Below are 144,179 nucleotides of genomic sequence, written 5' to 3'. Positions count from 1 at the left end.
CATGAAAACTATTTTTAATTGCAATAAAGTAAAGTAAGTGTTCTATATAAATACATTTTTTCAGTTATATAACATGGCAAAAAGGCCATGTAAAAAAAACTAAATTCTTAATTTAGTAAGCCTCATTCTAAGTATTGAAAGTTTGACTTCATAATAATTTGATGACTTTAAAAAAGTATCATGTTTCACATTTTTTTCCCAGAATAAACTCTCAGATTATTTTAAAACTAAGTTTACAGAGTTAAAAATATAGAAAAGTACAAAACTTATCTTTTAAAGAATGTAAGTTTAGTTGGCCTTTATTTATTAATATCATTATCTATAAAAACCAAACCATATGAATTGTATATACTCTCCACTTTAAATAAGTTTTAACTACATGGTTAAGAAATTTTTATTGATCAAACACTCACTTCAGAGATTTAAGTAATATTTCTTTTTGAGATTTCAACTTTGCAACCTTCTCTTTTAAAAGCTCAATTTCTGCATCTTTCTCCCTTAGTTTTTGTCTTAGTATGTAGACAGTATCTTCCAAGCTTTCACAAAATGCCTACAATTTCAAAATTGCAATTAGAAACTTGAAGAGCAAATGATACATGAACATCAAAGTGTAGATTATTCACACACAGAAAAAATTAATATTTTATTCAATAATCATACCAAATAATACATTTAAATTATTCAAATCATAATTTATATTTTTGTGGCATTGTACTTTCACTGGCAAGTTCTTTTAAAATGATACAATAAAAATAAATTGAAGTCCACTTCAGGCAAACTATAACAAACAATTTCCTCTTAACATTTTAAAAAGCTTGAATACTTATACACTGTCACAAATTATAAGATCTACATTACAAATAACATTAACAAATATAAAACAAACCATTTACTTGTATGAAATAACTTGATAAGCACATAAGCAAATACAGATCAATTACTTCCTGAAAACTTGCTATTCAATTTTGTCTTAAAAGAACTCAACACTTTATAGCTACTTTTTATAGAATATATGAAGCTAAATCATAAATACAAAGTTCTGGTCACATGCTTAGGATGTTCTTCACCTTCTAGTTAACAAAAAAAAAATACAACACTAAAAATACTGACAGATAAATTTTGAGACAAAACCTCATGAAAAAGAGCTAATGTTTGTTGTGTATTATGAAGCACATTAATTTCCAATGGAAAATGAAACTTGTACTACATCAGCTGCAATGTTTTGAACAACATTGGGTTTTTCTAGCTCAGCCTGGAAAATGACAGAGAATGTCACAATATATAACAGTGTGACAGATCTTGTTCAGAGATGTACCTTTCTATTTTAGGATGACACAGATTATAATATTAGCCATATCTCTTAATACTGGACAGCATATACCATACTATGATCTACTGAAATTGGATGTTAAGCTAGATAGGCTAATGATGGATATTATGCAGCTTTTCAAAGTGTGAGAAACGTATGTCTCTTATCTTACAGTAATGTCAGAGAGAGAAACAAAAAATATGTTTACTTGCTAATTACAAGTTTGTGTTTTTACAAGTTGTATCTTTTACACTGAGTAAAACAATTTTAATTAAACAAGTACGACATTTGACAAGTGGTGCACAAACTCTCAATCATTCATAAATCAAAAGTTCCTCATTCAGTTGTGTGATGTTTCTTTATATGAAACACAATTACATTATTTATTTTCTGCTAATTTATAATAATAATAATAACAGAAAAAATTTAAAAGTTGAAACAGTTCAAATGAAGTTGTTTGAAACTGTGATGACTAGATTTTCTATAAGCCAACTTAGGTACTGTTCAAGAATAAAGAACTAGATATTAATCAGAAAACAAATAACAGCTACAATTCTTTAGATACTATATCATACATTTTTTTTTCCCCATTATTACCACATGGTCAAATAAATTGATGATAAACTATGAGATGTTGATGTATGAGGTAATGATAAAAACTAAAAAATTAAAGTATTTGGCACACGTACATTTGATAAGATATACTCTTCAAAAAAAGAAATGCAAAAGGGATATTTTTGTTATTTTAAAGAGAAATATATGTAATAATGTTACAAGCTCAGAGTATATGATGTTACATGTGTTAAGGCACTGATTGTCAGACCAAAATGACAATAAAAGTTGTGCACTTTGAAAACATCGGATGTTTCGCCAAAACGCATTCATGTCCAATAAATTTGTTTGAGAGATCTGCATGTTCTGCAAGTGCAACATGTGCAAAATCCCTATAAAAGTGACAGGTTCTCGGTTTCCATAGCTCATTGTTAAGCCATCGACATGCAATACAGTTACGCCAAGACTGACTGAAGCACAACGCAACAACGCCATTGGTCGCTTGGAAGCAGGTGAATCTCGATCAGATGTTGCCAGAGCTGTGAATGTCCACCCAAGCACCATCACAAAGCTATGGAATCGTCACCAACAACATGGATCAACTTGTGACCGCCCACGATCTGGCAGACCTCGTGTGACCACGCTTGCACAAGAATGCTACATCCGTTACGCCACCTTCGGGATAGGACCACCACTGCGACATCTACTGCCTCAACCATACCAGGGCTGCGTAGGATTTCCGATCAGACCGCACGCAACCGCCGACGAGATTCTTAGGCCCCATGTGCAACCCATCATGGTGAACGCCAACGACGTTTTCAACATGACAACGCCCGTCCTCACACAGCCCGACTCACCACCGTCTTCTTGAGACACCACAACATCAATGTTCTTCCCTGGCCTCCAGATCACCAGATTTAAACCCCATCAAACATCTTTGGGACGAGTTGAACCGATGTCTGCAACAGCAACAACCTCAACCGCAGACTCTACCTCAGCTTGCAGCAGCTTTGCAGGCTGAGTGGACAGCCATTCCACAAGATGTGATTCGTCATCTCATCGCTTCCATGGGCAGGAGATGCCAAGCAGTTATTGATGCTCACGGGGGGGGGGGGGCATACTCATTATTGATGTTGAGTCCACACTCACTAGTTGAAGTTTAACATGACTTCGCCTTTGCAGACTTTGGATGTTCAGCAGCAAAGTTTCACACATGTCATACAGAACTACCCGAATAAGCTTGTTAACAATATGTCTCAAATTTTGCCTTTTGCGTTTCTTTTTTTGAAGAGTATATGTTAAAATTAGTAATGCATATAATATATACCAAAAAAGAAAATTTCAAAAGATCTAATAAAATAAAGCATTATCCATATGTTATGTTGATGACATCTGGCATTTAAAAATAGTTCAACTTAACCAAATGTTTACTGCTTAGGAAAGTTTATATGCTGAAAATGATGAAATGCTATTTTATATACAACAATCTGTTCCATTGTACAAAATAATCTTTTCTGTTGCACACAGAGAAATCACAAGAATTATTATACACTATTTCAGTCAGAGATATATTAAAAACCTTACTCTACTGTCTTCAAGAGTTTCATCATGACCAGGTGGGTCATCTGCACAGATAAATTCTTGGACAGGTTTACTAAAAACAAAAATATAAATGATTAAATAAAAACTTCAGAATTATATTTTAGAAGTAAGTAAAATAAAAAATAATAATAATGGTTCCTGTAGAAGCTCTTATTGTTGAAAACACAAGCAAAATATGATAATTAGTAAATTCAGTCTTACTAACTTCAATACAGATAAAAAAAAAAAAGACAAAAGTATAAAGATTATTAATTAAATTATACAACTCTCGATGACAAGAAACCCATCTGTTCTGAGATGCATAATTATACAAGTGATTCTGCTCTTTAAGCATTTGTAATAATTTTTTCACTAAAATATCCAAAAATATATATTTATTTTGTGGTGAAAAGTTGTTGAGTTTATACCTTAAGTATAAAGATAACTTATCTCACACTTCACCATCATTCAACTTATCATTGGGGTTATGATAAACAGCAAAAGGTTGCATTTCTTAACACTGTATGATTAACTTATTTTGTACAACAGTCTCAAGTCATTGTTTTAAACTAGTTTTTACTTATTAATACAGAGATTAATAAAAAATATAACTTTCAACACAAACAGTGTCCACATCTGATATGACTGCTCTCTCTCTCTCTCTGTCTCTCTCTCTCTCTCTGTGTTTGTGTGCATATATATATATATATATATTATATATTGTGAACCCATTTTAGAGATTATATATTAAAGCCACTGTTGGAACACACTGTTACCTAAACATGAACTTTTCTTTGCTCTTGGTGCTATGACAGTCACGTATTTTTCCCTGCATATTTTCACTAACTTGCCTCACAAAATGATGTCCTTGTGTATGCACATGAATAAGTAATAATATCCAGGTGCACAAGCTCAGGGCATACATAGACGTGTGCATGCACACACGTGTCTGTGTGGAATTTCTATTTATAATATAAAAGAACCACTTTTCTTTGTGTTTTTGGTTTTTTAGATTGCCTCATTAAAAGATGGGCATCCCAATATGCACAGGATCCATATAATGTGTGAAAATTTTCAGATTTCTAGATTATTTCCTCTTGCAGCTATGGCAGTCACATTTCTTATTCATGTGGCTTTTTTACACAAAATGGTGTGGATATGCACATACACACACACACACACACACACACACACACACACACATAGTTAAGCAATAATATCCAGGTGCATACCTTCAGGGTCCATTTAACATGGGTGCAAAATTCAGGTTTCTAGGTTCTTTCCTATTTGAGCTATGGTGGTCACATATTATTTACGAATGCGATTTTTTTCACTAGTTTGTTGATTGAAAAAGATGTGCTTGCACATGCACATAATTAAGTAATAATACCCAGTTGCAAACCCTCAAGATTCACTTAGTACGTGTCCAAAATTTTAGGTTTCTAGGTTCTTTCCTCTTGGAGTTATCGTAGTCACACACACAGATCCACAGACATGCCCTGTTATTATTATATATCACAGAGGTAACATTTAACAACAGGTTTAAAGAAAATGAAGTATCTTGCAGCTGATTAAACTGCAAAGGTACAAGTTTGATACTTATGTTAAAAACTCACCTTTTAAGGAGATATTTCTCAGTAATTATACTATTTACAAATGATTGCAGTCCAAGCAATCGACCTTCTAGGAAAATAGGATCAAAATTGTCTCCAAATTACTTTTTACCTGGAAGTTTGAGTCTGAGGTCAGGAAACAACACTCGTAGCTGAAAAGCAAAAAATAAATAAATAAACAAACAAAAAAATTGCTAGCTTGATCCAGTTCATTCACAGTATTCTTAATAGATAGCCACATTGTAATATTATCAATGGTGGTAAGACACCTATTTTAATCAAGCTATTTAATTTTTTTTATTTTTTGGTAGGCTGAGTAGTAATCTTTATAGTTTTGCTTTTTCATGTGTTCTTATACAAATTTTGGTTTCTAGAGGCTTGAAAATAAGTATTTATTTTATTCAAAACCCACACATACTCTTATATGTAAATTTCTACAAATGGTGGGGTTAAATACTAGATGCTGAATGTTTGTTCTTGAAAAAGAATGGCCCATATTCTGAAAGCACTCGAGTTAGAGTTTTTATTTGCCCACTCCTGATAAACTTCCAATCTATAATACATAAATTCTTTCAATTATTTTGTCTGAACATTATTTTTGTACCATAAATAATTATATAGTAAAGAATTCTAACCTTTCATTCACTGCTTATGTAGTAGTTACACATGAAAAACATTAACAGTTCTAAAAATTATATATTACTTTGTAACTTTTATTTTCCACATTATTTTCTATATTTAGAATATATTTAATAAACTTACATGGAATTTTACTAAAATAAAAAAATAAACATACTTTTCTATTTAATCGAACAAAATCTGTATATCTTCTGAACACAAACCAGCTTTTTCCACTTATCTGATCTTCAATTCTTATCTTAAACACCTTCAAAACGAAATAATGTCAGTGAGTACTGTTCCAACAAGAATTCAAAATCTAAATTGTATTTTACAGACACATTTTACTAAACCACATTTAGTATCTTCAGTGTGAGCTGCATTATATCCATATACATACACAATTCTAAAGGTTTTGTTATTGCTGTTAAAATACAAGGATTAAGTAATCTGAATTAAAGTGTATGTTTCACATATGACTTAAACAAGCTGTCTTAAAATTTATTAAAAATTAAAAAAACTTATGTTTTGGCAAATAAAGTAATGTAAACTAATTATATTGCACTAAATCTAGAAATGTTTTTGGTATAAAGATAAAAAAGTTTGATACAAAAATTACTTCTATATAAAAATGAAGTTAAAGATCCATACATGAAAAAAATTGTTTTAATATTGGTGATAGAAGGTGTTTCCTTTGAGTTGCATATTTACATGTTAAAAGAAAGATCACAAATCTCATTTTAGGTCATTTTTCTGTTTAAAAAAAAATAAGAGACGCACATCATTAGTATGGTACTGTAAATATCCAAATCTTTCCACTTGCTTTTCTTTTTAAAGTCCAGCCTTTCAATAAAAGGTGATCTACCCTTTAAATGCCACAATTTAAACTTCTCAAGAACAGACAAATTTAAATATTTTCTATAAACTACATTGTAACAGGAAACCATTTATTGTTGAGGAATGATTCACGTGTTTGATCCAAACTATAACAAGTACATTAACTTTCCTGTAATTCTGTTACATTCTACATAAACATTCCACATGATTTCCTTAACTGAAAAAAGTTAACTTGCTTCAAATGCTCATGGAAACTTCCTCAGTTACAATAAAGTTAACTATTCTTTAAACTGATACTAAAATCTGATAACTAAATTTAAGATGAGGTGGGTAGATAAAAACAACTTATTGTTGAGTGTAAAAAGTTTACAATTAAAATCTAGAGCACTAGATTGTCTTCAACAAACAAAACAAAAAATCTATGTTACAAGCAAAAACATAGCTTATCTGATAGCCAATTATTTTTTGCTTTTCTTAGTATAATGTAACAAATATTTTGCTATGTTTTATCTACTTTCTTAGTCCTAATAATCCTGATTAAATGCAAAATTTTGGTTCCCAACAACAATGAAAGAAACATTTTTACTTCAAAAGTTTTACTTACGATAGGTTCTTGACCAAACTGCATCACTTAATCTATTATTTTCCAGTGTTTACTAGTCCATTTTGAATAATGACACAAAAGCTTGAGGGAGGGAGGGGATGTATTTATAGTTCTACTTTCTAACACCATTACTTTTTCCTCTACTGAAAACTTGTAAACACTAAAACACTCACCGTGAAACGAGATCGTTTTTCTGTAACCTCATACCCTATGATGGGCACACAATAGTTTTTGCAATAATTTGGTGGAACTAAAGAGTAAGACTCCTGTGGTGAGGAACCTGCTTCTTGTGTTGATACACTGCATGTTGCATCACTTGTACTGATGTCACTGATAGAATTTAGAGAACTGAGCTTACTGCTTGAGACACCCATTCTTTCACCCAATATTTTACTGTCCTCTACACTATCTTCAAATTCTTGTTCTAAAATGGTTTCAGATTTTCCTGATTATATCTTCTAGTTCTGAAGAAGATGTTTTATAAAACAACAAATTAGAAATAGTAGCAGATGGATCTTTGAGCCTTACTTGCAATATTTATTACTTCTCTGCCATTCTTGATATAAAAAAAGTTGCTACCTGATGCTAAATGGATCACTTTACGACCAACTGCTGACACTGTAATAACACCACATGGCCATACATGACTTGGCAATATTTCAAACTCTAATACCTGCAAGTGATAAACAACATGAATTGTAGACACTAAATATTATAGTTATAACTTAATTTGAAGGTTTTAACTAAATGTTATTCTTCAACCTACATTCCAGATTTATCACAAAGTTTTCACAATTCATGGTATTCACAACTTTAATTATACTTACCATTTTATTTTATTATGAATAAGATTCATCAATGTGTTTCACTATTTTAAAACTATTGTAATAGTAAGTTTTTGATGATATTCTTTAGGTCTTCAGGTTAAATGAACACTCTAGAGAAGAAAAGTTTGTTTTTTTTAATTCTGTAAACTAAACAATGAGCTGATGCAATCTACATATTTTATACAACTAGAAACAGGCAGGTGCTAAAGCAAAGCATATTACATGCTTATCCAATTAGCTATAAGCTAGAAATATTAAGATGTTGGCATTTTTAATTTAGCATGTAAACAACAACTAACATTTTCTGGTACATTTCTTCGAACTTGCTACCTTGAGACTAGTGAGTCTGAAAACATTTCAACAATCATCTGATTGCCTTTATTAGGTTTGGTGCTTGTAATTTTGCAGAGTATTTATAGCTGTAAGTGGATTGACTTGTATGCTAAATATGTTCTAATTGACTGTTAAGCACTACTTTGTGGGAGCTTAGTTGATGAGTTTAAATCTTTACCAGAGTTGCTGAGTTGACAAAGCAATGAAATTCAGAACTGATGAAGGCCAATGGAAAAGTACTAAACACACCATCAAGCTCATCAATGTGAGACAACAAGATTGTGAAAATGTACCACCAGAAACTTTTCAAAGAATACTGAACATCTATACACATATTACATGATACAAGTATGTGACACTACATAGAACAATTCACATACCCAACAATAGGCACACCACTTGAAGAAGCAATTTCTGTTTACACTGTTGTGATTCTTTAATATCAAACATTTTCAATTATCAGACCTTTCTAAAATCTTTATACTTTAGAATGTAAGCCTGGAGACAGTTCTAAGATTGAGCCAAAAAAAGTAAGTTCTTTGTGTAGCTTACCATTGTTTTTCCCCATATTTCACAAACAAAATTAAATTATTATGCTTAATAATTGTTAGGATTATTAAAAATCAGTACATAACAAGAAAAAAATATTTATGCATAACAATATTGAAACCAAATAATGATTAATCATGTGTGGGATAAAGGAATTTAAAATATTAATGTTATCTAGTGACATAAACAAAACAAAAAAGGCAAATAACCACACAAATATCACTCTAAACAAACTAATACGAATAATTTAATGTAATAAACTACACTGACATGTTATCGAAAAACTAACAATATTAATTGTACAATAAAATGTCCCCAACAACGACAGCAGTGAAAATAAGTTCAACACAGAATATCACTAGTATAGTGAAAGTCTAGTAATGTTTATGCTTTAAAATATTTAAAGAAATAGTAATCAGAAGAAGTAATTTTGGTTAACTGTGACATTAAATGGTACTCATAGGTAAATGATTATATCAATTAACCACATATCTATAGTCTAAGTACCACATGATGTTTTTTGTAGCCACAAGCTAGAGACAGAAAAGAGTGAAGCTACAGCAAAAGTACTTTTTTCATTTATCTAATATCTCAGCACTCAAGAGATAAAAATAAATAACTAAAATTCAAAAAATAATTTATATATTACACAAAATTTAAGAACCTGTGTTTAACTGTACATCAATAATCATGACTCAACATTAATGAAGCTATTTTAAGAAGTTAAGTAGCTCTTATCTGAATCAATGTATATTAATATCCACATTAGGTCTCAAAATTCCACAAGTTTCCCATAAACATTTAGCAATTATTATTCTTTTACTTTACAAAATCTCAGGTTTATGAATTATTTATGATATGCATAATAGATATGTGCTTTAGTTTTTCTTTGAATTTTAAAGACTAAGGCTAATATATAATGATTTGAATGCCTGCCACGAGCCAGCCCAGCATTTTTAGTACCAAGCCTAAAATGGTCAACAGAGGTATGATTTAGGGCTATTTCAATATATCTTAATGAATGAAGCTCAGCACAACTTTTAAAACAATAAAAAACAACAAAATTTAATGAAAATATGACATGATAAAACTTATGTGGATTATACAATGGTGGTGCACTACTGGGCATTATACCATCTTTCTTATATTTATTCTTCATTGCAGAAGTGGACTTATGTGGATTATACTATGGTGGTGCACTACTGGGCATTATACCATCTTTCTTATATTTATTCTTCATTGCAGAAGTGGACTTATGTGGATTATACTATGGTGGTGCACTACTGGGCATTATACCATCTTTCTTATATTTATTCTTCATTGCAGAAGTGGAATTTTTAATTTGGGAACTGCTACAGAAGCCATCTTATAATGCATCATGCACCTGCTACAACTTCAATCCAGTACTCAATTAATGAATCTCTTTTTCAGCTGATACATTAAACAAATTGAAATGTCCAAGTTCTTCTTTCATCCAGCTTGGACCCATTATTTAGCTTAATTACTGTAACTAAATCATTACATTCAAGACCACATCTAAAAAAAATTCAAGCACGATTCATTGCTACATAGTTTTAGTTTACAAGTTAATTTCTCCATGTTGGATTTCATGGTCTCAGGTCAGATCACAGGTCTGGACCAGCATCCCAAAAACAATTCCAAATATCTTCTATTTTACCTAACCAAAACAACCCAAATCCTTTCAGACTGACTTTTTTTTTCTGATCCACATCAAAATGCCAGATTGACTCATGTTGCAGATGTTAAGATGCTGGAAACTACAGAAGTGGAAAATCATCTATACACAATGAATAAATGATTTAAGAATTGCAATACAAAATTAATGAAAGGAATGAACAGTTAATGTGGTATTTATCAAAATAATAGTTTAAAATCCACAAAGGACAAGAGTAGCTACCTGATATCTCGTCACTACATCACCTAGGTTCTAATATGCATAAAAAAAACAATGCAATAATGAAATACAAAACAAAGAGGATACAAAACTTTATACAGTTTGAAAGGCTTATTTAAATAAATTTAAGGTGAAATAAACAAAAGTGTCTACATTAAAAGAAGGACTATGTATTAACTGCAGCAGGCATTTAGTGTAATTTGTTAATATACTAATAGTCAAGGGTGTTAATCAATTACATTCAACTCATTGACTATTCTCTCATCAACTATGTTCAATGCATCAATGCTCCCTCTAAAGTTTTCAATTCATGTGCAGAATGAATTTTTTTCATATACACCAGTATCAAGGCAATATGGCCTACCACTTTTGTTTTTATATTGGTGGGGAGGGGATATTTTTAGACCACTGATCCTATCCAATCATAAAGCTGCTTTGCAATGCTACCAATCAGTTATTTTGGCTTTAGGACTAATGACTGCCACAGTCATTAAGGCTATCGATGTGTTGAGACTCCTCACTGTTACTGAAGGTGTTCACAATACTTGATTGGTTGTTGTACAGCTGCACACCTTAGAAAAGTTACTGCAACTCGTTGATTATTCTTGCATGAATTACATTAAATGCATTGATTATCCTCACAGGAAACTTAAATAGTTCAAATTACCAAAAATGATAACAATCAGAAGTGGTTATTTTATTTTTGTGACATTAACTGATGTTGAAAAGTAAATAATTATATCAATTAATCACCCACTTTTACTCTAAATACCATTTTAATTTGTCTTTTTGAAGGACAAAAGAAAAATATGAATGGAATTTTTTTTATTTTTTTTTGAAGTTGAGCACAAAGCTAAACAATGGGCTGCCTGTGCTCTACCCATCACAAAAATCAAACCCAGTTTCTAGCATTGCAAGTCTACAGACATACTGCTGTGCCACTGGGAGACATGAATTAATATTTGTTGCTACTTATCACGAAGTGGATAGAATCACCTTTTTGTTGATAATTATGATTGTTTTGTCTAAAATATCATTTTCTTCAGTACTTAGAATTTCCCACATCTATTTAAAAAAAGAAAAAGATCTCAACTAAAAAGAGACTTCAAAATTAAAATGACTTGGTGGAGATATTAGATACACATATACATTTCATCATTCATACTGAAATAAATATGGTAATCAGGTTTACGTATTAGTAGGTTGCTTCATCAATAAAAACATTTCCAACTAGGAAAACTGTTAACATTGTTAACTAACAGAGATACAGGGCAGGTAGAGTTTTTACAAGATTCTTCACAACAGTCATTATAACCTTTTGGAAATTCAAATTACTCCACATGTGGCTGTTCTTTAATGTACCCAACACTGCTGTCATTTCTTTTGCACTTAGAAAAAACATTAAGTAACTCATGAAAATACTTTTTATGATCTATAACATACAGAAATATATTATGTTTATCAATTTAAAACATCACACTTTAGGGCATCCATAATAACTATATTATTTGAATTTCTTTTCATCTTTAATTTCAGCCCAAACTATGGAGAGTTTTTGTCAGTCGAAATTTATCATAAAAAGAGATTTCACAGCTATCATTTTCTGTATTCTGCCTTCCAAGATGCCAACGTACGTTTATGTCTGCGTTTGAGGTTTTAAGAAAAAATTAAAAGGAATCCAGCTTGCAAATATATATTATATGCAATGCAAGTTATCAGCAAACGCGATTCCATTCAATAGCTCGGAGATTCCACACATCATACGATCGAGAGAACTATTACTGTTACTCTGTAAAGCTATAAAAAGTTAGACAACGTTCTATTGAAATAAACTAGGTGTGTGGTATTATCTAAACACTACACTAACTTTCTTCCTTACCGGATTTCATCTAATGAAAGTTGTTCGCATTGCATTTCTCGATTACTGACGTTTTTATTTTATAACTCAGTTTATTTAAACTTTTTGTTCCACGTACGAAAGTGAAATGTGAATCTATTATAAAACAAATTATTTTTACTCGTTTATCACATTAAATCTTAACACTTATACATATATTCATAACCAATCAATTTAATTATGTTTAAGTGAGGCAGAAATATTTTAATACTCAATTCACTAAATTCAAATTTTCATTACATTACACAAGAATATGCCTAGAGTATATCTAGTCATCTTGGAAATTAATAACTAACAGCACATGTTACATCGGTTGTTCATTTCATTTTTCCCCACAATAAGGTGTTAAAAACAAATATTAAGAAACTTTATAAACGTTAGAATTTCAAAAGTAATGTATAACACATCATTATTAAGCGTTGGTAAATATAACTCACCCACTCCAGACTAGCTCAAGTTATTGTAAATAGCATTATAATTACATGCACCACAAGTCGAAGGTCATGGTAATATGATCGTGCAACTGTTTTGGTTCCGTTTGCATAACTGACGACTCACTGGAGTCACCATATGTAACTTGGCAACGACCACATAAATTAGTACAGGTTTGATTTTTCTTTATGGAAGGGTTTTTCGGTCTGATGTTTTGGCGCAAGATAGTTTTTACGAGAAAGTATTATTAAAAGACCGTGTTTATTATACGGAGAAAAAACATTCGAAAGATCAAAACATTATGCTCCAAATTATTCGTAAGTGAAACAACAAAAGTGCCAGGTGTATTTATATTTGAAAATATAGTATTATCAATAATGTTTATTTATATAAAAATCATTTATTTTTAATTGTCCTTTCAAATTGTGTGTGATGTGCTTTTGACCGACAAAAAAAAAAGAGGGGGTTACATAATTGGCACAATAAACGATGGTGTTGAAGTTAAAGCTTGGTCTTATTGTCAAGAACTCTCAATAAACCGAAAATGTAGAATGTTATTTGTAATAAGTATCCCGTTAAAGTTCAGTTTTTTCTTGTTTTTAATATTCCATTATGTTGGCTGCGACTTATGTGTTTTAGAGGATAAATAATAATGCATTCAAGTATATTAATTCCCCGAAAGGGGACCGAAAACTGCTTGGAAGGGTCAGCTGTTTTAACCACTTTTGTATTTCTATACAATAATATGTTGTCTGTTATTTAGACAACAATATTTCAACTTCAGAACTTAAAATGCCATACTCTAGAAAGAGCACATCCCGCTTCCGAACCCCAAGCTTCATTTAAACCAAACTTCAACCACAGACCAGCAAACCTGAACACAGTAAATAGGGTAGAAAAACATAGGTCACGTCAGTATAGAACCTTCCTATTTCCAATCCTCCAACTTAGACAAATACGAGAAATGTCACCCCCCAAAAAAAAACCTAATACAATTCATCAATTTAAAAAGTTGGAGTTGGGATGTTATTTTAAAATTAGCCCTAAAATTACTAAAGAGACATTAAAGGTTAGTGTGTTTTTTCAAGCTGGTATTGTTCTTGATGAAAAAACTCAAAACGACTAATAATAAAAAAAGACAAATGCGCCGAGTAGGGTCAAAACAAAACTACTTCAAAGCTCCTTCAGGGGTTGCCAAATTTGCTTAACGTAAGTTGTTTTTTTTTTAATTTCGCACAAAGCTACTCGAGCAGCTGTGCTAGCTGTTCCTAATTTAGTAGTGTAAGACTAGAGGGAAGGTAGCTAGTCATCACTACCCACCGCCACCTCTTGGACTACTCTTTTACCAACAAATAGTGGGATTGATCATCACTTTATAACACCCCCACGGCTGAAGGGGCGAGCATGTTTGGTACGACCGGGAGTCGAACGCCTTAACCCACCTGGCCATGCCGGGCCGCTTAACGTAAGAGTCACAAACCATAAACTTCAGATGTTTGAGAACCACAAAACATGAACAAATATCACACACATTTTCATTGTCACATAAATTTTATACAAATATAAGAAATATATGTACGTAATAATATTTATTAATGTATGTAGTTTTTAAACTGTTAATTTGTATTAATTTAAATAATCACAAAATACACATATATTTATACCAAATGTTTTCAGAATCTTGGCTGATTATTCGGCCTGGCATGGCCAAGCGCGTAAGGCGTGCGACTCGTAATCCGAGGGTCGCGGGTTCGCGCCCGCGTCGCGCTAAACATGCTCGCCCTCCCAGCCGTGGGGGTGTATAATGTGACGGTCAATCCCACCATTCGTTGGTAAAAGAGTAGCCCAAGAGTTGGCGGTGGGTGGTGATGACTAGCTACCTTCCCTCTAGTCTTACACTGCTAAATTAGGGACGGCTAGCACAGATAGCCCTCGAGTAGCTTTGTGCGAAATTCCCAAACAAACAAAGCTGATTATTGTTTTAATTATATTGAGCGTATTTAATACGGCAATGAACTACTGAAACATTTAAGAAACATGTGCAAAGTTACATTTCATTAACATTAAATAAGACTGCCAAAAATAAAAATAAAAGGGATAAAAACAGATATTTTTAATTATATTTATTTGGCTCAGTAAATATTTGGTAAAACATGGAAGAAAATATGTAAAACAATAAAATTAGAGATATTTTAATCAGATACCGTCTTACAAAATTTTAGTACTATCATAATATTTTTCTGACACAAACAGACATCGATACAATTATCAGGCTATTTATTGCTAGCAGAGGTTTTGTGAGATTCCATATTGGTTTCGAGTCGTTGAAATTCTGGCTGATATGTTGTCAAGGCTGTACCAATTAACTTGCCTTAGCCTAGCTTGTTTTGAATTTCGCGCAAAGCTACACGACGGCTATCTACGCTAGCTGTCCCAAATTTAGCAGTGTAAGACCAGAGGAAAGGCAGATGGTCATCACCATCCACCGCCAACTCTTAGGCTACTCTTTTACCAATGAACAGTGGGATTGACCGTCACATTATAACGCCTCCACGGCGATCCTCGGTTTACAAGTCGAGTGCCTTAACCACCTGGCCATGCTGGGCCACGTATTAGCTCCGTCAGATGTTGACTTGTAAAGACTGCACGATGCTTCGACTTCATAAACTTCATCACAGGAATTCATAGCAGTATGTTGTGCTGAAAATTGAGATGAGTCACACACTGGTTTCCTTCAGTTCAGGATATTTTATTTTTGGAACTTGCTTCCAGAACTCAATTGTGGAATGGGATTTATGGATCATCCTTAGACCCAGGTCCTCCTGTAGTTCTATTAGTTCCACCTCTACAGCAGATTATTTCTGTAACCAGAGGTTCGAGAATTGGACAACCATCATTGATCACATCAACCATGAATGGATTTACAAGGCGAAGCAGGGCTTCAGCTTCTGCAAGTCCTCAAACCTGTCTAGGGACTTATCAAGCAGTCCTTGTAATTTATCTTTGTATTCTTCCAGTTTGTGGTCTTTTATTTCAATATCAGAAAATGTATTTACTCTTCTTTTGAGATTGGTAAAGTAACTGAAGTTTCTTGACAATATGTCTCTTTGAAGAAATCTTATTTTATTCTTAAAGCTGAAAATTGTCTGAATAAGATTGGAAAAAAATATTATCTTTCCCCTGGAGTGCCAAGTTGAGAGTTTGTAGATGATTCATTATACCAGTAAGGAACATTAGATCTTGCATCCATTCATCACTTCCCAGCTAGATAGAATCTTTTCTTTTCTTCAAGAAAAGTAATAATAGGTTCCAACAGATCCACAAACCTATTTAAGACATTGCTGGTTGACAGCCATCTCACAGTGCAGTAGAAAGAGACATCACTGGGTTTATCTTCAAGCTCCAGTTCTTCAATAAAATTTTCGTACTGTCGGTGGGTCTTCCCATTTAAGCGTATGAAATTGACAATTTCAAGAACATATTTCATAACATCTTTATACTAGACATATCTGGCTGCCTGGTGCTCACAATGAAGGGAGAAACTCTGGAAAGTTGGGATCACTTTTCATAAGTACAATAAATCCTGCACTTTTTCCGACCACTGCAGATGCTTCATCTGTTGCAACACTGACGAGTTTGTCCAGTAGAATATCAGCATTTGTTAAGGCTCTGTCAAGCGCCTTTTTAATGTCAACTCCACGAGCTGTTTCTTTTAGTGACACTAAGTCCAGCATTTCTTCTTTCACAGTTACATCAGAGGAAATGTAACGAATAAATACCGCCAGTTGTGGGTTGTCTGGTATGTCTGTAGACTCGTCAAGTGCTAAGCCGTATGCAAGGGAATTATTTAAATCATTTTGCATTTTTCTGCAACATCAGCACTGATCTGGGAGATACGTCTCTCTGCAGTATGGTGTGAAGCTCGTGTTTGTGTTATTCGTCGCTGAAGTTTTGTGTAATTTGAATCTAACATTTCAACAACTTCAGCTATATTCTTCTCAACAAATTCACCATCAGAATATGGGCGTTTAGCACGAGCAGTATTCCATGATAACAAAACTAACTTAAGCCATTGCATTAACTTTCTTACTGAATGTTGTCAACAGTGTCTGCTAGCTATTCAGTGATGATTTTAACACAGTTAACTTGTTTTTCCGTAACTAGATGAAAACTTTTTGTGATTTGTTTCATAGTGGCGTTTCAAGTTACTAGCTCTGTAATAACTGAGATAAGACACAAAGGTTTGCCTCCTTTAACGGTGAATGAAAAATATTCCTCTCACTTTAGCTTAAAATGTTTGTTTTCATCTTCATACTTTCGCTTCTTACAATTTGATGGCACCATCTTCCTTCACAAAATTTTCACAGACACTTCTAAAACTTAAAGTGAAAAGAAACAACAAGCTCCAACACGCGCAACGCAACCAAACTCTACAGCGCCCAGTATCACACTAACACTCCGCTAATTTTAATGCCCGCAACACAGCCACACATGTCACAATCACACGATCGCAAGCCACGCCCACTAAAACTAACATTGTCAGCACTGGCTTGTACGATTACTGAGTCTCCAGCACAATTACTCTGTAATCTTTGTTGATCCAAAATGTCTTTAATCCATGACTCAAATCTAGCATTAAAATTATGATTTAAATTCTTAAATATATTTACTCACGTTTTAATCCAGTGGACTCAGTTTATACCTGGTAAATAATTGTAAAGCTTGAAAACTTTTTATTTACTTTTTATATTAATTGTGATGCAAAAAGGAGCTCAGTTGACATATTTCCGCGATCTGCACATTATATGTCTTATATATCAAAGAGCCGCATGTGAATCGCGAGCTGCGGTTTAGCCACTCCTGGACTACAGCTATATAAAGCAATACAAACCTCTTTGCCTACTTGCAGCACAATAGGGAAGAATACAAACAGCGTGTAACAAAACACTGAAAGACAAAAATTAGACGCAATTTACGTATTTTTCAAAGAGACGTTAAAGAACAAATAAACATGAACATGTTGAGACACTGACTTGAAGTTTTATGGTTCGTCTATTTTTCACATTATGAACCTCTCCCACCAGTTGTGACTTCCTTCAGTAGCCATGAGAACGAAAATTCTTTGTTTTAGTTCAGAAATCAATTACGAAGAAATGATCACTAGGAATGTTTTCGGTCCCCCGCTAGTACAGCGGTATGTCTCCGGATTTACAACGCTAAAATCAGGCGTTCGATTTCCCTCGGTGGGCTCAGCAGATAGCCCTTTGTGGCTTTGCTATAAGAAAAACACCCAGCAATGTTTTTGACATCAGCAAATCACGTGAATAAAAACAAAACATCGCAACTTAAAGAACGAATAACCCAATTTATTTTACTTCTTTCCAAAAAGTATACTAATTAAAGATGGTAAACGAAGCGTGTTTAACTCAGCTTCTGAATAACAAAAGTGCCGCAGCCTAAAGACTGCCAACAACATACTGTTGTAATTAGAATATCGAGTGTTCCATTTGTTATGCGTCGTTCATTGTGAGTATTCAGGTGATATACATCTTCAGCACAGTTTTCATTAGTTTCTCATTGTGAGTATTCAGGTGATATACATCTTCAGCACAGTTTTCATTAGTTTCTCATTGTGAGTATTCAGGTGATATACATCTTCAGCACAGTTTTCATTAGTTTTTCATTGTTCGCTATTAGTAGGCGATGGTTTGGTTTGGATATTTTGCAAAGCTACACGAGGGCGAGTATGTTTGTTGCGACTGGGAGTCGAACGCCTTAATCCACCTGGCCATGCCGGGCCCCAAACAGAAGGATAAAAATCATTTTGATATGCCCAGGGTTTATCCGGCAAACCTGACGCACTTAGCACGCGCAATATAATACTCACAAGCGTGTTCGTATGAGTAGAGAGGGAGAGAAGAAATTTGAACAACTTTGTTTTGTCATCAATAAACCAACGTGACAATTCATACTTCAGCTGTTTGTGCGGGATATGGAAACGATGCTTTAATTAAAGAGGTTTGTTTGTTTGTTTTGAATTTCGTGCAAAGCTACACGAAGGCTGTCTGCGCTAGCCGTCCCTAATTTAGCAGTGTAAGACAAGAGGGAAAGCAGCCATCACCACCCACCGCCAACTCTTGTGCTACTTTTTCACAAAATAGTGAGACTGACCGTCACATTATAACGACTCACAGCTGAAAGGGCGAGCATGTTTGGTACGACCGGGATTCAAACCCGCGACCCTCAGATTACGCAGTAAATTACGAACTAAAATTTGATAATATACTGTTTTAATATAACTGTGCATTCACAGTAGAAATATACATTCACGAAAATAGCTCTTTGTTAGAATACAATAGTAATTAATATTTTAACCCCATATATGTTAATATATTGGAATGAAAATGTTATAATAATGAAAATAGTTATCTTATTTATAAATATACTCATTTATTCGTATGAAGTTGATATTGAAACCTGTTCGAGATCATGTAAATAATGTAATAAATTAGAAATATTTTGAAAGTAACCAACACACTATTTATGCTCATGTTGGTGATGGATTTGCATAAAGTTTTAGCAGCATTGATTGAGTTTTGTGAGTTGCTCCATCAGTTGTGAAGATTAGAAAACAAAATCGGTTTAAAATAGTCGAAAAATGTCTATCAATAGTGTTGTTGTTTTTTATTGGATATTCAAAATAAGTTACACAATGGCTATTTATGCTAGCTATCTCTAATTTTCAACTGAGAGATTAGAAAAAGTTATTTAACACCACCCACCAACAACTCCTGGGCTGTTCTTTACTAACGAATAGCGAGATTGATCGTTACGTTATAATGTTCACACGGCTGAGAAAACAAGAACGTTCGACGACGGGTTTCTATTCCGCGACCCACAGATTGCAAGCTGAAAGCCCTGAACAACAGGCTATGTTAAGTCTCAGCAACGTGACGTGAGTCATATACCCAGGATTCCTCAGTTCTGCATGCTTTCCACTAGGCCATATCCTCTGGAATAAATATGGAATCTATTAAAAAGTAACGAAAATGATGACGCACCATTGATAATGAAAAGCAAGGTAAATAACTTTAGTTTTATACCACTTTGCATTATGTTACGTATTATAATTTATTTCAGATGAGTCTCCGATTTATCATGTTACGTGCATTACGTATTTCTATTTCAAATAACCGGAATTTTAAGTTGAGCTAAGTAGTTGATTAAATTTTAATGTATATTAAATGTATGTAATTTTCCAGCAAGATTGATACGAACAATGTCCTTTTTTAACACAAATATATTTTAACATACAAACATAAAAACAATACACTTTATAATATCGGTTATTACTAATAGTTATTACAAATAATGGTTTATATACAAAAGTGTTACAAATTTACGAACAGTACTGAGTCTTATATCCGATCTAGAACTGAGTATTTTATCAACGATCCAGCTCCATGACGAACAAATTAATTCTAAGTTGATACTGTCACATCTCGCTTAAGCTAGCTAGCTTGATTGGCCTCACACCGCTAACTTTTATCAATGATGATATTTAATGTCCTCGTATAAATTTCAACGTCTGAAGTAATTCACTGTATTATTACTGGTATTATCAGTATCATTGTTACTTGTGTTTTTCCCTAGCACGTCAAGTTTTCGTGACAAGTCCAATCAAATTTGAAAGGTGATTGCCTTAATTACAATTGGTATATTAATGGGCATGCAAGGGGGTTCATAAATCACTGTTGTTTCCCATGCCTATGGGACAACTGTGCTACCGCAGGTCATTACATCAGATGTGACTGGCATCAAAGAAGCACATACGAGCAATAAATTAGCAGTTTCCAGTGTGTTCCTTTAGTTAATCCAAAGAAGATTTTCCTGCTACCTCTCCATATTAAACTTGATTTAATGAAGAATTTTGTGAAAGCGGTGGGTAAGATGAGTTCGATAGAGTTTTAATACCTCGTTGAGAAATTTCCAACTATCAGTGCCGCGAAATTGAAGGAAGGAATCTTTTGGTGCCCCAAATCAGGGAGGTTCTGTAGGATGAAGGCTTTGAAGAAAGCCTTAGTGTTTTAGAAGTAAAAGCATGTCAGGCTTTCAGATGAATATATGGAAACTTCTTGAGTAACCACAAGTCTCCTGCATACAAGTATAGGGTCCAGAAACTTCTCTACGTATATCAAAAAATGGGCGGTTACATATGTTTTAAATTACAAATTTTGCATTCTCATCTAGATGTCTTTCAAAAAAAGCTTGTGGCGGTGAGTAACTAGTTGAGGGAATGCTTAAATTAAGACATTCAGAAAATGAAAAATCGCGTCCAAGTTTTCTGGAACGAAAGTATGCTAGCATACTCTGGATATGTAACATACAGTAATATCTAGAAATATCTACAGCTACGTATTTTGCTCATTACTTTTTGTATTTATATGATGCTATTGGATAAGAACAATGAAAACATGATGGTTATCCCCCCTTTTATCTTAGACTGAATACCAATAAACGCTGAGATACTATTTTCTGAATGTTTTTAAAACAACAGATCTACAACTGAGTTACCAATTGTTCATGTCAGTTTCTCTTTTTCACTCTTTTGTTTTGCCAATGATTTTTTAAAATGGCCTCTGTTTTCTATGCAAAAAATGAAAACGTTACGATGAAGGAAACAGCAATATGTCCAAATAAGAAACCAAGAAGAGTTCAAATTGTTTCTGGTCAAGTGATGAGAAAAATGCCAACTAAATATTCTTTAGCAAAAAAGATGAAGATAAAGAAGATTTTTACAACAAGATTTACCCACTTCAATACAATCGTGAATCTTGGATGTTTAGTTCTCTATTACACGTGTTTTCGAGGGTTATCTATACTAGCAGAAGCGTCACCTTGCGTGTGACTGTTTGTGTCAGTAATTACTAATCGTACTACTCATACCTCATTAACAATAATTTAGAAATGGAAACTTTTTCTAAAAAGTATTTAAAGTTTTTTTTTACTGCGAAATACTGTACAGGAAAAGTGTTCGAGTTGTACTGTTTAGTCATACACAACTCAGTGAATCAAAATGATTCAATGGACAAAGCTTAAACTTTTCATAAATTTTACTGATATAAACTATAATGTTTTGCATATTAAAAGTGGTATCGTTTATTGAAAAATAACAATTTTTAACAACTCCAGTTTCTCAGTACTACATTTAAAAATTACGTCAATGAAGATATTATGTTGTGGAGAGAGTACTGTGAGTTAAGATTGTGTTCTGTTGTAAAGAAATGGTTGTTGCACACACCACGGTTAATTTTTAATTGCCTTAATCTTTATTACCCAAAAAAGATAGAAATTGTTTTTTATGGATTTTTGTTTGTGGTGCCATATAGTAGATGGCTTTAGTAACATACGTATATACAGATATACACGATACTGCCATTATAGTAAGATTTATTGTGTTCTTCCAGCTTTAAAATTGCTTTTCATTAGAAGACAAAGAGGATGTCGCTAAGGAAACAAAGTTGTTAAGTGCTTTACCCGTTACAGTAATACCATGTTCCCCACCAACAATGGAAGATCCCTACCCGTATTCGGTAAAAGTCATCCCAATCACCAGGGAAAGTAGATTTTCTTTTTTAATTTCGCGCAAAGCTACACGAGGGCTATCTGCATTAGCCGTCCCTAATTTAGCAGTGTAAGACTAAAGGGAAGGCAGCTAGTCATCACCACCCACCGCCAACTCTTGGGCTACTCTTTTACCAACAAATAGTGGGATTGACCGTAACTTATAACGCCCCCACGGCTGAAAGGGCGAGCATGTTTGGTGCGACGGGGATTCGAACCCACAACCCTCAAATAACGAGTCGAAAGCCTTAACCCACCTGGCCATGCCGGGCCCTAAATACATAGAAAATGCTAGGTATCGTATGGTAAATTATTATTAATTTTTAAACAAAAATTCAGAGTAATCACTGCTTTCTTTTTAAAAGTTGCCATTTATTATAGAATATTAAAATAATTCATAGTAATCGTAGCATCGAGAGACTGGCAGTTATTAATGCTTCTTTACTTTAATTAATATGTTCCTGAAACACTATATTAGCCCAAGGCTTAATGAATTTTTGGTTTTGCTGCTTAATTTTTGCAGATATGAAACCCAATTATCTTGTTTCTCAATGTCAATGATCGCCATATCTTTAGTTGTCAAGCTTTGTTAATTTTTGTCCTCTGCTGGTATTTCAAACTTATACCAAACCAATTACTTTCAAGCTTATTATGAATATAAACCAGTCATTTTCAAAGTATACACTGTAAACTGTTTAAAAGATCTTGACTTGTACTGTACCTGTTTGTCACTTATACAGAATTTCATAATTTTTGCCCTAACTACAACACGTAGTGTGTGCAGTTGCTTTCGTTTTACTATTTTCCTTATTTCTGCCAGCAAATCCACTAACTCACCAGTGTACAACGCTTTACTTTTAGCGGGAAGTTTACGTATGGCCTAAGAGGCCTCTGGACCCCTGTTCAAAGCTGCCTCTCTACAAAAATTGGAAATGGCAACCTTGTTTGTTGATTTTCCAAATTACTAACTATAGAAACTATTGCAACCCTGTGGATCTAATAGTTTTTAGCGCTAGATTAACTATCAATGATAATTTTAAATAAGTAAATAATTGTGTGAAGCATTATTATTCACTTTAGATGGAGCAGTACAGTTGTTTGTTTTTTACTTTCATAAGTTTACCAGTTTGAGATCGTGAAATATTGTTTATTATTATTTTATTACCCTACACAAAGCCAAGTTACTTGATTGGAGTTTGACTTTCTCAGTTTCCATATAAATCCATCTATCCTTAATACTATTCATTTGAGGACTATATGCAGGCTCAGCAATGATTGTGAGTATTACATAGTTTTTTTTTCTTAAATTGCGGGTATCATTTCATCCCACTTTGCATGCTAGTGGTCATTGAATGTCTGCCAAACAAGTCTTTTTTCTTTACGAAATGACGCAATCATTAGGTATTCGCTTGCATCTGTCAGCAGTTAGGGTGTCATCAACTTTGTGTAGATCTTCAACATCATTGATTGAGATGCAATCTATGTGTGGATTGGATACACTAGCATTTTACAAAGTAAATATTGTAGGGTGGCCATAATACCGTTTCCCTCTTTATCATTGAACAAACTATTTCTGATTACTATAAATAGCTTGCATTTGGAATCATCTATTTTGCTGATTCCAAATAGTGGTTTTGAGCAGATACAAACACATTGAGGCCCTTTGTGCTAATGTTTATCTTGCTGTTCTAAAAGTAACATTTACACCTGTATTTACAAATAGTGTGTGTGTGTGTTTTATAGTAAATTCACATTGGGTTATTTGCTGTATCTGCCAAAAAGAATCAAACCCCTGATTTTAGCCTTGTAAATGCCAAGAATTACCGCTGTCCCAGCTGTGAACATTTACAAATAGACCACTCATAAAACTTTACTGGAAGATCGTGTATCACATAAAGAGCAAATCATGAGTTATTTTCAAAAAGCCTGTAACAGATATACTATTATATATTTATTTTAATATCGATATTTATTTCAGTTAAATATATATTTAACTTATATTGTTAAATCTATATTATGAAATTCTCACCTATTCATTGAAGCTGTTTGGCCTCGAAACGTTTACCTTCTCTTTGACCTTCGATATGAATTTTTTCAAGCTCGATTTGTTTGATTTTGCTGGATTTCTAACTTATCTTTATCACTCAGTCTTGATTGGCTAGGAGACACTAGAGAACTCCCCTAGTGGTTCCTCGGACAGCAAATCATCATCGACTAGTATTTCAATAATATCCTTTCTTTTAGTTTATTTTTCTCATTGATATCATAACCTCCAGCTTTAAAACTTTGAGAGTTTTGAGCAGTTCAGTTTTGTGATATCTTTCTAGTTGTTCGAGGGAGGTTGAGTCAAGAAAATCTTAATAATCAGATATGATCAAATCTTGTTAGCAGTGATATCAATGGAATTATGATGTGAATATTAATTTAAATCGAATTTTGTCACTGGTCCAGATCCTTGACGAGCCCAAAATTCATTACGTTACATATTACGATTTAACACAGCTCAAAACCGAGTTGAATAATGATTTAAATTTAGAAGTTAACTAAATGTCTATATGTATCAAATTTATTATATTTGTCAACGAGATTGAAACACACTATTTTTTCTTAAAATAAATATGTTTTAATATATAAACAATAGTACAATTTATAATAACGATTATTACAAATAATGATTTCTATACAAAAGTTTTACAAACTTGTAAACAATGTTGAGTCTTCTATCCGACCCGAATCTTCCTTGATATCTTATTAAGGGTTCAAACGAGTCAGTTAATCCTGAAAATAAGTAAAATTCACTTAACAGTGAGCTAGCTAGCTCTTTGCTGATCACTGCTGAAGTTATACAGTGTCGAGATCCGAAAATTTCTCTAAAAATGCTTTTTTAAATCACCAATAATCTCTTTCTGAAACTCCAGGTTGACGTCTTCTGTGATTCCAGCATGAAACTCATTGAAACACTGAAAATGAGAGATGTTTACTTCTTCCAAATGTGCTTCAAACAATGACAACTTTCTCCGAAATCCTTTAATGATTCTATAAAAATCACAGACAAGGTTATTCTTCCCCTTAAGTTTCAAGTTCAATTCATTCATGTGGGATGTGGTGTCAACCAAAAATGACAACTTTGACAACCAGGTTGGATCCGACAGAAGTGGATCGGCTCTATATTTCTCGATAAGAGAAATATATTTATTTTTCTTCTCAGCTTATAAAAACAAGACAAGACTTTACTGCAGCTGCGCCACCTCACCGCCGTGTGATAAGACAAGTCACAGAAATCCGAATCAATTTCTTCAAAAAACGCCTTTAACTGGCGATGATTAAGTGCATGACCCCGAATGAAGTTCACTGCAGAAATGACTGGTTTCAGTACGCAAGAAATATCTAAGTCTCTTCCACAGAGTGCTTGCTGACGTATGATGCAGTGTATGAACAGAGCGCTTTGGAGTTGAAGATCTTCCAACTATTTCCTGATCAGCCCACCAGACCCATCTTTACTCCAGCCATGTTTTTTCCTCCATCAGCTGTTACACCCCTAAGCTGATTCCACTGAAGCTTATACTGAAGGTTAAAACTTGCAAAGTTTTATGAACTTCCATGAAAATGTCTTCTCCAGTTGTTCTTCCGTGCATGCTGCAAACTGATGCCAACTCTTCCGTGATCTGAAAGTCCAAATTAACTCCACGAATGAACACGAGAAGTTGTGACATACTCGAGAGATCAGTAGACTCATCCGGTGCCAGAGAATACCATAGGAAGTTTCTAGCTTTTTGGCGTATCTGTAATGCGATGTTCTCTCCACGTTCTTCTGCTCTCCGTACAACTGAAGTTGCTGAAAGGCTGATACTTTCAAAGAAATTGGTTTTTTCAGGACACAGCTCATTTGCTACTTCCATCATACACTCTTTGATGAAGTTGCCGTCAGTAAAAGGTTTTCATCGCTCTGCCATCCTATGCACTATTTTGTAACTTGTTCGAGTAACAGATTCATTTTCAGCAAACTTTCTCGTGAAGAGATACTTTTGAGATTCAAAAACACGTTTCATGGATTCAAATTTCTCATAACGGAACTTTCCTGAAAATTTCAAATACGTTGATAGATGTTTTGTTTTATAGTGAAGCCGAAGATTGTACTCTTTCAAAACGGTAACACTTTCGGTGCATATCACACAAGTTGCTTTCTGGTTTTTTGTTTCCACAAAAAAGTACTTTTCTCCCCATTCTTCATTGAAAGCACGACACTCAGAGTCCACTTTTCTTCTTTTAAAAGCAGCCATAACGATGGGTGAAAAAAAACAGGATCTGAAAATGAAAAACACAGAACGCTGTGAGAAAAGTATTGTACTGGTCCAAGAACGCACAAACAAAATATATTGAAACGTACGTTTGCCACGACACTTACCTAAGAACGACTTACGAAAAGCGCATAACCCGACAACTAAGAGAAATGAGCTTGCTGAAGCGGTAACCCTAGGCCGCTGAATTTACAAAACGAGTAGATGGGACGAGGGTTAAGTCTGTACTTGTTTTCGAAATCCTGATGCTTTCATAAATACGTGCCTCGATATGAATAAACGGGCAGCAAGAACGAAAGAAGAATTTTCCTATTGGTTAAAAATGCGTGTGACAGCCTTGTTTCTTTTTATCATAACGTCTTGTGTTTGCCAGCTTAAAGCGACCATCGATGTGATTTATTTTGTTATGACAGTTGGACATTTAATGAAATGTCACTTTTTATTTCCAAGCGGCTAGCTGCTGGCGGGCTGGACAAAATGACCTCGAGGGCTGTATCCGGCCCGGGGGCCGTAGTTTAGTGACCCCTGCTCTAGTCTATCACCGCTAAATTAGGGACTGCTAGCGCAGATAGCCCTCGTATGGTTTTGCACGAAATTCAAAGCATACAAACAATACTGTACACTGGGGATACTCTGCTGTTCTGGCAATGACCGTTTACTTCATACTATTTCTGGACAGTCAAACAAGTTAACGCCTTATAATTTATGGCACGTGACAAGTCATATCTCTACACCAAGTATAAATAAACTGTCTAAAATAAGCGTTGTTTTGAAAAATATAACAGAAGAAGCACACTCTTTTATGCAAAACAGGTGTGTATGTGTGTGACAAAACAACAGCTCTTATATGTTTGTTTGATTATATGCTACTACTCGGATATTCACTTAATAACCACTCCTTGTTTATTTTACATAATATCGGGCTGTCTGCTGAGTCTACCGAGGGGAATCGAACCCTTGATTGTAGTGCTGTAAATCCGTAGACCTACCTCTGTACCAGCGGGGTACAGCCACGCCTTTAATGTAGACAATAACATCAATATAGCATAGTATGCAAACATTTTGGCCGAAACTATATATTTCTAAGTGTGTGTGTGTGTGTTTTCTTATAGCGAAGCCACATTAGGCTATCTGCCGAGCCCACCGAGGAGAATCGAACCCCTGATGTTAGCGTTGTAAATCCGTAGACTTATCGCTGTGCTAGCGGAGGGCATCTCTAAGTGTGTTATTATGTTACGCAAGAACTCATGTTTATACCACTGTCCTTAAGCATTTAAGAATATAATTTTTGAAACTCTCGATAATTTAATAATTCACCAGCTGTAATAATAAAACACTCGGCCTACAAAAACAAGTAGAAATACAAGATATGTCAAAATTGGTATTTCTTCCTTTCAAAAATTTGTGAACAAAAGCTATATAAAGGCGGTCGCATAATCGAATTCCATCAACGAACATGTTTTCTTTTTTAACCGAAGAGACGTTATAATATGAAGATTCATCCATCTATTCATTGATCAAGAGTATTTCAAGAGTTGGTGGTGAGTAATGTTGACATTTCTTTTGGTCTTCCAAATGAAGGAAGACTATTAACCCTCGATTCACTTTACACAAAGCTCAACAAGCAAACTAACAAAGGTTACACAATGGTTATGTGCAAATAATCGTACCTAATGTTGAACTGTTAGACTGGAAAAAACATATCTATTTAATAACACTCATTACAAATCCTTGGTCTACATCTGTCTGATCGAATAGTGGGATTTGAACGTTATTTTTATTGCGCATCCACGGCCCTAAAGTATTGAAAGTGTTATTGTGACAACGGATCACGAACGTGAAATCGTTGAATTCACCAGACGAAAAGCTGATGTTATTGGAGTTCACCTAGTACCTTTGAGAACCTATCTGTGTTATGTAACTTTATGTACCATGCCTTCCTTGCTGCATTACCGTAATTCTGTGCGAAAAATCATATTCCATTTCGGGGTGATAATGGACCACCCCATTCTCTTCACTGTGTCCAGTAATGGATTGGAGCTAATAGCGTCAAGATGTATTCTTAAGATGAATGGTATGGGTATTAAAACTTTCATCAAAATAAAGTACAGAATAACGTTTCGACCTTTCTAGGTCATCTTCAGATCAACTCTTTGGAAGAGAAATGTTATTGTATGCAATCAAATGTTTAGCAATTACTGACCACAGGTCATAGGTTACAGGCAGTGCTTAACGGTGTTTAAATTAAAGTTGGCTCCAATGGTGAAAACTGATGACCCTTTCCTTAGGTATATAACATTTTCCAATATTTATGTCAATATAATATACATTCAGAACTGAACATTTGCTAATCATGTTCCTCCGGATAACAAGGTTAAATTGTGTCTATAGGACAGTAAAGCTCAAATATTGTGTTTATAAGCTACGATCTTTAACCACTACATATATTGTAATCAATTTATTCGTTTTAGAGCGGGCTTGGCATGGCCAGGTGGTTGGGGAGGTCGACTCGTAATTTGAAGGTTACGGTCTCGAATCCCCATCGCACCAAACATGCTCGTCCTTCAAGCGTGGGGGCATTATAATGTTACGGTCAATCCCACTATTCCTTGGTAAAAGAGCTGGTGGTGGGTGGCGATAACTAGGTGTATTCCCTCTAGTCTTACACTGCTAAATTAGATATGACTAGCGCAGATGGCCCTCGTGTAGTTTTGCGCAAGAAACAACAACAATCGTTTTAGAGCAACACCACACTAGGCTGTTTGTTGTGCCCATTGCGTTATAAGTTCGTAAACACCCCGCTGTCTCACAAGAGGACTCTGTAGTCAGTAAGTGTCGTTCTGTAGAAAAAAAAAAAAAAAGTGGCTAATCAATCATGTTTGTTTAATGCAGCATATCCCAAACTTTTTCGGTTCAAGGCGCTGTTAGTGTCTCAGGAATTTTTTCACAGCGCCCCTAGGCAAAAAGCAAAACCTAACAGTTTCGTTTATCAAGAAGTTTGGTCCAAACAACTTAATACTTAATAAGTAATTATGTCCTAACAACTTAGTAGCCGTTTAAAAGAATAATACACTAAATTGAAAGTAAAAACAATATTTATATTTCGTTATTAGATAACCACAATTACTAATGGGATGTGTGAACTTATTGGTCACTGCACAGCTTCTCAAACCTTGGAATCTGATTGGACACCGCTCCCCTCATTTCCTATTCCACATTGAGTATTATATTACAATGTATTTTGTGATGTATGTGCTACATCATGACACAGGCGTCACAACATATACAACGCAGGTGATACATGCACGCTATAATATGTGTGTTTCGCATAACCTAATGTGTACATCACATGCTTCGTTGGGATATCTCACATAACATAATGTGTACAAACATTACTTTAAGAACGTTTAACAATCACCACCCTGGACCATTAATCGTTGTTATACTTTAAAATGTGTATATAGAGAAAAAAAACTGTTCCAGTCGTACTGAATGAATAACAAAAACATGTCGATTTCGGTAAATATGTTATTTCTTTCTTTGTTTACAAAATATGTTTAATGTCTTTTTATATCTTTTAGACGCTCATTTCTTAACTTTACAATTATGGCATGGCCAAGCGTGTCAAGGCGTGCGACTCGTAATCTGAGGGTCGCGGGTTCGCATCCCCGTCGTGCCAAACATGCTGGCCCTTTAAGCCGTGGGGGCGTTATAATGTGATGGTCAATCTCACTATTCGTTGGTAAAAGAGTAGCTCAAGAGTTGGCGGTGAGTGGTGATGACTAGCTGCCTTCCCTCTAGTCTTACACTGCTAAATTAGGGACGGCTAGCACAGATAGCTCTCGAGTAGCTTTGTGCGAAATTCAAAAAACAAACAAACAAACCATTTCAGTTATGAACGATATTCTTGACACATTTGATTTAAAACCTGAAATTTGTCATAGTGTCCTAACCCCAAAGGGAAGGGAGGAAATAGGGCCTTAATTTGTTTTCTTTTATAAATGCGAAAACACATACATGTATGAATATTTAAGTCAGGATTAAAATGCCCTATTACTTATGTGTTAGGCCTGGTATGGCCAGGTGGTTAAAGCACTCGACTCGTAATCTGAGGGTCGAGGATTCGAATTCCCGTAGCGCCGAACATGCTCGCTATTTCAGCAGTTAATCACACTATTTTTGATAAAAGAGTAGCCCAAGAGTTGGCGGTGGGTGGTGATTACTAACTGTCGTCCCTTTAATCTTACGCTGCTAAATTAGGGATGGCCAGCGCAGATAGCCCTCGTGCAGTTGTGCGTGAAATGAAAAAAACAAACAAACTTATTTGTTAAATAATGTTTAAAAGAAAAAACGTGATTGATCTAGATAGCCACGTGATTGAACTTGAAACTGGTCACTTTTCCTCGATAAAACAACAAAATGGTGACAAGTTGTCATTTATGTCATTTGTCCTAGTAGTCTTATATTGTGTCTCTGTCGTATACGTAATTGTCGTTGTTTGTTTTCCTTATTATTGTAGAACACCTTCTGACTTCGGCAGTTAGATGACAGGTCCTAGTAGCCATCTTGGGAGAGATTACTTCAACAGCGAAACCACAGAATAGAAACCGTACCTTCGATTTTACTACAGTGTACGATATACGACAAGGAATCACGGAAAACAGTAACTGACGACGACGAAAGAATGGTGATAAGTAAGGATCGTATATCCACTGGGTCCCCCGAGGTCGGGAGTCCCCTAAACTCTGTTCATATGATAGGCCCATTTAATGGAGACAATACGAGAGAATCAGACTCCAAAAGCGTGAACAGTGATATCATGCAAGACCAGAGTGAGGAGGGAAAAGAGAACATTGACTCCAATCATTGTGATGACGATAATTCGGAAGTGCCATCTACCATAGGGTCCCAAGGTGTAGAAACACCCGAAGAGAGCGAGGCGGAAGATTTCGGAACTGGTTCCCGGTTTGAGTTTTCGATGTCATCTGACCGATGTAACAAGAGAAAGAACTTCCAGCCGCGAAACATCGTGTATCACTACGCTGATAGTGATGTCGATAACGAATTCTTTATTGATTAGAGCTTTAACAATAGTGAGGAGATTCCAGAATCTCGTGACGTAATGAATTCATCGGAACACCAAGAGCATTCGGGCGATGACCTACGAAGAAGAAATTCTAGTCCATGTCGGATCCAAACATTAGTAGTGGGCATTCAGGTACCCAGGACAATCATTCCAAAGAAGCTTCTGGAAGGAGACAAAGACCAGCCACTAGACCTCACTAGCGATAGTGTTGCCCCAACTAATAACAAATGAAATATTGTGAATAAAAGCGACTTCTCTCCAGTCGACCTAACTACACGTAGAGGTCACAACTGGGTTTGTTTCTCCCAAAGCGTGGATGCTGTAGATTTGACAAGAAATACTCGTCTGGAGAGCGAACCCTCGCCTAACCGCGCCACTGTCAAAGGTCATGCATTTGTATCAGTGCTAGAAAATAACGCACCCTTCTCCAGCGATGGCGGTTGTGCACCACGTGCTGGGCTCGCCCTTAGCGACAGGGAGGCTGTGCCCCCAGCAGTAGATGCCTCGTTGATGCGGGATTATGCAGAATCTACAATGAAAGAATTCCTGGGTGGGTATCTACGGTCTGAAGGACATGGGGACTCTATCACCAAGCACGTGTCACTTCAAAACTTTTCCTCAGGTAGGGTTGTTATTTGTCATAACTGAAATCTCTAGTACTTCAACATCTGAAGGTTTGTCGTAAAGAAATTTGTCGCGAATGTTACTTTACATTTTGGTTGTTTTCATGACGTTTAGTTTTCATTACCCATATGGAGAACTTAACGTTTCACCTAACGGCTGCTTGAAAATGTAAGAAATAAAACAAGACAGCACTCTAAAAGATAAATAGAACATAATAGCTTAATGCTTTATAGGACAGACACAATAAAACAATGTCAAGCTTTATCAATTTAGGAAATAGTACAGTTACCTATGGGGTTATATAGCAGTCACAACATAACAGCACAATACCATATACAGTAGGAAGAATATAACAGTATAAAGTTTTATATGATAGGCAGAGCGTAAAAAAGAGCATAACAACATAATACCTCATAAGACAGGGAGAATACAATAGCACAATGCATTTTAAGATAAGCAGATCACAATAGCGTAATAAATTATATGGTAGTCACACCATAACAGAACAATGTCTACTAAGTCAGACAGAACATAACAGAACAATGTCTTCTCAGTCAGACAGAACATAACAGAACAATGTCTTCTAAGTCAGTCAGAACAGGATAGTATAATGTCTTCCAAGTCAGACAGAACATAACAGAACAATGTCTTCTAAATTAGACAGAACATAACAGAACAATGCCTTCTACGTCAGACAGAACAGGACAGTACAATGTTTTCTAAGTCAGACAGAACATAACAGAACAATGTCTACTAAGTCAGACAGAACAAGACAGTACAATGTTTTCTAAGTCAGACAGAACATAACAGAACAATGCCTTCTACGTCAGACAGAACAGGACAGTACAATGTTTTCTAAGTCAGACAGAACATAACAGAACAATGTCTTCTAAGTCAGTCAGAACAGGATAGTATAATGTCTTCCAAGTCAGACAGAACATAACAGAACAACGTCTACTAAGTCAGACAGAACATAACAGAACACTGCTTTTCAAGTTAGGCAAAATACCGTGTAAATTGGTCAGAACACAGTACTACTAAGCCTCGTGATTTAGACATAACAGTACAGTAAGGTTACATTATGGTAGATAGAGTACCGCAACGCTTTATGCTGTATAAAAAACTTAATTGTATAGTTAATTGTAAGGTAGACAAAACAGAATAGCACAATGTCATATAAAGTAGGCAGAACGTAGTTGCACAGAGTCTTATATGGCTGGCATAACACTTCGGATACTATTAAGTGCCTGTGTTGTTAGGCACTGATTATATAATTTTACACTAGAATTAAAAATGAAACTTTATTGTTTGTGTTCTAAGTTTAAAGCTCGGAGTGGGTTAAGGAACAGTTTTGAAACCTTCTCTGATTTGTGAATCCTGTAGCTTTGTGTTGAAAGAAGCGAAACGTTTAGTGTTATGATCTTCAAAAGATCGGTATTGAAGAGTGTGTGTTTTTTTTTTGTAATTTTAGCGATTGTATTAAATTAACATTGTACTGGTTGGTCAATAACACTTTAATTTTGATAGACAGATAGACTGATTGATTGACTGAATTAATAATTGATGAAAAGAGATATTAGAATTGAAATTTGAAAGCAAATAATAATAACAAGCTATGTACTCAGACCCTCAAAATGAAGATGGCCGTCAGCATACCTAGTTAAATACACCTTTCTTTATACATTATAATGTGTTGTTTCTTCGGTTGAGTAATCTCGTTGTTAACGAAATTATATTTTGATATATTTTTATAAGGCTTTAAAAACACCTGAAGGTCATTATTACCTGCGAAATTTGATGAAAGTTTGGAATCGAATAACTTAGCTTTTTTTCCTGCTGTGGGCTCAGTAAATGCATCTCACAAATTTTCTGTAATGCACAACCCCTCAGTCATAACCATAGCTAGTTCTTCTGCTCACTAAAAAAATAAATAAAAAGTGAATGAAACTGCCCAATAATTTTTCTTGGGACCTCACAAAAGTCATGACCGTTTATTGTATTTCCCATCCTTCAACTATTCTATCAGTTCCTTACATCTCTTGGTAGTTTACACCTCCTGGTCTGGAAACGACAAAGCTAACAGAGAGTTCTATTCATTTAACAATAGCCACGGATCAGTTACGATTTGTTCCGTTATGGGTTTTTTTGCGATAGTTATTTACTTCGTTGAAATTAGAGGTTAGATTCCGGTCCACATTAGTTTTCTGAAACTTTTCCAGTTTTTTGTTGTTGTTTTTTTCGAATTCTTACCTACCCGCACCTAGAATAATGACTTGTGTGAGAATAAGGATCGCATATTTTTCAAAATGTCATGGTAATTACATTTTTTCAAATCAATTTGTAAAGAAAGTTTTCTACTAGTTGTGGTTTGGTTTGTTTTGAATTTCGCGCAAAGCTACACGAGGGCAATCTGCTCTAGCCGTCCCTATTTAGCAGTGTAAGACTAGAGTGAAGGCAGCTAGTCATCACCACCCACCGCCAACTCTTGGGCTACTCTTTTACCAACGAATAGTGGGATTGCTCGTAACAATATAACGCCCCCACGAATGAAAGGGCGAGCATGTTTGAAGTGACGGGGACTCGAACCCTCAACCCTCGGATTACGAGTCGAATGCCTTAACCACCTGGCCATGCCGGGCCCTGCTAGATGTGAATGTCTTACATGATTTGATGTATGTAGACTCTCTCTAGTAACTAAATAAACTTCTCTCTCTTTCGAATTCCGCATAAGCCTACACGAGGGTTACCTGTGCTAGCCATCCCTAACTTAGCCATGAAAGACTAAAGAGAACATAGCTAGTCATCACCACCTACTGCCAACTCTTTTAGTGGGATTGACTGTCATATTATAACGCCCCAACGGCTGAAAGGGCGAGCATATTTGGTGGGATGGAAATTCGAACTCGTGACCTTCAGATTACGAACCGAATGCCTTATCCATCCGGCCATGTCGGACTACTGCTGAAATATTATCAAAAGTCTTTATTGTTTGTGTATAAATAGTTAGGTCATGAGATCCCAGACAAATACAGTTTAGGTCAGGGTGTTAAGAACTTTCTCTCACATACTTTTCACGTATTCTAGATTACATCACATTTTATTCGTGCATATTGTTTCTTTGTGTATTTGTTGCGAATTTTCGCGCAAATTAAACAAGGGCTACATGCTTTAGCCGTTTCATTTTAGAATAGATGCGTTACTGACCAACAGTACCAATCACCAACTCTTGGGCTATATAAAGGAAATAGTGAGATTTGGTGGTCACTCTTATATCGAACCCAGAGTCTCAGGTATGTGGACGGCTAGCGTAGATAGCCCTCGTGTAGCGAGCTTTGCGCGAAATTAGAAAAGATATAAACAAAAAACAACAGATGCACACATACCAACCACGTTAAAAAAAAATCAATGAAATGGCCGGCTTCGTCTTCAGGTAAAAGTTCTAACTAACAATGTACAATCATACCCACATGTTTATGCTGTGGTACATTCACCTGCAGTGTGTGTGTGTGTACCAATAACATACTGTAAATGTCATGAGCATGCGCGGAAGAAATAGTATACGTCACAAACATGTGCAGAATATATAGTTTAAAATAAAACCTAGGGATGTGATTTAAAAAAAACAACGACCTCCAAACTTATTCATGCTTGCTTGTTTTGTTTTCTATTTAAATTGCTTCACGACTTTTAACCAATTCACAAAATTTAGGTCCAGTAATAATTTTAGACACCTCATGTGTGACTGAATGTTCAATATTATGATTGCTCGTTTTTCTTCAATTCAGCTGTTTATAAAATCTTCGACGTTCTTTAACCGTGACACCTAAGAATCATATAGTTTAGCCTAAATCAGCATCGTTATCACGTAGAATTTCGTAAAACTTTTGTTTTGTCTTTTCATTTAAAATGTCCTGCTCGTGAACGTGTAATGATTGTAACACTTATCAGCATCCATGCAACTGTGCTTTCATAGAACTTTTTACTTAAGCGAAACGAGTATAATTTATTTATTTTAATATATTAGTGCTTTTATCAAGGTTGGGATGTTTTTTTTTTCCTTTTGTTTCTAATTTGAATGTTACGCACGCTCGTTTCCAAATCGCGCTAAGGTTTTCTTTAGGTACGCACTCTCAGTTGGCTCTGTGCCTTCTGTAGTACGTACATATAACATTTCGGATGGGTTTCTGTTCAGTCTACTAGTAGCTATCCCTAATTTATCAGTGATAGATTAGAGGGAAGGCATTTGGTCAATACAATCTACCGTCAATTGAGAGGCTTCTCTTTACCAACAAATGATAAAATTGATCGTCACGTAATAATACCCTCTCGACTGAAAGAACGAGCAAATTTGATAACAGGGAGTCGAACCCCTGGCATGCAGATTGCGAGTCGAGCGCTCTCTAGCCACCGGGCCATAAGATTTTCACTAGCCCTTAGTACCATACTATACTATAATATATCTTTACTGGTACGTTATTTTCTTGATTTGTTCGAGAAGAACAGATCCTGTGAATAATATGCTATATAATTAAGTAAGTTAAATGATATGATAGTTTTAAATCTAAAGACAGAGAATTGTACATCAGTTATCTAGAAGAAAAGCCCTCGCCCCTGAAAACAAAATAAAGATATCATTTCGCAGATGTTAGGGTTAAGATATTTTTGTGTATCTCAGACATGTGAAGAGATAAATGGTTATTAAACTTAACAAAGACGAGATTCGTTAATTTTTCTATTGATCGTTACGAGAGGTCAATCATGTTGTCGGTGGTGGCCATGAAATTACGAATAAATACAATTAAATTAAAAAATAATTATTATAAAAGTGTTCACGAAAGTTTTGATGAAGAAGAAAACTGTGGTTAAGTGCGGAACCTCACAGCAGTCTATCTCCGCTGTAGAACTCGAACCCAAAATTTCAGCTTTGTTAAGTCATCGCGGTTATTTCTGAGCTACCAAGAGCCAGTGGCCCAGCATGGCCAGGTGGTTAAAGCACTCAACTCGTAATCCGAGGGTCGCAGGTTCCCACTATTCGTTGGTGAAAAGAGTAGCCCAAGAGTTGGCGGTGAGTGGTGATGACTAGCTGCCTTCCCTCTAGTCTTACACTGTTAAACTAGAGACTGCTAGCGCAGATAGCCCTTGTGTAGCTTTGCGCGAAATTCAAACCAAATATCCCATAATAATAATTTTAATACCTTAAAATGTGTTTGTTCAATTATGCGCAAAGCTACTCTATGACCATCTGCGTTAGCTGTCCTTATCTGAGAAGAGATAGACTAGAGAGGGTCAATCCACCCACAGCCAACCTCTTAGTTACTGTCTATCTGCAAAAGAAAATGGATTGACAGTCAAGTTATAAAACCCCATGATTGAAAGAGCGAGCATATTCGGTTACGGGATTCGAACCCGCAGATTGCGAGTCATGCGCCCTAGCTAGCAGGCCATATCAAGATACCGTTACTTGAGAACTATTTTTTAAAAGAAGTAAATGTTTTTCAGTTTTAAAAAGGTGAGGGGGGTCTTGTTCAATTTGACTTGTACAATTTTTTAAAGTCACGATGTGTCTGTGACAGAAGACACAAAGTGTCTGTTCTATAGTTGTTTATCAGCCAGTATCTGGAAATTTTGTTTTACACGTTCTGGAGAGACGGATACCCTTGGTGACCGTCGATGAACTATATCGCTGTATCCTGATGCGGCGATGAGCTTATTGGACGGGATGGTTCTACGTGCTTGTTTCTGGTCCTCATGTTCCGTGGGGGGCCTTTCTTGATGTAAAAAGGGTCTTTTTACTGAAGAGTCTTTCAGGAACGTATTATGATGCAAGGCTGCATGAGCTTCTTGCGGTTAGGGGTAGTCAAATATATAAATATACAGAGAAAAAGGAGTCTTGTGGTTTTATAGCTGTTTCTCTCAGACTTTTTACTGAGCCAAATACCTGATGAATAATTCAACTTCAAATGGTTAAACCTGTTTGGTTTTATTTAAGCTTTTTGTCCTCAGAATCGTAATCATTAATTTTGGAAATTCAAGGCGTGGTGACCCACTAACAGTAGAAGACGAGCAACCCACGTGGGAGGTATTATCGAGAGGAGAAATATTCAAACCGAGTGTAACTGACGAGTTACTATGTGCACACTTTGTCTTTTTTGTCGGATTTATTTGTTGTTGTTGTTTTATTGTTGTTTTTTCATGTTCAAAAAGTAATCTTTAAATTATGTTTTTAGGTTCTGTTTTCTCAAGAAAGTTAATGGAATACAAGCGTTATAGATAGATGGATAGATAAATAAGATATTTGATAAGTTTAATAGAGAAAAACTTATTTTATCAGCCTTTTCTTGTATCTTACACAAACGAAAATGAAACCTTTGTCCTGAAAGATAATAAATCTTCGTCATTTGAGGGATTATCTCTCAGTCGATCTAGGGCTTGCATGCAGAAAAATAATACAGGCAACAGATAGTTCATCAAAAATCAACCGAACTTTCTCTTGATAATCCCGTAATTGATGTTCACGCGCCACCTGGAGGCTCGCATGCAAGCCTGAAAGGTTTTCTTTTGAATGAAAATCGGGTTTCGATACCCGCGTTTAGACAGAGAACAGATGGCCCATCGTGTAACTTTCTACTTAAAAACAACCAATATTCGTTTGTTCCAGAATTATTTTTCGCTAGTTGGAATTGATGTTGACAAGAAACGATCAATGTTTTCTTTTTAGTTTCAAATTGCTTCTCAGATATAAAGATCTAGTACCTAAAACAACTGGAAAACAGTGTTGCTATGTGTCCTAGTTATAAAAAAGTAAACGAGACATTTCTTAACTTAATATTGTCGAAGTTAAGTGATACTGTTTTGTTTGTTGAATTTTCCGCAGAGCTACATGAGAGCTATCTGCGCTAGCCGTCCCTAATTTAACAGTGTAAGACTAGAGGGAGCTGGTCATCACCACCCACAGCCAACACTTGGGCTACTCTTTCAACAACGAATAGTGGAATTGAACGTCACATTATAATGTCCCCACGGCTGAAAGGGCGAGCATGTTTGGTGTGACGGGGATTTGAACCCGTGACCCTCGGATTGCGAATCGAGTGTCTTAACCAGCTGGCCATGCCGGGCCCATAACGGTGTGAAGATTGAGTTAAAAAAAAAAAAGAAAGATCCGTTTTAATCAATATTTGGTGATTTTTTCTAAACAATCAACCGTTTCCCCAAAATAGGTCAATAGGGAAACAATATATATTTGTTTAACAATTTCGGTGAGAACGTAGCATTCGGATTAGGTCATTTTACCCTATTTTATTGAGGTAAAAATACGAACCAGTTATTTTTTTTAAATAACGCCACCTACTTTCGGTAAAATTTTAAATAAAATATTTTTATTCAAATCTCACGCGTAGTAGGTGTTTATGTATGCTATTGCTCTTTTATTTTTTAGGACAAAACATAAAAGTACTAGTACTATGTTCATAACGTATAATTAGAAAACTCGAATGTTGACTAACAAACGGACACGCGCTCACAAAAAAATAGGCTTTCAAGCCGTATATAGTGTGATATTTCTGGAGATCTTGCTGCGTGATCTGTTATAAATACTAGGTCACAAACTGTAGGTTTTTACAGCTAGTCCTCTGTACTCTTTCAATAAATAACCAGCCATTTTTCAACCTAGATTAACAACTTATAGAAATTAAACAAGTTGAGGATAACAAGAAGCGATGTTGATCGTCCAGTTTTTAATTTTACGAAGAAATTAACCCTATTATCCTATTCAGAAAATTTCTTTTAATTCGTTTAAGTTCATTTCTCTGTGAAAGTTTCAAATTCAGCTAGTTTTTTTAAAGCCACTGCTGAATGGCTAGTTAGTTTTGTAAAAAAAAAGTATTTTTCTTTGTTGTTGTTTCTTATTTAGCACAAAGTTACACACCATCAATAGTGGGATTGACCGTAACATTATAACGCCCTCACGGCTGAAAGGGTGAGCATGTTTGGTGCGACCGGGATTCGAACCCGCGACTCTGTCCGTAAGTGAAAGAAGTTTGGAAGTGTGCTTCCGTGCGAACAAAAAAAAAAAAAATGAAACCAAAAATTTCACTACGAAAAACATTTTTGTGGCTGATCTGCTGTTGAGTATATGTAAGCTGTGTCTAGTTATCAACATGTTAACTACACGTGTAGAAAATCGCTGTTCGGAGATAAAATGTGTCAACCGTGATGCACGAGTATAGGAGCATTAGCTTAACGATGGGATTAATCTGGGAAACATGGAGAAGAGGAGGTATATTATAGAGGTCACCCCATTTGATAATTATTTATTGGCCCTGATAAAATCAGCTTATTGAAACAAAGTCTGTATAATATTAGTTATTTCTTGTGGGTTTTTTTTTTTTTTTAAATGGTCGAGCACGAACAGCTGCAAACAATAACATAAAAAAATCATGATAAATATGATACTGAATAGTCTCTTTTGATTGGTCAATATAAAGAGATTAAAAGAAACATTGAAAACTTGGCATCTGGTACCCCTCTTTGGTACGAACATGGATGTCTCAAACAAGGGTTATGTGATTTTTTTAAAATTAAAAATCCGACACCAAGTTTAAAAAAGGTCAAATAATTAAAGCAACCTTAGAATGTATCTGTTTGTTTTGAAGTTAAGCTACACAATGGGCTATCTGTATTCTACTCACCACCAGTATCGAAACCCGGTTTCTAACACTGTAAATCCGCGGACATAATGTTGTGTTACTGGGGGGGAGGGGATAACCTTAAAGATCGCTCGCGATCACGTTTCACTAACTTCGAGTAAGGCTCAACTTAAATTCGGATTTTGATACTCTTGGGGGACAGAACACAGCTATCCTCTTGTGCAACTTCGCGTTTAATAACAAACAAACCAAATGAGGTTGAAAATTAATAAAAATAACATAAGTAAAGAAACAGAATGAATATTGTTATAAAAATAAATGTTAGTCATTATATATATAATTAAATGGAATAATTAGCACTTTAAATTAATATATTTTAGGTTTCCGTTTTTCTATCACTAGAGGTCGTCTCAAATGTCAGAATAGAATCTCTGATCCTCTCATTTAAATGTAAACGGGAACAATTATGTTTTATAAAAATGCATTTTTTATATGTTGTTTCCAAACAGCTTGACTTCGAGACAAACGTCCCTCGCTGGTACAGCGGTATGTCTACGGATTTACAACGTTAAAATAAGGGTTTCGATTCCCCTCGATGGACTCAGCAGATAGCACGATGTGGCTTTGCTATAAGAAACACACACACTCGAGACAAACACTATTAATTCTGCGATATGCTTTAAAATAAGCCTTCTAATGTGGGAAAGTAATTTGATAAAAGAAAAATACGTTGTTACTTTTTCCTGAAGAGGGCCCTGGCGACACCTAAGTCAGAAAACCAGGTCAGAGATGCACTCATATTTCAAACATTGCCATCCTCAATATAAACTCGCTAACTGGCCTCGATGTATTATAGTTAATAGTTAGCAGTACCTGTGGACTTGTTTCTTTGTTTTTAATCTTCGCGCAAAAGTACAAGAGGGATATCTGCACCAGCCGTTTCTAATTTAGCAGCGTAAGACTAGAGGGAAGGCAGCTAGTCATCACCGCCTACCGCCAACTCTTAGGCTACTCTTTTACCAAGTAATAGTAGGATTGATCATCACATTATAATGCCTACACGGTTGAAAGGGTGAGCATTTTTGGTGTGAAGGGGATTCTAACCCATAACCTTTATAATGTGAGTCGATCTGGTCACCTGTTGACTTAATGGCAACTCTTAGCGAACTAGTGGGATTAAAAGTCATATTTACAGTCCAGTTGTCCAGCGACATGTTGTCCAGCGACTCAAATCTTGGACCTTCCATCCTCAGTTCGTCATGCTAACTACGAGGTCACACCCGTTCACCTTCAGTTTGAAGCAATTTACATTTTTTTTTAAGTATACAAATATTTCTACCAATTTTGTTGTGTGTTGTTTTCTTAGATGGATTGCAAAAGTTATGATATAAAATAAGTTATTGACCATTTGTGAAGCTTCGTCGGAATGTTATGAACATGAGTTTGAAAAACAAAACACGATTTTGAGTTGAAATATTAGTTTATCATTCTGCCTACAGGAGACCCACTTAACCGACAGACATTTATTTTAATTTGTACGAAGTATAAAAGTTGAGGTTTAAAAAAAGAAGAAAGAAGTTTATCCATAATCGAAGCATTAGAAAGAAGGTCAAAGGTCAGTTCTTTCTGAAGATTCAAAAGAATCGACGGAAAAACACAATGTCATACAACCGTACACATTGTTAGGTTGAAGTGATGAACTGAAGGTTATTTTTCTCTTAATTTTGTACAGTTCTCATGATGTGTATCGTGAAAGGTCTGCCTTCTGGCCATCCAGTGCAAGTTTGTATTGAAACACAGAAAGAAGGTATTCTGGACTGTTTTGAAAACCAACTGGATTGGAATCCGGTTTTTTGTTTTTTTTTTTCAAAGTGTTCACCTGCAGGTAGAAATAACCTGTAGATTGGCTATAGAAGTCTATACACCCTAAGCAAAAAATATACATAAAGTTATAATTATAACCTGTTTTCTAGAGCCCACTTGCGTGTTTAATTGATGAGAAATTATAATACGTCATAAAATCATTTTTAATCGCGAAAGATTTGGTGAAAGCGTTGGTAAAAAGAAATTCATAAAATCAAAGTATGTTTGTTTTTAACAAAATGTGCACAAAGCTACACGAGGACTATCTGCGATAGCCGTCCATAATTTAGCAGTGCAAGACTATAGGGAAGGCAGCTAGTCATCACAACCCATCGTCAAGTCTTGGGCTACACTTTTTACCAACGAATAGTGGTATTGACTGATAAATATTAACGCCCAACGGCTGAAAGGGCGAGCATATTTGGTGTGACGAAGATTCGAACCTGTGACCCTCAGATTGCGAGTCGAGCGCCCTAACCACATAGCCTTGTCGGGCTCGGCTGAACGAGCAAGCATACTAGGTTAAACAGGGGTATTCGAACCCTAGACCTGCAGAAATTAAAAGAGAGAGAAAAAACCTTTTCTCTCGATCTTTTTTTCTTATACGTTAATAACTTGTAAGCTCGTTCCTTACAGTAACGAGTGAAGCTGTTCAGAAAAAAAAAAGTTTATTGTAAGCTCAGCTCCATTGTTCTACTGTTTTGAAGTTATTGTCGAGAAAAATACTTATTTTAGGATAATTTTATCTAGAACGCGCACTGTTTGTTTCACGAGATTACATGTTCCATTTCAAAAACCCAGTCGGAAGTTGAAAATTCTGCTCTTGACATCAGTTTAACCCTCGAGGTTATTATTACCTTTATGAGCATTAAGTTAATGGCTACTCTTTTACCAACAAATAGTGGGATTGACCATCACATTATATCGCCCCCACGGCTGAAAGGGCGAGCATGTTTGGCGTGATGGAGATTTGAACCCATGACTCTCAGATTACGAGTTGAGTGCCTTAACCACCTGGCCGTACCGATCCTTGTTTATAATTACGTGTTTGAAGATAATGTCTAAAACTCATTTCATTTCATTAGATTGTAGTTTTAAGCGTAGTGCCAAGTAACTGTCAGTGGTAAATTTATAATGTTCTCTCGATCCTACACAAGGGTTAGCAGCACATAGTTATCTGGAATTACGAATTGATAAATTTAATGGAAAATAGATGTAAAATAGTGCCTACCGTCAACTGTTAGGATGCTCTTTTAAGATTATATAGTCGGAGTTAACCATCACTCTTGTATCACTTATACGACCCCGATGTGCGGAGCGCATTTTTGTGGCAAAATAACACGAAACATGAGTTCCCGGATTCGCAGTCTAAATTCTTTAATAATTATGGCCACGCCTGGTCCAACACACTGTTAGAATTTATCGCACAGAAATAAAAGTTTGTCTCGAATGTATTGAGGTTTGTTTTAAAAATTACATATTTTATTTCAGTAACGTCACAGTGATATTCGTATTGTAATAGGAAATTATTTAATACTTTCAGTAATGTATGGTCTCTTGAACTTTATAGATGGTCCCGTGGGTCCTCAAAGTCGATATAAAAGCTTTTGTTTGGGAAATTTACTGTAAAACTTACATATATACAATTAGTAGGAGTGCAACGCTAAAATAATCACACAATTTATTAAAAACGCGGACCTGTTTTAAAAGGACTCTACAAGTTTCGGTTTTCTCACACCACCATTTCTTAGAGTAATTAATTGTTGAAGGTTCGTCAAGACTGCTATATGACATAATGTTTTGCATTTTACTAGCGCCATCTAGACTTAAAACACCTAGAGTTTATAAAACAAATGTCTAGTACTTTGTTTCTGTTTATAGCTGGATCGTTCATTACAACGCTAAAATCAGGTATTCGATTCCACTCGATGGACTCAACAGATACCCCCCTGTGGCCTTGCTATAGGAAATAAACACACACCTGAATGAACTTCTTTGTTCACCATAATATCTTTATTGTTGCTCCTTCAAGATATATATGTTGGTTCATTAACATTTCATATAAATATCAATTCCATCTAATTTACCAGTTCAACGTTATTTTAGTACACAACACGTGTTCTCCTAAATCAGAATTATCTACTTAGATACATACATCTCGCAGCTGGAACCTTATTGTCGATAAATGTTCAGAATAAATGTTTTTTACATTACTTGATGTTTGATTTGTAAATCATTAAACTAGGATGAAAGAGATCTGTCTCTGTTGGTATAACGCTTTCACATAAATATACTGGAATATATTTATAAAGCACTACAATCATATTTATTAATATATCGTTTTTGCTTAAATTCATTTTTATTTTATTATTATCTTAGTGCTAGGAAGCAGGAAAAACACAGATCCTGTAAAACTCAATAACGGAAAAACTGGACCCATGGATTACACTCGGTATGTAAAAAGGTGAGTGAACTTATAAAAGAATATTCTCTTTGGGAGAAATTATTCCAATATATATGCTAAACTATAGAACTAAATTGAAGAGCAGATGTTATTAATAAAATTAGATGTTAAAACATTGAAATTTAGCTTTTTAGTTTCTCTATCGAAAGTATAAAAGTTTCTCTTTTCAATTCTATCTTAACAAACCCGATATATATGCATATTATTTTACATTATGCCTAACAGACATGTATTCCACATACTTTTAGCATAATATAACATTTTTTCTAAAACCCTGTTTTTTTTATTAACTATAGAACTTTTATTGATTGTATAAAACGTATCATAAGTTCCAAGACAGAAACTATACCAAAAACATTAACATATGTGTAAGAACCTAGTAATTCCTGTGTGTGTGTGTGTGTGTGTGTGTTTTCCTTGCATATATATAAATATATTCTAATGTTTTGTTTCGTCACACAGATTTACAAATGCCTCGGAATGCGGAATTAATTACTGTAAGGACTTACATTATCGAGAACATTTCCATTGTCCAGATTGCCAATTCAAGTAGCACAAAAAGCGAGTCTCTTCAACACGGCTTCATGAGGTACAGCCCGATGGATGACTGTTCGGACAGCTTTACGAACTGTTCCCATAACCGGAAGCAGACCCATTACCACTGCCTCAAGGTGAGATCTACTCAGAGATAACTCTTTAATATACCGGTCACCAAACTGTTTCATTTACCGCAAATTTCTCTCTGTAATGCCCCAAAACACGATTACTGTTGCCGATCTGGGGCTGTGAGGTAAACAATGGATTGAAACTCTTTGTGGCAGCTAGTGGCAACAACAAGTTCATCAAATAAGTAAGGAAAGCAGACTATGTGTTACAACAATAGTAACTGATGCAACAGTTTACAACAATGGTAACTAGTGTAAGAGTTTACAACAATTTACAGCCGTAGTAAGTGATAAAACACTTTACAATGGTAACTGCTGCAACAGTTTACAGTTATAGTAAGTGATAAAACCTTACAATGGTAACTGGTGCAACAGTTTACAGTTATAGTAAGTGATAAAACACTTTACAATGGTAACTGGTGCAACAGTTTACAGCTATAGTAAGTGATAAAACACTTTACAAAAATAGTGTGCATGAGTGTGTTTCTTATAGAAAGCCACATCGGGCTATCTGCTTTGTTTACCGAGGGGAATTGAACCCATGATTTTAGTGTTGTAAATCCGTAGACTTACCGCTGTCCCAGCGGGGAACTACAATAATAAAAACTGGTGCAGCGCTTTACAATAGTAGTAACTGGTTCAACACTGTACAACAATAATAACTGGTACAACACTACATAACAATGGTAAACAGTATAACTCTTTTAAAGAAAATTTTGGGAAGGCTGCCCAGACCGTGAGATAGCCCACCGAAAAATGGTCATTATATACCCACCAAAGCTCTTTACCAATGAAAAGTAGGATTGATCATATAATTATAACTCCTCTACAGATGAAAGTGCGAGCGTGTTCGGCGAAGGGATTCGAACTTGCGACCTGCAGATTGCGATTTCAACGCCATGGCCCGACATGGCCAGGTGGTTAAGGCACTCGACTCGTAATCTGAGGTTCGTGAGTTCGAATTCCCGTCGCACCAAACATGCTCACCCTTTCAACCAGGGGACGTTATAATGTGACGGTCAATCCCACTACTCGTTGGTAAAAATGTAGCCCAAGAGTTGGCGGTGAGTGGTGATGACTAGCTGTCTTCCCTCTAGTCTTACACTACTAAATTAGGAATGGCTAGCGCAGATAGCCCTCGAGTAGCTTTGCGCAAAACTAAGAAAAACCAAAAACAAACAAAACAAGCCAAATCAATTCAACGCCCTAACTGTCAGTATACATTTCAGACTAGTCGGTGTCGCTTATAGCTAATATTTTCTCATCAAATCAAGCTTCGTAAAAAAGCTAAAAAATATTAAAAAATGCTAATTTAATACATTGTTCTAGTTAGGTGAATGAAGTATAACAAGATAAAAATATCGCTTCTTTTATTAGATACTTTTGTAAATTTGATGTAATTCTTTTAATGTTATTGTTGTTTTGTTTTCTCTTAGTACGAGATTACTTCAACTGTATCTTGTGTAACTATTTGTACAGACGTAATCCGAGGGTTGTAGGTTCAAATCCCCGTCACACCAAACATGTTCGCTCTTTCAGCCTGTATGTGTGTGTCTTCTTATAGCAAAGCCACATCGGGCTATCTGCTGAGCCCACCAAGAGGAATCGAATCCCTGATTTTAGGGTTGTAGACTTACCGCTGTACTATGGGGGCCATCAGCCTTGGAGACGTTAATAATGTTACAGTCAATCTCACTATTCGTTGGTAAAGGAGTAGCTCAAGAGTTGGCGGTGGGTGCCTTCCCTCTAAATTAGGAACGGCTAGCGAAGATAGCCCTCGTGTAGTTTTATACGAAATTTAAAACAAATAAATATTTGTTTGCCCCCTAGTGGCACAGCGGTATGTCTGCAGACTCACTCAGCTAAAAACAGGGTCTCGATAGCCTGTTGTGTAGCTTTGTGCTTAATTCCAAACAATCAATGAATCAACTGTACAGATGTTTGATTTGAGTAGGGTCGCGGGTTCGCTCCCGCGTCGCGCTAAACATGCTCACCCTCCCAGCCAGTTATAATGTGACGGTCAATCCCACTTTCGTTTTAATTATTCCGCGAAGCTAATAAACGAAGTTGTCCAGTCCAACCATACGTAAGTTCCAGAGTCCATAATTGTTGCAATATTTTATCAGCTTCGCGGAAGAATTAAAAATACTCAAATACTGTTAAAAGTTTATAAACCACCCAGTCGCTCTGCAGCACCATGGCGCGCACCTTCTTATACCTCGAGTTAAAAATGAAATATGTAGCTGGCAATTACCTAAATTGCTGTATAATATAAAGAGATATTGGTTTAATGACCTTCAAATTATAATTACTTTTATATCTGTAAAGCCATTTGGGCGTTGCTCTAATGAATATCGCCAAGTCATGTCCGTTTTCCTTTCAGCCTTCTTTTTTCGATTTGATTCACGTTATAGAGGGCGCACATGTTTACAATTTATCATAATTCTGTATCGTCATTGGATGCTTGAAAGATCGGTACACGTTTTACCTGAAAGCGTTAGAGCCATTCTAACGTCCGAGGATGAATTATAATGAATGAATATGTGTTCTTAAACAATAAGTAAAATGCTCAAGATGAAATACTCAAGGCGTTTATAATTTTGATGGATATATTTGAATAACTTGCTTGCAATCAAAATGACATGATAAAAGAGACTTGCCGTCTTCGTTTTTCTTTTACAAACGTATTACGTATTTAAATGTACGCTCAAAGGAATACTACATGTTAAAATAAATGTAATAGTTGACGTGAAAATACATAATTTCCTTTATTTCTTTAATTTAAGTGTTTGAAATTGATGTAAGTAAGAAATTTTGCAATAACGCTGTGTCTTCACGGTCGCTCCATTATTCGAGTCATAACAACTTCTTGAAATGTTAATTATTTTCTAAAGGCTCGTAACCTGACCTGGAGAATGACAATCTGTTTGCTAAAAAAATCTAAATCACAGCCTTATATTTATATTTCAAATAATAATTTAAAAGCAGTATAACGTTCAGTGGGAGAAAATAAAATCGTCTTGTGGTCTATTATGTAATTCTTAAATTTTTCACCTCGTTATAATTCTTGTTCTGTATTTTCTAGTAATTTCTTCATCGGTAGATGAATCTGCATTTATATCTATTTTTAACCTCTTTCCTAGTACGTTAACCATGATCAATTAAGTGAATCTCGGATTAATTATTTTTTTTATTCACACATCTCTAAGCTTAAACAGTTTCTTCAAACTAGTTTTCTCGATCCTAACAAGTTCATTTTGTTTATTTTCTAATCCTTATATCTACCCTTCCAACTAGGAGGGATGTGATAAAGTCTACATAAGTACTTCGGACATCCAGATGCATGCGAACTATTATCGGAAAGATTCGGCTATTATTCGGGTGGGATTCCAGAGATTTCGGGCGATCGAGGACTGTGGCACACAACAATATTCCTTCTGTGGCCAACGACTCACGCATTTCCATTGTCGCCGGACAGGATGCAATTATACTTTCAAAAATAAAGCAGACACGGGTTGGTATACATACATATATATATATATATATCGTATTTTGCCATATTTGTATCAAACAAATAAAATAAACACGGATAAGTATTAATGCTAGAATAAGATATTTCGTAGAAATAAAATGTGTTTCATCGTTAAGCTCACTTTAGATATCATTATTTGAATACAAATTTGAAATTAGATTGAGTTAAATGTATGAAAAACTTTACCGCCAGGGGGCTACGAAACCTGTAAATAACCTTTTCTTCCAAACAAATTCATGAATTTATTAAGATAAAATGCTTCAGTTCTAATTTTTGATATTAATGTATCATCTCACTAGTTACGTAAGCGTATAAGAGACACATTCAGTATGGTATTTTCCATATATTTTTTACAATGTATACGTCGTTTATACCCATATAACTACATATTCTGAAGATGTCAATGAAGTCCACTTGTTACAAGTGTAGAGTTTTAAGGGTCAACTAAGTACGGCTGCGACGATTACGAACTTTTGTAACCGATGAATCTTTGCCTCGTAACCGAACCGTAACCGGTTAATCGTGTAATCGTCACAGCCCTAAGAATTTGCGCGTGACGGCCGCACCGAACGTTAACAAAAACTCTAAAGGCTTTCAAGAACAACAACAACGAAAATTCAACCAAACAAAAAAGGCAAGCAGTTCGTAAAATCGCGATGGGCAAACATACCAATGTCAAGGTCCAATAATGGAATATTTACATGTCGATAATCGTATTGTTTTCCCTCGTTTATTTTTCTCGGAAAGAAATCTTAGATTAACCGGTTAGGAAATCCGTAACCGGTTAAGAGCAGTAACCGAACCGTAACCGGTTAATCGTGTAATCGTCACAGCCCTACAACTAAGTCTAGCGGTTATTAGTTGAGTGTTTCAATGGCCAATTCTGTCCAGTTGTTACTAATGGAGTATTTCATGGATCGTCTGAGTCCAGCTATTACTATTGGAGTGTTTCAATGGTCAATTGAGTCCAGATGTTACCAGTGGAATGTTTCAATGGCCAGTTTAGTCCAGCTATTACTAGTTGAGTGTTTCCAGGATCATTTTAGTCCATATGTTTCTAGTCATGTTTCAATGGTCAGATGAGTCCAGATGGTACAAGTGGAGTATGTCAAGAGTCGGTACTTAAGCTTTGCCTTTTTTTCTCATTTATATTAATGATGTTGATAGAAGACAACTAGTAAATTAATGAAGATTACTGAGGACATGAAAAATACTTTTGGTATTTCTAACTATATTGAGGATTTTGAGACTTGGATGGATTGGTTAATTGGATAAATAGTTGACAAATGATCTTAAATTATAACAAATCCTAGGTAATGCATTTCGACCATACGTCGTGTTCAAAGGTATGACTGAAGAAACATATCTTGGTATAGTGATGGATAAGTTATTTAAGGAGAGGCGTCGCTACGTAATTAAAATATTCGGTGCTCGGGTCCTTAGATACGGGCATTTTCAGCGTTTCAGTACGATATTACTCATGGTTTTTCTATTTTAATTTTTAAGACACCAACTGGAGATTCGGGACACAGGTCCCGTGTGCCATTGCCCAGTGATGTCTCTGTAATTAAGCTATCAAAGCAATGCTCTGTTGCTGGTATTAAAGCTAATATAAATTTATTATTTACAAATCAAAGGAAGTTACAAATCAAAAGAGGTATTTAATAATATGTACGTATCACTAGTTAGGCCTCACTCGAAATGCTGTCTCTTAATCTAAGAAAAGACTCATTAGTATATAAAAGTCACTCACTTGAAATACTGTCTCTTTATTTAAGAAAGGATATGGGTTTATTGGACGTTGGAAAGGGTTCAGAACAATACTACTAGGATAATTTAGAATTAGAAGGGTTATCCTCACATGGATAGATTAAGTCTCTTACTTTTTATTGAGAAAAGAAGGTTAAGATGTGATCTTATTGGACTTTACAAGATCATCTGGGAGGTCAATAAGATAAAGACAAGATATTCTGAAATTTGAAGACACTATGACGTGACGCAAAAGTTAAGATTTGGAAAAGACAAGCTACACACTGGTTAAAACATTTTATTCTTCTAACGGAATTATCAATTTGGTTTGTTTGTTTTTGTTGTTTTTTTTTTAATTTCGCACAAAGATACTCGAGGGCTGTCTGTGCTAGCCGTCCCTAATTCAGCAGTGTAAGACTAGAGGGAAGGCAGCTAGTCATCACCACCCACCGCCAACTCTTGGGCTACTCTTTTACCAACGAATAGTGGGATTGACCGTAACATTATAACGCCCCCACGGCTGAAAGGACGAGCATGTTTGGCGCGACGGGGATGTTATCAATTTGGAAGTCCATAAATTTACTGCTTGTCACTTACTGAACTGATAATTTGGATTGGTTTCACGTCTTGACTCGTATAACAGATGAAAATCAGTTTTGAACAAATACACACGAGTCAGTGATGTCGATAAAACCCACTTGTAGAACCTCACGATGACCGAAGAAGGTCAAAACGTTGTTTGCTCCTCTACGTAAAAAATTTTCTCAACCCAAACGAGTCGTTTTTACATATATAAATACACACTAGATAAAACTAGCGATAGTTAAAACACGTGGTAATTAGTTCACCACTTCTTATAAACCATTCAAACAAAAATTCAACTTCTCGTGTCTAAAAATTCCGATTGTCTTTGTTGGATAAGTTGTGCATTTGGTTAAGAATGTACATTTAGATATTTGCACTTGGCGCACTACCAAAATCACACGAAAGAACTTTAATAATGAATTAACATACATTTGTAATATATTCTGTTTTAAGATAATTTTTACAAACAAAGAAGAGGATTGCTGTATTAAGAAATAATTGCAAGCCAAGTAATAATTGTTTCAACAGCATTTTCAAGTGATTTTCTTTAGCGGCATTCTCAAATATTTCTTCGCTATTCTAACCAGTGAACCTACATCATCACGTCAAGAATGTATTTATAGCACTGGACATTATCTTTTCTGTAGTCTCCAACTTTTTACCATGAGTTTATATTTGCAATTTTTGCAATTTACAGCAAAGCTACGAAAGCTATTTACCACCGTCTCTTTTGTGAATTACTGACCATATGAAAGGCAGCCAATCAGATGCACCCTACCACACTCAGGCTTATAATTATAACGTACCCATACCTTAAAGTGAGGGGAATACATTTCGTTGTATCACACGGATTCCTGGCTCGAATCCCCGCCACCGAACATGCTCGTCCTTTCAGCCGTGGGGGCGTTATAATATATAGTAAATCCCACTATTCGTTGGTAAAAAAGTAGCCCAAGAGTTAGCGGTGAGTGGCAACGATTAGCTACCTCTTCTATAGTCTATCGCTTCTTAATTAGGGGCGACTGTACAGATAGCCCTCGAGTAGCTCCGCACGAAATTCAGAAACAAACCATAGATAGCTTCAGAGCTTTACAGGGGTGGGGTTGGAAATAGCCTATGGTCTCGAATACTTACTTCCTCTGACAAGTAAATTTTTTGTTTGTTAAATTTCGCGTAAAGCTACATGAGGGCTATCTGCTCTAGCCATACTTAATTTAGCAGTGCTAGTTATCACTACCCACCGCCAACTCTTGAGCTACTCTTTTTACCAACAAATAGTAGGATTGACCGTTACATTATAACGTCCCCATGGCTGAAAGAGGGAGCATGTTTGGTGCGACGGGGATTCGGACCCGCGACCTTCAGATTACGAGTCGTGTGTCTTAATCACCTGGTTATGCTGGGCCGAAAAGCAAATAAGACTACTGATTAAAATACATATATAAAAAAAGGCTTCACGTGTTTTGTTAAATGCATACGTTTATGCTATTTATTTTTTCCCTTTATTAATACAGAGGAACACAAGTCGTACCACATTAAGGATGAACAACTAAACAAAGATGGCTTCAAGAGGTTTACGAAGCAAGAACATTGTTCGTTCGAGAACTGTCGTTTTTCTCAGGTATGCAACCGTATCCACTGTATCCGACCAGGTAAGTTTAAAGCGACTTCATAGTTTCTTCACTAAGCCGTACCTTAAAGCTTCCAATAATTAATTGGATCAATCTCAAAGATTTTAAATAATCGGGGAATTGAAGAAAAAGTAAGGGACAATTGCTCCATCCCCTTGTTATCGCGCACTCAAACCATGCTATTTAACTATGCTGTTATTTCTTACTAAGCAAAAAGTTACATAAAATTGTTGTCTTTGCTATACCAACCATTGGTATCGAAACCCGGTTTTTAGTAGTATTAGTCCGCAGACATGATGCTATGCCATGGGGGGGGGAGGTATTTAATAACTATGCCAGTTATCAGTTTTAACATAATCACATTCATGATGTTAGAAGAACACGTATGTTCAAAATCTTTGATACAAATGATATAAAACCCTACAACTCGAGCGCTTTCGAAAGGTGGACCAATCTTCTTTAGGGGCAAATTGAATCACAGTCATTATTATTTTATCTGGTGACAATTGTCTAATCCATTATACTTGGCGATACGTTAGGCCAAATATTTTATAAAGACAAGAGCCGTATTTTACTACCCTCCATCAAGTAGCAACGGCCTTCTTTGACGACCATTTTCTGTGGTGTCGTACCTTGTAGTCTGAAGTTTTCGTTATACCTCGTTGGAAAATTACAAGTTAAAGTGCTATTAAATGGCAGAATTTTAAGAGAGCGTGAAACAACACTTTGTCGAAAGTGCGGCAAGACAGTTTGGAATTTTGCCTGGAAAGTAAAGGCGGGGGGAGAGATATAGATTAACTTGTTAACTTGTTGAATCGTGTACTAAAAGCAGTTTCTAGGTTATAAACTTAAGTTTTTTGTTGTTGGTTTTTACCTTTCTTGCCTTTGTTTGTTATGATTTGGAAATAATAGTTTTGTTTAGAAATGAAACTTCAATGTCATAGAAAAGTGAAAGAAAACCACAGAAAATTTTCTACAACTGACAAGAAATCTGCTAATTCAATTAAACTTTCTAGCTATTTGTGTAACCAACTAGATCTGGGATTACATCTCCAACCATTCCAGAATAATCGTTGTCATGAAAACAAAATATAACTTAAAAAAAAAAAGGTAGAGGGCGCCATCTGATGATTCGTTTCGTTAACTTAACAGTCATGTACATGTTGTCCGGAAATTGCATTAAAACATTTTTTAAATACACAATAAACAATTTTTGAACGTAATTTCCATACACTTGAGAGTGGAGTATTGAAACATATAATTAGCAAATACAAATAATTTTTAGCAGTAAAAACTAAGCCAAATAAATTTAGCGACTAATAAATGCTATTTTTAATACTCTCATAGCCTATTTGGAAATGCTCTAATTTCGTATCGAATGCACCATTGGGTAGGTGTTTAATGGACTGCATTTGGTTTTAATTCAACACAATGAAATATCGGCTTTTATTAAACGCGTATGTTTCTCTGTGAGTTGATGAGTTTATTACCTTTCGCCACTATTTTCAACCCTGTTTGTAAGTGTGTGTGTGTATGTTTGTCGGGAAGTTTTCTCGATAACGACAGAATGCATTTCGATGAAACTTTGTATACACTTAGAATGTGACACAAGCTGGGAATGATTAAGTTCTTCAGAGTCAAGGCCACGAAACAAATCCCTACCTCTTAACACGGAGGCCAATCTTTCACACTATTTTTGCTTTATAATTCAGTTACAATTTATCGATTTTAATAAAACTTGGTGGAAATACGTAGAATATTATTATGGAAATATGTAGAATGTTATTTCTCTTTCTCCTGCCAAAACATTGTTCTTGTCCTTTGATAACAACGAACATACAGACACCTTTTCGTATATTTTGAAAGCCGAATGTGATGAGCTCTGTGTAATGGTTTGTTTGTTTGTTTTGAATTTCGCGCAAAGCTACTCGAGAGCTATCTGCGCCAGTCGTCCCTAATTTATCAGTGTAAGACAACTGAGAAGGCAGCTAGTTATTACCACCCACCGCCAACTCTTGGGCTACTCTTTTACCAACGAGTAGTAGGATTGATCTTAACATTATAACGCCCCCACGGCTGAAAGGGCGAGCATGTTTGCTGCGACCGGGATTCGAAAACGCGACCCTCGGATTACGAGTTGCACACCTTAACACGCTTGGCTATGCCGGGCCGTCTCAAAAGGGAAAGAGATATTTTGAAGAAAAAAAAGATCAAATGGTTACTGGAAGAATGTATATGACTGCAGTAACTTGCAACATATTTCTAAATAAATTATACTCAGAATACTTGTGCAATGAAAATAGATATACAGAGCTTAGCATGTCAACTGAAATTCTAAAGTAATTGCATAGGCCTATGGACGTTTGACGAGAAGAAAAGAACCGTATAGTGTTTATGATAACTTTGTGATCTCCGTAGTATAAAGGATTTGTACTTATGTTAAACTAGTTTGAAATATACAGGATGGCCTGTAAGTCCCCACCCATCCATATATCTTATATATCCAGTGTATCTGTGTGCTGTTCCTCATTATCGCTGCATAATATTATTTGACGTACTTGTCACAATATACTCTTCAAGTGTAAATGGGCTTACATCGGCCATATTTCTCTGAAAAAAAGAAATAAATTTGTATTACATGCGTAATTGAATATGACATAATAACATATGGATGGGTAGGGACTTACGGACCACCCTGTATATATTATTTTGAAAACAAGTGGAGTGCGTACTGTTTATTTATCTTTGAATTTATTGGCAACAAGTCACAGATACCTACTGCAGAAGAATCCTAGGCCCTACAACAAAACAATATATTTTATATTATTGAGAAGTATAATAAAAGGCTTTAATTGACGATTGGCGAACATAACATCTGAAAAATAGACTAAACACAGAAAAATAAAATATTTATAAACGTACAGTGCAGAAAAAAGTCAAAAGTAGTTTGAAGGGTAGGCTAAATTGTTATTATCTTAATACTAGCATATATAATGAATGAAACAGAATACTTTGAAGCATTAGTTACAACAGATAATTTTGATGTAATGGGAATGACTAGAAAATGGTTAAAAATAGATAATTATGGTGACAGATATTTCTTTGAGATACAGTGTTACAGGCTATTTAATACGGACAGAGTACTAAAAAAAGACAGGAGAATAAAATGTGAGTCACGTTCTGTTCAAGTTGAGGATATTAAATCTAATAGCAAGGATGTTGAATTTTGTCAAATGGTAATAACTTATGTAATGCTTGCTAATTGTCAATTAAAGACTGACTTATATTTCTTAAAGGTGAATTTTACAGAAAAAAAAACTTTGCAGTCAAAAGAACTAATCATACTGATTAATTTTGCAGGTTCACATTTTTTTATAAAACAGGTGTGCTAATAAATAGAACTTGGTGCAGAAAGAGCCCTTTCCGAGCGGCAATCTGAACGTTTTAGTTTTTACGTTTGCCACTAGGAAAAGTACTGTGACGTAATAGTTGCCAAACAAACCGCCAACGCCAGCGTGTTGAATGAAAATAAACATGGCCAGTGCACACGGAGAAACAGAAGCGGAGTCTGTTTTGACTTTGTGTTCTGAACAGAGTCGAGTAACGCCATATCAATTCGAACCTAGAACAATTATTTTTGACAGAGATCTAACAAGTTCTAGTGATTAGGACAGTTCCGCGAGCGAGAGTAGCGGAACACTGAGTGGTACTGAAGAAATAAGATTATATATTAAAACAATATGCTTTATGAGGTTTATGAGATTAACATTTAATATGACAATGTCAAAGTACTGTGATTAAGATTAATTTTATTATGATGAGTTATGGAAATATGTTAAGTTTATATTTGATTGTTTACAAGTCTACAATTTTTTTTTAAATACGTAACATGTACTTGATTACTTCAACATGTTCAAGACACAGTCTTATTTCAATTTATCTTGAAATGTTAAATTTGAAAAATGGTATTCTTCAAACTTTTCCATATGTAAAAGTGATACAAAAACATCTACAGAATGCTTTTAAACTTGGAATATACTCTATTTGGGATAGATTTGTCCATTGTCTAGACTAGGAAATCAAGGTTTCACTGACTTTCAGGTGCCACAAATGCAAAACACGCTCATGAATGTGAAATGTGTATGTCTAGTTACATTATTCGAAAACTTGTACTTTTTAAATTATTATATTATACTAGTTATTGTTTATCGCTTTATACTGTACACATACCTTTAAGTTTGTTTTTTTCGTGATGGCAAGGGATGGTTTCAGAGGGGTGGAACCTGTACGATGCAGGTTGAGATCAGTCCTCAGCTCTACACGAGAAAAGATGGTGGGGACGATCCTGTCTACTGCCGATGGTTTTTTTCAGTCTCAACCTGCCTGGCTTGAAACCCACGGAATCCAAAACAGTGGGATCCGACACAGAACATGAGCGTTAAAAGTGATCTTGACAAAGCTTTGCATAGTGTGAAGGAGTCCAGTTCTTCCTATTGACCATCTGCACCCACTGTCGCCACCTTGCTGGTTCCTTCTCCTTTCACAGAAACAAAAAGAAGCTTTTGCCTAATGCCGAACCATTTTTACTAACATAAGCAACGCAGTAAACCATGTTATCATAAAACAAACATAAAGTAGCGATATAGAGACAAAAAATAGTCTCATAAAGTATGTAATCCGAAGAAAGCACCGATAGATTTACATCAAACACCAGCACTGAAAGGAACAATATGGTCCGCGCGCAACGAAGCGTGTTTGGCAACTATTACGTCATAGTTGTAAAACGTCACGGAAACAGCCGAACGACCGAGAGGAACTTGAGTTCGAGGACCCGCATATTTTGTTTCATTTTTTACTCAAAAACTAAAGTGTTTAAAAATATGGTAACCATAGGAATTATACCTAACCAAAGTACAGTTTCTAAGGCAATTATTAAATTTGTTGAAAATTCACCTTTAATGGTATAAATATGCACTGTGTTAATGTTATTGAGCTTAAGATTGTTGTACAGTAGGTGTCTGTGACTTGTTGGCAGTAAGTATGAAAAAAAATAAACGTACAGAGTGATGTTATTATGTTAACAGGTGCAGATTTTCTGGGAGTTTTTCAATAGAATAGATGCTGTGGCTAAGTCTCCTTATATCATCAGATAAAAGTATAATCATTTTGACTGATCAGGTGTGTAAAAGTTTTATTTTATGGTACTTTGTAATGTTTTTATGAACCAAAGGTAAATTTATTATTATTGTACCATTAAAACCTTTTGTGAGACAGTTTTCAATGTTCAATTCAGAATCTGTGTAATTCATACTTATAAATGCATTATATTCTTACTTTTTATGTCTAAAATGCTGATTGAATTCATTCCTGTTCAAGCCTAAGTTGTTACTACAATCTGTGTTCTTCTCTATTTCAGGATCTTACGAACATTAATCTACATGTTGTATCTTATACATTTGAATGCTTGTGCTTATTATGCCATGTCTGTGTGGGAGGGGATTGGTTCCGATGACTGGGTGTTTCAAGGTGTAGGAAATGCGTAAGTAGTGAAGAACAATTGGAAGAGTTAAAGACCTGAATGTAATGTTGCTAACGGGTTTGTACATTAAAGAACTTTTTAGATGCTCCCCATTTTCCAACATTTGATGTTTATTTGTGTAATAGTCAGAACACCAAAATAAAACATAAAGTCGTAAAGGAGAATCTCATAATATTTCTTATAATGCATCAAGAAACAATATTTTTCTCAGGTTTATGAAACAATTATAAAAACAAAAAAGCTAGTCATAAAACATGAATGTTTTGATCATAATCAAAGCATTTATGTTTCAATGCTTAAATAGTTGTGGATTTATGAGAAGGGCTTGTCAGAGAAAACTTTATAGCACATAGAATGTATGTATAACGTGTTTTGTTCTGGACATTAAAACTATGTCTGAGTAACAATAATTAAAACAATATTTATTACTGATGGGATGTTAGCATATTATAACACTTCAACACTTTCAATGGCACTTTTCTTAAGAGATATGTTTGATATTCAGAATGAGGTTATGATTTTCTATTCACTATTTAAAATGCTAGCACTTACTTTATTTTGTTCCATTTTCTTTTATACCTGAATTGTTAACTAGTGAATTTACAATATCTAAGTAAAAATTTTAAGAAAACATAATTTCTGGTGTTTTTGTCATCAAGATTTCTACTTTTTGAAGGAATAAATATTACTTGTTTCCAGATATGTTCATTGTTTGTATTTTGCTACTAAAACAGCAACATCAGTTGGAAAAAACCCCAAACCTAAGAATGAATATGAATACATCTTCATGACGTTCAGTTGGCTTACCTGTGTTTTTATATTTGCTTTCTTAATTGGTCAGGTAAAGTTCTTGAAATTAGGTTTGTAATAGCTTTATATTATAGTTTAGTTAAAGTTCTTTTTACCAATTACATAAAAACTGTATACTATTTAGTTATTTAATAAACCAAGAAATGCATATCATTAGGTATGTTTCTTGACAAAAGTGAATTATTGGAACATTAAATTAAACATGATCACATATTATTCTTTATTTTGCTGTAAGATGCTCTGTCGGTATGTATAAATCTTTAAAATGTTTTTTTTTGCTCTTTTATGGTTTTAGATTCATGATATTGTTGCCACAGCTACCCAAAATACCACTCATTATCAGTAAGTGATGGATCAGTTGATACAGTATATGCAAAATCTAAACGTGCCTGAGAACCTTCAGTATAGGGTTAGATTATGGCTAAACCACACATAGGAGCAACAGAAAACACTACGTATGTTTGACGGTTAAGTTTAAAACAGATTTGATCATTACATATTGTTTTTGTGTAATTGACTAATTAGTTGTTGAATTCTTTCTCTGCTCGGATTTTAACTTAATGCTCTCAGAATCATAAACTAATAAAGAATGATAACGCTCTTGTAAAGGTTATTGTTGCTGTTTAACATAATATAACATAAAATTTCAGGACAAAAGCCAACCTTTCTCATTCAAATATTCATCAACCCTTCCTTTAAACTCTCTTTAAATTCATTGCATCCATCACACCTGAAGGAAACTTATTCCACTAAAAGCCAGTCATCCTGAGAAAAGAAACTGTCTGAAAATAACTCCTACCATACCAAAATTTATATTTATGTTCTCTAGTTCTGTCATTCTTGCATTTAGTATGAGAAAAAAAGGATATATCTACACAATCAAGCCCTTTAACAATCTTAAACACCTCAGTTAAATACTTTTTAACTGTTTTAAGAAAGTGATCAACTAGAATAACAATATCCCTTTTTTCTGTAACACTGTTTAGGGTATTTGCATCAAAATTATACTTATAAATAAAATTATGATATTTTACATGCATTTATCATAAGTAAAAGCCATTTGCCATTTATTTATCTAATCCACCATGTAATTCAAATCCTTTATAAATCTTCCTTACAACAGCAACATCCAAATCTATAATCAGATTTAAGTAATTTATTCAGTATTCTTTCATCTGTGGCATTGAAGTAAACCAAAAAAGAGCACATATGACATTAATCCAGTTTAATTGAACTGCATTAATAACAACACTACTTTCTTCCATATAGTCACAATTCTGTCCAATAAGCCAACGTACTCCCAACCCTGCAGATGTTATGTTTTTAACAGGCCTTTTATATAGCATCATATCAAATATCCAGATACACCAAATTCACACCCATACCACCATCTAACTAAGCAGTAAACCTCTCTATTGGATGCCAAAATATTAGTAGGATAAAATTTTCCCCTAATGAAAACCATATTGACTCTCAAACAAAATCCTAAACCTTGTTAAATGATTTTGTAAAGCATATCTATCAGCCTTTCAAAAACTTTTCTCATTACTTATATAAAACTAATAGATTTATAATTAATTATTAGGACCATCTTTTCACATCTCTTGATAAGGGAAGTAATATGAACTAATTCCAAATCTTCTGGCTTCTGTACACTCTTCAAGGATAATGGTCTTTGCCCATTTTTGTTTTGGGAATTTAGTTATGGTTTTTACTCCCTCTAAATGGTAAAGTTTTGTCATCTTTCTGGCAGACAGGTGTGACCCAAGAGCTGCTCTGTCAACCAGTGTGAAGACTTCACTAAATCATTCATTTGATATTAGCAAGCAATGAGTGGAGTGTACAAAGGCATAATAAGTACAAGGTCTTGACTCATACTTACTGGAATATTCTTCTTCTTTCAGTGTACATGTGGCTCCAAACATTTCAGAACATTATAGACCTTTTATTTTTCTATCTTGTCAGATTAACTGCTGCTTTTCATTCACTAAGACTAACCAACATGTGTGATTTATTACTTATTTAGTAGATTAGAGTCTTGTTTTGTTATTGTAATTAACCAAACATGGTGCTCCATACACTAAGACTGTCTATGCACCACTGCCCATTGAATCATGAAAGTTAATTTGTCTATCATTTCAGTATCCAGGGTAGCTAATTTCCAGTCAGACAGTTTTTATTCAATGATTTTTTTTTAAATAGAGCAAATATAATAAGATTAAATTAAATGTATAATTTTCATTAGTTACCATCATACTTTAACAGCTGCTGCTGATGTTCTGAATCTCTGAGCTCCAAAATATTTTTACACAAATATTTCTTGAAACTTGGTTACTTTTAATATTCACTCTCAATATCTGAAGTAAAAAGTAGAAAATGCCTTCTGTGTCCCATAATAACATACAAATTATGGTGAAAAATCTATTAAAAAGAAAATAAAAACAATAATGTAAGTTTCCTATGTTTTTCAGTTGATTTATAGATGGTAACCCTTTGATATTATCATAAACAATATTTTTCCATTTAAATGTATTATATTGAAATCTTGTTGAACAATATCCTCAACTCTCATTGTTCAAATAAAAAAAGCATTCTAGTTTTATTGTTTGTTTGATAACAGAATATGAAATATGCCTTTTGTTAAACTGAGTTAATGCATACATTTAGGATGATGCTCTCCATTTCAGATGAAAGTAAAATTTTGGACTCTTTGCCCAAGAAGATGAAGACAGATATGGCTCTCAATGTCCAATAACCTTAATTAAAGTTCAACTTTTTAAGGTAACTATTATTTGTTTTTGTCCTTATACGTTTAAAACACACTAACAGAATTAGCTAACATTTCCTTTTCTTTTAAAAGTTTATCATTTTTACAGTAATATATTAAAAACACATTCTCTTACATATTTACTTTCCATATATACTTTCTTCCAATAAAGAAGACTGTGTCATGTGAATACAATTTCTATTTATATCTTCTTATAATATTATAGTAATTATTCTGAATTTATTTGTTATGTGCAAGATCCATAAAGTATGGTTTAGAATCCTTTTAAATTGATTTTGTTCCTGGTACCTTTGTTCCATTGTTATTCCCGAGTAGATAAAACCTGTCATGCCCAATAGAATATCCTGGTATAATACTGCACATAGTGCAAGGATTTTAACAGCTTTTCTTTTCAGTGGTATTTCAGGTGATATCTAGAAGCTACAGTTTTACCTATTATGTTAGAATAAGAGTGACTAGTTGCATGGGTAATATTAAATGCTCTGGGTAAATGCAATGTTCCTTGCATGCTAAAGAGCATAGGATTTAACAGTGTGGAACGAGATCTTTAGGGAGAAGTACATTAAAATCAAGTCCATCATATCACAAAACAAGTATGCACTGTGTTTGTGTTCAGTGGTTTCATTCCATTTTATGTTCAGTCTCATTATTCCATTTAACATTATGGTTCAGTAAGATATTTAGCCAGTAGTGTAAGAAGGAGCTGCAAAGTGGGGTGCTGAGGTAGACATGCAGATTTTATTAAGAGAGATTTAAAATATAAGGAGCTGCAAAGTGGGGTGCTGAGGTAGACATGCAGATTTTATTAAGAGAGATTTAAAATATAAGGAGCTGCAAAGTGGGGGTGCTGAGGTAGACATGCAGATTTTATTAAGAGAGATTTAAAATATAAGGAGCTGCTAAAAGCGGCTCCTGTGCTACAAATTCAAGTCAATCTAAGGGAATCTTGGGGCATATCTCACAGAAAATTAATATAACAATATAATTTAGAGTTTCTTTATAAGTTAAATATGTAAAAGTCTGGGTGCTAGAGCATCCCCAGTTCCAGTGCCTCTGGGTTTGGCATTACTTTATGATAATATTCTTGACTGAGTTTCCAGTTAGTAAGTGGACATATCTAGATGCTGAAGGTTAATATATCAAAAGATCACTCCAGTACTGACATTTTATTACTTACACAAAGAATTCCATAACAACATGTAAGATGTGTTATTACAAGCCCTTTATGTACACAAACTATTTAAACCTAATAAAGCCTTTAATAAACACGTTTGTTCACATTATCATAATTTTGTAGGTGTATGTGTGGAGAAGAGTGGTTATGATAGTTTTATGAGTATGTGCTTATTTTATTAATGTACATTAACCTAAGTCTGAATTATTCATGATGGAAATATGACTTCATATGCTTGTGACTGAAATTCAAGCTATAATGAAGTCAAAATTACTATTTTGAAAATAAGAATGAAGAAAAATAAAACTTTCATTATATAGCATACTAATTATATTTAATTACTATGAATATTACAAATAAAAGATTTACTTTTCCTACTTTTTTGCAATCTACCTTATGTAATCATATGAAGTACAAGAATGAAACTGGAATGATAAAGGAAGTATTATTTTCTGAGTAAAAAACTATGATGGATTGTGTATAGACTGATATGAACTTATGCATATGAACACATAAACTGTTCAAATTATCTATGATTTCAACAAGTATGGGCTAACATATCTAAAGCCACAAGCTGAAATAAGTGAATAATTTTAATAACTTTTTCAGTATGATACAATCTTTATCTCCTATGAAATGATCAGTGATGCTGATAGGATGCGTGAAACTGCAAGGAAATATCTCTAAACATTTCCCATGATGCCTCAAATTAACAATATACTTTTTGACGTTACATCTATTTCTTTAACCATTATGTTGCTCAGACTTCATTATTCAAGTTCATGTACTTGTAAAAGTACTGTTTTTATTGTTTTATAAAAATGGTATACATATATATATATATCATTTTTTTATTTATGTGCATTTTGTGTTATCACTGCAAAGCAATCTTGCATTTTTTCAGTTTTTTTGTATCAGATAAATGTTTTATAGATATAAGACCACCATATTAAGTTTACTGAAGTTTATCAAATCTGTTGGTTCTGCACAAATGTTTTCTCATTATGGTATAATTATTTTAAGAAATAACATATTTAATGAAATTTGAGACTGTCACATTATTCCTTGCATTAATTTTTGTAAATAAATAAAAAGGAATAAAAAAAACAACAAAAATATGAGGTTTATCTAAATGTGTATAGAAATGTTTTGGTTTTATAGAAATCATAGTTTATTATAACAATGAATTCATTTATTTCTATGACATATTTAATAACTTATTCACATGTTAAAGACAATTATATATTGTTTCATTGATCCTCAAAAAAAAATCTTGTGGAAAGCCAGTGATGGAAAACGCAGTTGTTCTTGATTGTTTGTTTGTTTGTTTTGAATTTCACACAAAGCTACTCGAGGGCTATCTGCACTAGCTGTCCCTAATTTAGCAGTGTAAGACTAGAGGGAAGGCAGCTAGTCAACACCACCCACTGCCATCTCTTGGGCTACTCTTTTACCAACAAATAGTGGGATTGACCATAACATTATAATGCCTCTACGGTTGAAAGGGTGAGCATGTTTGGTGCAACCAGGATTCGAACCCGTGACCCTCAGATTATGAGTCAAATACCTTAACCCACCTGGCCATGCCGGGCCTGCTTGTTCTTGAAATTTATTAAAGCTAATGGTAGAAAGCTAGACAGATGTTCTGGACTGCTGTTTACTTCTTTAGTTTTATCTTTAGTTTTATTTAGTAATGACTTTACTTACAGGATTGTGATGTGGCTCTTCTGAGAGATCTGGTGTTGAAGTTACAACCAATTTTATTTCTTCCTGGAGACTACATCTGTAAAAAGGTATGTTAAGGAAAACATAAACAAGTTACAACTGTAATTGTTTAATGCCTTTTTCTAGTGTAAGAATAATGCATCTTTTACAGATTTTCAGAATCCCTAAGCTTTAAAGATCTTTGACACTAGTGTGTCTTGAAGGAAATGGCCAGATGTTTGTAACAGGGAACAGATTTTGTTTAAAAAAAGTATTTTTGTTTGTTTTTTCTTGTTCAGGGAGAATTGGGAAGAGAAATGTACATTGTAAACAAGGGATTAGTTCAGGTGATGGAAGGAGAGAAAGGAGATGTCCTAGCTATGTTATCAGAAGGCAGTGTTTTTGGTGAAATCAGGCAAGAGTCTGTGAACAAAAAAGAAATGAGTTTAATATAGATTACCTGTTATATTTAAGTAAACTGATTTATATTTTCAAAAATTTGTTAAAATTTATGTAAAAAAGTTTGAGTTCTTTATGCACTTCGCACAATTAAGAATTTAGTTAAGCCAGAGCATAACTTACTTTATCATTTGCAACATTTCAAACAACATCCTTTATCAGGTGTTGTGACAGAGGTACAGAAAATAAATGTTTTGTAATAAACAAAATGTAATGTGTAAACATGAAGTCAACTCATTAACATATTATACTTCACTGAAAAGCAACTAATGATGTAAGAGCTATGAACATTGACTCGTTGTTAAGTAAAATTTTACACATTGTACTATATGTGTGCTGTGTCTACCACCAGGATCAAACCCTGATTTGTAGTAATATAAACCAAGCCCACCATAAAACTAAGTATCTCGAACTAAATAAAATGAAAAATAAAACTTTATGAATTAAGTAGGTATGTAGAAGTAAGTATATTAAAACTTTGAAATAAGTTGAAAACTATTGAAGGAATATGTTAAGCCTAAGCATGAATATAATAATATGTATAACTAATTAGTTAAGGTAAAAATAAAAGTGAGAAAGATTAAATGGTAACAATAAGCAATGAGAAGTGTCTAATAATAGCTAAGAATAATGATTCTTCCATTAATATAGGTGTAGTCAATGATAACATTGCATTCAATTGGATCAATTGTATAATTTTTAGCAACAAAATAGGGTTCACATGAGATTCAGAAATCTAGTAAAGTTATAATAAAGTATATTGATCTGTAGGGCTTGATCTGAGGTATTTGTTTTCCTCTGTGTATTGTTTTTTTTCCCCATACATATAGTGGTCATAGTGATTTTCTATTTCTCGAAGGTTAATCTCTGTCATTGCTCTGGTCATCTTTGTCTTGCCAGTCATGATCATTTCTGTAACCACTCATCTCCAGCTAGCTTTGGCTCCTGACAAGTTCACAATGAAAACAACTTCAGTAGAAAATCATCCTGCATTCTTTTGGAGTCTCTTGTTCTTCTTCTTCTCTCACAATAATCATCATCACTAGTTTCATTGGTTTGCACCACAATTCAAAGCTTGTTTCCTCCTCCTCTTTTTTTCTGTCCTCTACATTCTACAACTCTATCTTTTTTTATCATACTCACGTGTTTCAGTGTTTGACATTGCAACTCAAAGACTATACCTTTACCTTATTTACATTCTGTAACCCTCTGTTATTCTTATCCTTTGATAATCCACAACATTTTTCTTCACCATCATCTGTTTCATTCTTAATCATCAAAATACAAAGCCAATATAGTTATTTTCTTCTACATCCTGCAGCCTCCTGTTTTTTTTTTCTTCAATAAGCATATTCTGTGACATGCTTTCTGTAACTGTTATCACATTATGATCACACACCCACATATGCTGCATAGGTAGCACATTGCCAGTAAACTCTGAATCTGATGATCTGACACATGTCCTCCAAGATATGTGCTATATTAATGGAAACTCTTCTGGTTGTTTTTACAGTTTCCTGTAATTACTAGTTTCACAACAGTCAATACACATATCATATTACAATAATACCATGCCCTCTGGCAAAGTTTAGCAAAATTTCTCTATCTACTGAAATTTAAAATCATTCTTTTCAATTTTTCAGGTGACAAACACTATCAAATTTCTCATATGGCAGTGCATACTTCATAAAATGTGAAAGAGACATATGCTTTCTGGGGGAAAATACCATTCATGATCTGGTTGACTTAGAGATCCATTATTGATGTTTAACTTAAATTATTCTTTTATCTGGTAATTCTGTCATAAGGGTCATTTCCATAAAGTGCAATGTGACAATAAAATTATTTTTTATCAGTACTGTGATATAATTGATGAGTTTAAAGTGTTTAATCTTTCATTATATTTTACATTATGATTTTAACAGCTGTTAAAATCAGCATTTATCTTTGATACTGATTGATATCTTAATCACAAGTTATTGTTGTTGTTTGTTTGTTATGTAATGTTTGATAGCTTTCCATAAGGCCTAATAAAGGACTAATTGCCCAAAATGTTACAAGACATAAATGAAAATCAGTTGAACATGAGTTTCACAACTTTTTTATGTTTATGAATAGCATTTCAACAGAAATTATACATGGAGATGGTAGTTTACTAATTGTTATAGTTTTGTATGTGGTTGCACAAAGATTATTCAAGAGGTATAAATAAATTATTTAAATGACTGGAGATCCATTTACAAGTTATATATTTTAATTTAATTCAAAATAAATAGATTAGGATGTTCTGATGTAGTGTAAGTTGACAAAGTATGCAAATATTTCTAATAAATATGTGTGCATTTGAATTGTTTTAAGCTAAAATAACTTTATAAACAATAGTAGTTTGCTTTAGACAAGTATGTAACAAAGAAATGTACTTATACCATGTGCTTAACATGGTGGCTCTTTGAGAGGCTAAAATGCCTTTAAATGTGATTTGAAAGATGAAGCATTTTTATTCAGATCTTGAAACACTTCTGGAAAAGAAGTCACTGTTTCAAAGGTTTTGAGCTGTCATAGTGTGCAGTGCACATTAATTTCTGAAAGTCTTTATATGATGATTATATAAATAATAAATTGTTCTTATCTGTGAATGTAGATTTACAAAGAAGGACTTAAATTATTTGATATATTTATACAAATAGTAATGAATTGTTTTGAACTAACATAAATTTATAAACATTTCCAAGTTATTTTGTGTGAACTAACTGAATTAATGAACATAAAAGTTTTTTTTTTTTGTCCAAGCTAGTGTAGATTTTTACAAGGAGCATACTTGTTTCATAGTAGTTTTATTAGTAGTAGTATTTTGAAATATTACAAAACGTATGCTGTGATATAGCCTTCTAGGAATTCCAGGATGTGAGAGAAGGACAGCAGATGTTTGCTCTAAGGGTTTTTCCAACTTATTCGTTTTGGGAAAAGCTGATCTTTGGGATGCCTTGGAAAGCTATCCAGCTGCTCAAGCTATATTGCAGAAGAAAGCCGAGTAAGGAATAATTTATGCATTTATACATATATATCATAAGTACATATATTAATGTTTGTAACTAATAAGTATTCTATAGTAGTCTGATATAAAGTATGTGATTTCTAAATTACTTTTGCAGAAGCTTAATTAAACAAAATGAAAATCGAGAGATGTCAGCCAGTAGCAGCCAGAAGAATTTTTTTGCTAAGACTACAGTCAGGGAGTCCTCTTGTACCTCTAAACCTCGTCTCCTCAAGACTGTTCTAGAAGTATGATACTGACTGCTCTATCAAGTTACACATTTTATCTTAATATTATAATTTTTTTATATGGGAATTAATGCTGTAATAACCATTTTCAGTAGACATGATCAATATTATAATTATTGTTCATGATATTGTGTAAATTTCATACATGGGGGTATTTTATGTCATTTCCAATGGCTTGTATACATATAATTAATAGTTTAGCACTTCTAAGCTCTGGAATTATATTTTCGGAATGTTCATAATTTAATTAAAATTATGAAATACAAACAAAAAGGAACTCCTACAAAGACATGTCTTATCAGTAGAATCGATTAAACCAAACTGGTGTATGCAGAGGTTGAGGCAAACAACATGTACTTGTGTTTCTGTTCATAATATATAGTTTATAAATTAGATTCTTTGTAAGAGTATATCCAACAATTTGATAAGTCTAGTTATATGATTTACACATTCAGATTGCTGTGCTGTAAATAGAACAGTTATGATAACCAGCAGAAACACAGCTCTACCTTTGACTGTTTGTACTACTAATTACTAATCATAGTATTCATATGTTAGTGAAAGAAATTTAGAAAAAAATTAACATTTTCTAAAAAATAGGAGTTTTCTGGAAAGTACTCCACAGGAAGAGAGTTGGATTGTGCTATATAGTTATATGTAACTCACTTCATCAAAGTTATTCAATGTACAGATATTGAACTTTTCAAAACATTTACTGATATACTTGTAATGTTTTTATATATTACACATTGTACTGTTTATTGAAAAAATATTTCAAAAACTCCGTTTTTAATACTACATTTAAAAATTACATCAATAAAGATATAATTGAAACCTCCCCTTAGTATGGATTCCTGTATGTGGTGAAGGGACCTCCCAGAGAAGGATCTGTTCTTTCAATTTACCTCCTCTGGGATCTAAATCTTCAATCACATGTTTGCCGTGCGTGGTAACCCATGACGGGGAGGAGAGGATCCTGGTGGTTGAGGGGCTCAATCCTAACACACCACTTTGACCTTGAATTCCTGTAGATGGGCAGTCTTGGGGTTGCCCTCCCAGGGTCAGGTGGTTGGTCTACTAAGTACCAGTGTTGGACACTCTCAATGATTGTTTTGGACATTGTGTTTGGGTATAGTGCTCACAAAACCCTGGTGTTGCTGCAATGTCCTTGTTTGGCATTGTTGTGTGTCCTCTCTTAGGGCTCTATGATGAGTGGGGTCAGTAGACACCGAAATATTCTTTCTTTATTATGGATCTTGCAATAAAAGTTAAAATAAAATGGTGAAAAATGACATAGGTAAACGACCATGTCTTGAAGATTCTGAGCAGCAATCTTCAACCTCTTCAACACCTGTACTTCATTTTCTGATACTACATTATCTTTCAGACAAATCTTTAAGGCAAATGTCTCCCTTTTTTATTCAGAATGGACTACAGGGGCTTGCTGGCTCTCTTAAGACAGTCAAAATGCTACATTATGGTGACATTTTGGTTGAAACATCCACTCCTAATCCACAGTGAACTTCTCCTGCATTCAAAGGCCATGGGGGATACACCAATTGAAGTTACTCCCCATGCCACTTTGAATTCATCACAAGGAGTTATTATTGAGAGGGGTTTGAAGAACATCCCCGAGTCAGAGATCCTCGCTGGTTTCTCCACCCAAGGAGTTTCTGCAGTGAAGCATATCTCCACTCACAAAGATGGAATTATGATGCCAACCAATGTCCTAATTTTGATGTTTACATCACCACGTCCACCTGCCAACATTAATGCATGTTATCTAAATTGCAAAGTGTGGCCATATATTCCAAATTTTCTCAGATGTTTCTAATGTCAGTGATTCAGTCACTCAAAGACATCATGTCACGGTTCCTTGATGTGTGCTCGTTATGGTGGCAAGGGCAACGATGCCTAAGAGTGTGGAATAGACCCTCACTGTGTTAATTGTAGTGACCCTCACCCATCTTATTTTCATTTATGTCCTAGGTTGGTGGAAGGGAAAGAGGTACAGCATTTGAAGCATAGGTACAACTCATAATCTGATGGTCATGGGTTATAATCCCCGTCACACCAAACGTGCTTGCCCTTTCAACTGTGGGGGCATTATAATGTGATGATTAATCCCACTATTCGTTGGTAAAAGAGTAGCCCAAGAGTTGGAGGTGAGTGGTGATGACTACCTGCCTTCCCTCTAGTCTTACACTGTTAAATTATGGACGGCTAGTGCAGATAGCCCTCGTGTAGCTTTGCACAAAATAAAAAAAAACAAAACCTTCCTTTGGTGCCACATTTGTGCATTTCCTTGGGTCCATCTTCTTCTCTAGCCCTGAGATGTAGAACAATCATTTGTTTATGCCCTCAGTCGCTTGAATCTTCTTCCAACAATAGAGAGCTGCCCAATTGACCCATGGCAGGGCCCATGGCGATTGATAGACCTCCTTCAAATAAAGAAAACAGAAGGGCTCTCCACCCATTTCGCCTGTACGTAAGTAAAAATGGCTACTTTGACACAGTGGAACTGTCACAGTTTATGTTCTAATCTGAATGACATCAAAGCACTGATTGATTCTTACCATCCTGTGTGTCTTTCATTGTGGGAAACATTTTCGAAACCTGTCAATACAGTCACCTTTTGGCAATTCTCATTGTACAGGAATAGTAGGTTGTGTGATGGACAAGTACATGGAGGGGTGGCACTGCTGGTCAATCAGCATGTGCCCACCCTGTCTTTGCCATTTGACATACCCTTGGAAGCCTTACCCTCCTGTGTTTCCTTGGGTCGTACCATCACCATTTGTTCTCTTTACCTGTCTTGTGGCGAGACCTATAATTAATCAGACCTGAGAAATCTCCACTTATATGGGTTGTGTGGCCATTTGTTCATTTTTATTAAAAGATTTTTAATGGACAGGATATGCCAAGTTCACATTCCATCTCTTTCCTACAGGAACTTGGAGACCCTCAGGGCTGTGTCTTTAGTGTTACACTTTTCAGTATAAAGAAAATTCCATCACTGGACAACTCCCTCTTACTGTTGCAAACACGCTTTATGTCTGTGACTTCCACATCTCGTGTCAGCCGTTAAACATGAGGTATATTGAGAGACAGCTACAGACTGCCCTCAATCATTTACTGAAGTGGACCACAGCAAACAGCTTTAACTTTTCTCTATCTAAGCTCGTTTGCATGTACTTTTGCTGCTAATGGGGTATTCACCCCAATCCTGAACTACATGTTGGTGAAGTTGTGCTTCCTGTGATCCCTGAAGCTAAGTTCTTGGTGCATATCTTTGACTGTAAGCTGGCCTTTATACAACACATCAATCAGCTATGAGTCAAGTGTACAAGGGCACTGAACATTCTCCTTGTACTCTCTTCCACCTCTTGGGGAGCAGATCAGTGTTCTGTGCTGAAGATATATCATGCTCTCACTTGATCGAAACTGGACTATGGGTCTCTGGTCTATGGCTCTGACATAACCTCAGCCTTGAAGATGCTGGACTCCATTCATCACCAGAGGCTTCGGCTCTGCATGGAGCTTTTCACACTTCCCTAGTCCAGAGTTTGTATACAGAGTCTCATGAACATCATCTACACCTCCACTGTTTGCAACTATCTTTACTGTATGCTTCGAAACTTTGACCCTTACCACAGCATCCCATCAGGGATTGTGTTTTCTTTCCTCAGTGTGCCATACTTTTTCAGATCAGATGATCTGCCATTGTTCCTTTTGGCCTTCGTATCCAGGTGCAGTTGGAGGAATTGGGTCTGTCCTTGGATGACACTGCTGTATCCACTGGTCAGCCCATCCCACCATGGCTTATTATCATTCCCAAAGTAAGTGACCTTATTTTGAGTCATCTGAGAAAAGCAGATACTGCTGATTGGAAGTACCATCTTTTATTTACTGAATATCTTTTGAACCATCCTTTCATTCCTATTTATACAGATGGTTTGAAATCAGATGACTCTGTGGGCTCTGCCATTGTTTGCCATGATTTAGTTCACTGCTGAATTGTATGCCATTTCTCTTGCCCTGGATCATTTAGAAGGTAAGCAGTACTCAAATTGCACTATTTATACTGACTTGCTTTGCTCTTTACTGGTCCTGGAATCAGTTTATGTTAGTTCTCACCCTGTTCTCACTGATATTCAAAACCAACTGGCTCATTTTTCTTTAACATCTACATCTATCCAGTTCTTCTGGATACCAGGCCACATTGATATTTGCAGGAACAAGCTCACTGACACTGCAACTAAGTCTGTCTGCTCTGGTGCTATCACTTCTGTACCTGTTCCATACATGGTCTATTGTCCTATATTAAAGGCTCGGCTCCACATCAGTTAGCAGTTGGCTTGGAGTGAGCAACATGAATACAAGCTTTTCCAGATAAAACACTCTATTGGGCTTTGGCCATCTTGTTTTCATAGGGATAAGAAAGAAGAAATTGTCCTTACTAGACTATGCATTGGTCACAGTTTTTTAATTCCCCATTTTCTTTTACCTGGGACTGATGCATCAATGTGTGGTCTGTGTGACACTCAGGTTTCAAGAGTCCACATGTTACTGTTGTGCCATTGTAACGACTCTGAACAATGGCACCATTTTAGACTTGTTTTGTCCACAAGTTTACCCCTGATGCTGGACAGTGTCATTGGCAATGGTGACTCTGTCCACCTCATATATGTTTTCAGTTTTTTGAGGGCCATTGGCCTTTTTAAGATAAACTTACCTCTTGAGGTTGGCATTCCAACCCCCATTATAGTAGTAAAGCACTAGTTTAACTATACAGTAGCACAGTAGATAAAGTATACTAATATAGTATACTTTTGATGATTTTATTTGATTTTTATGGATTTCTTCACATGAGACTGGAAAAACAGAGATTAAGACTGATAGACAGTGTATTCCCATCATAATGTGGGTGCTACTTTGGCAATCACTTCCAGAACCCAGGGAACATTTTATATCCTGAATGCTGGGGATCCTTTTAATTTATGCAGCATCTTTAATCTTAGTTTTTTGTTTGGTCTTGTGTTTGTTCATTTATATACAAATAAACAGATTCAATGGTTAAATTGTAAGTTCAAAGAAAATACAAATGCCCCTTTTTCCATGTTTTGTATCTTACAATTTTGACATACATAATTTTTCTATAGTAGATACCCATCTCTCCTATAAAGGAGGGATATCACTAGTCCATTGCATTTTGACTTAAGTTAACCCGGTATACTAATAACATGTCCACATAATCCTATCCTGCTACAAGTATCTAATGTGTAGGTTTCAAAGAGGGGGACCTAATAATCACTGTTTTAAAACTATTTGAAAAATTGCTAATGGGAAGGAATGTATTTCCAATTGTTGCTTCTAAACCTTTACGAGTTAATGACAACAGGAAGACTGTGGTAGGATTTTACAAATTAAGCCTTCTATATTGTCTCAAAATTGTTTTATAAGAATAAGTTCCGGTTCTGCTACACTGTAAGAAATATTATCCTGCCGAAACAGCACATTGTCTGCTAACCAGAAAACTCTGCCTTGACTCTTGGAATGATATGTTAGCTTAAGATCTTCTGATCTGCATCCAAATGGAATGGCTGATGATTCACAGCTGTATGTGTGTTTCATGATCAATTTTCAGAATGCACTTTATACCAGAACACTTATCCCAATACATCATGATTAGCACAACACAGTCACTGTTGAATTATTCAGTGGCTTGTCTCCAGATGTCTGTTTGGCCATCAGTTCAAAACTCTCATTGCTTCACTCAGTTAATCTCATCAAAATTATGTTGATTGGTCTGGAGGTATCTATTTTAAAGTACCCACATTCACTGAGAGTACACTGTAAAAAACTTATTCTAAAACTTAATACAATCCTAACAAGAGGGAATTTTCATGTTCCACCACCACCTTTATTATCCAACTTGAATTATTTTTTTATTTTTTTGACACACTATGCTCTCAGGTTCCCATTGCTAGTAAATGGTCTTATGTAGGCTGTACCTGATTAACCTGTGTTAAAAATACTTCCAACTACCTATAATCTTAATTTTGTAATATTCTCAAGTGTTTCTTCCACATTACTTATTGGATGTATTTTTCTACTTATATTCACTGTAATCTAGTTACTATATGCTAAGTACTCTAATTTATTGTCAGTTTAGTTATCTGTTCATAATAATTTATATTATGTATGTGTGTCTTTTTAGGTGGTCCCTTCAAACTCCATGTGTGCACAGTTTCTTAATAAAAACAGATCATCTGCACCATTACATACTGGTGATGAAAGTCCAAACAGTTTAAAAATCTCACCTCAACTTTGAGCTAGCAACTTGAGTGAAGCCATCTTGGAAAAAAGTGAATAATACGTGTGGTGCAATGTTTGTTTGTTTGAATTTCGCGCAAAGCTACACGAGGGCTATCTGAGCTACTTGTCCCTAATTTAGCAGCGTAAGACTAGAGGGAAGGCAGCCATCACCACCCACCGCAAACTCTTAGGCTACTCTTTCCTTAACGGCTGAAAGGGCGAGCATGTATGATGTTACGGGAAGAATAATTTTTAACGCAGACAACAAAGAAAAAAATAAATTTAATTAGACCAGGCTCCCTAGTGAGTCTATACATTTTATTTATTTATTTATTTGCAATCAAATTGAACCACGTATGTATTGCATCTATACGTTTTGCACACCAGTGGCTCAACAATAAGTCTACTGGCTTACGACGCTAAAAAATCGAGTTTAGATACATTTAGTTGGAAGATCATAGATAGTCCATTGTAGCTTTGCTCTTAACAAGAAACAAATCAAACTTTATGTTTCATTAAAAATGTTTAAAATAGAACTTTAGAGAATAAAACAAATTTTCACTTCACCCTAAAAGTAAAGAAAATCTTTAACAAAAGCCTGAAAAAATGTAACGTATTCTTTAAATAAACGCCAGAAACATATTTTTATCCCTATAATGTTGTGATTTTATAAGTGGTTCTGTTTGAAAGATCAGCTAGTATTCAGGTGCACTGATATCCAACAGAAAAGCCAGACATTTTTCGCGAAAATGCAGATTCTGGAACAAACTGCACACAGAGAGCAAAAGAAAATTGATGAGCCAAAATATAAAATCTTTTTCTTACACTAATGTTTGTAATGTTACCAAAGTGCTGGTCAGCATCTAATCTATGTAACTATAGGATGGCTGCTGAGTTTGAGATCAGGAATAATTGACAAAAAAATCAAGAGAAGGAAATATAGAAATATTCACTTTGATAGTGAGGCCTCAGTGAAGTATTCCATAGGTCTTCAAATTTCATACTTCAACAAGTGGTTTAAATACAACTTTAACACATCCCAAACCAATTATACCACGGACGAATCCCCGTCACACGAAACATCCTCGCCTTTTCAGCCGAGGGGACGTTATAATGTTACGATCAATCCCACTATTCGTTGGTAAAAGAGTATTCCAAGAGTTGGCGGTGGGTGGTGATGACTAACTGCTTTCCCTCTAGTCTTACACTGCTAAATTAGGGGCGGCTGCGTGAAATCCAAAACAAACCAAATGTACAGGTTCTGTATCTTCTGTTTGTATAAATTAGCTTCCTACTGTTTCTATACTGAAACGTTTATGTGACAGTTAGAGACTTGAGAACAATCAGCTGTGTAAAAGAATTAGCGCATGTTTACGGCCTTGAGATATTCCGTCAACATCTAACGTAAGTGCATGGGCGTTTAGAAAATTAGGTTAATAAACCTGAATAAAAATATATTTTAAGTTAATTGCATTTTTTCTTCTTTTATGTAAATACTAATAGAGCACAATATTTAAGATTCTTATTAGAATTTTCCATTTGAGTATCATTGAAAATTGTGATCGCTCGCTTCTTTGTGGGTATTTGGGTATGTTTATTTCTTAAATACCCAGGAGGGTCAGGTGCATAAGACCTCTTCCTTCATAAAATTGTGATGCTGTAACTACTATTTTCAATTTAAATGTCTAGTTTTGCCCTGGTGGCAATTGGGGGAACTATTTTTCTTTTTCTTTATTTTTGCTACAATAACTTTATAAAAAAATCGACCATGTTAACCTGAAAAAGAAAGGTGTCTTGATACACTTGATCACTTTGAACATGCAGAAAGATTCACGTGAACCAACCAACTACTGTTTTGACAGAGTCCAGTCATTATGTATAATATAGTACAACTGTGACAGTTATGTCTCTTCATATACTCTGTTAACAAAATATCACTCTTTTTGAACTAGACAAGAGAAGTGTATGTATCTTAATCGATGAACTTACTGCTTTTTACACCACTGCTTTTGAGTGCTTATATGTATACATACATGCTTATTTTATTCATAAGTTTCAATGTACAGCCAGCTACTAAAACAAAAACTTTAATTGTTTAGAAAAAAAAATTCTGGCTTTAATTTATATCATTTCAATGGAAAAGTATATTCAGACAAAATGGCGTGTATATTGGAGCTACAATTAAATTTTAATGAGCTACTAGAGAAAAAGCAGAAACGTGATACCTTTTAAAGACATTACAAAAAAAATACTGGAAACATTACTTCTATTCTATTTCAATATTGTAATGACAGTTCTTGTAGCGAAGCAAGAAATACTAATAAAGTATAGAAATATTTTTTTAAACCACCTGAAATCTACATGTAATTTGTTTGTTTCTTTTGGAACTACTACCTGCTAGTGGCAATTATTAGTTAAACGATATAATAGAAACTAGCCTAGCCTACTACCATGTTTAATTATCTCTAGTTTTAACAGTTTTGAAACAAAAAGTATTTATATTTTATATCTATTAACACTCCTACGAAAAGTGGGGCCTAATAGGCCCCAGAGCAACTTGAAAGGTTATTAATATTAGGCTAATAATTTTGTATTTAAATGAAATTGCCATTTAAATCCATTAATGAATGGATTAACGAGATTCCCACTGTCCCTATCTACTATCTAGCGAAACCACAGCCAGGGAAACGGGCTTGGAGAAATCAGGACTAGAAACGTCTTTTCGTAGGAGTGTTAAAGATATATTTTTTGATATGGTGGGGTCTGGCGTCATCTGGTGGTTTGTGTCCCATTCCCGAAAAACATGATCTGCACTTTAGATCCGAATTATAAGAGTGCCGGTTAAATCCCACTATATTACTAAAGAGGTCCAAGAGCTGTCAGAAGTTTCTGTTGTCTAACTGTCTTAACTCTAGTCTATCAGTTCCAAATTAGGAACTGCTAGCGCAGATAATCCTTGTGTATATTTGCAAGTTTCCAAAACAAATAATAAATTCCACGTACCTTCAAAGTATCAGATTTGATGAACCAAGGTAGTTTTGTTTGTTTTCGTATAAAAACGAACACGATAAACTTTGTGCTTCAATAATATCATATACCTTCTGATGATTATGTGATTTAGTTTGATAACTTAAAGTACTAAAGCTAGAACTATGTAGTACACAAAGCACAGATGGCTCATGGTGTAGCTTGGCCCTGAACAACAAACAAACAAAAAGTAATATTAGTATTGGTAACATCGATCTGAATAGTATCTTATGAGAGAAGTGGGCTGAATGGCAAAATGGAAGATCTCTATTGTTCATGTATAACCAATCCTGATTTAGAACTACTAATCAGAAGAAGAGAATCAATGAGGAGCACCCATCACATATCTAGTACTCTTAACCAAATGGTGGAACTAAATATCACACTTATAATGCACCCCATAGTTGAAGTTGTGGAACATATTTGATGGACGCCTAATGTGGCTCTTGTTTTGATATTGACCCATGCAAGAACAAAAGTAAATCAAAAGAAAACGCCTGCAAAAATGTTTTAAAGTTCGTTAAATATAATTTTTTATATATCACCTAAATATTTCTTTAAAAAATTTGTGGTTGACTGTATACAGAACGCGTGTTTCACTTGCTTAGTGATAAAATGCTAAAGAAACAAGCAAACAATACTGGAATTCGTATAATGGTACAGCGGTAAATTAACGAAGTTGCAACGCTAAAAACCAACACTCGCTTCCCCCTGTGGACATAGCAGATAAGCCTGTGTAGTTATGCTCTAAAAATAACAAATGACCATACAATAAAAATTTCTGTTTGTGAAGTGGTTGGGTTTATTTTATTTTGCAAAAAATGGAGAATCATTATTTCTATGGTATGCAAAGCACATTTAGGACTTTACGTCTTCTTTAGTTTAATAAGTTTACATAAAGATATCGCACGTACACGCTACAGGCATGTCGAATGATACCTTCAGAATTCTACTCCCTTGTGATGAGTAAAGTTCATTAAATCAAAATAAATAATATCAAAACAAAATAATTTAGTGTTAAAATAAATTAATAATTTGATATAATAATAAAACCTAATTCTGACATGAAATGGCTCAAACAACATTATTTAAAAATTCCAGTTCATCAAATTAATCTAGTTCGTATTGAAACTCAGTTCAAGAAACTCATGACGTAAATAGCATCTCGACCATTATTATGTCGGCCATATCCAAACAAGTTTGATGAGTTCTGATATTGAACAAAAGGACCCTTTGGCACTTGATATAGCAGATCTGGTATGACTGACAAGTTATTACATTGTTCTTTGCCCCCACCCCAACCCATGACACAGTCTTCGGACTTACAACGCCAGAAACCGGGTTTCAATATTCTTAGTGGGCAGAGCACAGAAATTCCCACTTTGCCGTTGAAAAAGAAAACTCCACCTTTCCAAAGTGCTGGGTTCATAGGGTTTTTATGTAATTCTATCAATACTTTTTCAACCTACGTATTTTTCTGACATCATGAACGTTATTAATCGCAAATATCATTTAAAAACCGGTAAAAAGGTTAAAACGAAAACATTTAAAAACTGTGGAGCAACATGTAATATTATTCTAATCAAAAATACCTTTGGCGTAAAAAAAGGTGCGACCAGAAAATATTGAACGCGAGAATTAAAGGAAAGAAATCAAAATTGTAGAACCAAACTGGTAGCTACACTTTAGCATTTATAGGAATTTTGCAGCAAAATATCCATTCATTAGTTAACTAGGCCTCGTTTTCTGTTCAAATTGGACCATGATAATAGATAAAACAAAATACGTGGCCTAGCTAACTTTATATCTCGTGCATTTTCTTAATGCATTGCCTTGAAATTTGGTTTGCGAAGTAAGAGTCCAGTAGGGCACATCCGTTAAAAATATATGATGGTGGTTTGGATTACCACAGTCACAGCTACAGAAGGTGGGACAATTTATAAACTATCGCTTCTGTTAATATCTCACAGTATGACCTGCAGGGTTTTTTTTTTTTCAGCGCACGACGTACACTTCAACTTCTTTCTTCATAGAGGTCTTGGTTCCCCGAAACCTCGACGGTGTAAAAATTGTGAATCACTGATTCATTCAAGCGCACGTTAACATGTTGCTGTTTTTTCTTGATTTCAATTTCTCTTTCTCCTAAGTTAATTATTGCTTGGATACGATTAAGTATGGTCTATCAGCTTATTTTGAATTTCGCGCAAAGCTACACGAGGGCTATCTGCCTTAGCCGTCCCTAATTTAACAGTGTAAGACTAGAAGTTAGGCACCTTGTCATCACCACTCACCGCCAACTCTTTTACCAACGAATAGGGGGATTGATCGTCACATTATAACGCCCCCACGGCTGAAAGGGCGAGCATGTTTGGTGCGATGGGGATTCGAACCCGCGATCCTCAGATTACAAGTCGAACGCCTTAACCTACATGGCCATGTCGGGCCGATTAAGTATGTACCTGGTTGTATTATGGTACAAAAGTTATAAACCGAGCAGTACAGCACCAAACGTGACAAAAGAACAAGACATGATTACCATCTGCACCACCGACATGTGTTAAAATGTTTCTACACCTGTCTAATAACGAAATTTCTTGTTGTTAATAAATTACATCAAAACATTTTGGATTGATAACTCTTTTCAAGCAATGTTAATTTCATCGACGAGAATGTTGACATATTTGACGAGCTGATTTTAAGTTTAGTCAATAACGAAGAGGGAAAGACGAAAGTCATTTGAAATTACTACAACGAGACAAAAAAACCAACATGCTTAGCATGACGAAAACAGAAATGAAAATGTCGCTGAAAGCGACGACAAACAGCAATTAGGAAAGTTTTTTTGGAAAACTAGCATAATATTGTCTTGATGAAAAATAAAATTACAGGTACATTTAAATAAACCTTGTATGGAATTATACACCTAAGAGTAGATTACCCAAATCCTTTATCTCTAAACTGGAGCCCCCTAGTGGAACAACGGCATGTCTGTGGACGTACAACAGAAAAAACTGGCTTTCGATACTCGTGGTGAGCAGATAACAGATTGCACATTGTGTACGTTTGTGCTTCTTTCCAAACAAACAAACACTAAAATGGAAAAATAAAATCGAGAAATAATAATTACAGTTATAAGGTTTCTTTTGCTTTCATTTAAATATTTATAAACAAGAAGACTGATTACTTAAAAATAATAAAAAGCTATTAAAACACAATCTACACGTTTCCACTTGGCCTGCCACTTATCACCAGAGTATTACAGTGCTACAGTATAAACTGTTTTTTTTTAATCTATCAAAAACGTGTTTTAGTTTTATATACGTAATACACGTAATAAATATGCACAGAAACTTCATTAATTATCTTGAATTGTGGGGAATAATGGAAGCAAAAGAACCATTTCTAAACACCAAGCAAATTTGTTTCATTATTATTATTTACATGTCTGGCATGGCCAGGTGGGTTAAGGCGTTCGACTCGTAATCTGAAGGTTGCGGGTTCGAATCCCCGTCGTACCAGACATGCTCTCCCTTTCAGCCGTGGGAACGTTATAATGTGACGGTCAATCCCACTATTCGTTAGTTAAAAAGTAGCCCAAGATTTTGCGGTGGGTGGTGATGACTAGCTGCCTTCCCTCTAGTCTTACACTGCTAAATTAGAGACGGCTACCGCAGATAGACCTCGTGTAGCTTTGCGCTAAATTCAAATAAACAAACATTGCACCTCATGTATTATTCATACGGCCACATCCCTTTTTAAAATTACAATATAACCAATGTGTACAGAATCAACCATGAATGAATCTGTTCAGAAATGAACAACATCACGGAACTTACACGAAATAATTTTTTAACTTTGCTCTTACTGTTATTTTGTAAAAACATTCTTTGACAGCCCATCTTCTGCAAAATTACTTGAAAACCAAATAAATGTCGTTCTACTGCTGATTGTGAACAAATATTGAACAAACTGAAAAAAAAACGAGTTAACCATTACTGCTTTTGTAGCATACTAATTCTTAAAGATCCACTCACAGGTGCAGCTTCACTGGAGTTTTCAAGGGGAGTGGTGTTATCACAAGTATGTCGTGGGAAAGAACATGATCTCCTATTATAGCAACTCAATGACCGATACAGAAAGAAGGCATTGTACAATCACTTACGAATTATTAAGTATTGTTTAAGTGCTAATGTTTTTCATCACTAACTCTATGCACAACAATTTACAGTCCAGATGGAGTATGCAGTATTTAAGTGGGTGATTAAACCCAGAAAGCCATTTGGCTAGAAATTTTAGAACAACTTTAATATCCTACACCAGCGGTTCTCACACTTTAGTAACCCAAGGACTTATTTTATTTTATTTTATTTTATTTTTATTTTTGCAGAATCCAAATTTATTGATATCTTTGTTTATATATATATATATATATATTTCGTAGTTTATGGAGAATAAAATATGATTTATAGAATAAAAAACAAAGTTTTTTTATTAAATTTCAGACATAATTCGAGGACCCTAGTTTGAGAAACGCTGGCTAAACAATTGTTTTTTCATCGTTCTTTCTCACATTTCACATATATAATCATGAATGATGCTATTAATTATTAAGAGCTAGTTTGTTATTAATTATAGAAGTTTAATACACCATTGTTTTCTGTATACTGTATATGAAAATACCTTTTCAATGTTGGTGTGTTGGTATCTTTGTACTTCAACTTAGACGTGTGCGTGAGCTTATTTGACAAGGCATCACTGAACACGATTTGAGGTAAAAACCGAGTTAGGCACGAGTAGATGATATACATAACGGATTTACTCATGTCTATTTGTTTTAATATCTACGTTTGTATCAGATTAATATACATTTAGAAATGCATATAACTTACACTATTAAATATATACTGCGACAGCACCGCCTATTCTCTAAATTTGTAGAGGATTCTCGAGTGCAAGAACCAACAATATATGTTTTACAAAAGTACTAACGTATCGTATGAATATTGTTGCCAATTCAATTTTCGAGAACCTCACAATAAAGCCCTTCGGTGACACGGCGGTATGTTTGTTTGTTTGTTTTTGGAATTTCGCACAAAGCTACTCGAGGGCTATCTGTGCTAGCCGTCCCTAATTTTGCAGTTTAAGACTAGAGGGAAGGCAGCTAGTCATCACCACCCACCGCCAACTCTTGAGCTACTCTTTTACCAACGAATAGTGGGATTGACCGTCACATTATAACGCCCCCACGCCTAGGAGGGCGAGCATGATTGGCGCGACTCGGGCGCGAACCCGCGACCCTCAGATTACGAAGCGCACGCCTTGACGCGCTAGGCCATGCCGGGCCTCCACGGCGGTATGTGTGCAGACTTTAAACGCTAGAAAACGGGGTTTTCGATAACCATGGTGGGCAGAGCACAGATAGCTCATTGCGTGGGTTTGTGCTTAACTACAAAATGATGACAAGTAAATACAGTCAAACATCGATATAAGGCGCTAGTTGGGGTCCAAAAAATTCGACCGCGTTGTATCTGATTGCGCCTTATACCGATTTGATTATATTTTTTTTTTACCCTCGGGGTGAGCGATAATGCAAAATTTACGCGTTTTGTAGTGAAATAAAGAAAAACAAACAAAACTACTTACACCAATGATATAGCTTTTTTTATTTATTAAACTTAATTTTAAGACTGAAATTAAATGTAAAAAGCAGAATTCTAAAGAAATTTATCGAATTCATTACTTTGATGGGTGCTGATATTCTAAAAGTAGTTCCGTCAGAGCAATCATGTGATCGTTTTTACGATTAGACGCTGATTAAAATTAGTTCAATTTTAAAAGTTAATACATATAGTAATTAATTTTGATAATTTATTTACTAATTATTAAAATCTAAGTACAAACTGAAGTCAAATAATTACCAGATAAAAAAATGTCATGGCAAAGTTTAAAATAGGAATTCAGTACTGAAACAAAAACGGATTTTTCAAAAAATTTAATAACAATAAAATAGTGCTTTCTCATCACAATTGTAGATCTGGTTCAGTTCCAAGTTATTCTCCTTGATGTAATCCTGTAGTTGATGAATTCCACTGCTGCTGCTATATCTGCCGACTTTGCCTCTCCACAAATCTTGATCTGGTTGATGCCGTGCCGCTCCTTGAATCTCTGTAGCCATCCATGGGTGGGCTGCCAATCTTCTTTCTGGTATAGTTGCTGGTATGTCTTCTCTGCCTTTGCAAGGACCATGGGTCCTGAGATGGGAATGTTGTCTGCTCGAACTCTCACAAACCAATCATAAACTTCCATGTCCACTGCTGGGTCTGCTGCTATCTTGGCTTTCTTCCTCTGTAGTTCTGTCATTCTGTCTACCTGGTTGCAGAATTCTCTCAGTTGATCTTCATTCTTCAGCCAACCTCGAAGTGTAGGCTCTGGAACTCCTATTTCTTTCATAATCTTGGTCCTTACTTCCCCGTTCCGGATTCGCTGCACAATCTGTATCTTCTCTTGTACTGTGTAAGCATTCCTTTTGGTGCCTCTTTTCTCCATGGGTATAAATACGCTGTATGTTGAAAAAATATGAAAATCGCAGTCTGTCGCCCCGGATGGTCACTATCCCATTCACTCACGACAAAATTGATTCGGTCGACGAAATTCTGCCTACGAGCTGGTGTTACAAGACCTTTCAGTTATTCGGCGATAATAGAATAAAAGGGAATAGCTGACGTCACAGATTTCCAAGAAACTATTTCGTCTGAAAGCTTCTGGGGAGCGAGCTGTTTCTTAGAAATTTATATGGTTTCAACATTGACGCTATCGTTTGCAGCACTTCATGCCACTGTCACTGGTGTATGAATGTATATGACTCATCCTTCGTCATCCATCGGTCGATCAAGGATGACTTGTGGTTTTAATGAAAATAAAGTTTTGATACTTCTTGCCTACGCACTGAGAGCTATCCTATGACTGGCAGATTATGTACTTTACTGCAGTTGACAGCGCCAGGAATTATTACATGCAGGCCGGGGTTTGATCACAATATGCGGCGTGAAAACCATACAAAAAGATTGAAGTGGATTTGGTTTTTGATTTTTGATCACATTAACCGGCTGATTACATTAAGCAGTGGTAATATTAAGCGGCGGCCTCTGTAGAAACCCCAAAAAATTTGGGGCCTAAGACCCCATCGCGCCCAACTGATTATCGCGCTTTATCAATGCGTTTTATATCGATGTTTACCTGTATATGGATATATGTGTGTACTGGGCCTGGCATGGCCTAACGCGTTAAGGCGTGCGCTTCGTAATCTGAGGGTCGCGGGTTCGCGCCCGAGTCGCGCCAAACATGCTCGCCCTCCCAGCCGTGGGGGCGTTATAATGTGACGGTCAATCCCACTTTTCGTTAGTAAAAGAGTAGCCCAAGAGTTGGCGGTGGGTGGTGATGACTAGCTACCTTCCATCTAGTCTTACACTGCTAAATTAGGGACGGCTAGCACAGATAGCTCTCGAGTAGCTTTGTGCGAAATTCCAAACAACAACAACAAAATATGTGTGTACTAATGTGTTTATGTATTTATAAGTGTTTGAATATGTGCATATGCTAATTAAAAGGAATAGCACACAGAAATACTTCTTTTAAATTGTCAGAATTTTCGCCTTTTCTTGAAGTACTGAAATATCTTTCTACTCGTTACTGATTACAAATGATTATATTTTATTTCATAAGATTTTAGTTGTCGGTAATCTATTTAGAGTATTGTTAATTGAAATGGTTTTATCTCTTCTACAATATTTTATTGAATTTGCTATATAACACACCTAACAACAATTGGAAATGAACCAAAGATAAATTTAAAATATATTATCTTCCTCATATTCGTCCGTTGAATGATTTCAGAAAACAAATTGGTTTGTTTGTTTATTTGTTTGTTTTGAATTTCGCGCAAAGCTACACGAGTGTCACCTACGCTAGCCCTCCCTAATTTAACAGTGTAAGACTAGAGGGAAGTCTGCTAATCATCACCGTTGCTTTACAAAAAAACAATTTTAAGTAATATGAAATACTAGACGCTCGCCATATTTAATAAACAGTGCCAGGAAGTATTTCATTTGTCTGTCTCTACTATAATTCCATACCACCAGCTTCATATTCAATGTTAAAACAAAATGCCAAATACAATTTATAATAGAGGTAGCACTCGTTATTAATATAGTGACGAAATACGCACCGAGCAAACAACAGACAAGTCAGTGTTTTATAAATAAAATTATTAACGGTGCCCGAAATACTTTCCTTACTTCATGTGTGTGCTTTAAGTGTGCGTACAAATAACTCTGGAAATATCAAAATAATGTAAAAAGTCGTGGAAATGGATTACGTGGCTATTGTACAATTCAGCCCCCAATGATACATCTTCACCTTTATCACTCAAATCACTTCGGTGACCTAAAACTACAGACTATGTTTCACACATTTCGCGTCCAAACATGAACTCAAAGCGATAGGTTTTAGCTTCGTCACATTTCACGTTCAGTCAAGCACTCAAAACGAACGACTTCGTCACGTTTCACACTCTACCATACACACACCATGACTTTACTATCACTCTTAAAGCTGTTCCAAATGGACTGTCGCTATCTTGATACGCTCTCACTTCAAGATTAACACCATCCAAACCAACTACTGCAATAAAACAAAAACAGTGAAATGCTAACACGACTTACAACTACAGCATAGGAAACCGGACAATCAAATCTTGGTCTTGCCAAAACGTTTGTACTACATTGCACTTCACAAAAACGTATAGGATGATTGGTTTGGTTTGAATTCCGCGCAAAGCTACACGAGGGCTATCTGCGCTAGTCGTACCCAATTTAGCAGTGTAAGACTAGAGGGAAGGCAGCTAGTCATCACTACTCACCGCAAACTCTTGGGCTACTCTTTTATTAACGAATAGTGGGATTGACGATACACATTATAACGCCCCCACGGCTGAAAGGGCGAGCATGTTTGGTGTGAGAGGGGATTCAACACTCAAACTACCAAAACAAACAGGAGTCGGGTCGACTTCGTTTCTATTTTGTGTTTGTTGTGGTTTTCATGCTATAACTTTTAAATTAGTAAGCGTATATGTTCACGAAATTTGACATATTGTCAGTAAACATTACAATACTTTCGTACACAAAATATCAGCTTTTTTTATCATTAAGTCTTAAGGTTTGTTAAACAATGTTTTTCTCATGCCTTTTTATTTTCGCATGTTGCCCAACCAACATGCAAAGTAATTTTCATTTTTAAGACTAAAAATACTTTTATGGATCATGAAAATTTCAAAGTTCACATGTGAAATCCTTATCATGTCCAAAGTTCACATGTGAAATCCTTATCATGTCCAAAGTTCACATGTGAAATTTTATCATGTCCAAAGTTCACATGTGAAATCCTTATCATGTCCAAATTGTTTTATCCAACGTTTCTTAAAATAAAACTATATCTTATTTTATTTTCGCTAACGAATCTCTGTATGAGCTCAGTCGATTAGACCCATCTCATACCACCATATAAAATTAGGAAGTGAATGTAAATTATGTCTTTTTCGCTCTATAATGACTAATAATTATTAAATGAAAACATAAGTCTCTAGACTAAATAGCTTGAATCCCATAACATTATACATTCATACAGATTTATTATTTTTATTATAATAACCTTTCAACCGTGCCTGGTTAACTATACAGAAATTGTAATTATGCGGCACATGTGCACTTATGTACTGTATCCAATAGTATAAAACTGGCCTTAAGCATTTACAAAGTGTCCTTTGGCATAACGCCATTAAGTGTAAACTAACTCATTTGAAAGTAAATCAAACTATTATCAAATGGATATCGAACTTCCTAACAGATAGAACAGCTCAAGTAAGAGACAACAAAACCTTATCAAAATTTACTATATGAAGTATTTCTAGAAACTAATAGCCATGTTTCGCGCTGGGGTAAACACTAAATAATATCATGAGCTGGAGCAACAAGTGGAGAGTGGTTTTAAATCCAATAAAAACGCAAGCAATCACGTTTTATAGGAAATTAAAACGACACAGAAAAACTCTAGAAAAAGTAAACATCTCACTCAGCAATACGCCTATCAACACGAGCAAGTACATCATATTCTTTGGCATCACTTTCGACTTCGGATTAACATGGAAAAACATGTTAACAACATACATTTATCCATCAAAAAACGCATTTCACATTTGGTGACCATATCTAGCAAACACTCAATCTGCTCACCAGAAACCATCATTCAAATATACAAGGCTTCCATATTCCGTTAATAGAATATGGATGTCAAATCACATAAAATATGTATAACAACACACTACAGAAGATCAAAATAGAACAAATTAAAATATCAAGAGTAGCAAACCGACTACCATCATACACACCTATCATCTACATACACAAAATCAGCAACCTACTCACCCTTAGAAACAGGTTCACAGAAATATCACACAAATATTACTTAAAACAACACATAGAAACAAACTAACTGCATCATTATGTAAATTAGCCAGTGCACCTACAAAATACATTTTATTTCATCATATAACATATTTCAACAAATACAAACCACTCAACAAAATACATAATTACAGATAAGGTGAATATATGTTTAAATTTATATGTATTTCCTTTCAGATCCGGGCACAGGACAGGTAAAACTTTCGGCGCCTGTCCTGTAAAAGTGGGTTTTCTCGGGGCACTCCCGTTTACCCCCACATCCAAATCTCAGGCATTGGATCTTTAAATCCCAGCCAAGGCAATATTTTTGCCCATCCCTGAATCGGGCCGTCTTAAATTGATATCTCATCGGCTTTCTGGACTTCGGGCTCTGGCGTGGTTTATTTCTTTTGTGCCGCCTTTGTCTCGCTCCCCCTTTACTCATCCGTCATTTTTATAATGCCTCACCGCACTTCATTACCTTAAACAAATCAAATACAGGTAAATTCCCAAGCAAAATTAAATGATATTTCATGTGAGGGGACGAAAAGGAACTACAAAGTTCCTGACCACCCCTGTTAGGGAGAGAATTCTTCAGACTTCCCTCTTTCTCCAAACTAAACCCCTGACAAATTCGTTTGCGTTCACAATCGGCCTGGCATGGCCAAGCGCGTAAGGCGTGCGACTAGTAATCAGAGAGTCGCGGGTTCGCGCCCGCGTCGCGCTAAACATGCTCGCCCTCCCAGCCGTGGGGGTGTATAATGTGACGGTCAATCCCACTATTCGTTGGTAAAAGAGTAGCCCAAGAGTTGGCGGTGGGTGGTGATGACTAGCTGCCTTCCCTCTAGTCTTACACTGCTAAATTAGGGACGGCTAGCACAGATAGCCCTCGAGTAGCTTTGTGCGAAATTCTAAAAAAAAACAAAACAAAGCGTTCACAAAGTGACCTATCTCGGATATGTTTTAGTCAGTGGCGTATTTAGGTAGTGGCTAAAGGGGCCTCAGCTTCAGAGTCCATTGTTAATTTTATTCTATGTAAAATTACGTGGGATGTAGGGTCTATAAAAATTATTAGACCATGGACCCACACAACCTTGAATCCGCCACTGGTTTTAGTGAATTAGTATTTAGTAAAATACGGCCACATTTCAATTATTGTAAATTGTATGTGTATATAGATTACTACTATTTACAAACAAGTTCTTAAACGTATTTTTCTTAAAACAGAACACTAAATAAAGAAATAAATCAAAGAGTTATCTCTTCTAATTACTACTTTTGTACTCGGTTGCTATTTGTCGTAGCTAGTTAAGCCTTAAGATATTTCGCATCTAGAGAATGTGAAACGAAATAATGTTTTTCACGTGTTATATACACTGCTGGCCAAATTCTTAAGGCCAATGAACATAAAGAAAAAATACGCATTTTACGTTGTTAAACTCAACCACTTATTTGAGTAGAGCTTCGAAAGATGAAACTAAGAAAAGGAAAGTAAAATGAAAATTTTTTTTAGCATTTAATAGTGAAAATGTGAACACTATGAAATTAGCCTGAATAACAGCTAGTCAAAAGTTTAAGACCGTGCTGAAACAAAGCGTTAATCTGTAAACACGTAACGAAAGTTAGTAATTTGCGTTCAAGCATTAGCGTTGTCAACATCTCCCACTGACATCTCCTATGTCACATTGGGTAAAAACATGGCTAAGACTAAAAAGTTGACAGAGTTTTAATGTGACAGAATTGTCGATCTGCAAAAGCAAGGTCTCTCTCAACATGCCATCGCTGGTGAGATTGGGTGTAGTAAAACTGCTATTGCAAATTTTTAAAATACCCTGAGGGATACAGATGAGAATTTCAAGTGGTCAGCCCAAGAAGCTTTCGCCGGCGTTGAGCAGGAGGATTCGACGGGTTGTCCGGCAAGACACCAGCCGATCGTCGAACCAGATTAAGGCCCTTACGGATGCAGAATGCAGCTCAAGAACAATAAAACGGTATCTACGAGAAAAAGGCTTTAAAAACTGTAAACGTCTTCAAAGGCCACGCCTCCTTCCACACCACGAAATACTTTGGTTAAACTTTGCTGAGAAGCACCAAACATGAGACATAGAAAAGTGGATGAAGGTTTTGTTCTCTGACGAGAAAAAAATTTAACCTGGATGGTCCAGATGGCTTCCAACGTTACTGGCACAATTAGGATATCTCACCGGAGACATTTTCTACACGGCACAGTGGAGGAGGTTCCATCATGATCTAGGGTGCTTTCTCCTTCCATGGAACAATGAAGCTTCTGGTTATACAGGGGCATCAAACAGCAGCTGGCTACATTGGCATGTTAGAGAGAGCATCCTTATTAACTGAATGCCCTCGCTTGTGTGGAAATGACTGGCTCTTTTAGCAGGACAACGCTGCAATCCACAGTGCTTGCAGGACAAAGGACTTTTTCATGCCGAATAACGTGATTCTTTTGGACCATCCAGCATGTTCACCCGAAATGAACCCTATTGAAAATGTTTGGGGGTGGATGGCAAGGGAAGTCTATAGAAATGGACATCAATTCCAAACAGTGCATGATCTTCGTGAAGCCATCTTCACCACTTGGAATAACATTCCAACCAGCTTTCTGGAAACTCTTATATCGATCATGCCAACGCTAATGTTTGAAGTTATTCACAATGACAGCCGTGCAACTCTCTACTGAGACCTCTTGTTGGGCATTTCCTACCCTGTTTAGGACTTCTTTTTGGTATGGTCTTAAACATTTGACCAACTACTACTCAGGCTAATTTCACAGTATTCACATTTTTCCTATTAAATTCTAAAAACGTTTTTTTTTTTCCCCTTTTCTTATTTTCATGTTTCAAAGCTCTACTCAAATAAGTGGTTGAGTCTAACAACGCAAAATGCATATTTTTTCTTTATGTTCATTGGCCTTAAGATTTTGGCCAGCAGTGTATATTTGGATTACCAAAAAAATCACAAATTATTTCATGTATACCATAGAATTCAACTATGATTTATCAACTTTAATATCTAAGATGTATTTGTATCTAAAAAATACTAAATCATGAAGATACTAAAGATTTAACTTACCAGAACAAAGTTTGTCTCAATAGAAAGAGAAGACGCCGTTATATTTGAAAATGGCTGAGAAAAATCATTAACGGGACATTCTGAACTTCAGATTGGTTATTCATATATCATATACAAAATAAGTGTACATAATGGACAGTTTACAAAACTAAAAATAACAGAGCGGGAAGCCACTGTGTTTGATTCAGTATATATAATGATAACTCAGCAAATAGAAAATATATATATATATTTTAATTCTAACTTATGAATGTTGGTATTTGAGATCGTAATTCGTGCAGAACTATAGACTATGTATTTTGACATTACAAACACCTAAATGGAACCAATCCTCATTCAACATACCACGTGACACACAAAAATCGATGTTTTGGTGTGTTTACTTTCAAATTAAGAAATTAAATAGTGTAAAATGTGAAAATTTGAATATGATTTACAATTTCATACCTAACTTAAGGAGATAAATTCATAAAATGATAGTTCAATAAACTTTTGAATGCAAGTCAACAAAGGCGATGACCTGACCTTTGACCCGTCTTGATAGGGTTAATTAATTAGAAAAAAACAAAACAAAAACACGTTTTTCTCAACTGTTCGTGTAGTGTTTGGTTAATTTTGGCTCTAAACCTACTATCTGTCACCTTTTAACCTTAACAGATAAAAAAGTATATAATACGATTGTTTCATACATTTTACTTTATTGTGAAAACAGGTTCACAAGATTGCTTTCACGTGCACGTATTAGAAGTACACATACAGTGCTTTCACGTGCATGCATTAGATGTACATATACATACAAAGTATTCATCCACTACCAGTAATATCACGTTTTAATTAAATACAGTAAATATAAACATTTTTAATGAACTTAAATTTATTCCAAACTGTAACACTGTTATATGTGAAGGAGGTTGAATGTCAGCAAAAACTGTAAAGAAAATATATAAATTAAAGTTTGCTGATTGCATCAGTATTCAGTTCCATAAGTCAGTTCTTGGTAGAAGAACTTTTGGCAGAAATATTGCTGTGAGCCTTTTTTGGATAAATGTCTCGTAGCTTTGCAAAAGAAAATGGTGTAATTTTTGCCCATTCTTCCTGGAAAAATAGCTCCAATTCTCACATTTTTGTTTTGGATCATTGGTGGACTATAGTCTTCAAGTTTTGTCATACATTTTCTATTGGATTCAAATCAGAACCATGACTGGGCCAGTCCAGACATTCACTTTATTCTGTTAACTTGATAATGTACTTGTGCCAGATATAACACTCTGAATTTAGACCTAAAACTTAATTTTTATCTCGTCTGACCCCTAAACTTTCTATGCCTGCAGTATCAATTACATGCTTTGTCACAAACTCCATACTATATTTAATATGATTCTTTTTCAGTAATGACTCCTTTCTTGCCACTCGCTCATACAGGCCAGCTTTGTATAAGGACTGGGACGTTGTCGATGATGTGTGAACATTGGTTCTCATTTCAAACATGGAATTTTCAAGTCTTTCAAAGCCACTCTTGGCTTCACAGTGTTATCCCTAGCCGGTGTCGAATTTAAGGATGTGCGAACTCAGAGGCTAATAATTTTTGTAGGTCCTAAGTTCCATGTAATTTTACATAGAATAAAATTGACAATATACCTCAATTAAGAGCATGGGCCCTTGGGCTGAGTTTCCTGTAGCTCCTACCTAAATACGCCACTGTCTCTAACCAGTTTCCTGTTATCCTGGCTGCTTAGTTTGGAAGGGCGGTCTGATCTGGTATTAAGAACATTTCACTTCTTAATAGTGGACTTCATAGTACCCAAATGGATAATCAGCGATTTTGAAATGTTCGTGTGACCTTCTCCTGATTTGTGCTTCTCTACCACTTTATCTCTTACTTATTTGAAAAGCTCGTTGGTCTTCATGCTCATTTATCGTACAACCATGTTACTTGTGGTGTATTTACTCTGAACTTTGATTACACACAGACAGAAGCCATTACACTAATTCCGTATCCTTTGAAAGAAATTTTCTGTAGCTGAACTAATTTAGGGTTACAGTAGCAACTTAATTATATAATATCAGAGATTTTTTAGCTTCCTCAATTTGGAGTAGATTGTGTAGATTCTACACATAAAGTCACATTTGAATGTTTTGTGATTGCTGAGTCAAATGGCAACAAAATGTGGAAACTTTGTCGGGTTGGGTTGATTACTTTTGTAAGGCATTGTAAGTAGGCCACAGTTTTGCCAAGTAAAGCACTCATATGTAGACGGATGTTATGTATCTAATACATGAAATAATGTTAAGAAGATCGACCTGAAAGAAGAAATTCCACTATTTGTTTTAATTTATTAGTTCATTGAATGAAAGTAATTACTTTATGAGAAGTTGTTTATATGAATTTTTTGGCTAACTGAAGTATCCATTGAAGTAGTAAATGAAAATACGTGTTTCAGATTAGTTTACAAGATAAACGGAAGTAACTCTAATATTCAATTATATTAAAAGATGCAAACACCAATATGTTTTCCTTCGTGCCCCCCCCCAGTGGCTCAGCGGTATGTCTACGGACTTACAACGCTAAAAACCGGGTTTTGATACCCGTGGTGGGCAGAGCACAGATAGCCCATTGTGTAGCCTTGTGCTTACTTCAAAACAACAACAACAAGGTTTTCCTTCCTTATGACTGTATATAATTTATTAGTTTTAGGTATGTTCACGAGGTCATTGCTGCTTGTCACTGTGTGATTCTACGTAATCACCAACAGCTGTGACGTGACTTTGACTCTGAAGAGATGTAGGCCAATCATGAAGAGGTGATAGAAGTAGGGAATCCAAGGCAAAAGATTTGTAAAAACTTGTGACCGAAATAGTTGTAAACACAGATAGTGTTTAATGTTTAACTGGATAAAACACAGATAGTGTTTAATGTTTAACTGGATAACCGTTTATCTTGCGACTAACTTTCATTGAGAATCCAGTTCACGAAAATTTTATTCTAACGTTTCTGCACGTATGTTAGAAAATGTGTTACATTTAAAGTTTGTATTCAAGAAGTTATGGTCCTTTTAGGAACCAAATGATTACAGTTAACTTTATTTATAAAGAACCGTATTAATAGAATAGTTTTGTAATCCGATATTAGCTATATGGGTACGTATTATAATGTTAGACTTTGCATTTGTTGATCTTCCAAGTTCAGGTGTTAATATGATCACCTGTAATAAATTTGTTTTCTGATTCATAATATTAGTGTTCCAAAATATACACGGGGTGGAAGAAGTATCCCATCCCCGAAAATGTTGTTAATTTATTATATCTTTCATTACACAACAGAAAGACATGTAAAATTATATGTTTTTAGAACGCTCTCGGCGCGATCTGTTCAAATATAATTTCAAATCCTAATTTTAACACTGGTTTTGATACCTACCTGAATTTTTCATGATTTTATTTACATTTTATCAGAAAAAGTGTTATGTTATTCATAGTATTTCAAGTCTGATATATATTTCCAACTATGAAGCAACAAATTACAAACATAGTCATTTAATAAATATTCAAAAATCACACGAATATGATCCTGTAAATTTTCCCTTTTTCACCAATGGGGTAAAAAACATTTGGACATTTTCTTATTTTTTTGTCCATATGTGAATTAAGATACTGTGCCAGACAGATTTTAATTACATTTTTATATAAAAAGTGTTTTACTAAACACAATTTTTATCATTTTGTATATAATTAAAGGTGCTTGGGATATCAAAAAGCTATTAATCACTTAGAGCAAGAACATGTGATCAGACATGTTTTATTTCATATTAGTTTCTTCATGACATGCATGGGTCATTAGGATTCTGAACTTTAGAAAGTCAAAAACAGGTTTATTGTTTGCTTTTGAATTTCGCGCAAAGCTACAAGAGGGCTATCTGCGCTAGCCGTCCCTAATTTTGCAGTGTAAGAACAGCAGTGGAAGGCAGCTAGTCATCACCACCAACCGCCAAACTCTTGGGCTACACTTTTATCAACGAATAGTGGGATTGATAGTAACATTATAACGCTCCCACAGCTGAAAGGGCGAGCATGTTTGGTGCGACTGGGATTTGAACCCGCGATCCTCAGATGACGAGTCGAATGCCTTAACTCACCTGGCCTAACAGGTTTATTATTAGTTGAAAACAGTATACTGACATCAACACAAAAGTTACTAATTTTGTAACGTTTTTAATAATTCAGTGTTGACATAAGTACTTCTTGACTGATATGTATTAACAAGTACGTTTATTAGAATAAAAAAAAGAAAATATTTGTCCCCAAAAAACAAACAACATTTAAAGTAATTCATAAATATTTAATAATTTCTACCAAGATATGCAAAAGGTTGTGTATATTATCAGTTTTTGCTAAAGGAAAGAAAAGTAGGAAATATTGTCAAAGCTTTTTGACTGGAGTGTTATCCAAAGTAATTATACCTTAGTGATGAAACTTGTGAGACTTATTGTTCAAAGAAACATGTAAAATGCCAAACTAATTATTAAATGTTTTTTTTTTAAAGTGATTATATTATCACTAGTTGTTTTGTACTTTTGCAAAATAAACTTGAAACATCAGGATTAAAAGTGATTTATTCAACTTCCATTCCTTGAAACTGATGGTTAAATATGCGAGATGGTGTAAACTTATCCCACAAGTGCTTGTAACTATTCAGTGTTTACTTTTATACAAATAAATTCACACCTGGAAACACTAAACAATGGAGTAATGAAGAACAGTATTAAGCAACTTACATTTATAATGTATTTATTTTGAAGTGTCACGTGTCACCAGCAATTTGATGAAATCCAAGAACCATTTATTTCACTGTTATTGTGATTGCACACAAAATATTAAAAAGATTCAACCAGTTAGCAGTCAAGAAAATAGGACAACTGAATTTTATCAAAAATGGATATGACGATATATATTCAATGACTGAATTTTGTCAAAGATCTGAACCTTACATTTAACATCATGAGGTAATATATTTCCACTTTGTTAATGTTAAAAAAAGAATCCAGTAAGCAATAAACAAAGCCTATTTCATTGCACAGTATGTAAATGTGATTATTGTTTTCTAATATGTTTTATAACTTGGAATGCATCAACATCACACAAGGATAATTACTCAAGTATTTATTTCCTCAAATGAGAAGTTTACATATGAGACTCACCAAACACAGTCATTACTGCCTGTAGAATATATAGCACTTACAAATACTTACATTTCTGTACACTAAACAAACCTCAGAAAGGCAATAAATATTAATAGATATTAGTGCATATATGTGAAAAATAGGCACATCTTATCATGTATTACTCAGTTATCTTTGTACTCTATATAATGCATTAAAAGATAAGTTCTAGTGTAAAATTATCCCAAATTACAAATAAAAACACCAGTTTACAAAAGTATAAACTATATACTGAATTTCATTTTATAATCAATAGAAAATATAGAATAGACTGAATTTCAGTTATACCGTTAACACAACCTTGTATTTCAATCTTAATCATTCAAGGAGATACTTCAGCTTAATAAGTGAGGGCTTTATAAAATTATTTATTGTATAAAAGAGCAGTTAATAGTTCTACAGTAAAATGTATTTATGAGTGGCACTATGCATGGATTCTGATTCAGTGCAGTTACAACTGAAAACATGATTTCACCATTTATTAATTTTAATATCTGCTACCTCACACAGTTATTAACAGCAAAATGTTAATAGTCTCCAGGCACATTAGTGAAAGAGTTCATATTTAAAAATTCAGATCCAGCCAGAAAGAAAATTTTAAAAATGGCTTGATTGCTTTTAGCTCTTTTATTTACCAAGTACTTTATTAAAACTGTTGTATCCTAGTTTCTAGAATTTCATGTGCCATGTAAGGTCTTGTCATCTTACACATACTGGCAAGTGACACCCACATTTGACCTCCACTTGTAAGTGCTGTAAGTTCACCCACCTGGGAACGAAATTTGATCAGACTTTGCATACAACCTATGGGCAACAGTATAATATTATTGCAGTAATGCTAGTGTGTGCATTGTTGCATTTTGTCATTAACAGTGCATTTTCTTACTCATGCACATTCACTGTTACACTTCAGCTATGTTTGCAGATTTACACTCCATTGTCTATAGCATTTTCACTAATTGCCTAATTCTGTGCACATCTTGATAGAAGTTAACAAGACATCCTTAAATAGGGCACCATGAAAGTGTAAATTTGTTGAGACAATATTACCAACCCTAACTCTCCAAGTCAGAAACTAAGAGTGACAGCAACAATGCTGTTTTCTGTTTCTATAGCAATGAATGAATGGGGAAATTTGAGAAAGAAATGTAATTCTGATCAGGCACTGTCAAGATAATCTATACAATCTTCCAGAAGCCATGGACCACATTCTGGCCCTTCAGAAATGAAGGTTTCTATTACAACAAATCAATTTAATTTGATTATGAATGAGTTCAACACACATTCAAATCAAAAACATGGAGAGATTGAGCATGATATTAACTTTAAGGATAGTTCTATTGGCTGGGGTAAATAAGTATGCTTTAAATGCAAGTAAGTTTTAACTGGTAAACCTTACATGACATCTTTCTGTAGTGTAAGAAATGGTATGAAATAATTTGAATATAAACTTATACTTATTTAGCATGAGTTTTGTAGACCACACTATAACACTGTTTTAGCACATCATTTGTCAGACCATATTATAACACTACTTTAGTACATTATTTGTCAGACTGTACTATAACACTGCTTTAATACATCATTTGTCAGGCCATATTATAAACACTACTTTAACACATCATTGGTCAGACTGTACTATAACACTGCTTTAATACATCATTTGTCAGGCCATACTATGCTATTACGTCTGGAGATAGTATGTTACTAATTCAACCATATAGGTAATATAATATTTAAGATAATCAAGTTTGATATTTAATTTCTTAGGCACAGCAAAGCATGTGCAATGTTTAAAGGCAAATAACCATCAAAAAACATGAACAGAAAGTCAGTGATTAGAAGTCACAAAAACATCAGCTACTTCTTCACCCACCTCACAAACTGTCATCATAACCCAGAAATAAATCATGTTAAACACTGATTATATCTTTTAACATAGAGCCAATTTCAGTGTTAGTGTGGTGTAATAGATACAAAATATGAGCAGCAACCAAGAAATCAGTCTTGTTTGAGAAATTAGGGTTCAAGTGATACAAGTAGCCTCGTTTATGAAGTACAAGTAGATTTTATTATGTTTCTAAGGCTTTAAATATTGTTTCACATGAAAAATAAATATACTAAGGTTAAAATTATCTGTGAGTAAGGTGTTGTGAAGATGTTTTAAGTTTTACTTCCTCAGGGCTGAAGTGAAAATAAACAGAATAATTCCAACATGTAACATTTGGCATTTTGAGAAGTAAGTCCACTATTTCATGAGACACTTCTGGACTCTGATATTATCAACAAATACCAGGTTTAAAGAACACTAAAACTGCATTTCCAGTCTGATCTTACAGCCAAAGTAAAAACACCACTATTCAACACTGATGATGAATACCTCATTAAAAAAAAAAAAAATTATGCAGGTAGGGCACAAGTAATATTCACTAGAATGAATGAAATGTTGACAACTATTTGTAAACAATGCATCAATTAACATGGGAAATAGAAAGTGTAGATTTCCAACATCTTCCATAATAACTCTGAAGGAGAAGCTTCAGTGTTTTACTAGAGTTATACAATTTGATATGAAAGACATAGCTACTGACATAACTCACTGGTCTGATAACATCATGAGGCATAATCTTGGTCAATAAGAATTGTGGTTTTTGTAACACCATTTAGCTGTTGTGTACTGTGAATTCACTAGATGACTTGGCCTTAAATAGACAATCAACAAGATTTTCAAAGTCATGTTATCCTTTTTACCAGTTACTTGTATCAGTAAAACACAGGTAAGGGTTAAATAACTGATGGGAAAAAACTTTGTGATCCAATGACACAGACCTATCTACTTGCTATTTTATCAGTCTGTCTGTCCAGTTTACACTAGGTTGAGCTAGCAGTTTGTATCTTGCACAATCAGATTAACACTTTTCTAAAGGTTTCTACAGGTAAATTTATAAAATACAATATTAAGGCAATCAGTCATGAAAACCAGGTTGATCAAGGAAGCATCCACATTGGCATGTTCACCCAACAGAAACTGAAAGTCTCAAAGAATGTCATATATTTCAATATGTTCCGATCAAGTAATATATTTTGATAGTGAAGTGCATATGCACTTAAATACCTGTCCTTAAAGGATGATCTACTTAAAAGTCCAAAATTTGTAATTCAGAAAGGTAATCAGATGCAGAGTTTCCTCAGATTCTTCACTTTGTGGAGAAGTTTCCCATGTTGCTGCAATTTAGTGATCCAAGTGAGCAGTAGAAACTCTCTCAGATGTTTCTGAACTATCAGAACATAAATGATAATGCATTCCTGAATTAATGTGGTTGGAAATCAAAAGCTACAATAAAGGCAAAGAAGCTGGTAATAGGAATATTAGAAAGTGTACTTCTTGTGAGGGCATAAAATCAGTCCCACTGATTTCTCAAAGCCCTTTCCCTTGGCTGTGGTTTCGCTAGATAATAGATAGGGACAGTGGGAATCTCATTAATCCATTCATGCACGTCACTAATTAGATGACGAGGCATTTGGCTACCTACAATACAGATAATCCAATAGTATGTTATTATACTATAATATGAGTAACAAAGGGGACGTACTCATAGAGCAACCAATGTTTGGCCATCTTTGTAAAATGGCCAAACTGGTAATCACAATTACCCATTCATATACTGATGAGGAAAGGGTGTTTTCCTTGGTTTGACAAAATATAACCCCCATTCAGATACAGTTTGATACTTGATGACACACTAGCCAGTTTGTGGTAGTGTCATCAAAGAACATCAATAGGTAATATAATGATGTCCGGTAGTGTCATCAAAGAACATCAATAGGTAATATAATGATGTCCGGTAGTGTCATCAAAGGTAATATAATGATGCGGTAGTGTCAATAGGCATCAATAGGTAATATAATGATGTCTGGTAGTGTCATCAAAGAACATCAATAGGTAATATAATGATGTCTGGTAGTGTCATCAAAGAACATCAATAGGTAATATAATGATGTCTGGTAGTGTCATCAAAGAACATCAATAGGTAATATAATGATGTCTGGTAGTGTCATCAAAGAACATCAATAGGTAATATAATGATGTCTGGTAGTGTCATCAAAGAACATCAATAGGTAATATAATGATGTCCGGTAGTGTCATCAAAGAACATCAATAGGTAATATAATGATGTCTGGTAGTGTCATCAAAGAACATCAATAGGTAATATAATGATGTCCGGTAGTGTCATCAAAGAACATCAATAGGTAATATAATGATGTCCGGTAGTGTCATCAAAGAACATCAATAGGTAATATAATGATGTCCGGTAGTGTCATCAAAGAACATCAATAGGTAATATAATGATGTCTGGTAGTGTCATCAAAGAACATCAATAGGTAATATAATGATGTCTGGTAGTGTCATCAAAGAACATCAATAGGTAATATAATGATGTCTGGTAGTGTCATCAAAGAACATCAATAGGTAATATAATGAAGTGTCATCAAAGAGCATCAATAGGTAATATAATGATGTCTGGTAGTGTCATCAAAGAGCATCAATAGGTAATATAATGATGTCTGGTAGTGTCATCAAAGAACATCAATAGGTAATATAATGATGTCTGGTAGTGTCATCAAAGAACATCAATAGGTAATATAATGATGTCTGGTAGTGTCATCAAAGAACATCAATAGGTAATATAATGATGTCCGGTAGTGTCATCAAAGAACATCAATAGGTAATATAATGATGTCCGGTAGTGTCATCAAAGAACATCAATAGGTAATATAATGATGTCCGGTAGTATCATCAAAGAACATCAATAGGTAATATAATGATGTCCATGGAAGTAAATGATTTTGAAAAAAATACTGATGTCATCAAATTTATATTAAATCCTGCATTTCTTGATCTATTCTACATTTACATAATTAAAAAACAATTTGCAAATCAAAACACGGAAGAAGTCACCATTTCAATCCTCATTTTTCAAAAACAACCCTGTACCCTATATTAGGTCTCTGCAACAATGCTGCTTGCTAATTACTTTCATTTACATTCTAAAAACTGGACAGCTCTAACTGTATATCATCAAAATTGTGATATTTTTTCTGGAAAAGTTACAGAGTTTTATCGGCTCTGTACAGTTGCACTTGCATTGGAAGGGACAGGGGGGAATGGATGAATATCTTGTCTTGAGCCAAGGCATTCAGGTGGATTCACCTTTAATACACTTTGTCCACACTCTGGCTTTTATGGAGAAAAGGGAGTTTGGTTCAATGACTCCACAGTCTGTAAAAAAGTAGGATATTTTTGTTAGAACCTGTGTGAAGCTCATGAAAGAAGGACTTAAGATAGCCCATTAGGGAAGCACAGTTTTGTTCAGTCTTAGAAATACCATGTAGAATCGGGTAATATTTTGATGTATAGGACACCATGGATGAAGTTTAAGTAATTTTGAACTGAGAAAATAAGTAGTTTTAAAACTATCTTGTGTGTATACCATGCTTCTTATTTTAAGTATATGATGGCATGTTTATTCTACAACTCTTCTAACCACTGTAGTAAAAATACTGTACCCAATTTATTAGACCTGTATGATGTGCTACAGTGCAAATCCATATGTCCATATACCATTTACTTAACCACGATAATGTAAGTCACCCGTAATCTCTTACCAAAAGTTAAAACGTCTAAAGCGGTCTTCATAACTGCCCAGCTAGCCTTCATCCAGGAGCTTCTGACAGTTCATTAGACATAACAAACTTGTAGATGATATTTATAATGTTTCTGAACAGAACTTTATAAAAATATCACTAGCTTGAATATTTGGGCTCCTTGTTTACAAATACAGAAAAAGAAGGCAAATGAAAAAGTTACATGATGATATTACTTGTACATGTACAGGGGAAGAGATGGGTGGTGAGAGCTTGATTATAAACTTAAAACCAAATTTCCTGTGGCAGAAGCCCAAAAAGAGACCTGTCCTGAGCCCTAAGATTTATGCAGGTGGCACTGGCCCTGTGTATCATTGAAACAGTTATCTCCTGGTGTTTCTTAGCACAGTAACTTTACTTGAAAATTTGCTTTAGATACAATATTGTTTTTATAAGTTCAAGTTTTATTCTTGATTAACATAATAATCACGTTAATTAAACTTCTCTCTTATTCACAAACTTCATAAACCTGCAAGTCTGGCTACTGCATTTAGTCAAAATGAAAAAAGGTTTTTATTAACTTAAATATTTTACAATGAAATAAAACCATTAAGGTGAACAAATTCTCTGACTGCTAATATTTTCATTTATGAAAAGACAGTTTTTAAAATAATCCATATAATTATATTGATTGAGATTATTGTTGAGACAATATTTTTAGAATTTTGGTAACTGCAATCTGAATGGCACCATGATTAGCTAATCACTCTTTCTAAATCATGATTGAAAATATTCCATCTCAATCTCCATGTTACTAGTATGATGTAAACATTCGTAATTCACCAAAGGAAAAAAAAAACAGTAAAAAACACTTTTGATCTGAAACTCATTTTGCATAAAAAATAAAACTTAACATATACTTCTCTTATATCTTACTTTTTCTGTTGTGTTGATTCTAAAATATCACTAACAACAATTTGATAAATGTTCTTAATCTCTTAAGTAACAACCTAATTGAAATTAACAGAAAATATCTAAAAGAAAAATAAAATTTCACTGTAAAGATTTCACATAAATAGACTCGTACATTACCGAGTTTTATCAAAGTATCTCAAAAATGAAAAATAACCAGTATGGATAAATACATTTTTTTACCTTACACTCTGTAATGGTTAAGACCCGTAATCTCTGACCCAAGTTTCACACAGACTGTGCTATCTTCATAACTGTTCACCCAAAGAGCTTTTTAAGGTAAGCAATACATTAAAATATTTCTAACTGAAACTCAGAGTCTTTCTATGAAAATATACTTTTAATAGCCTAACTGAAAATGAAATAAAACTACATTAATTATAACTGTTTCTTGGCCCGCAATTTTCTGTTCAGTAACATCAAATAAGGTAGCCCAATTTTGAGTAAGATATCTTCCTAACCTTTAAATTAGTAGTATTTAACTGAAAATGAATATGTCAACAGAATTATGAAAAGCTTTGATGAACAATAAACTTCTCAAATTCCATGGCTTCAATAACATGCAAATAACAGAGTACTGTACTGTAGCAATATCTTTCTAAAATCTAGTTATAATGAAATGGCATTGAACTTTAAATAAAAAAAATGGACGTTTTTAACAAGTAAACAATTTTTTTTTGCACACAGAGGAGATAACATTCATTTAGATAGGTTTATCTTATCATTACTTAACCTAAAAAAATAGGACAAGTCAATCTCTTCATAATTCAAATATTAATGTTCTAACATACTGTGACTTAAAAAGAATACATTCAACCATTAGAAGTTTTACTTTTTGGAACTTTTTACCTGAGTAAACTTGCTGGTGGGACTTTATACCAATTGTCCTATTGCCCACTTAGGAAATGGGACAATGCAGAAGTAATGCAAACATGAACTAACACAGACAATCTGGAACTTATCAAGTGGTCCCTTACAAGTCCAGCACAATTCAGGCTAAGAAGGTATATAATGATGATAATGATGGTGCACATGTTCATGAAAGTGATGGTGCTCATGCCTCTGAATCACCACCTGAGAGTTACTGATGCTGTCTTCCTTAGACATTTCACCAAGGTGCTCTTTCTTTAACCAGTCAGCTACCTGTTGCATTGTTCGCATCCTTTCACGTTCCCGATGTTTTTGCTTGTGATGGTGGTTTGGAGAAGCCCCTGCTGCAGAAGCTGTAAACGTAACACCTCTGTTAGTTCGTTGCTTTGCTTTAGGAGAATTCAAAAAGTTTGATTTTGAATGATCATGAACATCATAAGACTTAGATCGTCTGTGGGGTAGTTGCCTCTCCCAGTCAAATTTTTCTTCAGGGAGTAAGTCACAAAGATCAAAATTTAAGTTCAAGAAATCATCTTTCTGGTCAGAAAACATACGGTAGTGAAAAAGTCTAGCAGTAGTATTGGCATCATGAGACTTTGACCTCTGGTGACTACAATGACCTAGCTTTTTATTACAGTGATTTTCTGTGACTTCTTGGTGGTAGGGCATTCGAGAGTCCAAATGATTTTTTTCAGACAGACCATAGGAAAAAGAATAACGAGATTCATAAGGGAGCTTTTCATCACCATCCAAGTTCAAATAATGATTATATCGATCACAACACTCAGTTATATGGTTTCTACAACTACGATGATGTCTGTGTCGTCGCTTGTGCCAATGCTTTTCTCCGGGCTGTCTCCTTTAGAAAGAAAAATATGTGATTCTTTATAAGTTTACATAATAATTAGAAGTACTAAATAAACAATAAATCATAACTTGAAAAGTTAATATATTATATACCTTTCCTACTGAAGTTGTTTGTCACCTTTAAACTTTTTGCACGGGGCTTGGTATAATATATACAAGAGTTTATACATACACCTGCACATTAAGTACTTATACTATAACTTTTGATGCAGTATGTCTATCTTCAGAAATTTTTGTCCACAAAAAGTCAAATTCTTTGATCAAGTATTTTTACTAAAAATTTGTTTGTGAAAATATCGAGCCTATTTCATTCCTAGTCTGAGCACAAAGTGATTTCACGTCATGATTAGAAAACTATTCTTCACCCCAAAAACTCTAAATATTATTTGTGTAGTCTCTAAAACCTCCTAAATACATTTCAAATGTTTGTTTTCAATGAGACTTTATATATTGTCTTATTTTTTTGCACTCTAACAATGTGGGGTCTGCCAATTTGACTGACCTCGTAACTATAAAAAAACAGAAAAAAAAAGGAAAATAAATATAAATTATGCTCTTTTTCATGCTAGAATGACTACAAATTATGATAAGAAAATACAAATACAAATATCTTAAGTTTTGTAATGTTATATATTTATTAATTTTTATTATATTGACCTTTCAATGGTGCCTGGTGAAATTTCTTGTCATCACAAATTACATAACTTGAATTGATGTGGTGCACATGCACTCAGGTTACCATATCCAATGACATAAAACTGACCTCTAGTCTTTAAAACGTGATCTTGCCTTAGCCATGTTTCAATGGACTAGTATTTTGTAACATATAATCATATTTAAATTATTATACATTATTATTATTTATTATTATTATTTAGAAATAAGTTATGGTTATCAAACTTATTTTTCTTAAAATATAGAATAATAAATAAAGAAGTAAAGCAAATAATTCTTTCTTCTAGCTGCAATTTTTGAACTTTGACAACTTTTGTTGCATGTAGAAGATATCAAACAAATTATTTTTCAGGTTTCTAAGTTGTATTTAGGTCTAAACCAAATATAAAACTTCGAGCAAACTAAAGACAACCTAATTCATTGAAATCTTGATTCGAAAGAATGTGATAGCCTTTTAACAGATAAAAATGGCTGAGAAAATCATTAAAAAAACATTCTAAGCTGTTGATTGGTTCTTCACTTGTCATGTAATGAAGTAAGTCTATATAAGGGACTGTTTCCAAAAATAGAAAGAGATGAACAGGGCAATTGTGTTTGAATCACCACACAAGGCATATTTCAGCAACATAAAAATATACGAGATTCTTATTGTATATTCTGGCTTGATGGTATTGGTAATTTTTGAGTTCCTAATTCATATAAAACCATAGACTTAGTATTTTGACATCACAAACATAATTTTAACCAGTGCTGTAGCCAACATGATTCATAAGAATCAATATTCAGGTGCATTTCTTTTAAATTAGAAATTAACTTGTATACAGTATTAAGGTTTGAATTATAATCTATAATTTGATACCATAATTACCAACATACACAGCCTTTAACCATCATGAAAGGGTTAAATTTAATAGTTTTACCAATATACACATGCATGTAATCTATTGTGATAAACACACATCAAAATGCTCACCTATTTTCCTCTGCACAGTCTAAGCAAGACTTCTCCACACTCTCTTGTATTACCTCCTGTCTCTGTAGTGAGCTAGACCGGCAACCCCGCTGAGATTTGGGAGTAGCAGGATTACACCCAGTTGGCTTTGTTTCAGTTGTGGTTGTTAGCAAGTTGTTAGTCACTGGAGAAGAATTATGGCACTTGAATTTTGAGTTTTCTTTCTCTGGTGATGAGAAGGATAAATAGGTGGAGCAGGTGTTTACACTCTGGTTACTACATTGTTTATATTCATTCATTGGTGTTTTAATGTTGTCCGTCTCTTTTTGAGTCGTACTTTTAGATGGCTGAGGAGCTTCTTTCTCTGCTGGACTTGTTGAGTCAGGTGAGATCGCTAACCTCACCTTGATTGTGCGACTACCAGAAGGAGGAAGCTTAACTGATTTTCCTAAAGTTTCGTGAATGGATCGTACTAGTCCTGCAACATCCTAGAGAAAATAAGTCTTATTTTACATACAATGAATACTTATAGTTATTGACAAAACACTTCACAAAGCTTGCAATTAACCAATGACATTCTTAAATTTTGCCAGTTGATAAAGTTAGAACTGACACTGATATACACTGGCTAAAAATTGATAAGCCAGTAAATAACACTAGCATAAACTATAAATTGTGGTTGAACACTACCTAGATATACAATCTTTAACATGTTTTATTTTTCAATTGATACCTTTAGAAAATCTTAATTTTCAAACATGTTTTCAAACTTTTTATCTAATTAAACAAATATTTAATGCCTGTAAAATAATCACTTTTATTTTAATAAACAATAAATCTGGCTCTGATATTAATAAAATCAGCTAAATACATAATACAGCTGGTATTGATAGACACTAATTAATATGAAATTACTTACATCTTTAGTGACATTGCCATGTCCATTAAAATTATATAGTGTAAAGGAAAACTCCTGCTTCTCTAGATCACTCACAGATAAATCACAAGAAACTTCCTATTGAGAAAAAAACATAACAAATTTAAGAATAACTGATGACAATACCACCTGAAACAAGACACTTTGAATTGGAAAACCACCTAAAAAGTTTAAGCATTATAAACACAGTTCTGAAAGTATGATGAAACAAAAAAACCTGATAATTGAAAAAACAAAAATGAACAAGTTCAAACACTACTAATAAGAATATTGAAGTGGTGATAACACCATATTAAGATTATGTTTTGAAACAAAAATAGCTTCCCTTTATTATTATTCATATTTATATGGAATAATAATTTACACTTCACAGGAAAAACAATCTTACATACTACTGTAAGCAATAAAGTATAATCATCTCTCAATAATATTGTATCTATACATAGAAAACAAATTAATTAACCAATTAATGCCACATGATATCTATTTATCTAACTTACATGAACTGCTGCTGGGTGGAACATTTGAGATAATAAGCTTTAACTTTTGCATATTCGTTCTAGTTACTAACACTAACTAAAGATAGCGCCAACTAAGGTATACAACATTTAATGTGCTTTACTTTTCCACTCATCCTTTTTGCTTTTTTTAAAATCTAAATAAATATTTAATGCTTGTAAAATCAGTTTTAATATTTTCATTCAATGGTGAGAACTAAATTAAACAGCAATTTAAACCTGGAAATTACTGTATTTGCAAATAGTTAAACAAAACATAAACAAAAGTAATACTAATTGCATAAGAGGCCATTTTTAAGTTGCTGATGGGAGGTCATCTCAAGACATTTTTTCAAATATCCAAATATCTCAATTACAACTTTCAAAATCTGTTGTGTAAACTTTACATATCCAGTTGTTTTTTAATACTTGTGTATTGGAAATCCTGGAAAGACTAGTTCTAGAGAAACTATCTTATAATAAAATGTTTGTATTTACATGTAGCTATTCCTGAGAACTACCTTTTGTGTAAAGATTATACAAGGTAATACCACCACATCTCTTTCTTTTATAGCATTGTCTACCTGTTATGAGAGCACTAGAGAATAACTACTCCCGACAAGATAAACTCATCAATTGTTCTGGTGTGACTGCCTTTTACAAACTGGTAAAGTAGAATTATAATTAATTAATATTTGTCATAACACATTAAGTTAGGCCTATTATTTGTTTCAACACTACATGATGAATCTACTCCTCAGAGATTTTCAAGAATCAAAAGAGCATAAATTAACAACATTTAAACTACATTATGTTTGACATATCCATTACTGATGGCATATTTTGCTACATCCAGAGCTCTTTAGGCCAGCTGGAATAAAATGAATATAGCAGTGGTAAGAATATTTAATTAAGCTGTCTACTTGTTACAAGAATCATAACAGCCTTTTACAGGATGGGGAAATGCACTGTCATCAATAGATGTGATGACTATAGTTTGGTTGGAAAGCTAATAATGTACATTTCCTAATTTGGAAAATCTCTAAGAGACTAAATTAAGAATGTAGTGATACAAAAATATAATAAGCCTAAAATAATGTCTAATGATAAATGTAATTAATTAAACTCATCATTTGTCCAATAAACATATAAAACTGATGGTTTGACCATTAGAAATGTATAAAGAAGAAAAAATACATTAACTTGTATTTATAATCTTAATTCTTGTTTATACTCTCTTAAATCAGTTTTTAAACTATTTTTTAAAAACATGAACTACTTTTAAGTTTAATTTTCTTAGATGTTTCTTGTGTACCTAACTTAATCAAATATTTTTTTAATTATTTTTCAATAACAGTTAATTCTTCAGAGTAATAATTCCTTAAGAAAGGTTTTTCATTATGAATGAAAGAACTAGCAGATAAATACAAAACATAATTAATTGTCTAATATTTCTAATTTCCTAAAAATTATATCTCTGTCCTATTATTTTCCATCACAACATACGAAACAATTCAGTTTCTTAGTTCTGTTATTTCACAATCATTAACAATCACACCAACCTAACAACACCAGTAAAAGCCCAGTGGACAACTGGTAGGTGTGGGTGTGGATACTAAATGTTACATGAGGAAAAAAAAAATCTTTGGATCCTGTTTCAAGGAAGAATTTTTTTTTGTTAAACTAATACAGCAGATCATATAGCACATAGCTCTTCTTAGAAACTTATAACTTGGAATTCTACAGTAGCTTTACACAAATCAACAAACAACTGTATGTACTAGTTCCATGATTAAAACAAAAAAGCAAATGCTTTATGCAGTACTAACATAGTTCTTTAATATCACTTACATCAGTAACAACAGAGCTGTTGTTTTCTTACTTACATGACCTTTTTATATTTTATTCTACTACATAATGAAGTATTTGTTGGGCCATGTAACCCACTGTGGTTTTTCTCAGCTGTCTTTTACTTTGCAGATTGACAATCAACAAGCTCCTACAAAGACCTTAAGAGTTACATATTGATAACCAAGGACATATTAGGATATTGTACCCTCAACAAGTAGTGGTATCAAAGAGCCTCAAAGTTAAATGAGAAAATTCCCAATCCAGGACTACTAATTATAAAACATAATGTTTGTTTTCTTCCATCTCTCATACTTGTACTTCCAAACTCAGAGTATTCTTTGGTGTTAAATACATTTTATAATATCCCAGTCTAAGTTTTTTCAGCAGTATTTATAAGACTTAAGGGACTTTCAGTTTATCTGGATATGAGAAGTGATGCAGTAAACACCTGGAGACTAATGGCTAATTTTATAAGAAAAATTCTTTGTAAAAACTGACAGAATAGCTGCCATTAGCACTGCTTATACACGGTTGAAAAACTATAGTGTCACCTTAAAAACAAATGAAACGTGATTCTTTTACAATTTTAAATAACCTGCATAAAGACTCTGCCATAATATAGCTTGAATGAAATCCATCAAAAATCCTTTTTCATGGCTTTATTTCTAATTTGGGGTACGTCTTTAGCTTTACCTTCTTCTCTTGAACAGGTCTCTATTATTATTATTATTTCATAAAAGACTTTATACAAGAAATGGCAGAATGAGTAAAAGACATGAAACCATGATGATTATCACAAGATTTACATAACTGCAGCAATGAACTAAAGTACAGTGAGGGCTAAAAACTTGTATTGCAGCTAAAACAAATATTTTTAAATTATGTGTTGCTACCCATATCACCACTGATGGAAAAAAAAAAAAGGGGGGTTTATATATAGTTTTCAACAGTTATGCTGAAATTAAGAGAAAAAAAAATACAAAAACTGACATATTTTGGTTCTATGAGTGGTAAAATATTTATTATTAATAATAGTTACAATAATTGATGAAGATTTTTTTAAGTTTCATTGTGCCAAAGAATGTTGGTTTTTGGTTTTGCTTTTAATATAATAGCACAAAATGCCTAAAAATAAATTACATATGTTAAAATTTAATAAAAAACAAAAGAACAACTAAACAAACTAATTTAAAGTTTAAGTAATTAGATAAATAAGTGGCATTCATGAAATTTACAAACATAAGCATGAACACAGGTGGAATATTTTTATTCCTCTTTTAACACTTTAATATAAAACTAGTTAGTGGTTTGACATAAGTATTCATGTTTTTTACTTTTATTTTGCTAATAATAAACACTTACATTCATGCTTAGCTCTGTTCTTTCTTCCTTTTCACTCTTTTCTTCCTGTGCCTTTTCTGGTTTGTCTTCCATGCTGTACTTGTTAGCTAACTCTGAAAGTAGTGCTTCTGATTGAAGATTAACTGTAATGATAAATACACATCTTTTTTGAGTTTGTAACAAATGAGCCTCAAACAATAACTAGTTAATGTGTCACATTGTACCCCACCCCACTTCATGTAGTCTAGGTATTTCAAAACTGTATTAACTGATGCATAGACTGAATAATTGTTTGTTTACTTTTTAAACTAAAAACCCCACAACAAATCAACTTTCATTAAGAAGAGACCATCATCTTCAGTTTGAAGAACAGTTGGCTCACCAGTTTTAAACACCATTATTAGAATCTGTGATATATCCACTGTTTAACAAATGTTTAATTATTGTCTACACTAAGACAAGTTATTGGCTCAACAGTTCCTTCTCCAACTCACCCTGTCCTCTCCATCTCACAGTACGATTCCCCTTCTGTCATGCCATCTAGCTGTCTCTTCTTCCTACCCCGAGGTAATTCTCTTAATTTCTTCCTTCTATGACGTTCTTCATCAAATTATCTTTCCCACACCTTTTGCTTTTTATGGATTTTTACCATCAAGGTTATATTTTCTCTATCATTTCAAGCTCTTTCTCATTTACTTGTCCATTTTGTCCAGGTGCATTTTTCCATTTGTTACAAAACCAACATATTATAAAAGCTCTCTAAAATTTTAATGTATTCTTTTGTCAGTATATATATCCCTTCTCCATGCAGTTCAACATTCTAAACCAGTCTTTATTGATCTGTTTACTTATAAGCTCCTTCCTTTTCCTGAATGAAATTTTAACCATTGAAATTCTTGACTAATCTCTTTTGTTCATTTTTCGTCATTTTCAAGAGTACTTCCAAAATATCTAAACTGATTACAGCTGTTGTCCATTAAGTGATTTTCATTACCTTCATTTTGTGAACAATGATTTGGATTCCAAAATGTTTTGCTGTCATGATCAAACCCTCCATTAGTTTTTGTAAGTTATCTTCAGAACTAGCAACTAAAGCTTTGTCTCCCATAAACTAATTTAACCGATCTTCACACTGCCATCTGTACTTCCCTAACCACTACTTGTAATAAGCGTTGAAAAGTTTACTTATCAATAAAAAAACTTAAAACCTAAAGAAAAACATCATATCTATGCCTATTGTTCACATTTCTTTGTGTGAATCAAACATACGGTTTGTGTTTCATGACTTCATTGTAAGTTTTATTATTTATTTTTAAATGTATAAACTGATTTTTCTTAATACTGACACTGTTTTCTGCAACACAAAAACCAAGAATAAATTGTTCCTATGTACACATAAATTTGATTATCTTTGTCTAGCATAAACATTTGTTTCCCCAACAGATACCTTTATATTAAAACCCAATATGGCAAGTATCAATTGCATTTCCCACTAAGAGAAGTATTCTTGAAATTACAACCACTAAAATAGGCTGAATTATGCTGAAATTTACTTAACATAGTCTTATCACATTTTCTACACAACTGTCATGAATTGGTAAATAACAAAACACAGGCTTGGCTTAAATGAAAATAACCTAAGAAAATAACTTATAGCATACTGGAAGTCTAAAACTAATTCTATTTCAGGAGATGTGCTATAAAAATCATCTGTACTTTTCCGTTCAATAAAGCAAAGAAAAAAAACAGTACAAAATACTAAATCAAACTAATTTTATAAGACTTTAACTTAATGTTCAAGGTCAAATGAAATCCACCTAAAAAAAATAATTTATGGAAAAAAAAGTTATTCGTATATTAGCAAAAATACGTTTCAATGACCTATAAACCAAAACTCACAAACTGAAATAAAACATAAAACCAAAATGTTTTCAAAAACTAATCAGAAAGTAAAGAGGTCTGTCTCTACATAATAAGCATCAGTGAGTTGAGTTTAACATTTAGACAAAAAACCTTATGAATATTTACTATAATCTTTGTAAACAACAGCAACAAACAAATAAATAAATACCTGAAAAAATCTAAACAAAAAACGGATCTCAAGTTTGCAACGTTAAGGTGAAGTGAACGCGTGTGTGTTCAGCCTAACAGTTTGGGACCTTGACGACGGTATCTAAAAAAAAAATGTCAAGTCAGCATGGTGTCTACTCTATCTCAGCGCTGTCATTACGTGTAAAATGCTTCATTAAAGGAAGGAGAAAAAGAGGCTGTTCCAAGAATTTGGACAAAGGCAAGTCTACGGGAGAATGCTTGAACAAGACCTTGGGGATAGAAGAGGGACAAGAGAAAGAGAACCCACCCCATTAACACAAGCATATCAAAGGTTACCGCCATCAGGTACCGGGAAAAGATGAATGAAGAAACTTAACGAGCCAGTACAAAGGCTTGCCGGGTTACAAAGGTCTGTAGTTCCGCCTGAAAGATTAGATCATGCCGTTACGAGACAAGCAACGACTTAGCCGAAACCTACTGTCCAGACTCCAGCACCTGTCTCCTAATGGTTATATTGTTCACGTTATCATAACATCCATTTTTTTTTTTCGTTTTATTTAAGGAGTAAATCACTTTTTGCTGTGTCCATGCATGTGGACCAATTTTACGTACTGACAAAAGGAAAATGCAAAACGTATAAAATTAATAACAACCATCAGAGAGAGTTTTGTGAGTACGACATGAGAATAATTGTTCCTCACATACAATTAGTTCAAAAGTTCGGAAACGTCTTCTCCACCGAATTGGCAACCACTGAAATCACTTTTATTTTCATTCAGTTGAAAAAACATGTACAGATGGGAGGCCTGGCAACCCTACATTTTCCGAGTGCATAAAATTGTTTATTTTACTTCAATCATTCTCTATAAACTATACTAGAGAAAGTAAAGTGCTACTTAAAACAAAGTTAGTTATAAAGATATTCAGCATACAAGCAATATCCCAGAATGATTTCAAGCTAAACCATCATCTCCGTTCGACAGCCAAAGCCACTGCTACTTATATCGTAATAGCGACAACATTATTTGATTTTTAATATGCCTTTGTTTGTTTACTTTTTAAAACTGAACCGTACAGTTTTACTCAAAAATTGGGATGATAACATCTACTGGTACATCGTTAGTCTTTCCACTAACAATATAACACCCTAAACGTTGAGGAATAAAGTTTATTTTCAGAGTTAAAATCCCAGTTGTCTCCTTAAGCCTAGTTTTCTTGCGATTTTCGTTTCGTGATTAGAAAATTAGATATACTCGTTTACTTCTACCGTTAACACTTTTATATGGATTATCCCATTCCTTCTAAATGTGAATGCAACGAATAGGCAAATTCTTCTACATAATATATATTGCGATTATTTCTTTCCCTTACCTTGTAAATTTTCTGTTTTCCCTAGTTCACATTCAACTTGATGCTGCAATATGTCACCAGTCAAAGACAGGGACAACCCCTAACAGAAGAAAAGATAACGGTTACATACAATATATCTTAACATCTGTCTCCCATATTGTGTGTAATTTTTAATTAAAAGTTTGTGTATATGATAACTTCGTTAAATGCACTCTAACTGTACTCTAATGAACATAACAATAGACGAGTTAAAGAGTAAAAGCTGTTTTTATTTATTGAATTATTCATTAGGGAGCGAAAGAAATATGTTACTATGTACCCGCTACTGGTTCTAAAATGGGAAATATGGACGGAATGTATTCTATCAATGAATGTGTTAGCAGATCCATGAAAAAAAAAATACTGCAAAAATTATTTACTGTAGCAAAAAACACGACTATACTATACTTAAAACAGTGCATCCAGTTAACGATAGCGTTAACATGAATCATCTATATAACAAAGATTGAAACTACAATACTCGTTCTATCATTTTCATATAGCAATACACGAGGTAAATAAAAACGGGTTTTACATTGGTGCCATTAATAATCCAACAGTAATCTTGGAAGCTTGTAACGTTACAATTCAGAGTTTGATCCATAAGATAGGTACAGCACAGGTATCCCATTTTGCAGCTTTGATTCAATTCTTTCCATCGTAAAATGAAACCAGTAGATGTCTACTGTGTGGTTCTGATTTAACCTCCAGGTATCACAACTTTCTTGTACAGTCAATATCAGCAAACCATTTTGAAATAATGATTGGATTTCTGAAACCTTTAACACTCTTGTTCTATTGACCAAAAATATCTGCAGTGAGTTCTGGATGTACACATTTAAGATATTTTTAATACCTGAGATAATTAAAAAGTAAATGTGTTTAGAGAATGGTCCCATGACCAAACTACACGCGACAACACGCCTCACCGCAGTCTTTTTTTCATTAGGTACAACCCATCTACATAATTTTTTTCAAGTATCTGCTTGTATTTGGGCATCACCCTATATTAGTTCATGTTGTGGATATATTTGTCTACGAATTTATTCGCACAGTTTTGTAACTAGCAGGATTAAACTTGGCAGGCGGACTTAATGTGGAACTAAAGAGGTTGGAAATAATATTTGAAAATATTCATAAACCCATAACAAACAAATGGAGATAAACGTGTTCAAGTACCACAGGTAGGTGTCTTAAAGGACTTATTTTTTTTTATATCCCCACCCCTGCTTGGGATAACTATATAATTAAAGTGGGATAATGCAGAATTTTGATTGAAACATTGTGACCTCTTTGAATCACGAGGGGGCCTTTGTACCCCACAGCAAAGCGAAGCTCTTTTTATGCTAGAATCAAATATAGATGAAGTGACCGAGTATTACAGAAACATCATAACGTTTTTTCAAGCCTACAGTGCTGACGAAGTTTTAATTTCATAAAACAGTAATTGTAACGAGTATTGTTAAGGCGACGTGAAAGATTTACTTTCCACGGTACACATTAACGTGATGGACCTGCCGAACAAACTTCACAAATGGTGACACGAAATTATGAAGGGCAGACTAAAACCATTGCGAATAATCTGTGAAAAAAAAACAACCAACATACAACATAACCTTGCAAATTTATTATGTTTCGTCCTTACCCTTCCAGGTTATGATACCATTATAGGTCTCGAGCGCAACATAGATAGCACGTGAACAAGTTTAACAATTAATTTTCACACTTCTAGCAATTTATATTTTTCTTTTAAATACACGAAACGATTATATTTCGGCAATACTTGTTTTACTAGCTCACAACGTTTCACTAAACCAAGTGCTTCCTGGGTCAGGTCATAAATTTTACGATATTCATATACTTTTTGGAGGGCACAGTGAATATTTAGGTATTCACTTGGACAATGAATATTAAAGTGTATGCCTTTAAAGAATGGTTGTTAAATTTCACAATATTTTTCAACGAAAAAGAAAAATAATTTCCTGGTTGCTTTCTTTTTTTTATTTATGCGCAAAACTACACGAGGGCTATCTGCGTTAGTCGTACCTAATTTAGCAGTGTAAGACTAGAGGGAAGGCAGCTAGTCATCACTACCCACCGCCAACTCTTGGGATACTCTTTTACCAACAAATAGTGCGCTTGACCGTTACATTATAACGCCCCCACAGCTGAAAGGGCGAGCATATTTGATGTGACGGGGATTCGAGCCCACGACCCTCAGATTACGAGTCGAATGCCTTAACCAACCTGGCCATGCCGGGTCCTTTCTGGTTAAAAACGTTGCTTTACAAAAAAACAATTTTAAGTAATATAAAATACTAGACGCTCGCCATATTTAATAAACAGTGCCAGGAAGTATTTCATTTGTCTGTCCCTACTATAATTCCGTACCACCAGCTTCATATTCAATGTTAAAACAAAATGCCAAATACAATTTATAATAGAGGTAGCACTCGTTATTAATATAGTGACGAAATACGCACCGAGCAAACAACAGACAAGTCAGTGTTTTATAAATAAAATTATTAACGGTGCCCGAAATACTTTCCTTACTTCATGTGAGTGCTTTAAGTGTGCATACAAATAACTCTGGAAATATCAAAATAATGTAAAAAGGCAGCTAGTCATCACTACCCACCGTCAACTCTTGGGATACTCTTTTACCAACAAATAGTGCGCTTGACCGTTATATTATAACGCCCCCACAACTGAAAGGACGAGCATATTTGATGTGACGGGAATTCGATCTCACGACCCTCAGATTAAGAGTCGAATGCCTTATCCGGGATAGTACAGAATGAAAATTGTCCCTTAAAGGAAAAAAAATGTATAAACTATGCGCACATTTGAAATTATCCCTTGACTTCTCTATAAAAGCAGTCGTAATTTTGGTGTCAAGAAAAGTAATGATATATTTTATCCAAGCAATCATTTGCAAGTTCACTAGATGGCAGCACTCCACCATACTAATCCATGATTTGATCCGACAAAGTTTATTTATTATTACTTACTTTTTTAAAAGTGCTGTTAGAATTTACATAAATACACAATTAGAAAAAAAAAAGTTTACATTCTGTTCTTAGAAACCATTATATACAACATGATATCTTCAAATCCAAACCAACAATGATGAAAAAATATATAAAGTTTAGACATTACAAGTGTATCTTGAAAAATATTCGCCATTTTCGAGACGTTTCACAAGTTCATTTTTTCCCCATCTTTTTTTCTCCCCAGTGATTATTCTGAAAAAAAAACTTAAAGTTTGAACGACCGACCTCAGGGATTTTAGGTGAGAAATTTTCCACAACCTTGACATCCTTCAGTATTTTCACTAATAATATTCTTATTCTTATTTAATATAATATTAATATAATACAATATAATATTTAATATAATTCTTATTTAATTATATCTTATTTAATATTCTTCAGGAATATTGAAACCTAAGGGAAAACACTTTCTGATAGCAATTTTATCATATCTTCCACGAGCCAACGTGCACTGCTTTAATCGTGTTTCATATTTAATAAGAACAGTCTACTAAATGATCCAAACTTAATCCCAATATGTAGCACTTCAGAATCTGTAAAATACCTTAGTGTTGGTAGATCCATTCATCATATCTGCCTCACACTGGGTTCCTATATAGTATATACACTAGATAATGCTAATAACATATGGAAATCTCGGAATGTTAACATATGTGCCCTTAAATTCTTCCTTCTTTGCATAAATAGGGAATTAAAAAAGAAGTTAATTCTCTATTGATGGCATGTATTTTATTCCTCGTAACCAGATCCACACAGCTTTTGCAACATAAAATTGCTATACTAATAAAGTGGCCTTGGCAATATTTCCACGAATGGCCTTTTCTTCTTTAAATTATCATACGTAAAATAAATGAGAGATTTTTGTTCAAGATAAAAAATGTCTTCAAGACAAAACTTTACTTCTTCTAGTGCATGTTTGAATGGTTCCTCTTTCTCCCCATCACAACTTAAAATAAATCTTTCAGTAACAGTGAAATTAGCTAAAAATATTTTATACGTTCCTGTTTGTTCATACCACTACTAACACTTATACGAAAGTTCACTCACGTCAAAAAATTATTTGTTGAACTCATAACAAACAGGTGTTCATGGCACATAATTGCCATCTGCATAACTGTTGTAGAACTCTTTCTAGTCGATACTGCAGTAACCCGTACATAGATATTAAATAACAGAATGTTCCTTCCTAATATAGTTTTAATTAGGGCTCTAAATCTTATTGTTTCTGCACTAATTTGAGCAGAAACATATTTATTGTTTAACACGATAATGTAAGGGTAAGCCTTTACCAGAAAATATGGTATTTTGTTTTCAATTTCTTCTAGAACCTGAAAAGAAATTACGAAAAATGATGATGTTATATGATATTTACGCTTGGAAAATATTTTTAAGCTCCAACATACACGCGAAGTTTTAAAGCTCGTAAGCAAAATTATCAATTCTGGCCTAGAAAATATAAATGTAAATTCGGAGTTGTGACACTGTCACATATCATTTAACCTCTTTAGTACTTTTTTGCATTTTTTTATCAAATTAACCTCAGATTTACGATAGATTATACTGGTTACAGAACCAATCAGTTTATAAAATTATAGCAAATGTTAAACACATGACGGCAACTTAATGATTTCCTACTATGTATGCGGTCCAATATTTTTAATCAGAATATATCATATTTGTACGTTTTATCCAGCTGCTTACTTTTAACTCAATGTTCTCCTTACACTTATTTATATTTATTTATTCAAGCTTAAAATCATTAATGATCAACCTACGTCATATTTACACATTTTCAACTGCTGATTTATTTATCACACGTCTATAAAACGAAAAGCTTTTCCTACTGATTACTTTACTTTTTATATTTGTATATTTATTTTCTTTTTCTTTTTATAGTTAAACGCAAACCTACACGATGGGCTGGCTATTTGTGCTCTGTCTGCCACGGGTACCGAAACCCGGTTTCTGTGTTGTAAGTTCACAGACATGCCGCTGTGCCACTGAGGAGTTTGCTTTCTTTTTTTCCTTTTACATGACAATTTTGTTTGTTTCTTTCTTTAATTATAACCATAAAATGAACATCTGCGATTTATGTCCACAGCAGAAAATAAAACTGTCATTGCAACATTAGAAGCCCACTAGTTTAATTAGTGTAGAAAAGGTCCTACAGCTTTCACCTATTCTATAATTCCTTCCCTTCAGACTGTACACTTGGTAGCTAATATGAAGTCACTTCATTAGTATATAAAACTTTCACTTCAGTAACTGAGGAAAACAGTCACAGTTGTTTCATCACACGTGACCGAGTGACAAACACAATAATAACTGGATCTCTTGGTCCCCTGATCTGAAACTCCGACACCAAGGAATTCTGCGCTTTGCAATTTAAGCGGTAAGAGAACTTATACATGGCAGTTAATCCACAGTCTAGACGTTGTGATGACTGTTTCCCCTCAAAACTGGATATAATTATGCTTGAACCATGAGATCATCAAAGAACCATGCTTGTATAGCCGTTAAACACACAAGTACCAACATTCCACCATAGAAAGTATTTCACCTCTAATTTTACCGTATTAGAAATAAAGTTGTTTTATATTATTACCATATGATTTTTGTTTATTTCGATAATTTACCACGTTATTGTCGTAGCTAGTCTGATTTGTACACAAATACATGACTGAACCAGCAAACTTCGAAGGATTTATAGACCTTCAATCAAAAGCTACTCACCATAGAATAACGACGGTTACTTTGAATAATTTAACACTTTTTTTATACCAACGTAACTGTGCTTAACAGAATTATTGGGTAGTTTAGTTCCTCTGGTTGCATGTTAACCGTTAAATAAAGAGGATCACATTCACCTCTACAAGAAGTGAATATTAATTACTAGAGCAAAATACATTTAACATCATGCATAGTAGACACATAACATTTCTTTCTTTCAATAATAAATGTTTATAAATTATACATTTCTGAAACCACTAAAAAAACCTTTAAAATATTGCTACTATATACTAGTACAAACATAACCGTTAGAAATAATGTTCTTATGTTTAAGTACGTTTTTTTAAGCAAAGAATATCTGTTTTGCGCACTTCTTTAAGCGTTAAACATATAATCCAATTTTTGTGAAGACAACATACTGCCATAACTGAAAACATTACTTTAACAGTGGTTCTACTGAAATGAAGTATGCACTTGTTTATTTTCAGTATGTAATTACTTTGTGATTTGAAATTTTACAATGGATGGTTGCCGATATTTTTACCCTCGTACTTAGAAGTTCGGATATCCTCCGCCGCTGGAGAACGAATTCAGGGTCTCGATAGTTGATTAACAGTGATAACACAAATCTACTCTTTAAAAGTGATTACAAGTTGCTGTGTAACATACTGAATGCCTGTTTAAATCTCTCAACTCTTTCTCAAACAAATATGAACACATATACAGCTCCGATCTCATCCTCCCACACAAATTCATAAAATTAGCTCTTCCGAAACTTAGCTAGCTTACAAACGGTCATAATTTCTTACCTAATCTTTAATCTAATTGTTCGTGAAACGACAAAACAAATAACTCACACGTTTATTGTCTGGACTTTTTATTTTTAACGTAGACAAGACCTAGTTAATATTTATTCCAGGACAAGCAATGCGCAAACTATCTGCTACTAAGTTTCATTATAAAACAGCACTCACCTCTGTTTCTTAGTTTATAAGTTTGGTTTGAAGTGTTGTTTGACGTACCTTTTGAAACCATTAAATGGTTGTATGTAGCTGGAAATGAATATTTAATATTGATAAGGATAAAAGCGCCATTTTTTAAACGCTTCAACACGTACCGCTAATTTGTCACCGCTCATGTATGACGCAAAGGCGAAAATGGGGCGGAGCTGATGGACGAAACGAACAGGTTTATTAAACATGCGCGTTACCAGGCCTTGCGTCGCACCGCGGTGAACAAGACCAAATTACAGGGAAGAAGATATTACAGAAGTGAAGGTTTCTTTAATATAAATCGTTACCAACCATTTTCTCGCGTGATCCCTACCCCCTCAATGGCCAAGCAGCACCATACTGATGTGGGCCTTCTTCTGCCTATAAACTGTTCTGGCCAGCTTACAGTGATGCATAACGACAGCTTATGTATAAATTAATATAAAAAATATATTTTCGCGCAGTTATGTGCAATGCCGTTCCCACACTAAACTAGTCATTTACTGTAAAAATAATGATAACACTGAAAATGTACAAGCAGTGAGACTGTATCTGTCACCATGTGCTACTTGATGTCGCTTAATTTACAGTACGGGTAACCACGTTTTATTGAAGGCATTTGTAAACCTAATTATATATGTAAAATACGGCTGGTATGGGTAGAGAAAGCACTATGTTGAGGAGCGAACAACGTTTCGACCTTCTTCGGTCATCGTCAGGTCGAAACGTTGTTTGCTTCTCTACATAGTGTTTTCTCTACCCATACCAGCCGTTTTACATATATAATTTTCTTTACAAGTGGGTTTTCTCGTCATCACGGATTTGTAAAACTAAGAATATATCAAACATGTGTTTAATGGTTTGGGGGATTTAGCCCCTCATATAAGAACATTAGCAAAGAAGAAAAAGAGGCATCCTGGTTGTTTGTCTGAGCAATTCTGCACACATACCGCTATGCCACTATGAAGTCAATGTGTTCTGAAACGATATTATATGGTAAGTTAAAGTTCAGGAGGAACTACAATGAGGGTCATGTAAATACACGTGAAAACTGTTCTTCACTGGACAAAACTGAAATTGCGGCTAAGTATCCGCATCTACATAAATCTGGTGGAAAGAAGTTAATCTTTTTAACTTGTTAAGTCCAGGGTCGTATGGCTCTGTCGTCAAAACCGATAATAACCCTTTCTTCTACGATATACTCTTATGTATAATTAATAAAACATGGCAGGGAATTTGTTTGTTTTTCCTTATTACTATTTTGCTAAGAGAAATAACTTGGTAGTCTAGGAACTTCTACCCCCCTCCCACTTCGAGATATCCACTTTAACCACTGCATATACAATTTTCGTAAGTTAAATTAAGACTAAATCAATTTTAGTCCTAACCACGTGGATCATGTCAGGATATTACTCGCTATCTCTTGAAAAAATATCGCTAAAAGTAGTATTACTGCTTCTCATTACGTATTGTAGGCCACCGTTACATTAATTTAACCTAACTAGGATAGTATGCTTGTAGGAAAAATCATTTTAAACTTTCATTTCCAGTAGGTTCAGAGTTCTCAACCTGATTACTTAATACATACTCTTTCAAAATAATAACAATAGCACAATAAACGTTATATATAAAACAAAACGGGCTGCACATATCTTTAGTTACCTAGGTTACGCTATGATGATAATTATATATACATACACATTCGTGTGTTACCGAGTGCCAAGAAAAACTAGTTGGACAAACCAAAATGATAAAAACTTGATCGCATAACTTCTGTAAAAATTAAAAAACACATCAATATTTCCCTTTTATAGACGAATGTATACAAAATATTTATTCTTGTGTAATGTATAATAACCAAAAAATTCTTTATTGGCGAGTTTCACATATTTAGGTGCTCCACGTACATATAAATACATCTTTACACGTTTTATTACACGATGTAAAATTAGACTTTACTCAAGTTTCGATTGTTTTTCTCACAAAGGGCTATTTGTGTATAGGTAACCCTAACATAGAACTGATAAGATTAGTGGGAAGGCAGGTAGACAACAGTACCAACCAAACTTTGGAGCTAATCTATAACTGGCTATGCCATTTAGCCATTACTTTATTAACTCCCCAACGTGAGGCAAGGAAATATGCGACTCCTAAACCTTCGGATTCAGAGTAGAGAATCCGCTACCAACTTGGCCATCTAACACCAAAGAGCGGCAAAAAAACAAATCTTCTATGTCTTACATACCTTGCTTGCTTGTGAAAAACGGTGGCCTTTACAACAAAAAGAACCAGGTTTCAAACTTTACAAGCTTATATGAACGGTAGCGAATTAAGACGCGGGTGGGTGACCGCCTTATAAAAACAGAAAAAACAAAACAAAAAAAAAACCTAACGTAGTCTTCACGTAAGGCAAATCAGTCAAGTTGGCGCCAAACCAACTTGATGACCGTAGGTTTAATGGTTGTCTTTCACTGTTACATGGAGAAAGGCGTTTGGCTTTTTTTTTAAGCCGGTTCTTACAAAAGTATAGCTAATGAGGACTCGACGTGAAATCAGCTTTATCAGGTGCACGACATCAGTGCATAACGTTGCACACAATGTTATTTTGGTAGATAAGATAATTATGTTCTAATGAATGAAAACTAAAAAAAAAATCTACCCTTCCCCGTAAAAATTTTTTTTTATTTTTAGGGAAAAAAAACATTTTGGTTAAATTATGAACAGATCAGACTTGCTTTACAGATAATACGGTTTCCGATTAAAAGGAAAAATATCACTTTTTCTTTTTCTCGGCTAAAAAAAACAATTTTGAATCTTTATACAATTAATCGACACTGGAAGGTGGTTCATTATAGAGCAATCAATGTTAAGTAAGAAAATAAGAAATATTACACACACACACACACACACATATATATATATATCCAAGTAAAACGTTTATTTTACTGAAAAAGGTGATTAATAATAATGAAGCAAAATAAAAATTACTTCAAAATACTTTTTAAGCTCTTTAGTTATTACTGTTAAAATAAATAAAACCACAAATACAAAAAAACATTAAATATCCATTTTAGGATTATCTTCAGTTTCTACAATAAAGTGTTCTCTAACAAGACCTAATTAACAATGTAACACTTCCCGTGTTTTGTTTTGTTTACCTTAAAACTTTATGTTTCAAACTCCTTCAATTATGTACTATTTACTGTGGTTTGTAATGGATTTAATATATTAATATTAATACCTATGTTTGTTTCAGTTTAATATATATTTAGAAATGCATAAAACTTATACTGTTAAATATGTTTTGCGCAAGTACAGCCTGTTCTCTAAATTTGTGGAGGATTCTCTCGCGTAAAAATAAACAATATGTGTTTTACGGATAGTACTAACGTATCGTATCAACTGAACTTTCGAGAACCTCACAATAAAGCCCCTCAGTGATGTGGCGGTATGTGTGCGGACTTATAACGCTAGAAAACGGGTTTTCGATAACCGTGGTGGGCAGAGTACAGATAGCCCATTGTGTAGGTTTGTGCTTCACTACAAAATGACGACAGGTAAATATATGTATGTGTGTACTAATGTGTTTGAATATGTGAATATGCTAATAAATAAAACGGCATACAGAAACTCTTGTTTTAAATTGTCAGATTACGTTTTAGTTGAAAACATGGAATTTTTGCCTTTTCTTGGAGTTAGTGATATACCTTTCCGCTCGTTACGGATTACAAATAATTAAATTTAAGTTCATAAGCTTTAAGTTATCGATATATCCTCAGAATATTCTTCGCTGTTAATTTAAATTTATAGAAAATTTTCGAGCGTAAGAAATCAGTAATGTACTATGAGTGTATGTAACTAGTAGTTATTGCCAACTGAACTTCTGAGAAATTCGCCTTAAAGCTTATAAAATGAGCAAAGTGGAGAAACAGTTTTAGTTATATATTGTTGGTTTGTTACAGTTAGTATAATATGACCTCTGAAGCTATAATTGTGATAAACACTTATTAATTGAAAAACTACTGATATTTGAGCAGGAACGTTATAGATTTTGAAGATTACACAAACACTATAACTTTAGTGAATTTACTTCGAATGCTAGTATTTCTACGAGGACATTAGATATTTTCCTCAAAAACAAAATCACGTGTGAAGAAGCTAGCTGGTTTCCTGTCAAGTGAAGTGTTCCTGTGTATCAACATAATTAATTCGCTCATCGTGAACCTTCGATGAAATATTCAATTCCAGACTAGAAGAAGATTTAGTACTGTTTGTAAAACTTTTGTATGTAAATCATTATCTGTAATAACCATTATTGTAAATTGTATTGTTATTTGTATATTCGAATAGATTTGTGTAAAGAAAGAAAATTTTGTGTATCAATTTTGTTGGCAAATACAAGTTTGATACATATCGCTATTCAATTAACCTCTTAATGTATATTAAAATTTTTGGCTATTTAAAATTGTAATACGTAACATAATAAATAGGAGGCTCGTAAATATTCTGTTTTTCCAACACGTATAAAGTTTTAAGGTCAAAAAACGTGGGAAATGTCATATTGTTAAGTAGGTCTTGTCAGAGAAAGATTTTTTTATTTTTTGTTTGTTTTGAATTTCGTGCAAAGCTACACGAGGGCTATCTGTGCTATCCGCCCCTAATATTGCAGTGTAAAACTAGAGGGAAGGCAATTAGTCATCACAACCCATCGCCAACTCTTGGGCTACTTTTTCACCAGTGAATAGTGGGATTGACCGTTACATTACAACCTCCCTATGACTGAAAGGGTAAGCATGTTTGGTGCGACCGGGATTCGAATCCGCGACCCTCAGATTACGAGTCGAGTGCCTTTACCACCTGGCCATGACGGAACCCACTTTATTATAGAAACTGAAGTTTACCCTAGATGATAGGAACCCGATATTTTATGCTCTTATGTATTTTGTAGTTTTATTTCTTTTAACTGAAGAGTAAATAGTCTTCAGACAGATTTTTAAAGCCACTTTTTATATCGAAAGCATTTACTTTCCACCATCTTTACGTTAATCGTAACTAAAAGTAATACAGTTGCATTTATCTATAAACATCTTTGAAAATATATGAAACATGATTTTTACTGGATGTTAAAATAAATCAAGACTCTTTATAAATTGATGTAAGATGAAAATAATACACAGGTGTAAGAATTTCTTAAAACTTGGATCATTATCATGTTTTTTTGCAATGAAGTGATGCCAGATAAAGATGCACCGTGTTTATGTTATTCGTAACTAAAAGTAATACAGTTGCATTTATCTACAAACATCTTTGAAAATATATAAAACGTGATTTTCACCGATTTCAATATATCAACAAACGTAAAATACAGTCACTTCTGGTTTTTTGAACCTTATCCAAATCAAAGAGGAAGTCTTTGACACCTCCGCCTTCCTGTTTAAGAGACGGAAAAACCTTATAAATGTGAATAATCATAATACGATGGCTGGTATTTCCTTTGGTTAAAATTACTTCAGATATATACATACTGGAGCAATTGGGTAGGTTTTCACTGTCGTGTGTTTAAAACTGACATACCATATTGTTCATGAAATCGTTACTTTATACTAAAACGACCTAATATTTTCTGCGTGGTGTATTTGTTTCAACATGAAAAAACAACAACAGGGAATTAGGTCACAAAGATAAAACTAAGATTTTCTTCGTAGTAAACACAAATGTTCCTAATGTACTTAATTCTATTTATGAGATTCAATTTTCAGGGTAACTTGAGCGCGTCCTTCCACATAATCAACAACCAGGGTCAGGGTAAGATGACTCATTCTTTTCCATTCTCCAGCAGTCACAAAAATGGTAGTCTATCGGTGACTCATTCGCCAACCGATGAACTCAGGGGGTGACGAGCATACTGAACATCTCAAGCGTCAACTACGACCTATATATTTCTCATACACACACAAACACGTACAGAAAGACACGGTCTGTTTAATCCTGCATGGTCCTAGTTGTACAATGGAACAACTGGGGGTTGGGGTATATAGTTTGAAAATCAAGAAATATTTTTTTATACAAGTTGCTTAATTTCCCTAGAAAACATTTAACGATGATAACGCCAAACGGAACTTTTTTTTCAAGAATTTATATCATTTATATTTGCTACTTTTAATAACACATATTATGTTCCCCTTATGGTGCTCCTTTTAGCGTTAGTTGAAATTCAAGGTAGTCTTTTTTTTTTTCTTTTCTTTTTTTATCTCTCCATCTGTTAAGTTTTCTACAAGATATATATACTGCATTAGTAAACCAGGTCTTACGATACTGTATCTACTGAAATACTGCCAAGGAATTAGCGACACTCTATACGTTAAAAAAAACAACAACAACAGTATATCACAGCGATTAAACACCTCTCCTTTTATAAGTAATCAATAGTGAATGTATATGTTACCATATTTCACTTATTTGTTCCAATAACGTACTTTACTTCAAACTAACCAATAAGACCAGTTAAAATGTTCTGGTACTTTTAAAATGTTCTCCTCTTTTGCTAGTTTATTGTTTGTTTTGTTTTTAGAACGAGTTATCTTTAGTAACAAATCTGAATTTATTGGAAAAATATAATACATAGTTTACATTTAATACTGTTTGAAATTCTGTGGCTACAATAACTTTTAAAGGGGAAACCCCTAAAACTAAATACTAAAAAAACTCATGTTAGTTCACTTTCTTGGTTGAGAAGGAAAGAGAAACAGATGATGACGTGGTGGAGATACGGATGTTGAGGTGGATAACACGGATGTCAAAGAAAGATTACATCAGGAACGAAACCATTACGATGAAAGTTGTATCAATTATGAACAAAGGGAGAAAAACTTAAATGGCTCGCTCTTATGGAGAGAAGTGCGTTGGTAGGATAGTGATAAATATAGTAATGCAAGGGGGGGGGGGGAAACTCGCCTCAGATGGCTCGGTCTTATGGAGAGAAGTGCGTTGGTAGGATAGTGATAAATATAGTAATGCAAGGGGGGGAACTCGCCTCAGATGGCTCGGTCTTATGGAGAGAAGTACGTTCGTAGGATAGTTATAAATGTGGTTATGCAAGGGAGGAAAAACTCGTCTCAGATGGCTCGGTCTTATGGAGAGGAGTATATTAATAGGATAGTGATAAATATGGTAATGCAAGGGGGACCACAAGGAGGACTAAAGGAAAGGTAGAAGGATGTTGTGAAAGAGGATATGAGAAAATGCAATGTAGCTTTAACACAGAATAGGAAGGCCCAGAAAAGTAAACCTCAAGTAAGTGTGGTTAATGCTAAGAAGGTTAAGATACATTAGGATAGCTATGGCAGTAATTATTTCCATAACATTTAATGTTGTGATAATATAGAATTGCAATTTTTATTAATTCACTACGAATTTTTTCACTCTTTCTAGTCACGTATTTCGCGTAATTTCATTTGTTTTCTTAAGGCGGATAAATAAATAAACACAAGTAAGGTCCTTAATGCGTAGGTAATGCTGTTTTTTTTTTCATACCTACTTAATTATACATTTTAAAAATATTATTTTGATGATCATTTCAAACTTTTACGCATCTAGTATTTCAGTAACATAAACAGAAATCTGTTTTTCTACTACTCTGTTTAAAAAAACTCTCCTGGATTAAAGCTTTAAACCTCTAAAAGTTTCTGTCCCTCCGGAAACAAGTAACGCCTAACATTAAACTCTGTTATTGATAAGTGTAAGGATAGCAACAAAGACTTTACCCAGCTGGAAACTTGCCAAACTCGATCACGCCGCAAGAGCAGTGGTATGCTTTGATCTTTCCGCTATATACAAGGTCGTAGAAAAGTCTTTTAAAGCTGTTTGTGAAAAACGTGGCACACATACCGTCCAGTTTCCTTACTGGAATAGTACACCGTAAAAAGATAGATCACAGTGTTGACTACTACACTGTTGGAAAAGACCAGTTTCACAATAACAGATTTAAATTAATCCATTTTCTTGTATGTGTATATATTTATTTATACGAAAACACCCACATGCAGAAAAGTGGTTTAACGAGCAGGAATAGTAATCTTTTCGCATATAAGTCAATAAACAATTGTTAATGACCATAGATAAGTTTAATGATAGGTTGCACGTGCAACTTAAATTAAAGACTATAATTAGGATTAATATAAATAATTATTCACTAATATCTTTAACTTTTTTACATGTACAAGACTTTAGCTGATAATATTATTAACAGCGCGTTCACCCAATTGATGAAATGAAGTGTTATAATATTTATAAATAAGAATGTAAGAAACTTAATTAATTACAGTTATAACCGATACATAATCAAACGTATATCTTTACGAAACGTGTAAAGTCTTTTTTTATCAACGTTTTACACAACACAGGCTCTACGACAAGTGTATTGGCTGCGCAGAATTAAAATTGCAAATAATCTTTTTTTCTACCAAAAGTCACCGCCAGGACTCGCAAGTCACGCTGGACCCACAGCTGTCATGTCTTATAAACAGTAATAACAACTCTATTACGGTGTTAAACATTCAAACTGATAACGTATTTGATTTTTCGATCTAAAAGATGAATTACGTTTGCTTTTAATATTTATTTTAATTTAAGCCTACTGTGGATTTCTAACAAAAGATATGAAATATTACGTAAAACACCACTAAAAATATTTGTGATTGAGAAAAGATGGTTCTGAAATATACTATTTACATATACAGTCTCATTCGTAATACGGATAATTAGATTTTTAAAAACAAACCTGTAATCTCATGTGTGTTAATCCCACCAGTTTGACTGTGTTTGATTACTTAATGTTCTTCATAGCACAACATAAACTAAGATGTTTTCACAAAATAAAAAAAGAACACACAAACAAACGATAATGCTTTAAACAAACCGAGTAAAACATTTTGTTCGTTATTTTGCTTATCACTAGCTAGGTAAATATTGTATACGTAGATACGGAAATACAATTAAAAAAACAAACTACGGTAATGCGCTATCATCAGGCAATCGTTAATAGGATCTAAACGGATGATTGCTTTTCCAAGCCGATGAAACACGCTACACTTTCGGCTCTGCTTCACGGGGGATCAACCCAGATACTCAGAATGGGAAACGGTAGCCTTTTATCTCTGTTTTATTTAGCGCGTGCACAAATGATAAGGTTTTAAACAAGGTAAATAAAATATGTTCCTAAACAAAACAAATATTGCGAATTACTAATAACAACACTTTAAACACACAAAGATAATAGCTAATCATTAGAATTAAGGTTCAAACTGGATTTTGAGTCGACTGATAGGACAATTTAAAATTAACTACAAAACTAGTCAACTCAACAATAATGCTAATAATTTATTTTACACATTAAACGATACAGTTGGTAAATGACATTTAGATAACCACTTGTATGTAGCCATTAACCAAAAGAGTACCTTCAAAGTGGCCCGGCATGGCCAGGTGAGTTAAGGCGTTCGACTCGTAATCTGAGGGTCGTGGGTTCGAATCCCCGTCGCATCAAACATGCTCGCCCTTTTAGCCGTGGAGGCGTTATAAGTGACGGTAAATCCCACTATTCGTTGGTAAAAGAGTAGCCCAAGAATTGGCGGTGGGTGGTGATGACTAGTTGCCTTCCCTCTAGTCTTACACTGTTAAATTAGGGACGGCTAGCGCAGATAACCCTTGAGTAGCTTTGCGCGATATTCAAAGTTGAAGCAACTGACGACAGAATTATCTAGCGTTTCATATTTTCAACTTAAATCGTACAATACACTGGTTAAAAAGCAATCATTCTGCGGTATACGCCGCCTACGGGGCTACTATTAACAGGACTGACTACCACATGACAGTAATATCACCACAGATTCAAGTGCTACATAATGCGCTTCGAACCATGAACTTTTCGAAATTCACAACCTCACTTACTACCCATTCAGCCACACCTGACAAACTAAAATATAAAAATATTACTGAGTGGGTAAAACACAAAACGACTGCTTCATAACATGCAACATAACAATTAAATGTTTAATTATGTATGTCAGCAAATCAATATATGAAAATTCAATATACACATTTAACAAATATACTTTGTTAAAAACACCTAGTTACTAAATGTAAAACAAAACATTATTATGGCATACAATCAATAAAAATAATTCAATAAATCATAGCTATCACCTTTTTGCTAACACTGCACAACAATTTTTTTTTCAAAGTCTTGCTTTCTGAAAAGTTTTTGTTGATTGTGACAGATACCTGCTGGGTATGCATAAATATAGTTTTGGTTTTGCTTCATCACGTAGGAACTCTGAGAAATAGACAGTTAACTGTTTACCGGCAATAACGTATTTAATTGCGTTTATGTTTCTAATACGCTATTAAGTTCAACATAATTAAAAGTGTTTTGCTCCTGATTTTCCTTTGTATTTAGTGTCCGGTGCATCGCGTTGCAGTGTCCAACAGTAGTCAGCAAGCATTGACGGATTCCAATTGCCCTGATATCGTTTTTCCATTGTAGCAATGTCCTGGTGAAACTGAAGATTTCGATGAAACGGTACGTGATGGGCAAATTTGGATGTGATTTTCATGATCAGCAGCCAAAAATCTATAAGGAACAACCAACAGTGTTCAAGTAGCAAAAACTTTGTTGTGCAGTGTTATCAATCTTTAAACAGCGGGAATGTTGTATGTAGAAACATCAGTTGATGATGGTCGCCATTTAAAGGTCAAATCCTTCATACAGTGACAACCAACATGTTGGTTACGTAACAGTGTAAAACTTTGACGTTTCTGAACAATCGGCATTTTTAAACATTATTTTATAGCGCTTATGATAACTAAGTAGACACGTTGTTATAGGCGTAGTATTATATCATTCTAAAACATAATATTGCTCTAGAAACAGAAATATTTTAAAATAATATCACGTTATGCCTAACAACAAAACGTTCGTCACTGATCGAAAAAATTATGAAAGCCAGTAATGAAGTTTTTTTGGTATTTCTACGAATTAGTGCAACTACGATTCTTCAAAAACCTAAACAGTTATCTCTGTTTTATTCCTTGCCTGTTTGACATTTTACGTTTAACAATTACACAGACCTACGAATTTATAAACTACGTTAAAGTTGTTTTGGTTTTAATAATGAATTTTGCATAATTCAACGTATATTTCAAAAATAATACATTTTTTCTATCACATAAGGATTTTTTTTTACATATCGGGGAGGAAAAAACTATAATATGAAAAACAAATGTCAAAGCACACGAACAAATTATCCAGAAACGACACGTTACGACAGTCATACAATCTGTTAACCGTTTATGTACTAACAGGTGTTTCTCGTGTGTTCTAAAACGATCGATGACTCTCACGTTGCTAACTGGTTAAGAGAAGTCTATAAACAGTGGTTGTCCAACATTTCAATGAGAATATTTCACGTGTATATGGTGTTTTGTCAAATATCTGTACGTGAGGGAGAAAGATGGATATCATTTTCATCCTACAGGAATTACTATAGAACACGTTCAAATTTCAAAACACTAAAACCACCACAGGCCTATGATCAAACACCGAAATAACATTACATTTCTGTCTTTAATACTGCTCTCAAAAATGACTAAACTTCAGGATTGAGCGTAGTAATATATATATATATATGTTTATGTATTGCAAAACTTAACATTTCATGAACCTGATAAAACTGTATAAAGTGAGAAGCATTGTTTGAAATACAATCATAAAACTAGTGCTAAGCTAGTAAAATTACTGAGAGTTTAAATTTATTATTATTATTATCATCAGTGTTATTTTATTCATATTTACATTACCCAAATGTTTACTCAAAATACTAAAACTGGATTATTTTACGTTTCCATGCTTACTAACTAATCTGTTTTCTTCTTTAAAGCATAAAGCAGTGTTTCCTAGCGTGTGGATACAAACATCCTATTTATCTTCTATAATGGAGTGGGTAATTAAGCCTAAAGTTAAGCCTTTCACACAATGTTATAGTAAACCTAAACACAATAAAAGATGGCCAATAATTCTGAGATGCTTGAACTCACCTAACATTTGACTGATTTAAAGGCATAAGGCAATAACTGAACTGTGGATATGTTTGTGTTTTAAACATATCTCAGGAAAAAATTCTGTAGTTTCGGATCACGTTTCAATAACAAAATCTGATGTTTACGGTTCTTTCATAATTGATATTAATCTGTATTAACAGTATCCGTCTCACGTTAGACAGCCGAGAATAGCAAAAAGAAAAACTTCTACGAACGAATATCAAGGCGACCTTACAACGAGTTACGTGCGTGTCGGTTCGTGCACAGAAGACAGCACAAAGAGAGGCCCTCGTGCTCCGGGCTACTAATCAAGCAACTGCACCGCCAAGTAGAAAGAAGTTTTTCATGGTACACGCTGAGGATTGACTGAACCAAGTGGCCTCGATTGAAATCGAGCAATGATGTGGGAAAATGGGTTATTTTATCTATGTCAATCCTTCTTCTAAAGTACGAAATATTCAATATATTGTACAATCATAAAAAACAATAATAATAAAAAGAGAGATTCCGATGCCATGAGTGGATCGAAAGCAAGGAAAGACACGTAATACGAAAACCAAGCATTTACTTTTGCGTTGATATATTATTTCTGTGTAAAATTAAATTGTCCAAAACATGGGAAATCAATAAAGGTTTGAACAGAAATAATACAGTATCTCCAATTTTATACCATAAAAGGAATTATATGTGTGTGCATATTATAAATAGATAAATTTTAAGCGAGATTTTAGACGGCATTTCCAAATACACTCCAACGTTCTATAAGAATGCTTAATGTGATACATGTTTACCAAAACTTCCAGCTACTATGATTTATTACCGATATTAACGCAAAATAATCTGTTTTCTTCCAATTCTTACGTGACAGGATATTAGATATATTTCTCATGTTTCACCAAAACTCGCTTGCGTACGGTGTTCCATTTCAACATTTCCACGAGAAGGTCACGCATTAACTGAGAAACAACCTTCCCAAGATGATGACTTACTGACTGTCATAAAATCACTTCTATTTACATACCGCAGTTGCCTTAGCACGGTTGTCCAGCGATGCGGTTGGTTCAGACGGCAGATGGAGCAGAGATAACTGCGTGTACGCTTTGTAGCACTGTCGGATCCTTTTGAAGCGGACGCTCCCTATAAGACCCCTATCCCCCTCCATACCCTATAGAACGCGAACAAACGCTCGTGTGAAGAGAATGGCATCCTCTTCCACAAGAGGAACTTCACCCGTCCTGGGGAGGCGATGCGTGACAACAAATCTCCTGCAGGGCTCGTAGAACGAGCGTGGGGGAAGAGTAAGGGGCATCTGAAGGAGTAGGGTGAAATTTCTAGTGTAAAAACTATTCAGTAAATACGTGAAACCTCAATCGCTTAACTAACTGTGCCATCATGTTTAAGGAAGAAATGTACAACATCCAAATGCAGTGCAATGTTTTTGTTTTCACAGTACATATTACAATTCAATAACTGGTTCATCCTCCTTAACACTAATTAAAATTTACTAATATCTTAGTTTATAAGTTATGAATTATACAATGTCAGTTTCATCAAAATTTGACTGAACACAGTCAGGTAGTTTATTTGTAAACAGGTTTTATTAACTTGAAATTCAATATATCATACCACTAAAGCATCAACAGACAACACCCCACCGAAGGTAATTTGAAAGTTTGACAAAGCTTAAACAAGCATGTAAAGTTTTGAGGTTGAAGCTTCCAAGAGGTGGTAAGGAAAACTCCCCCTCAACCCTGATATGGAGAAGCCAAAGTGGACTTTGTTTTAAATCCAAATATTTCATGAATACTTCAGAACTGAGAACAGTGTGTTGGCCTAAAACGTTTCTTATATCTACTGCACTTCTACAACATTCAAGTTTACTTAATTAACTCAAAAGTGATTTTAAATAAGCCATATGGTGATTCAAACTGAACAAATTGAGAAGTGTAGCAAATAAACATTGTAGACATCGAAACTGTGTTTTGTTAAGCTCTAAAAAAATGTGAAAAACAAATACTGCAGATATGAAATGTATGAAAACCAATGGGAGATTAAAATAGAGGAAGTTTTCTGCTTTTCTCCTCAAACTATCGGATGTGATGCTAAAAACTCAAAATTAAGTTAAATTTTATAAAAGGATCAACACTGACCGCTCAAAGATATAACAGAAAACTGTAACTGTATTAAAGGTAGCTGGCATTTTTTATACTCATCTGTAGGAGTTACAAAAATAATGTAACCAACTATTACAAAACATCAGCCATGTAGCAAACAACAAAAATCCTTAAATTTTACAGAAATGGTTAAAAAGCCAATAGAATTAACAGAAGTATATTATGGAGAAACCACACAATGTAGTGAAGCTATATTAGTCATATCAATTAAGATTAGTTGAACAAAATATTCTGATCATACAATATTAAAAAAAAAGCTTTCAATATACATTATTATTTTAAAGAAATTCAGCCTTAAAAACCAAATTTAATGTATTAAAAAAGGAGTGAATTCTTGGATAAAACTATTATTTTTTCTTCCTTTTACTTGGTACTTCACAACCAATGAGAGTATTAATCCCTTAACTTTTTTTTACCCAGAATGCCTGTTATTCTGGTCATTGACCTACAGTCTTCTTTGAGGTAAGTCATTCTCCCAACTTCTAAAATTATATATATCTTAAGAAAAGTTATTACAAATGGGTAATGGGTCACTTACTGTGTATTTCTAGATTACAAAATAATCATGTAAATACTTAAAATTAATGTGAATGAGAAAAGTTCAGATAATGTTTTATCTGGGTAGGGGTAACTGAAAGTAAAATATTATTATACAAGTTCATACCCACTATAAACATGTTGAAAAAATAATTACATCAGTCTGTTTTTACAGAACTACAATGTCCCAGTTAATCAGTTTTGTTTTAATAATAAGAAAACCATTAAACCAATGATGCAAATAAGAAAAAAGTTCAATGGAAATATGAGAGGCAATCTAAAGCTATCTGGCAATATATCCTGTTACAGTCGACTTGAGGAGAAATTAATAAACTAACATCATGGAAATAAAGTAGCTACAGAAAAATACCACAAGGAAATTATGAAATAAAGAAAATAACATAAAATAAACTAAGACTCTTTATAAACTGATGAAGGTGTAAGAATTTCTTAAAACTTAGATTATCATGTTTTATGCAATGAGGTGATGCAAGATAAAGATGCAAGTTTCTAATACAGTAGTAAAGTTAGTCTTAGAGTGTAATTAGTTTCAGAACTCAGATGAAGTTTTAATGACTGAAAAACTAAAAAGAAAAATGAGTGATAAACTTGAGTTTAAGAGCTTAGCTCTTCCTGAATATACAATAAGTGACAACCACAGTATACAGATAACAAACTAGCAAAAACATGTTATGGAATATATATTTTTCTTTAGAGAGAAAACACTTAACGTAAGTCATAGAACCAACATTTATGATTTCTTCAAGTTACACAAGAACAGCCAAAAGAAGAAAAAAGTTTAATATGGATAAAGCTAGTGTACCACCTTTTAAATAATGGGTTATTCTTAAGAAACTAATACTTTCAACTGCTAGGATATTACCAAATAATGTAAAGTTTGAGAAAGATTTTGTTCTACTTTCTTTATTCAATTTTCTCATAATCATTAACACTCTTTAAATTTGTTTTTGCTCAGTTTAAATGTATCAAAGATCTTGAAGCAAAGATAATCCTTAATATTTACCTGTTTGACTTTTTTTTTTTACATACAGTTGAGTTCAAATAATGAAAACAAAATGAAACAATTATTATAAACAAGTATGGCTGAAACAATGTGGTTAAGGCCCAAGGTCTGAAACATTTATGTGCAAATACAAGCATTATGGGTATTATAACCAATGGCTGCAAATCACTGTCCAGTAAGAAATGTCAAATTGTACATAGTAGTGAGTTGGGTAATTAATTGACATAATTGATTTCCTAAGAGCATAGAGTAGGTCATCAGGTGTCAAGTAATCACTTCAATAATCCAAGCTCAATCAAGTTAATTAGTGTTATCAAATAACTGACATCAGTGTTTCAGATTTCTCTAACTAATCAAATACCACTAAACACCCAGCTCTGCTAATGTGTTATTAAATAGCTTCTTTACTTTTATATATTAAACCTGACAAACATGCTTAGACTTACCGAAGAGGAGGAGTTTTTGTCACGATTAACATAATTAACTGTCTTTAATCTGTTAACATCCTCATCTGTTTGACACAAGGGGTTGAAATGTGCATTCACCAAAAAACATTCCCCTACAAAAAAAAATAGTTAGTAATATACATGAAGTCTTATAGCAAATTACTTTAAAGTTTTATCTCTAAGTATTTCAACCACTCACAAACAGATAGCAGTAACTAATAATTTCTAAATTTCAAGCTGGAGTCATTGGCTGTTGAATATCATGGTTGAATATCTTACCTGCTACACTCTAGATTCATGATCAAAACATACACTTTAATTTTTAATAAGACAGCCACAAAATTTCTGTCTTAACCTAAGAGCTGCAGTTAATAGCTTATTCAGCGAGAAGGTTATACAAAAAAATTATAATAAAATTCCAAGCATACTCCACGAGAATCACAACATCAATAGTTATTCCTACTACTACGAGTGAAGATCTAGTTTAAACCTATCACATTCATTTCTACTTTATCATGAATCTCATCTTGGTCGCCTTCAGAAGTTCTTATTATCTTACAGAAACTAAAACTTAACACAGTATATATCAACAAAAGTTACTTTCATCGAAGTAATTTTGGATTATCATATAACACTATCCATTTTTAGAAATTACTATTATCTACAAAGATGTGCATATCAGAAACCATTTGAGTAACAACACCCACTGATAAAAACAGCAAAAATCGAACACAGTAAAACTGAAGCTAAAAATGATAGTCACAAATTTCTGGAGGCAGCGAATGAGGTTTAAGACTTACTTTACTCTTAGGCTATAATAAATCCTTGATTGTAGAACTTTCTGTAAATTGAAACCTTTTCTAATAATATCAAAATCTATAGATTAATAAAGATTCCAACTGAAGTAATAATCCAAAATCCCAACCTTACAACCAATGTTATCACGTAATAACAGCAACAAAACATAATGGCAATCTGTAGATTACTGTTCATTGAAATAAACCCTATTTATAACAGTTATTTCTCAAATTCATTTGCTTTATTAAACACAAGGCCACTGCTGTATGATTTGAACAACCAGGGCTACATTTGATTTTGTTTTTGATTCTTACAATTGATTGTTTTAGACAAGAAAGATGCAACACTATGGACCTTCTGACACTATGCCCGTTACTTACAATTTAGTTCCTCTAAGATTAAGCTATTTATATTATCGTATACTTGGACAATCCTGATGATGTAATCCATACTGTTTTACAAATTGTAATGGCTTATCAACATTTTATGGTCTCATGCAGACACAGGTGTCAGTGGTAATGCCACATAACATACATTAAATTCCTTATGCACTCAGCTTTGCATTAATACAATTTTTAAGGATGAAACAAAGTTGCTTGGACAACTTATAGCAGTGTTTGTTTGTTCATTCTTATTTGCTGTAGATATAACAGTAATAATTAGGGTTTTTCATGAACATCCTCTATAAAAAAAAAAAATGTTTGCACTCAGATGTTTCTTCACTCTCATAACATGTTGGACTACAAAAAGCAAACATTGTCCACTTAAACCCCACACCTGCTATCTTCACAAGCTTAAGGAAATTAGGTGAACATAAATGATGTACAATGTAACTGATCAACCAAAAAACAACCCTAACACTATTTTTGAAAGATTGTTCCTTTCATGTTAAGAGTGAAAAAGAACCACTTTTAACTTGGTAATATTTAAAGCTACATGATCATTGCCAGTTGAAAATTGATGAGATAAAAGAATCAACTCTTGAGATGTCATTTGCACAAACATTATACAGAAAAAGTAAATTTTCATAACTTTGTATTTTTTGGATACAATTTTGTCTTTAGTAATATTAATTTATACAGAAGGGGTGAAAAATTTATCCTTATAGCATAAAATTTCATTTTACTATTTAAGTTACAAAAATTACTAATAATTAAAGTTGATCTTTAGGATAACAAAGGTCAGTTTGTGTTGATGCTCCAGGAAATTACAAAAAAATATATCAATTTTTCTTTCTTTAATTATTTAAAATTATTTGACTTAGTTTATTGAACGAGTCTGCATATATTAAATTTGACAGCAGTGTAATTTGAGAAAAACATAAGAAACAAGTTTGATTCTGATCACTAAAACTGTTGCTACTGAAAATACAGAAAACTTGGTATTTTATATTTAGAAAAAAAACGAAAACCAACTGTTACCTGAAGTTTAAAAACAGTCTGATAGCGTTTAGCAAATCAATTTTATGAATATACATTGAGGAAACCCTACATATAAAAACATATACAAGTCCAAATACAAACAAATACGTTTAGCATCCCCACCTGCTTCCTTTTTTGTACCCACCACCCCACTTTTGGGCGACTGTTTTTCTCTTTTAATTTGTCACTTTTTGATCATATACAAACAAGACTTGCAAACATAAAATAAGATGAACACAGTGGATTAATTTTGCCTTTTTTCTTTGTTTGTCATAAATTCTGTATCATTAAGAAATAAAGACGACTTGTTTGACGTGGACCCTTTAAACAGACGACACAGTGATGAAAACACGGTATAAACTTTTTAAAATGTCACTCAAAGTTAAAAAGGGCCACCTCTTTTTTCCCTTTTTTTAAACTCTGGTTGCTTTTTTTTTTTAATTGGCTTAAATTAGGTATTTCTTGGTTAAGACAAATCATTTAAATGAAACAACAAAGGAGTTATAGCATTAAAATATTGTAAGCTGTAATTCCATGAAAGCTTTTATGATGTTTCAACAATAAAACTTTGGAGGCTGCTTGATAAAGTAGATCGTACATTCATATTCAAAATACTTATTGCACATCTTAGCCTGTAAACAACAAAAAAAGCTTTACCATTTAAACGCAAACATAAAACCCAAAGCCTTTATTTTTGACTTGTTTAGTGTGCTTTTAATTATAACTTCCAAAAATATATTAAAACAAGAATATCAAACTTAATAATTAATTTATGTTTTCATCCTAATTAAACCAGCCTCTGGAACTCTCATCAAACCTACGCTCTGCACAGTAAACGGGTATCTTTAACTCTTGGTGATGACATAATTATGTGCTAATATTGTAGATTAACTGAAATACTTGAGCTACTGAACACTGATATTGCATTACTAATAATAAGTCAGTACTAGTAGTACTACTGCAGGTTATAGTATTTCATAATAGTGTTACTGTTAATAGTAGAAGTATTACGAATACTCGATAAAACTTGTACATCTACTATTAGTAAGTCTATTAGTCCTACCACGTATTCCGAACATTATATAATTAAACAAATGTAATCGATTTACACTTTTTTAATTGCCAGTATCAAGTATTAACTTAAATTTATAAACAAAATTACCTACCATGTTTACTTTGCACTTTGCCCATATCATTACACGTAAGTCCATAAAGAATTACAATACGTATATATAGCAGCACAAACACTATATCACTTTCCAAAATAAATTTACTGTCACAGAAGCGCTAGGTCAGGCTTAGGTTATATCGTTAATATGCTTATTTTCAACATAAACAAAAAATTTCAAGCAACGTGCTATTTAACCTCAACTGTATATTTCTCTTGCACTGATTTAACTCGCAAAGCCACATAGCGCAAAAGGCAAAGTCGACCAGCCTTACTGACAGCCAATCAGGAATAAATGAGAAGATTCCATTATAGCTCGAGGGAGATGCCATTTCTGTGTAAGAGCAGGAAATAAGTGGCGCCAGTCACGCTTCACGAGCTAGAAGTACTCAAGTCAAGAGTGGGCGTTTTGCAATGCAATGCTTCACGGTCTACAACCACAGAACAAGAATGCGCTCAGGTTCTCTTACATGAGCATAGGCTTCTTATAAATTTTTAGTGCTTTTTCATGATACCAAATAGAAAAGAGTGTAAATTGAACTCATAAGTGAATTCTGTTATAAAAACCTGATCTTAGAGGTTTGCGAAAGAGTGATCAGGTGATCAGTTGGCATGTTACGTACAGGCCGACTTGAAGGGCATATCCTAAATATAGGGTTACCTACAGCGGCACGATAACGCAGCCGGTAACAGAGAACCTAATTATTTGCAAGGCTGTGGCTATTCGTGAGGGCTGTCTACGCTGACAAAAGTTACTTGCTGGAAGCGGCGTCTCAAAGCCTGCCACAACGCCGACCCGGGTGCCTGTTTTACGGCGGCATTCTTTGATGTTAAGAACACCACTGGCGCTTCGTCTCATGAGTGGGGTGTAAAATACTCGATCGGCGCTGGACTCAAAGATCTTTTGAAAGCCCATGGCTATAGTTAAATTGTGACCATATTTTCTACTTGTACAACATTTAGTTCCCAGCACGTGCCACTTTTGCATAATTTACAACAAAAAAGAAGAAATCAGATAAAACAAAAGTATATTGATAAGTTTCTAACGTACGATTGGTCGCCTTGTAATGAATATACCACATCCAAAATAACTTTAGAAATGATCTCCGTTCATTTATAAATATATATATGATCGCTGACACTTAGTTATTGAATATTAAAATACAGAATGTGTTACGTCATGATTCAAGCCTTTTCTCTTAAATACAAAAATATATATGTTTAACCTAACCTATAAACCGTGTTACAAAAGTTTATGTGATTGTAAACATTTGAGTACATAGATTTTCAATAAATAAAAACTAACGTTTCTATTGGATAAATATATAATAGCCAAGTGTATGTATGTCTGTCACGATCCGTGTCTCCTGAACGGTTAACCATACAAAAATAAAATGTGCTGAACTGTTCATTTGAGAGAAAAAAAATAAATGTTTCTCTTTTTGTAAAGGAATCTTACGAAAAAAAAAAAAAACACGAGACAACTTCCGTCAACTGGTTGAAAGAAATATTTCGAATATAGATACGAAAAAAAAGCATAGAAAGGTACATGTACAGCCTATAATTGTTGTTATTGGGTTTATACATATAAATATATATATATATTTTACATTCCAGTGTTATACACATGCATTTTATTGTACCACATCGAATAAATTGATTTGTATTGAATATCTCACCTTTGACACTTCCGATAGAAATGACAATTGTCGAAAAGCCCTCACTTACGCAAGCGGTCTTTCCTCATGCATATTAAAATAATAAGAAACAAAGGCATGCATCGGGAAAAAAAACCCTGCGGTTACTTTGCGAATCTCAGCGTGCTGATACGCTGGATACACCCATTAATCTAAAAATAAAGATATTCGCCAACAATAGATTGTGTTTAGTTTCCTTTGCAGTGTAATTTTCGTTATTGAAATATCACATGGCATGACAAAAGATGATTATAAGTG

At 34.2% G+C, this 144,179-nt stretch overlaps 1 protein-coding gene and 2 pseudogenes across 8 annotated transcripts in view; 1 reads left to right on the top strand and 2 right to left on the bottom strand.

Moving 5' to 3' along the window:
* LOC143250876 (uncharacterized) overlaps positions 1 to 18,119 on the bottom strand; it is a 19,911-nt pseudogene extending 1,792 nt beyond the window's left edge. The window contains exons 1-7 of the transcript XR_013028416.1: positions 18,101 to 18,119; positions 7,694 to 7,787; positions 7,288 to 7,538; positions 5,852 to 5,941; positions 5,059 to 5,207; positions 3,446 to 3,515; positions 414 to 550 (exon numbers count right to left, since the gene is read on the bottom strand). The product of XR_013028416.1 is annotated as an uncharacterized LOC143250876 (transcript). The remainder of the gene's footprint in view (positions 1 to 413; positions 551 to 3,445; positions 3,516 to 5,058; positions 5,208 to 5,851; positions 5,942 to 7,287; positions 7,539 to 7,693; positions 7,788 to 18,100) is intronic.
* Positions 18,120 to 50,741: 32,622 nt separating this feature from the next.
* LOC143250321 (cyclic nucleotide-gated channel beta-3-like) lies at positions 50,742 to 77,905 on the top strand (annotated as a pseudogene). The gene is made up of 14 exons (XR_013028143.1): positions 50,742 to 50,942; positions 51,375 to 51,465; positions 53,717 to 53,854; positions 56,840 to 57,069; positions 58,918 to 58,988; positions 59,250 to 59,372; positions 60,072 to 60,213; positions 60,478 to 60,637; positions 62,870 to 62,963; positions 65,854 to 65,937; positions 66,148 to 66,263; positions 69,192 to 69,338; positions 69,460 to 69,589; positions 75,810 to 77,905. The product of XR_013028143.1 is annotated as a cyclic nucleotide-gated channel beta-3-like (transcript).
* Positions 77,906 to 97,662: 19,757 nt separating this feature from the next.
* On the bottom strand, positions 97,663 to 142,915 carry LOC143250874 (uncharacterized). 6 transcript variants are annotated; one of them, XR_013028415.1, is made up of 8 exons: positions 142,223 to 142,915; positions 138,838 to 138,950; positions 115,768 to 115,846; positions 112,366 to 112,487; positions 108,638 to 108,733; positions 107,740 to 108,206; positions 105,204 to 106,083; positions 102,242 to 103,017 (listed from the first exon to the last, which is right to left on the bottom strand). XR_013028415.1 is itself a non-coding variant. In XM_076502004.1 (7 exons), the coding sequence occupies exons 1-7, from the start codon at positions 142,245 to 142,247 to the stop codon at positions 105,351 to 105,353; spliced, it is 1,635 nt and encodes a 544-aa protein (XP_076358119.1). In that variant the 5' UTR covers positions 142,248 to 142,915; the 3' UTR covers positions 103,932 to 105,350. The 6 variants fall into 6 exon arrangements, 5 of the variants coding, with proteins under 5 accessions (XP_076358120.1, XP_076358119.1, XP_076358122.1 ...); XM_076502004.1 differs by lacking the exon at positions 102,242 to 103,017 and having other exon boundaries at positions 103,932 to 106,083; XM_076502005.1 differs by lacking the exon at positions 115,768 to 115,846 and having other exon boundaries at positions 97,663 to 106,083; positions 142,223 to 142,914.
* Positions 142,916 to 144,179: the final 1,264 nt, after the last annotated feature.

The sequence above is a fragment of the Tachypleus tridentatus genome, chromosome 5, assembly GCF_004210375.1.
Source record: "Tachypleus tridentatus isolate NWPU-2018 chromosome 5, ASM421037v1, whole genome shotgun sequence".
NCBI lineage: Eukaryota > Metazoa > Arthropoda > Merostomata > Xiphosura > Limulidae > Tachypleus > Tachypleus tridentatus.
Note: the sequence above shows the minus strand (reverse complement) of the source record. Positions and strands in the feature narration are given on the sequence as shown.

Bases quoted from the DNA above. Each gene is read 5' to 3' on its own strand.
- LOC143250874 (XM_076502004.1), bottom strand. From the start codon at position 142,247: ATGGGCAAAGTGCAAAGTAAACATG. The intron at 138,951-142,222 runs GTAGGTAATTTT...TTTTTTTTGTAG, and splicing joins CAAAGTGCAAAGTAAACATG to GGGAATGTTTTTTGGTGAAT. The intron at 106,084-107,739 runs GTGAGCATTTTG...TTCTTTCTAAAG, and splicing joins GACTGTGCAGAGGAAAATAG to GAGACAGCCCGGAGAAAAGC.